The following is a 144179-nucleotide window of genomic DNA, read 5'->3' on the forward strand; positions in this document are numbered from 1 at the left end:
GACAGATCACTGCACTCACTCTATACTCTTCTGTAAACTGGTCATCTCTGTATACCCGTTGCAAAACCCTCTTAGGCCTCACTCCCCCCTATCTGAGATATCTACTGCAGCCCTCATCCTCCACATGCAACACCCATTCTGCCAGTCACATTCTGTTAAAAGTCCCCAAAGCACACACATCCCTGGGTCGCTCGTCTTTTCAGTTTGCTGCAGCTAGCGACTGGAACGAGCTGCAACGAACACTCAAACTGGACAGTTTTGTCTCAATCTCTTCAGTCAAATACTCAATCATGGATACTCTTACAGACAGTTGTGGCTGCTTCGCGTGATGTATTATTGTCTCTACCTTCTTGCCCTTTGTGCTGTTGTCAGTGCCCAATAATGTTTGTACCCTGTTCTCTGCTGCTACCATGTTGTGCTGATGCCATGCTGTGTTGTCATGTGTTGCTGCCATGCTATGTTGTCGTCTTGGGTCTCTCTTTATGTAGTGTTGTCTCTTGTCGTGTTTTGTCCTATATATATATATATATATATATATATATATATATATATATATATATATATATATATATATATATATATATTTATTTTAAATCCCAGCCCCCGTACCCATAGGACCTTTTGGTAGGCTGTCATTGTAAATAATATATATATTTTTTAATAGACTTGTCTTTAAATAAAAGGTAAAAAATAAATAAATAAGACTGATACGCTATTTCATTGATCCACAAGCCATAGGTAAGGCTTTACAGTTAAATAAGTATGCCCCCAATGCAATTAGGAAGTCTTATACATCCACAGTGCGATTTCAACTGATTGTTAAATGTGTTTAACAGTCCCACCTTGTTAAACATTATGTCGTCAAAATATGACATGACCGAAATATTTGCATCACTTTCAACGAGGGACTTTTAGTTTGAAGACGAACAGCAATTTCCACTTTTGTGGCTAATCATTATTGTGGCTAGAGTCACATAGGTGTCACAATGGTACAGTCTGCCCCCATCCGCGGAACTCCAGTCCCTGCAGATGATCTGGTGGAAATGTTATGAAGACAGGTTTTAAGCCAATAATCATACGCGAGCAAGCATTTCACAGTCTACAATTAGGTGTGGATTTAAAGCACACATTGACGAGCTGTTGAATCACCATCTCTGGAAAATGGATCCAGGATACTTATTACATCTCGCTATTTGAAATACGTCTCAATTCATCTCACTCACTGGCTTTCATTCTACCATCAATAACATACCAGGCCGACGACGACTGCTAACTAGCTAGCAGGTATTCCTAGCCACCTAGCTAACATACTGGTAAGATGTTCTTGCATTTTTCTATTCGCATCTTTCTTGGTAGCAAATTTCACAAATGCGACAACGTCAGTTAGTACTGACGATAAAATATGTTACTTGCCATGGTAAACAAACTTGAAGATAGCTATCATAAGTAGCTAACGTTAGCTATCATAAGTAGCTGGCTGTCTAACGTTAGCTACTTACGATAGCTGTTAGCTAATGCACTCGTGACGTACGTATGAGTGATGGAGTTGGTTTGCTCTGTAACTGTGTTCTGGAGGATGCTGATTATTTATAGATGGTAATAATCAGCTAAATACTGGAACAATAATTCAATGCAGGTCGTTAGAATATCCACGTCCTTATTGAAATTGTAATTAAACATGGCATGGTACTTGTTAACCATTTGCCGGTAGCTTTTCCGTTAAACATAATTAAGTCCACATCACCACGGTCTTAGTCATTATTCCGTCAAGACAGTGTGAGGTAGTATCATAACTAAGCTCTACCTAGCCAGCAACCCAGGCTATGTAGCTATCCGAGAAGGGTGCCATTGCGGCCCGCAATTCAGGGCGTTCCTGCACCCCTCTTTATACTTCGATTGATCCATTTTTAAGCTAGGACTCTGGTACAAAGGCTGGAGTTTGTCGCTCCAGTACAGTAGGTGGCGGAAATGCACTGTAACATTGGACGCTAACCGCTGATAAAACCTCCGTATTTTATTTTTAAAAATTTAACTAGGAAAGTCAGTTAAGAACTTAAGAACAAATTCTTATTTACAATTACGGCCTACCAGGGAACAGTGGGTTAAATGCCTTGTTCAGGGGAAGAACGACAGATTTTTACCTTGCCAGCTCGGAGATTCCATCCAGCAACCTTTTGGCTACTGGCCCAACGCTCTAATCACTAGGCTGCCTACCACCCCTAGTGATGGGGAAACTAAGCTTTGAGGTTTTCCACCCAATTCTGTCGAAAATAGGTTAGTTACTCTAGGCTTTGACCAACAAACACAGTTACTATTGGCAAAATAATTTAGAGCTGCCAAATTTTTAGAGATGATGTCCCACATCCCCATCACGTGCGCAACTAGCCTTTTTGTCTTCTACCAAACCAATACCAAACCAACCAGGTGGTGGTGCAACGGAGCTTCGGATGTCATTGATCACATGCTCTGATAAATTGATACAGGGATTGGCACACTGCTTTGAAGTACACTGCTTAGCTATTTTGACACGTGCCTCGGAGCTCCGGGATCAAACGTACCATCACCAGGTAGACGGTGTCCTTCGCCCTGGCTATCAGGCACTGCTTTCCCGCAGTTTTGTTAACGATGGCAAGGCAGTTGTTCGGGCAGATGGGAGCGAAGGATACTGTGTTAGCTATCTAGCTAGCTAGGACTCCTGTACACAGCAGGCGGGATAGGTAGCTAGCTAGCACACCAGTAGACTGCACTTCGCTCACGCCTGTCAGGCACTGTTTTCCCGCAGTTCTGTTAATGAAGACGAGGGCAGGTGTTCGGCAGGGAGCAAAGGACACAGTGTGCTAGCTGGCTGGCGGAATAGGTAGCTAACAATAGCTAGGACACCAGTGGACGGTGTACTTCGCCCCCGTCTGTCGGACACTGCTTTCCCACAGATCTGTTAACGACGGCAAGGCCAGGTGTTCGGCAGGGAGCAAAGGACACGGTGTGCTAGCTAGTAAGCTAGCTAGCTAGGCGGACTCCGGTACACAGCTGGCGGTAGGCAGGTGCAACATCGCTAGCTAGCTAAGACACATGTAGACAGTGTCCTTCAAACTCAGATAATACTTATTTCCCTTTTGACCCACATTTTAATCCATAGACAATCAGAATATCCAGAATATCAAAAGTGTCACTCAAGCATGAAGATGGCGTGCTTAGGGGGGCGTTCATGCAGGAACAATGAGATGCTCGAGGAGGGGGGCGCTCATGTAGGCCGCAATCACACACTGAGTTAGCCTGCTTCTAGCAAGACACGATGTGGATGCTACGCAGAGGTCTTTGAGGGAAAACCTTTCTAAATTCCCTATTTTTAGTTAAGTAAGGTAAAGGCTACCTTGGATCTTGGGGTCAAGGGTGTTTTGACCCATTGTCACCAATTATGTATATTGTCACCCATGCAGAAGAGTCTTGCACTGTCTAGCTGCAGTTGCACATCAGGCAAATTATGATGACATTGCAAGAATGAGAGAATCTCAAACCTATAGCTTAAATACTTGCGTGAGTACTATTCAAGCAGTTTTGCTTGTACTAGTCAGTGTCTTCTTCATTTGATAGAAAGCATAACATATAGGCACCTAGGCAGAATTAATATATTATATCAGGCCTATGTCTGATTGCAGACACACTAGCCACAACATCAAGATCCGTTCCTTTAGGCAGCCCAAAAGAGATGTGAAGAAATAGCCACATTTGTTTATTTACTATAAGACCATGGCCAGCCAGCTGGTGTGATGGAGTCATTTTCATGTTTTGAAACACCATCAAGAGCACCAATTTCCAGTGAATGGTGAAAATGCAGTATTTTAAACTGCAGTATTTCAGAATATTTCCGACTGTACAGCACTTTTGTGTACTTATGTTTCTAGGTGTCTCTCCGCAGTTTTAGTTTTGTTCGCAGCAAAACTAACAAGACATTGTCTTGTCCAATAAAGGGACAATCTGGCTATTTAAAAATGTGAGGCCACTGCAATAGGCTACATCCTTTCCATTTTGGTTGCAATTCAGTGTTAGAGTTGGTTTGCATGTTGTGTGAATCATATCTCCCCTCAATGCTTACATAACCAGTCAGTACCACCTGCAGAGTCGACCACTCTGACCAGATTCAGCTGTTGCCTTAACCTGGGCCATTATTTAGCCTGTGAAGATCATTCGATTGGCGGGGACCTGCTTTCTCTCACATGGTTCAGTCATTACGCTAGCCTACTCTGATTTTCTGCTCTCTGGGAAAGGAAGGCTTTGATTGCTTGACCCAGAGCTCACCTCTTGTCAGATGGTTTACAGTGTATCTTGTATTTTGTCAGTGTTGCTGTTGGATTGGTAAACTTGACCAGGAGCTCTAGCTCTGTCACCCCTACTTTAAAATGTGTATTTTCAATAACCCTATTTCAATATTATGTCAGTGTTAAAACTTTTTTTCAGTGTTTATTAATATTTTCTCCCGCTGTCGAAACCCGACATGCAACGCATAGTGTACACAGTGACGTACGCTATGCATAGTGTACACAGTGACGCTATTAGGGTTATTGGTTTTGGTGAGGAAATTGTGTATGTTGTCAGCCCTGTATGTTGATGCTGGGGGCCTTCAATTCCAGGCCAGATATAAAAACTCTGGTGTTGTCATTAATGTGGCATAATGAAGGTGGCAGTTAAATGTTTTGCTGTATATTGGACAGAAATTAACTGCCTAGCTAGGCCTTAACTGTATACATTTAGGCCTGGTTCGCAGTCGGTGTTCCAATTCCTCCCAAAGGTGTTCGATGGGCTTGAGGTCTGGGCTCTGTGCAGGCCAGTCAAGTTCTTCCACACCTATCTCAACAAACCATTTCCGTATGGACCTCGCTTTGTGCACAGGGTCTGAAACAGGAAAGGGCTTCCCCAAACTGTTGCCCCAAAGTTGGAAGCACAGAATCGCCTAGAATGTCATTGTATGCCGTAGCATTAAGATTTCCCTTCATTGGAACTAAGGGGCCTAACCTGAACCATGAAAAACAGCCCCAGACCATTATTCTTCCTTCACCAAACTTTGCAGATGGTACTATGCATTGGGGCAGGTAGCATTCTCCTCTCATCTGCCAAACCCAGATTTGTTCGTCGGACTGCCAGATGGTGAAGCGTGAATCTTCACTCCAGAGAATGCGTTTACACTGCTCCAGACTCCGATGGCAGCGCAGTTTACACCACTCAAATTGACACTTGGCATTGCACATGGTGATCTTAGGTTTGTGTGCAGCTGCTCGTCAATGGAAACCCATTTCATTAAGCTTCCGACGAACATTTCCTTATGCTGACATTGCTTCCATAGGCAGTTTGTAGTGAGGACCGACGATTTGTGCACGCTATGCGCTTCAGCACTCGGTGGTCCCATTCTGTGAACTTGTGTGGCCTACCACTTTGCGACTGAGCCGTTGTTGCTCCTAGACCTTTCCACTTCACAATAACATCACTTCTAGTTGACCGGGGCAGCTCTAGCAGTGCAGAAATTTGACGAACTGACTTGTTGGAAAGGTGGCTTTCTATGACTGTGCCACATTAAACGTCACTGAGCTCTTCCGTAAAGCCATTCTACTGCCAATTTTTGTGTATGGAGATTGCATGGTTGTGTGCTCAATTTTTTTTCACGTCAGCAACGGGTGGGGTTGAAATGGCCAAATCCACTAATTTGAAGGGTTGTCCACATAATTTTGTTAATATAGTGTATATTGAGCAATATATTAGGAACCTCAAATAGCAATACATTTGCAGCATCTAATCGCAATACGTCTCTTCTCGGCAACTATGTATTGTGACAATATTGTATCATGAGTTGGCAATTCTAGGGATGGCAATTCCCATCCCTAGTTTTTGCACACAGATTCCATCTATGACATCATATTCATTAGAGTTGAATCCAATTGGAGGAAGGCATCCTAATGGTAGTTTGTTACTTGGACAGGTTTGAATTATTTTGTAATGGTTGTCTAGATCCTTGAGGCATTTACATTTAGCAGCTGAATGACACACAATGAGTATTTTGCAGTCTGCTACAGGCTGTTTTCAGTAGAGGTCGACCGATTATGATTTTTCAACGCCGATACTGATTATTGGAGGACCAAAAAAAGCCGATACCGATTAATCGGCCGATTTTTTTTAAATTTATTTATTTGTTTATTTATTTGTAATAATGACAATTACAACCATACTGAATGAACACTTATTTTAACTTAATATAACACATCAATAAAATCAATTTAGCCTCAAATAAATCATGAAACATGTTCAATTTGGTTAAAATAATGCAAAAACAAAGTGTTGGAGAAGAAAGTAAAAGTGCAATTTAAGAAAGCTAACGTTTAAGTTTCTTGCGCAGAACATGAGAACATATGAAAGCTGGTGGTTCCTTTTAACACGAGTCTTCAATATTCCCAGATAAGAAGTTGCGCGGCTAATATTTGACCCATCAGATCAAACACAACCATCTTTGTCAGATATAGGCTACTGGTAAGCTGATCTGGTTGTGGAATGTTGCACTGCATCTCCGTGCAAGAGGCGTCACTACAGTCCCTGGTTCGAATCCATCCGGCCGGGATTGGGAGTCCCGTAGGGCGGGTTTTGCCGGGGTAGGTCGTCATTGTAAATAAGAATTTGTTCTTAACTGACTTGCCTGGTTAAATAAAAAAAAAAATAAGGGAGGCTACTGGGAACAAGATGCAAGCGTGCACAGTTTTTACATTGCCACATAGATTTGTTATTTGCTGCCACTTCACTGCTGAGGTCCCTAGTGCATTAGCGCCCACACATTTGTAAATTAATTATGCTACTCCAAGAAGGAAGGTAAACAAACCAGTGAAGAAGGCTCAGGCAATATTTCCTCTGTGTTATTGATAGAAAAAAAGCTAGGCCGGTGTACATGCGGTGGCATCTTAAATGATGATTCTAGACCGTTTATAGGCCTAGTTGCTTTGTTGACCATTCATAGGAGTGGGCCTTTTTTGACACCCGAGAATAACCTTCCATGGACATTTGTTTGTACCAGTCTTTGACGTCTGCTTAATATTGTAAGGGCATGACCTGAAGTTGAGCACACAATTAAGCATTATCCATATCCGAGGCCTGTGGGTAGGTAATTAGGCTTTATTGTGAAAGGAGCAACTAAACAAATGAGCTGCAGGCGTCATTGAGGAAATTGAATGAACTAGAGCTGCTGTAATCAAACATTCGGCTACATTTCAGTGAAAGGCCAGTTATGTACAGATTCTGCAAGAGAAACTCATCAGGATTCATGCCTATTTTAGATTGCAGCCTCATTTTTTTATGATCCCATTCACATTATACTTTGAGTCTACTCGAGGTACTTGTCCTCTTCCCGTTCTGTGCTAAGTTTGGTCAGGCCTAGTCCAGAGCCATATTTAGGCCACATTCTTCCTGGTTTTTGCTTTGTAGCTGTCATGGTTAATTTCCTCATTTGACCTCATCGTATTTTGTAAAATGGCCCCTTAGCCTAGATAATAAAACCTTTGGTGCCACTGATAACATGGTGCCCTGCCCACTAACATTCTCTGATTTTAAGAATAGCCGACACACAGCTGAGCAAGAAAGAAGCAGGGTTGGGTTGCTATGACAACTATGCTGATTGTTATTATCTCAGGGCTGATGCTAGGGCTGTAGGCGGAATAAAAGATGATAGACTGTGTAGCAAGCAGGTCACATGACCAGTTGAGCAATGATGTTAGACTTCCATTCTCTTCTTTCTTTCTATACATTTTTCTCTCAGATCCAGCATGTTTTACACAGACTCAGTATGCTGATATTTCCTTTATGAATTGTGCCTTAAGCCTAGTTTATATCCTATGTACTGATGCATGGAAGAACTACAAGTAGCTATGTAAAATGGTGTTGCGTAGCAAACCTACACAGATATGCGCAGCCCAACAATTCATAATTTTGCACAAGAATGCAGGCTCTTATTTAGCGTACTGTTTGTGTTGCGTACGTAAGGTATAAACCAGCCTTAATTGTTTTAGATGGGAAGGCAAGATGGCTATCCAATACAGTGGGGCAAAAAAGTATTTAGTCTCCCACTTAAAAAGATGAGAGGCCTGTAATTTTCATCATAGGTACACTTCAACTAAGACAGACGAAATGAGAAAAAAAATCCAGAAAATTACATTGTAGGATTTTTAATGAATTTATTAGCAAATTATGGTGGAAAATAAGTATTTGGTCAATAACAAAAGTTTATCTCAATACTTTGTTATATACTCTTTGTTGGCAATGACAGAGGTCAAATGTTTTCTGTAAGTCTTCACAAGGTTTTCACACGGTCGTCCTGGTCCCTTTGCAGAAAAACAGCCCCAGAGCATGATGTTTCCACCCCCATGCTTCACAGTAGGTATGGTGTTCTTTGGATGCAACTCAGCATTTTTAGTCCTCCAAACACGACGAGTTTAGTTTTTACCAAAATGTTATATTTCGGTTTCATCTGACCATATGACATTCTCCCAATCTTCTTCTGGATCATCCAAATGCTCTCTAGCAAACTTCAGATGGGCCTGGACATGTACTGGCTTAAGCAGGGGGACACGTCTGGCACTGCAGGATTTGAGTCCCTGGCGGCGTAGTGTGTTACTGATGGTAGGCTTTGTTACTTTGGTCCCAGCTCTCTGCAGGTCATTCACTAGGTCCCCCTGTGTGGTTCTGGGATTTTTGCTCACTGTTCTTGTCATCATTTTGACCCCACGGGGTGAGATCTTGCGTGGAGCCCCAGATCGAGGGAGATTATTAGTGGTCTTGTATGTCTTCCATTTCCTAATAATTGCTTCCACAGTTAATTTCTTCAAACCAAGCTGCTTACCTATTGCAGATTCAGTCTTCCCAGCCTAGTGCAGGTCTACAATTTTGTTTCTGGTGTCCTTTGACAGCTCTTTGGTCTTGGCTATAGTGGAGATTGGAGTGTGACTGTTTGTGATTGTGGACAGGTGTCTTTTATACTGATAACAAGTTCAAACCGGTGCCATTAATACAGGTAACGAGTGGAGGACAGAGGAGCCTCTTAAAGAAGAAGTTACAGGTCTGTGAGAGCCAGAAATCTTGCTTGTTTGTAGGTGACCAAATATTTATTTTCCACCATAATTTGCAAATAAATTCATAAAAAATCCTACAATGTGATTTTCTGGATTTTTTTTCTAATTTTGTCTGTCATAGTTGAAGTGTACCTATGATGAAAATTGCAGGACTCTCTCATCTTTTTAAGTGGGAGAACTTGCACAATTGGTGGCTGACTAAATACTTTTTTGCCCCACTGTATGTGTAGATGAGTTTGTCATAGGCCCTATTAAATAAAGGTGAAATATATATATGTTTTCAAATTCACATGTCAGACACATGCCTCCATTAAGTCGCTTCAGGCTCTTCTAGTATGTTAATCTGTTCTGTACCCTAAACGGTACTTGGAGACATGTTTATGTCTTGCCGTATTTACTATCCAAATGGCCCATTTCCTGTTAACTTACAATGTCAGCCCAGCTATCAATCTCAAATCTCTGTCCACAGGCTGATTTGTGAGATATTTTGACTCTTAGCAAAAACTGCTTTCTGAGCAGAAGTGTCTGCTCTAATCACTGAATCATGCCTTAATTTCCACCCATTGCCATCGAGGCAGATTGATAGTTTTGCTGGGTCGAGCGCTGCGAGAGACTTGCAGCCCAAGCGATTCTTCACAAGCACTTCCTAATCAGAGTATTTCATTATGATAGAAGTATACGTCTTATCAAAATGTATTTTTTTTAGAAGAGGAGTACTAGTTCTTTGAATGTGGCACAATGAGACCTATAGCCTATGATACACAAACTCACTGGTCACTTTTCCTGATTATGTTGAATTTGCAACGTGTGTTTTGAATTCCAACGTCTTAGTCATGGGCTGGTGAAGTTGTAAAGGTTGGATGTGTAGAAAGCTTATTTCCACGTTTCAAATCCCCTGTCCTTTGGGCTACATCTTCATAAATGCTTAGCTGGATTACTTCTCATGTTCTCAAACACTTGAGTTTGCAGTCCTCACTACAAATTATTTGACAGACCTGATCTGTCGTCTGTGAGATAATGCAGTACTCTAGCTCAGCAAATGCCCTCTCTCTAGCGTTAGGAAAGTGCCTCATCAGACGGGCTTATAATTCAACATCAGCACAGCTTTTCTGGGAATATCAGATACCTGTTAGGCATACCAGAATGCCACAGGCCTTGCAAGCATTACTTTGTGGTGTCATGCACAATGAACTTAGCTCCCTTTAAGTAACTGTCCAGGGTTTCCAGATTTCTATGAAATATACAATGAGTGAAATAGTTTTCCTTCCATTTCAAAAATGTTTTAGTTAAAAAGCAGCTTTTCTGCGTTGGAATGGTGAGGGCGTACCACAACAATGGTGTGGTCATAGAAAATATTAATGCGAGTTTAGGCTGTCCCCGAATAAAATAATAAACTCTTGGTCGACCAAGAGTTGTCTGTTCTGTTACCGAACTTTGTTTAGGAAAAACATTCCCTATTCCCTCAACCCTTGCTCTCTTTATGTGACCGGTATGACCAAAGACCAGTGGTGGGGAAAAGTACCCAATTATCATACTTAAGTAAAAGTAAAATTACCTTAAGAGAAAATGACTCAAGTGTAAGTGACCCAGTAAAATACTACTTGAGTAAAAGTCTAAAAGTATTTGGTTTGACTTAAGTATCAAAAGTAAATGTAATTGCTAAAATATACTTAAGTATCAAAAGTAAAAGTATAAATCATTTCATGTTCCTTATATTAAGCAAAACCAGACAGCACATTTTTTATTTTATTTTTGCCAGGGACACACTCCAACATAATTTACAAACGAAGCATTTGTGTTTAGTGAGTTCGCCAGATCAGAGGCGGTAGAGATGACCAGGCATGTTCTCTTGGTAAGTGTGTGAATTGGACCATTTTCCTGTCCTGCTAAGCATAAACATTTTTACGAATACTTTTGGGTGTCAGGGAAAATATATGGAGTAAAAAGTACATTATTGTCCTTTGGAATAAAGTCAGGTAGAAGTAATCAAAAATATAAATAGTAAAGTACTACTTAATTACTACATAAGTACTTTACACCACTGCTAAAGTCCTATTCACAAAGGACTATTATTACTAGAGAATGATATAGATACAGAATTACAGGTGATGGGGCCATACTGATAATTCAAGCTTGGTTCCCAAGATTCTAAACCACACCGAACTGTCTTTGGTATAGTGTCGCCATAATATTTGAATTGAGGAAGTGTGATCATAATCATTAGGATATTTTAGCGATCCGCAGTACGTCCTAAATGCCCCCCAGCCTTCAGATGTGAGCTAAGCAGTGCAATTGCACTTGATGTGTTTTAAAGCAATGGATGAGAAAGTTAACTAGTGCCTACTTTGAGCCGGATCCTACCGGAACAGGATGTGGCACCTCTCCGTTTTGGACTGTTTTGTTCCGGAACCTATTTGGCCGGATCCGGTACCTCTCCTGGCATTAAAAATAATTTTCACTTTTTGCAATGTAAACATTTGAATAAAAGCCTTCCATGTATATTCGAATTGCCTCTTCGTTAATTCTCCTGACCCCACAAAAATTGTTATGTGAAAAAGTAGATTTTCAGCCCGGGCCTAATATTCTAAGAATCAATTTGGGTTGGGTTTATGGTTTGCGCAACATTGTAACCTATGTTTGAGACCAACGCGTGGCTGTGTGAGAAGCGCGCCAGTATCTCTCACCAAACTAGAATGAGATTCACTTTCTATCATGTCTCTGCTCTGATAGACATGAGCCTGCAACTCTCATCTCTCCAGCGTTGCACTTTAATAATTGATTATCTTATAGATTCATAGCTGCCTGAAGGTTTCTGAACAGACTGCAGCACCCCTTAAAAATGGAAATACATTTGCCAAAGTCATAGAATTACTGCTGTCTGTTCAGAAATAAATGAAATCATTCAGAATAGCCTACTACACCATGATAAAGCCTATAATTTAGCCACAGAGGTTCAATATCTTATTTAAATTGCTGCGCTGTGGATTGTAGCCCAATAACAAGGAATAGCCTACAGGTGGGAACGCGCGGCAAATCTCAGTGAACAAACAGCTGCAGACAAAACGGGCCTTAAGCAATATTTCAAATACAATCGAGGGAAAGCAAATGGCTCCTGCTGAAAAGAGAGTCTATGCTGTAGACTACCAAAATATTTTTATCAAATTATTTTGTTTTACAAAAGAGAGAGACAGCGAGTGAGTTGCGCATCATTGGGTGAGTCTGTGAAACTGGAAAGCATTTTTAGGACTCATTTCCTGATATTGTAGCCTACAATGTGGCTCCACACACCTAGACCTAGGCTATTGATGGATTCAAGACAAGGTCGTTTTTATTGATCTCAGATTCTCAGTGTCAGAGTAGCCTGCCATTTCGATAATTTTCGAGGTATTAAAAAAATATTATGCCAAAGTCTCCAGTCATGTAAAATTATGTAAAACTGCATGAAATGAGTTTATAAAAGGCCAAAATTTTCCCCGATCCTAGGCTACAATAAAATCTCCCCATGTGTGCAACTTCTGTAACATGCTGACCAGACTGGACACGTCGCGAACTGTTTTGCCGGTGAACGTGGTAATACAATGAAAGTTTAGATGCGATCACCATATAAATTAAACGATGAAAAAGCCTAGAAGGAGGAGAGATGACTAGAAACGATTCGGTTGGCCGTTTTATGTGTGGATAAATTGTCGGAATAGAGGTCCTTGTGCATTTCAGGTAAAATAACAACTCAATGTTTATATTCCAGGACAAATTAGCTAGCAACAGCAAGCTAGCTAAATTGGACAAATTAACGTTAGCTAGCAAATTGCCATACATGTTTAATGCTTTTCGGCCTGTCCCCAAATTAATGTCATTGGTTCAGAGTTTGTTTTGATATTTTAACCTGCGTGTCGTGACCGCGTTTGGTGTGGGGGGGCAAAATAAATGTATGCACGATAGCGCACGCCTCTACTCTAATGCTCTATGCTACTATGCAAATGCAATGATATACATGCAATGCTTTATTATAAAGTTTATTTATTCATTTGTTTATGCGTTCGTTTTTTTCCCGGCACCTCCCAATTTACAAATGAAGCACTGAAGTTGTCATTTCTAAACGTTTAGTTCAGCTATGCTGCTTTCCTATCTAACAGCAAGGTTTGCATTTAATAGGCTCAATAGTTTTTACTGATGCATTTGGCAGTATTCAATTATATAAACAAAAGCATTCACTGTGAAAGTTGATAGGCTACATGTAGGCCATTCATATATATAAAGCTTATGCGTAGCACATAGTTAAATCTTTCAAATAATTTATTGTTGCACGAACCGCAAGCTGTCAACCACAGACATTTCTCTCAAAACACAGGGATGTCGATTCGCACGGGACTAGTATTGTCAGAGGACATTGGAGTTCGCCAAAAAACAGTAGGTTATTCTGGCTGGAGTTGTTACTCTCATGCCATGTAAAGCAAATATTGACATGGCAGATTCGGACAGAACTAAAATGACAGATATGGTGTTGTATACTTGTGCACATAATCACATTTCCCGACCTCCCCCAGTAAAACCTATCCGGTCCGAATATGAGGCCTGACTTTTATAGAATATCATAACATAAATAAATTGGTTATAACAAACTGAATACCGACTATAACACATGTGACATCAAAATAGATGCAGAGGACGTGAAAAAAAAACTGGGAATGGGGGAATGTTTACTGGTTGCTCAGGAGGTAAATGGAAAGTCAGATGGGTGGAATACATTTGACTAGTTTTTTATTTATTTTTTTATTTCACCTTTATTTAACCAGGTAGGCTAGTTGAGAACAAGTTCTCATTTGCAACTGCGACCTGGCCAAGATAAAGCATAGCAGTATGAGCAGACAACACAGAGTTACACATGGAGTAAACAATTAACAAGTCAATAACACAGTAGAAAACAAAGGGGGAGTCTATATACAATGTGTGCAAAAGGCATGAGGTAGGCGAATAATTACAATTTTGCAGATTAACACTGGAGTGATAAATGATCAGATGGTCATGTACAGGTAGAGATATTGGTGTGCAAAAGAGCAGAAAAATAAATAAATAAAAACAGTATGGGGATGAGGTAGGTGAAAATTGGTGGGCTATTTACCAATAGACTATGTACAGCTGCAGCGATCGGTTAGCTGCTCAGATAGCAGATGTTTGAAGTTGGTGAGGGAGATAAAAGTCTCCAACTTCAGCGATTTTTGCAATTCGTTCCAGTCACAGGCAGCAGAGTACTGGAACGAAAGGCGGCCAAATGAGGTGTTGGCTTTAGGGATGATCAGTGAGATACACCTGCTGGAGCGCGTGCTACGGGTGGGTGTTGCCATCGTGACCAGTGAGCTGAGATAAGGCGGAGCTTTACCTAGCATGGACTTGTAGATGACCTGGAGCCAGTGGGTCTGGCGACGAATATGTAGCGAGGGCCAGCCGACTAGCGCATACAAGTCGCAGTGGTGGGTGGTATAAGGTGCTTTAGTGACAAAACGGATGGCACTGTGATAGACTGCATCCAGTTTGCTGAGTAGAGTGTTGGAAGCCATTTTGTAGATGACATCGCCGAAGTCGAGGATCGGTAGGATAGTCAGTTTTACTAGGGTAAGCTTGGCGGCGTGAGTGAAGGAGGCTTTGTTGCGGAATAGAAAGCCGACTCTTGATTTGATTTTCGATTGGAGATGTTTGATATGAGTCTGGAAGGAGAGTTTGCAGTCTAGCCAGACACCTAGGTACTTATAGATGTCCACATATTCTAGGTCGGAACCATCCAGGGTGGTGATGCTAGGCGGGCATGCGGGTGCAGGCAGCGATCGGTTGAAAAGCATGCATTTGGTTTTACTAGCGTTTAAGAGCAGTCGGAGGCCACGGAAGGAGTGTTGTATGGCATTGAAGCTTGTTTGGAGGTTAGATAGCACAGTGTCCAATGACGGGCCGAAAGTATATAGAATGGTGTCGTCTGCGTAGAGGTGGATCAGGGAATCGCCCGCAGCAAGAGCAACATCATTGATGTATACAGAGAAAAGAGTCGGCCCGAGAATTGAACCCTGTGGCACCCCCATAGAGACTGCCAGAGGACCGGACAGCATGCCCTCCGATTTGACACACTGAACTCTGTCTGCAAAGTAATTGGTGAACCAGGCAAGGCCTGGTTGTGGAAAATACTAGAGAACAAGAAAGATAAGATAAGGAGCAAGAGCTGGGTGCATGTTATCTGTGCCAAACAGGTGCTGTATAGAAAACAATATGATTTTTTGACCCTTTGGAACAATGTAAACAACACTAAATAAATTATAAGCCTACCAGAGACTCTGTAAAATTGTGTTTTTGTTAAGCCTTTATTACAGCAAAGACTCAAAACGGGAGCATTCATTCATGAATGCAATTTCCGTAATGGAACGGTTTGTTTATTGTTTAAACTAATTATTCAAGGCTGGCTTTATTATGTTTTAAAACGAAAATGTTTGATTGCATTTCAAATCATGAATGACTTGTATGCTGTGTGATGACATGAATGAATGATTGATACAGTAGCCTAGATAAGTATTGAAATGTAGACCGAAGTAAGTTACGGTATTCAGACTAAACAGGATGAGCTCTTAGGCCAACAGCTCAATGGTGGTTATACAAGGCTGATATCCTAAGGGTACTAATGACAATGACGTTACTTATGATCATAATAATAGTAATAATAACAAATATACATTACATTTTTTGGACATCAATAATACCAGAGAGGCTGTACTAGTTTAAAGCCTTTCTTACAGGAAAGCAAAGATTAAAAACAATCAAATTTGGGAAGTTGTTTACTTTTTAAAAATGTATTTATTTATTTTGAATTTTACCCCTTTTTCTCCCCAATTACGTGGTATCCAATTGTTGTAGTAGCTACTATCTTGTCTCATTGCTACAACTCCCGCACTGCGCCCGGCCCGCCACAGGAGTCGCTGGTGCGCGATGAGACAAGGAGATCCCTACCGACCAATCCCTCCCTAACCCGGACGACGCTAGGCCAATTGTGCGTCGCCCCACGGACCTCCCGGTCGCGGCCGGTTACGACAGAGCCTGGGCGCGAACCCAGGGACTCTGATGGCACAGCTGGCGCTGCAGTACAGCGCCCGTAACCACTGCGCCACCCGGGAGGCCTGGGAAGTTGTTTACTTGACATGTCATTCATTGCATGAGGCTTGGTGCTCACGGAATCAGCAGGCTATTAAACAAACAGTCAAACACTCAAACAGGCAACAGAAGCAGGATCTGTCTTATTTCTGTAGATATATTGTTGATAAAGCCAGGCATATTTAACAGTTAGGCTACTGATTATAGACCTAATTAAGTTGGTTTCCTCCTCACTTTTCTTAGACAATAAGGCAAGGTCTGTTTTGTCATCTCCTCATTCTGCTACTGCCTCCGCTGCATTGTTCTCAACACCAATATGCTGGTTAACTTTGCTATTATGCACATAGCAACGTGGTCTAGGAAAAGGCGCCAATTCAACAGCGACACTGATGTGTGTTTGAACCGTGGACTGCGACTACTATCCAATGCTGGAGAAAGCGCATTTGTTATAAAATAATAATATTTTTATTAGTGTTGCATCATTGTTCTTACTTAATATAACCGTCTAAAATTTCAGTAGCACATCTGACTGATGGACTGTGCCATCCCTATGGCCTCCACGATGCATCAGTCATTCGTAAAGTATTCAGACCCCTTGACTTTTTCCACATTTTGTTAGGTTACAGCCTTATTCTGACATGAATTAAATCCTTTTACCCCCTCATCAATCTACACACAATACCCCATAATGACAAAGCAAAAACAGTTTTGTTGAAATTTTTGCTAATTTATCAAATAAAAAAAAACTGACATCACATTTACACAAGTATTCAGACCCTTTACACAGTTCTTTGTTATAGCACCTTTTGGCAGTGATTACAGCCTTGAGTCTTCCTGGGTATGAACTACACGTTTGGCACACCTGTATTTGTGGAGTTTCTCCCATTCTTTTCTGTAGATCCTCTGAAGCTCTGTCAGGTTGGATGGAGAACATTGAGGTACAGCTATTTTCAGGTCTCTCCAGAGATGTTTGATTGGGTTCAAGTCCGGGCTCTGGCTGGGCCACTCAAGGACATTCACAGACTTGTCCCAAAGCTATTCCTGCGTTGTCTTGGCTGTGTGCTTAGGGTCATTGTCCTGTTGGAAGGTGAACCTTCGCCCCAGTCTTGAGCTCTCTCGAGCAGGTTTTCATCAAGGATCTCTCAGTACTTTGCTCCGTTCATTTTGCCCTCGATCCTGACTATAGAAAACTATATACTTGCCTTTTTATCTAATTTGATTAGTATTAGCTATCAACACTGCACTTTCAAATGGTGAATGCATGACGTTTGGCGCTTATAGACAGCTAGCTAATACAGCAAGAAAGAAATCACATTTTGTCATGTGATAAAATTATGTAGCCAAGGCTATATACAGTTGAAGTCGGAAGTTTACATACACCTTAGCCAAAGACATTTAAACTCAGTTTTTCACAATTCCTGACATTTAATCCTAGTAAACATTCCCTGTCTTAGGTCAGTTAGGATCACCACTTTATTTTAAGAATGTGTAATGTCAGAATAATAGAGAGAATGATTTATTTCAGCTTTTATTTCTTTCATCACATTCCCAGTGGGTCAGAAGGTAACATACACTCAATTAGTATTTGGTAGCATTGCCTTTAAATTATTTAACTTGGGTCAAATGTTTCGGATAGCCTTCCACAAGCTTCCCACAATAAGTTGGGTGAATTTTAGCCCATTCTTCCTGAATGGGCTGGTGTAACTGAGTCAGGTTTGTAGGCCTCCTTGCTCACACACACTTTTTCAGTTCTGCCCACAAATGTTCTATAGGATTGAGGTCAGGGCTTTGTGATGGCCACTCCAATACCTTGACTCTGTTGTCCTTTTGCCATTTTGCCACAACTTTGGAAGTATGCTTGCTTGAGGTCATTGTCCAGTTGGAAAACCCATTTGCGACCAGGCTTTAACTTCCTGACTGATGTCTTGAGATGTTGCTTCTATATATTATCCACATAATTTTCCTACCTCATGATGCTGTCTATTTTGTGAAGTGCACCAGTCCCTCCTGCAGCAAAGCATCCCCACAACATGATGCTGCCACCCCCGTGCTTCACGGTTGGGATGGTGTTCTTCGGCTAACAAGCCTCCCCCCTTTTCCTCCAAACATAATGATGGTCATTATGGCCAAGCAGTTATATTTTTGTTTCATCAGACAAGAGGACATTTCTCTACGATCTTTGTCCCCATATGCAGTTGCAAACCGTAGTCTGGCTTTTTTATGGTGGTTTTGGATCAGTGGCTTCTTCCTTGCTAAGCGGCCTTTCAGGTTATGTCGATATAGGACTTGTTTTACAGTGGATATAGATACTATTGTACCTGTTTCCTCCAGCATCTTCACAAGGTCCTTTGCTGTTGTACTGGGATTGATATGCACTTTTTGCACCAAAGTACACTCCTCTCTAGGAGACAGAATACGTCTCCTTCTTGAGCAGTATGACGGCTGCGTGGTCCCATGGTGTTTATACATGCGTACTATTGTTTGTACAGATGAACGTGGTACCCTCAGTTGTGGAGGTCTACAATTTATTTTGTGAGGTCTTGGTTGATTTATTTTGATATTCCCATGATGTCAAGCAAAGAGGTACTGAGTTTGAAGGTAGGCCTTAATACATCCACTGGTACACCTCCAATTGACTCAAATGATGTAAATTGGCCTATCAGAAGCTTCTAAAGCCATTACATAATTTTCTGGAATTTTCAAGGTGTTTTAACGGCAGTCAACTTGGTGTATGTAAACTTCTGACCCACTGCAATTGTGATCCAGTGAGTTATAAGTAAAATAATCTGTCTGTAAACAAATGTTGGAAAAATTGCTTGTGTCATGCACAAAGTAGATGTCCTCACCAACTTGCCAAAACCATAGTTTTGTTAACAAGACATTTGTTGAGTGGTTGAAAAATTAGTTTTAATGACTCCAACCTAAGTGTATGTAAACGTCCGACTTCAACTGTACATCAGTGTGTTGATGCTAGCTAATGAAAGTGCTAACTAGTGCTTGATAACTACGTCGCACATGGAAGTATGATTACAAGGAAAACGCACAAACACCAACAGTGGCATTTCTGTGTTGAATCTACACCTCTACTTCACATCTACTGCAGTGTGACTAAGCTCTCCTTCTGGCAATTTCTATACTGAGCCTCCTTTCTGTTGGCAGCTACTACTATACCCCGTTCAAAGGCACTTAAATATTTTGTCTTTCCCATTCACCCTCTGAATTCCACAAATACACAATCCATGTCTCAATTGTCTCAAGGCTTTCTTTAACCTGTCTCCTCCACTTCATCTACAGTACACTGATTGAAGTGGATTTAAAACTAATTAGGGATAGGCGGGACGCAAATGTCTCAACTGGCCAATTGCCAGGGAAAATGCAGAGCGCCAGATTCAAATAAAATACTATAAAATTCAAACTTATTCATTCATTAAATCACACATGTAAGATACTCAATTAAAGCTACACCCGTTGTGAATCCAGCCAACATGTCAGATTTTAAAAATGCTTTTCGGCGAAAGCATAAGAAGCTATTATCTGATAGCCTGCACCATCTGCACCTCAGGGAACAGAGAGAGGCAAAAAAAAAAGAATCTGAACAGTTAGTCCTCTAGGTTTTGCCTGATACATACGTTAAGTTATACTCACAGACATGATTCAAACAGTTTTAGAAACTTCAGAGTGTTTTCTATCCAAATCTATGAATAATATGCATATCTTATATTCTTGGCATGAGTAGCAGGAAGTTGAAATTGGGCACGCTATTTATCCAAAAGTGAAAATTCTGCCCCCTAGCCCCAAGAGGTTCCTCTTGGAACTACCCATCCCAGATCCGGGAGAATTGTCATCAACTACACTAATTAGTATAGCGCGACGGTCAAAAAATATTACTAGAAAATATTCATATTCATGAAATCACAAGTGAAATATAGTGTAACACAGCTTTTGTTAATCACCCTATCATCTCAGATTTTGAAATTATGCTTTACAGCCAAAGCAAGACAAGCGTTTGTTTAAGTTTATCAATAGCCCAGCATAGCATTATGTCCAGCTAGCAGCAGGAAGCTTGGTCACGAAAATCAGAAAAGCAATTAAATTAACCGTTTACCTTTGATCTTCGGATGTTTTCACTGACGAGACTCCCAGTTAGACAGCAAATGTTCCTTTTGTTCCATAAAGATTATTTTTTTATACCCAAAATACCTCCTTTTGTTGGTCACTCTATGTTGAGAAATCCACTGGAAATCGCGGTCACGACGACACCGAAAATGTTTCCAAATGATGTCCATAATATCGACAGAAACATGGCAAATGTTTTTTATAATCAATCCTCAAGGTGTTTTTCAAATATCTATTCGATAATATATCAACCGGGACAATTGGCTTTTCAGTAGGAGCGAGAGGAAAAATGACTACCTCTGTCTTTTACGCAAGAATCACTCTGAGAGCCCTCAGCTGGCCACTGACGCAATGTAGTCGTTTACGCTCATTCTTCAAAATAAAGACCTGAAACTACGTCTAAAGGCTGTAGACACATTAGGGAAGCCACAGAAAAAGAAATCTGGTTGATATCCCTTTCAATGGGCAATACGGATGTATAGAAAGACAGGGGTTTCAAAATAAGTCACTTCCTGATTGGATTTTTCTCAGGATTTTGCCTGCAATATCAGTTCTGTTATACGCACAGACAATATTTTTTACAGTTTTGGAAACTTTAGAGTGTTTTCTATCCTAAGCTGTCAATTATATGCATATTCTAGCATCTGGTCCTGAGAAATAGGCGGTTTACTTTGGGAATGTTATTTTTCCAAGAAATAAAAATAGTGCCCCCTAGTTTCAAGAGGTTTTAACAAGTGACATCAATAAGGGATCATAGCTTTCAACTGGTCAGTCTGTCATGGAAAGAGCAGGTGTACCTAATGTTTTATACAGTCAGTGTATATGTGTCCATAACTTTATGCAGAAATGTGGTGGAAATGTGCCCCTTACATTACTGTTCCATAGGCTTGGGCGATACCCTGGTATACGATACCCTTGCATAATAAGTAATGGTAGCCTTAGTATTGTGTACCATACATCCCATTCAAAAAGGTAGAGCTGTATTGTACCATTTTCAACATTCTAAGTACAGGAAAATCCAAATGGCAGCCATTTGATTAAAATGACCACCCTTGTTGACTGACACCCAGACTGCCTCCGATCTTTAAAATGTTCCTTAAGTGGGCGGCAGGTAGCCTAGCGGTTAAGAGGTGAAAAATCTGTCTACGTGCCCATGAGCAAGGCACTGAACCATAATTGCTCCTGTAAGTCGGTCTGGATAAGAGCATCTGCTAAATTACTAAAATGTCAAATGCAAAATGTAACGGTATCTAGTATTAATGTACCATTTTATCATAAAATATACAATTTTGGGTATATTTGGTTCTTATCCAAGTGGTTCAGCAGTGGGGGATGGTCATGGTTACTCCTGTTTGCTGAGCCTGCTGCCAGTACCTGTTAGAGTGATGGCTGGACTACAGTGCAAGCTCTGAGGGAGCTTACATTCCCGGAAGATCTCTCGCACAGGACCCCTTTACCCCCTAAGCTGCTTACTTTGAGACCCGCTATTGAAAAGTCTGCCTAAGTCCTACAAGTGCCTCCAACAGAAAGGAGGCTCAGTATAGAAATTGCCCGAAGGAGAGCTTATTGTCACATTTTGCAGTAGATGTGAAGTAGAGGTGTAGATTCAACACAGAAATGCCACTGTTGGTGTTTGTGCGTTTTCCTTGTAATCATACTTCCATGTGCGACGTAGTTATCAAGCACTAGTTAGCACTTTCATTAGCTAGCATCAACACACATGTATTTAGCCTTGGCTGCATATTTTTTCACTTGCTGAATTAGCTTGCTGTCTATAAGCGCTAAACGTCATGCATTCACCATTTGAAAGTGCTGTGTTGATAGCTAATACTAATCAAATTAGATGAAAAGGCGAGTACATCTAGCTTTCTACAGTGATTACCAATAGTGTTAATTGACTAGCAACAGTAGTTACTAACCGAGATACAGAGACAACTGATCATTATTAGGACTTAGCCTAAAGGCCATGATTGAATTATTGTGAATATCTAGATTATAGAATGTATTTCTTCTTGCGCATACCCTCACCTTTAAAAAACAACAACATTTTTATACATGCACTGACTATACCAAACATTAGGAACACCTTCCTAATATTGAGTTACACCCCCTTTTACTCTCAGAACAGACTCATTTTGTCAGGGCATGGGACTCTAAAAGGTGTTGAAAGCATTCCACAGGGATGCTGGCCCATGTTGACTCCAATGCTTCCCACAGTGTGTCAAGTTGGCTGGATGTCTTTTGGGTGGTGAACCAGGGAATGGAGGGTTGGGGAGTGAAGTGGTTCGGGGGGGGGGGGGGTTATTAACACTAAAGATAACAATTACATCATTAATAATATATATATTTTTTAAAACAATGGTAATGCTAGCTATTCTCTCTTGGAATCTGAAAGGCTTAAACTGTCCTATGAAATGTTCCAGCTGTCTTGATGTCCTAGCAAGAAACCATGTTGATATAGCAATGCTCCAAGAAATACACCTGGTTCAAAAGGACTCGCATAGAATAGAGAACCATTTGTATTAACTGGCTGCTTTTTCATCACCCCCAAACAAAACTAAAAGTGTAATCATAATGATGCATAAAGGCTAACTAACTGAAAGGTTGGTCACATAAAAGAGACAACTGATCGTAGATTCTTAAGATATTTGCCCGGAGTGGACATGTTTCCAATGGTAATTGTCCGCACTGTCTGAGGTGGGGTGGGAATCAAATCAAATGTATTTTTATAACCCTTCGTACATCAGCTGATATCTCAATGTGCTGTACAGAAACCCAGCCTAAAACCCCAAACAGCAAGCAATGCAGGTGTAGAAGCACGGTGGCTAGGAAAAACTCCATAGAAAGGCCAAAACCTAGGAAGAAACCTAGAGAGGAACCAGGCTATGTGGGGTGGCCAGTCCTCTTCTGGCTGTGTCGGGTGGAGATTATAACAGAACATGGCCAAGATGTTCAAATGTTCATAAATGACCAGCATGGTCAAATAATAATAATCACAGGCAGAACAGTTGAAAGTGGAGCAGCAGCACGGCCAGGTGGACTAGGGACAGCAAGGAGTCATCATGTCAAGTAGTCCTGAGGCATGGTCCTAGGGCTCAGGTCCTCCGAGAGAGAGAAAGAAAGAGAGAATTGGAGAGAGCATACTTAAATTCACACAGGACACCGGATAGGACAGGAGAAGTACTCCAGATATAACAAACTGACCCTAGCCCCCCGACACATAAACTACTGCAGCATAAATACAGGAGGGGTCAGGAGACACTGTGGCCCCATCCGATGACACCCCCGGACAGGGCTAAACAGGAAGGATATAACCCCACCCACTTTGCCAAAGCACAGCCCCCACACCACTAGAGGGATATCTTCAACCACCAGCTTACCATCCTGAGACAAGGCCGAGTATAGCCCATAAATATCTCTGCCACGGTACAACCCAGGGGGGGGCGCCAACCCAGACAGGAAGATCACATCAGTGACTCAACCCACTCAAGTGACGCACCCCTCCTAGGGACGGTATGAAAGAGCCCTAGTAAGCCAGTTACTCAGCCCCTGTAATAGGGTTAGAGGCAGAGAATCCCAGTGGAAAGAGGGGAACCGGCTAGGCAGAGACAGCAAGGACGGTTCGTTGCTCCAGAGCCTTTCCGTTCACCTTCACACTCCTGGGAACTCTCCTTTCTGTAGAGTCCGTAAAACTGTGCATGTGCACGGCACACACTACCTCAAATTAGTACTTCTTTAACAAAGTTGTTCAAGCTTGTCATAGCAGTATTAGCTAGACAAGCTTGAATTACAAAACAGTGTTAAACAAATAAGCCTTGTGGGGTTAGCTGCTTTTTCAATTTAACAACACTTTTTTTTTTAGGCAATAGATTTCCATTAAAAAAATGTACAATTACCCTAGCTACTTTAGCCTTGTTCACACAGCAGGCCTTAATGCTCAAATCCGTTTTGAAATACTGACTTTTAAAACAGTAAGTTACAATTGATCAAACTGCATTTGTGTGTATTCAGACCGCGGTCATTTGCTGACATGGCTATGCTAGTTTTCATAGTAACGACGGGTGTGCGAGCAGTGGTGTAGGTTGATTGGCGGTGCTCGTGCTTTCTATCAAAACGAGTCTTTTTAGGCTGACCACAGCAGTCAACTAGCTATCTAGGTAGTTTTTCAGCTTTCTAGCACTTTCTCTAATTTGTTTGGTAACAATTAACAAGCTAGTTAGCTACCGCATGTTCTCGTCAAACTGTCAACAGAGTAGCTAGAAAGCAACAAAATATGCCAAATAACAGTCTTAAAACTCGAGAGAAAATAAATCGCATGGCCAGGAATCAGATTTGTATGTGGCTTGAAATATCCCATTCCATGTGCTTTTGGGCTGTTCAGACTGCAGGAGTTTTTCATATTTTTTTTCTCTCTCTATTGTGTTATTGACTGTACGTTTGTTTATGCCATGTGTAACTCTGTGTCGTTGCTTGTGTCGCATTGCTTTGCTTTCTTGGCCAGGTCCCAGTTGTAAATGAGAAGTCGTTCTCAACTGGCCTACCTGGTTAAATAAAGGTGAAATAAAATAAAAAAGACTGCAGGAAAGATGTGTATGCCAAATAATTGGAGTTGAGTCACTTCAAACTGCCAGTGTGAACAAGGTTTTAGTGACCGAATAAAGCTGAAAACCATAAAACCATAACCGTAGACGTAACACACTACATTTTCTTGTTTTACAGGTTTCTCCATTCTTTTCTCAGATGTCCACAATGACCACTAAGGTCCTGCATGCTCCTCCCACACCTAGCCCTGCCTCTTCGTGATTGAACAGCTGCTGACTGACCAGAGAGGTGATATAGGTCTGTGTGGCCATGACTTAAAGACGTCATCAATCAAAGATGGAGAAAAAGAAAATGTGCCCCCGTCTGCTGGACTACCTGGTGGTGGTCGGAGCCAGGTGAGGACTTCGTAGGGATGGTTGGGAGATAACAGTCCAATCCCAAACTGATTCCTACTACCTCACATTATATTGTTAGGCCTTTGTTTTTGTGATTTTTGCATATTTTTTTAATACAATACTGTTTCTATGCCAATTCTCCCTCCATCGTACCTTCCAGGCAGCCCAGCACTGATACCGGGTCCCAGACCCCCCAGCTCCTTCGTCGCTACCCGCTGGAGGACCACCCGGACTTCCCCCTGTCCCCGGATGTGGTTTTCTTCTGTCAGCCTGAAGGATGCCAGAGCATCCGGCAGCGCCGGGTCAGCCTGCGTGACGACGCCTCCTTCGTCTTCGCACTCACTGATAAAGACTCGGGCATCACGCGCTACGGCATCTGCGTCAACTTCTACCGCTCCTTCCAGCGTGGGGGGCACCGCCGTGACAAGGCAGGTAGTGGTGGAACGGCGGCACAGACAGCGGAAGCGACCAGCGAGGGTTCCGATGGCAGCGGTGGCTGCCCCACTGCCTCCACGTTGCCGACACCTGCCAGTGCCGACACAACAGCCACGTCCACGCCAGGCACGGAGCCGGGACCGCCCGGTGGTGAGCCAAATGCCGGCAGGTCCCCTCGGCACAAACGCAGCACTGCCAAAATGGTCAATCGGAACCGCGACAGCACGCTGACCTCGCTGTGCATGATCAGCCACTACCCCTTCTTCTCCACCTTTAGGGAGTGCCTGTACATCCTCAAGAGAATGGTGGACTGCTGCAGCCACAGGTTGACCCAGCGCGCCGGCCTGCCACGCGGAACTCAGAGGTTAGACCTATGCATAGTGCCAGGCTTATCAAACAATGCATCCCCCTGGTTTCCATAATTTCTTTCAGGAGATTCAGTTGAGTAAAATCACAACGTTGCTAAAACTATCCTAAAACTACCAAGACTAGAACACTTCCAACCTTAGGCCTATCCCTACCAAAAAGGTGATTCAAAGGTATGTCAATAGTAGGTCAATAGTTTTTTATTTAGGCTGTTTGTATTTTAAACCACCCAGCTCAGTTGCAACCCCAAGTGGTTGTCCACCTCTATTTGAAAGCAAGAAAAGATGAGTTTAGTATTAGTCGTAAGCACTTATTTTGGAAGATTTGTTTGCAAAACCTTCTAAATTCCTATGTTTATAAATCCAGAGCTGATATTTGGGATCTGGTCACAGTATGATACATTTTAAATCCATATCAACATCCAGGTCAACAGATTCAGTCTGATCGGGTTGTAATATACACTTTTATTTGAGTATTTGACTTGAGTATTTGAAATATTTAAAAAAACAGTCAACCAAATTGTATTTGGAAGTATTCATTAAAACAATTATTATGCGTGGGAATGTATTTGTGTTTTTTCAAATACATTCTAATACGCTACTACTTGTTTTTCAAAATAAAAGTTATTGTTTTGAAATCCAGGAATTAGTTTAAATTGAGTTAATGAATTGGGAATAAAAACCTATTGAAAATACGGTAATGGACAATGTACCAATTTCTTATAGCCTTTCAACCCCACTCATGACATTTAATGGACTAGATGGAATTGCCTCACTCATTACATTTTTAAACAACACCATGGTCTCCCTTCAATTCTTGGAGGGAGTGTCAGTGAGTCAGCATGGCCTTGCCTTGTCCCCTATTGTGGGGTCTCCTAACAAAAGCTGTAGGAAATGCATGGTTCCCCTGCTCTCGAAGACACACATACACACTGGCACATGGCCTATCATGCTGCTGTCAGCTGGTGTTCATGCAAGGCAATTGATGAAAACCCGAGAACATTGTGTGCGTGCACCTTTACGCACACAGGATATGAGACATTCCCATGCAAAAGCATTTAGTTTTACATGCAATAAGCAAAATGTTAATGTTATTATAGAACACAAGTTCTATTATGTTTCCTTAGAGATTATATTGAAAATAAGGCTGCAATTGGAACTTATTATTTTAATAATTTAAACTTATTTATTTGCTCTAGGCAGCCTGTCTTGTTTGAGCAGTGTGGAGAAGAGCGTTGCGGTGAAACTATTAGACATTTATTTATTTTAGATTTTCTTTTAGTTCCACTGGTGCTCCCATAATAAAACCCCAGGTAGTACTGCAAAATATTAAGTCGTATATGCGTCCAAATTGGTGAGCACTTTAGAGCCCTGGCTGTGCTGCCTTACATAACACTGTGTCAGTCTACTGCGTTGCAGGTTGCTGCTGCAACACACACACACAAATACACACAGGCGCACAGACAGACACACACGCACATACAAACGCTCACACAGTCACCCTTCCACACTCCCTATAAGTCTATGACATGCACCAATACACCACACACACACACACACACACACACACACACACACACACACACACACACAGCGCTCGGCTGACAGATTGAGGTCTCTGACTGCCTTCAGGGAGTAGCTGCAGTGGGCGGTGGCCCAGGGCGAGCTCTGACGAGCTAATGATTAATCTCCCTCCTTCGCCAACAGATGCCAGGCAACTGCAAAGAGGGTTTAATGCCGCCAGGTTGTGTGTAAGGGTGTGTACGTTCAGAGTGGAGGACTGTCGACATATCGGCGGCCTATATCGGCATGTTGTTTGCTCATTACACAATGACAACTTACAGTAGCATGCACAGGGAATGGTGCTTTGTCTGTGTAAATGTAGTTATAAGGTTTTGATGATGTAGCGCTTGCCCAATATTAGAATAATTTATGTAAACAGGTGGAGTTGTGGTACGGTTTGATTGGGTGGATTATCTCCCAGGATGTGCTTGCTTTTATCACCTGTTGAGAAATATGATTGTGATATGATTTGTTGACTGTCTCCTGTCAGGGACACCATTTCCCTCTCCATGTGTATCTAAAAAGTATGTTGTTAGTTTGTTGACTGACTTGTCATTCTCCCTTCAGGGACACCATGTGGCGCGTGTTCACAGGGGCCCTGTTGGTTGAGGAGAAGGGCAGCCAGCTGCTGGCTGACCTGCGGGAGATCGAGTCCTGGGTCTACCGCCTCCTGCGCTCTCCGGTGCCCGTGGCGGGCCAACGGCGCGTAGATGTGGAGGTGCTGCCCCACGAGATGCAGCCGTCACTCACCTTTGCCCTGCCCGACAATTCTCGCTTCTCCATGGTGGACTTTCCCCTGCACCTGCCCCTGGAGTTGCTGGGTGTGGATGCCTGCCTCATGGTGCTCAGCTGCATCCTGCTGGAGCACAAGGTTAGGGGAAAGGGCTGACGTTTTGAATGGAGTTTACCCTGAGAACTACTTTGTAGCCGTGTTTGAGAGCTTCAAATCTGCAACTGAGCAGACTGATCTACAAATCATAATAAGTAGTTATTTAGGATACAAAGTGATTTGTCGATCAGTCAGTTGGTGCAGTCGGTGATCAGCGACTCAGAATAATTTATTTTCTCAAACAGCTCTGGGCGTGTTCCACATTGCAGCCGACTTTAAAGGCAAGTCAAGACTGACTGATCTACAAATGACCTTGCATCATAAATAACTACTCAATATTATTTGTAGATCAGTCAGTCACAATTAACCCATGATATATCAAGGTTTTGATACTCTCGAACACGGCCTCTGTCGTCTGTTTTTCGAGTTTATTTGATTTTAAAGAGCATATTAAGCACAAGATGCTTTATGAAGAAAAGTTCAATGAAAAGAACAACAAAATGTATAAAATCCGACATATGAACAAATGTCACATTTGAACGTTCGAGGCATAATTCATCATCACCGTTAAAATGCATCACAACTCGTCACCAAATGTCATTCAGTGGTTGTTTTTTAACATCCAAACCCACTAACCCCAATTTGAATCCCTAATCATACCTCATCATGTTGAAAATCCCTGCATATCATAGTTTGTTGATATGCTTTGAATCAGAATCAGTGCAGTATTTGTGTGTGATACACTTGGCCCTATCCCAGAGTGTGCGTGTGATTGATTTAAGATAGACCTGTGTGTTGACAGAGCCAAAAATCTGATATGGCAACATGCCATTTGAGTGAAAAGATATGGGTAAAGGTGAATTTTCATAGGTTCTATTGTTTTGAGGATTAAAGCAGTCCTCAGCTCTCCAAAACAGTAACAAACAAATGGTAGCTGGTAGGTCCTTGCAGTCCCGCACAGAGAATGGGTTAGTATGCACTGAGGGTATATAACATTAGGTACACCTTCCTAATATTGAGTTGCACCCCCTTTTGCCCAGTCACAAATCAAATATGGGAAGAAAGTTGGCGCGGCCAAATGCAAGCTACTGTGCAACTCTATTCAGGTAGGATGCAATTATGAACGGTTTTTTATTTTTTGTATTTATAATACTTTTTTTTAACATTATCATTACTGTATATCATTGTTATTGTAATGCATATTTATCTAAACTAGGTCTTTAAATATGCAAAACGTGTTTTTTTTTTTTATTCTGTTGAGACATTTTCGTTGGCTGAATTAAGTTCGATCTGTCTTTTTAATTGTGTGCTCTGTATTTCGTTTAAGATGCGTTCAAAGTAGGCCTATTGTAAAATAAATATAGTTAGCCTATTGCTGTCATTTGTTGGGTACGGTAGGCACTAGCCTTTCTTGGTGAATGCAGCAATACAGGCTGTTCAAAACTTATGAGATTTGTTTCATTCTGAGTAATTCTTTTGGCCAAATTTAAATTCCAACTGTAATGTTTGCTCCAATATACTATCCTGCTCGTATTTTCCATATAAAAGTTTGACTTACTTTTGATACTGTATTGCACTAATGAAGTTTAGGAACTTTTATGAAGGTTTGTTGTGGCTATTAGCCTGCTATACTGCAGGCCAATGATATGAAGGCCGTGCGCACCGATGCTCTAATTGACTCCAACAGTTGAACTTGATGTGAGGAAGAATGTTTTAGGCCTACCAGAGTTACTCCTATAATCTTACAATACAATGCTTATCTTTATAAAAAAAAAAATTGTATTGTAATAGAAAATTAACGAATTAGCCACATACCTTTTGAATCACATTTTTGGAAGGGATAGTCCTGCTGAATCACATTTTTGGTAGGGATAGGCCTGCTGAATCACATTTTTGGTGGGGAAAAGGCCTGCTGAATCACATTTTTGGTAGGGATAGGCCTGCTGAATCACATTTTTGGTAGGGATAGGCCTGCTGAATCACATTTTTGGTGAGGATAGGCTTGCTGAATCACATTTTTGGTAGGGATAGGCCTGCCGTTTGAAGTGTTCTGGTCTGGGTAGTTTTAGGATAGTTTTAGCAACGTTGTGATTTTACTCAACTGAATCTCTTAGGCAAATGCAGCTACAAGCAAGGAATAAGAGCGGATCATTTAGAATGAGTGACTGGGTCGGGTCCATAGATATAGAACAAAAAGACTTAGCGACTGGGTTGTGTCTCGGATAACCTAACCGATAGATTGAAAGGCCAGCTGGCCGTAGATGTCTATACTAGGCCTATATTTTCGCTGAGGGATGAAATAGTAGCCTATGAATACCTTTATCAAAATAAAGTTTTTTAAAATTTAATCAGTAACCCGTTATAGAGAAGCAATTGTGCACTCTCGAGGTTGTGCAAAATGACTCTTTTTAGCACGGCTGTGCTGATCTACGGTACTCTGATCCGCCTCATATGTATGGCCGCAGCACAGCCGTGTAAACAAGAGGGTGTGCTAAACAGCTTTTTTTTACAATTTCTTTAATCTCGATCTCTCGCTGGGGATAGGCCTAAGCTTCTCTTACTTTGTTATAAAATCCAAAGTTTGGACACCTACGCAGTCAAGGGTTTTTATTTTGACTATTTTCTACATTGTAGAATAATAGTGGTCATAAACTATGAAATAACACATGGAATCACATTGTAGAATAATAGTGAAGACATCACAACTATGAAATAATTTTGAACCAGCTTCACTTGGAATGCTTTTCCAAATGTCTTGAAGGAGTTCCCACAAATACTGAGCACTTGTTTGCTGCTTTTCCTTCACTCTGCGGTCCAACTCATCCCAAACCATCTCAATTGGGTTGAGGTCGGGTGATTGTGGAGGCCAGGTCATCTGATGCAGCACTCATCACACTCCTTCTTGGTTAAATAGCCCTTACACAGCCTGGAGATGTGTTGGATTGTTGTCCTGTTGAAAAACAAATGATAGTCCCACTAAGTGTATTTCTGCAGAATGCTGTGGTAGCCATGCTGGTTAAGAGTGCCTTGATTTCTAAATAAATCATTGACAGTGTCACCAGCAAAGCACCCTCACACCACATCACATGCTTCACTGTGGGAACTACACATGTGGAGATCACCCGTTTACGTACTCTGCATCTCTTCTTCCTATTGATGACCTTTTAGTAGTGGTTTCTTTGCAGCAATTCGACCATGAAGGCCTGATTCCACTCTCCTCTGAACAGTTGATGTTGAGATGTCTGTTACTTGAACTCTGTGAAGCATTTATTTGGGTCAATTTCCGCAACGTCTAGGAGCGTTGAAGCGCGAGGCTAAACGTCTCTGCTGTCTTGTATCGTGCTCATCTCATCTGCTTATTGTAAGGTAATCTCGCTAAGTCTCCCTTAAAGTGAATTCTTCCTATTAGGCAAAACATAGATCTACAGTACCAGTCAAACGTTTGGACACACCAACTCATTCCAGGGTTTTTCTTTATTTTTACTATTTTCTACTTTGTAGAATAATAGTGAAGACATCAAAACTATGAAATAACACACATGGAATCATGTAGTAGCCAAAAAACTGTTTAACAAATTAAAAAAACTCTTGGCATTCTCAACCAGCTTCATGAGGTAGTCACCTGGAATGCATTTCAATTAACAGGTGTGTCTTGATAAGTAATATATATTTTGATTTATCATTTTTGGTTACTATGTGATTCCATATCTACAGTTGATGTCGGAAGTTTACATATACCTTAGCCAAATACATTTAAACTCAGTTTTTCACAATTCTTGACATTTGATCCTAGTAAAAATTGTCTTCGGTCAGTTAGGATCACCACTTTATTTAAAAAATGTGAAATGTCAGCATAATAGTAGAGAATGATTTATTTCAGCTTTTATTTCTTGCATCACATTCCCAGTGGGTCAGAAGTTTACATACACTCAATTAGTATTTGGTAGCATTGCCTCTAAATTGTTTATCTTGGGTCAAACGTTTCGGGTAACCTTCCACAAGCTTCCCACAATAAGTTGGGTGAATTTTGGCCCATTTCTCCTGACAGAGCTGGTGTAACTTGAGTCAGGTTTGTAAGGCCTCCTTGCTCGCACACACTTTTTCAGTTCTGCCCACACATTTTCTATGGGATTGAGGTCAGGGCTTTGTGGAGGGCACTCCAATACCTTGACTTTGTTGTCCTTAAGCCATTTTGCCACAAGTATGCTTGGGGTCATTGTCCATTTGGAAGATCCATTTGCGAACAAGTTTTAACTTCCTGAGTGATGTCTTGAGATGTTGCTTCAATATATCCACATAATTTTCCTAGCTCATGATGCCATCTATTTTGTGAAGTGCACCAAGCCCCTCCTGCAGCAAAGCACCCCCACAACACGATGCTGGCACCCCCGTGCTTCACGGTCGGGATGGTGTTCTTCAGCTTGCAAGCCTCCCCCTTTTTCCTCCAAACATAACGATGGTCATTATGGCCAAACAGTTGTATTTTTGTCTAATCAGACGAGGACATTTCTCCACAAAGTATGATCTTTGTCCCCATATGCAGTTGCAAACCGTAGTCTGGGTTTTTTATGGCGGTTTTGGAGCAGTGGCTTCTTCCTTGCTGAGCGGCCTTTCAGGTTAAGTCGATATAGGACTCGTTTTACAGTTGATATAGCTACTTTTGTACCGGTTTCGTCCAGCATCTTCACAAGGTCCTTTGCTGTTGTTCTGGGATTGATTTGCACTTATCGCACCAAAGTACACTCATCTCTAGGAGACAACGCGTCTCCTTGAGCGGTATTGCGGCTGTGTGGGCCCATGGTGTTTATACTTGCAAACTATTGTTTGTACAGATGAACGTGGTACCTTCAGGCGTTTTTTAAATTGCTCCCAAGGATGAACCAGACTTGTGGAGGTCTACAATTTTTTTTCTGAGGTCTTGGGTGATTTCTTTTGTTTTCCCGTGATGTCAAGCAAAGAGGCACTGAGTTTGAAGGTAGGCCTTAAAATACATCCACAGGTTCACCTCCAATTGACTCAAATGATGTTAATTAGCCTATTAGAAGCTTCTGTAAACTTCTGACTTAAACTGTATGTATGTATAAATATCATACAGTGGAAGCTTTGGCCTATTCATGCAAGGCCCTGGTGCATTTAGTGCTCAAATTTGAATCTTCAGGGTCACTTGTCCGGCGGAATATTTTCCCAACGGACCGCAGTCAAATACCCTTGAAAACGTCTCGGCTACGGCATGTTTGTTTGTCTGTAAGGGTACACTATGGAACTGTCAATCAAATAATCTTAAACTGCCTGCGTGCTGCCTGCCTGCAATCTGTGCGCAAACCACTTTCCTAAAAAAGTATTTTTTGTTTGTTTGTTAAATAATGTGAATTGCCAAGACATTTAGTAGAAAGAGAACACATTTTCATCTAGGAATCGACTCCTAAGATCCAGTATCCTTGGAATGAAGGGGGCTGATTAGTTGGTGTAGTTTCAAGAACACAAACACTTGCATCTTTCATAGTTAGCTAGAGAGGGACAGAGAGGGACAGAGAGAGAGAGAGAGGAGGGGCACATTAGGCAGGTCGGCTACCAACCAGACTGTCAGATCTGTGCACTAGGCCTGTCTATCATCAGTCAATGCTGTATCTCGCTATGGAACGCTGTATTTCGTAATTTCTTGGCTTGCAATGTCTCGCAACTTCAGTGAAGCAGGGCCTATCATTAATGAATAGGCTAGGATATTCTACATGCAACAGACTGAACACACACTCGCATCATTAACGAAATAGCAGGCGAGCCAGCTGCACTGTGATTTGAATTTTGTAGAAAAAATAAATAAAAATATAAATAATATTGCCGTTAGGGTTTTTTCTTTACGTTAAGGATCCCAAAATCGTTTAAATATTTAAACGTTCTCACCCCTATTATATGTCCAACTCTTGATATTGATTTAAATGGCCAACTCAAAAATGTTGTTCACAATCTCACTGGATTATTGAAGACCTAGTCCCACACTACCCATACACTGATTTTATATATAGCAGGCGTATTTTATTTTATTATTATTTTTTACCTTTATTTAACTAGGCAAGTCAGTTAAGAACAAATTCTTATTTTCAATGACGGCCTAGGGACAGTGGGTTAACTGCCTGTTCAGGGGCAGAACGACAGATTTGTACCTTGTCAGCTCGGATTCAACTCTTACCCTACAAGGTGCGGAGCCTGCTGTTTTTTTCTGTTCTACCTGATATTTAATTGCAGCCACCTTGTGTCCCAGGTCTAAATCAGTGTCTGATTAGAGGGGAACAATGGGGGGAAAAAAGCAGTGGAACTGGCTTCGAGGTCCAGGATATATTGTATACTACTCTATACTCTAAACTGTGTCAGGTTACCCTTGAAGCACCTCCTTTTGCTGTTCAAGCTTTAACATGTCACTGTTGTATATTGAAAACAGCATATTTTGGTCTGTATGTGGCTGTTGAATCAACTAGTCAATGCTACATCTCTTATTGTGAAGGAATAAAACTAGGATGGTCATTGAATGTAATTGAGTGTCTTGTATGGAACAAGCTGCATGTGATCACCTATGGCCAACAGTCTTATGAAGTATCAATTTACAATTGAGATGTTTAAATGCACTTCAAATAGTTTGTTTTGATTTGTGTCTTCCAGGTGGTCCTCCAGTCGCGGGACTACAATGCCCTGACCATGAGTGTCATGGCGTTTGTAGCCATGATCTACCCCCTGGAGTACATGTTCCCTGTCATTCCCCTACTGCCCACCTGCATGGCCTCCGCTGAACAGGTACGTCAATCGAACCAATGACTGCAGTACTGGTAGTTGTAGTACTATTAGGGAGAACAAATAGAGGGCTTTTTAATAGCTGGAACCAGAGTTAAAAACTTTTTTTTTTAAGGGATAGACTTTGGGGGGGAATTCCTGCACCCTAATTGATTGCCTTTGAACGTTTCACTATTTTTATATGATTAGATTTGCCAATTTTATCATCCATTGCTTTTTTTGTGATTTGTGATTGTAGCTGTTGAAGAAGAGATTAGTCCCTGTACTATGTTGGGAGTTTTTACCTGGGATTTGAATGCATGCCTAGTGGAGTTCTAAGCCCACTAGCTTTAGTCTATGGTGTGAGGCTCCTCCTATTGGAGCTATTCTTGCTTGTGTGCTGATTTAGATTTTGTCTGATCGTGACGTCATACAATGTTCTTTCTACTCTCCTTTGTAGCTTCTCCTTGCCCCCACCCCTTACATCATAGGTGTGCCTGCCAGCTTCTTCCTCTACAAATCCGATTTCAAAATGCCCGACGACATTTGGCTTGTGGACCTGGACTGTAACAAGGTAAGTGCCCCAAAATGGAGGTGCGCTTCAGCATCCCTGCCACGGTCTCTGCAGATTTCGTTCGCAGGTCTATGCTATTCGTTCGCAGGTCTATGCTATTCGTTCGCAGGTCTATGCTATTCGTTCGCAGGTCTATGCTATTTGTTTGCAGGTCTATTTGAGTTCCATACGGCATTCTCTCTGATTGGGAGACGAGTCTAGACACTTGCTTGAGACGTATTTATTTTCACTGCTAAATCCCATTTGGGGTTCAGTTCTCTTATTGCGACCGTTATTGTGTTAGGCTAGATATCGACTTTATGCGGGAGAGAAAAAAACCTAGCTCTTGTCATCCTCATTTCAAACCTGTGCAGAAACTGACTTCAACATAAAAGTCCTCCCACTCTGCGAGACAGAGAGCATCCAGTGCTAAAACACACACCCACAGCCCAGACTGTTTTTCTAGGGGCAAACTCCTTCCCTTTCATCTACTCTTTAGTAGGTAACGGTGACTGATGTATGCTTTGAACATTTTGAAGGGGTATTTGTGTACACTTGTGAGTGTGTAGTGTACATGGTTGTTTTGCAGAAATGTTACAATTTGAAGCATGCTTTGTTGCTCATCAGGTCAAAGCACCCACCAATGCAGAGCACCTACCCCCTCTTCCCGAGCCGGAATCCACAGAACTCAAGAAACACCTGAAACAGGTAAATATAGCCTGTCGCAACATACCCGATAGCACTATTTTCAGTGGTCGTTCACCACGCGTGTATGTTAGCACTGCCGACCGTTAACTCTGTTTATTTCAACCCTCTTGTATCGTTTTATTACATCACATAAGAAAACCTGCCATATTACCATATGTGTTAACTATTTGTTTTCAAGTGATCAACTTCTCTTCTTTCAGTTTTTTTGATACGTTTCAAAAGAGGTTTGATGAATTGCTCCAGGCACATCGGTGTCCTTGTTCTCTCACCGTGTTGTATGTACTAACTATGCATATAGCGTGGGAGCATTGTTGAGTTAAGCGTTGCAATGTCCTAACGAAAACAAGTGTTTTTTTTGTTTGTTTGTTTTTCTCTCTCTTTTCTTTGCATGCGCTAGCTCTTGGAGGTAAAAGCAGATACTGAGGTCTTACTCCCTGAGACCTCAGTAACAGCTGTAGCAGTAGAACTAACCAAATCCTCTAAGCCCAAATAACAATATGTAGATTAGAAGCTGGTTCTGATTCATAAACCTCTCTTTCACATGTTGTGAAATGCCAATCAAACATTCCACTGTAGTACCACGTCAGTTTAGCATTGTAACTAAAACCACCTTGAATTATCAGTGAACATCTAGCAACCCCCGCCTATCATTAGCATATTTTGCCAGTAACTATTCCTACCCAACATTGTTGTCGTCTGGTTTTTCGAGTTTATTTGATTTTAAAGAGCATATTAAGCACCAGATGCTTTATGAAGAAAAGTTAAATGAAAAGAACAACAAAATGTATCAAATCCGCCATATGAACAAATGTCACATTTGAACTTTCGAGGCATAATTCATCACCACCGTTAAAATGCATCACAACTCGGCACCAAATGTCATTCAGTGGTTGTTTTTTAACATCCAAACCCACTAACACCAATTTGAATCCCTAATCATACCTCATCATGTTGAAAATCCCTGCATATCATAGTTGTGGATATGCTTTGAATCAGAATCAGTGCAGTATTTGTGTGTGATACACTTGGCCCTATCCCAGAGTGTGCGTGTGATTGATTTAAGATAGACCTGTGTGTTGCCATATCAGATTTTTGGCCAACATGCCATTTGAGTGAAAAGATATGGGTAAAGGTGAATTTTCATAGGTTCTATTGTTTTGAGGATTAAAGCAGTCCTCAGCTCTCCAAAACAGTAACAAACAAGTGGTAGCTGGTAGGTCCTTGCAGTCCCGCACAGAGAATGGGTTAGTATGCACTGAGTGTATAGAACATTAGGTACACCTCCCTAATATTGAGTTGCACCCCTTTTTGCCCTCAGAACAGCTTCGATTCATTGGGGCATGGACTCTACAAGGTGTCGAAAGCGTTCCACGGGGATGCTGGGCCATGTTGACTCCAATGCTTCCCACAGTTGTGTCAGGTTGGCTGGATGTCGTTTGGGTGGTGGACCATTTGTGGAAAAACCCAGTAGCTTTACAGCTCTTGACACACAAACCTGTGCGCATGGCACCTACTACCATACCCTGTTCAAAGACTCTTAAATCTTTTATCTCACCCATTCACCCTCTGAATGGCACACATACACAATCCATGTCTCAATTGTCTCAATGCTTAAAAAGCCTTCTTTAACCTGTTTCCTCCCCTTCATCTACACTGATTTCAAGTGGATTTAACAAGTGACATCAATAAAGGATCATAGTTTTCACCTGGATTCACCTGGTCAGTCCACATTTGAAGTTGGAAGTTTACATACACTTAGGTTGGTGTCATTAAAACTCGTTTTTCAACCACTCCACACATTTCTTGTTAACAAACTATAGTTTTGGCAAGTCGGTTAGGACATCTACTTTGTGCATGACACAAGTATTTTTTCCAACAATTATTTACTGACAGATTATTTCACTTATAATTAACTGTATCACAATTCCAGTGGGTCAGAAGTTTACATATATTAAGTTGACTGTGCCTTTAAACAGATTGGAAAATGATGCCATGGCTTCTGATAGGCTAATTGACATAATTTGAGTCAATTGGAGGTGTACCTGTGGATGTATTTCAAGGCTTACCTTCAAATTCAGTGCCTCTTTGCTTGACATCACAGAGAAATCAAAAGAAATCAGACAAGACCTCAGAAAAAATATTGTAGACTGTACAAACAATAGTACGCAAGTATAAACACCATGGGACCATGCAGCAGTCATACCGCTCAGGAAGGAGGCGTTCTGTCTCTTAGTGATGAACGTACTTTAGTGCGATAAGTGCAAATCAATCCTAGAACAACAGCAAAGGACCTTGTGAAGATGCTGGATGAAACCGGTACAAAAGTATCTATATCCATAGTAAAACAAGTTCTATATCGACATAACCTGAAAGGATGCTAAGCAATGAAGAAGCCACTGCTCCAAAACCGCCATTGTCCCCATGTGCAAAATGTCCTCTGGTCTGATGAAACAAAAATAGAACTGTTTGGCCATAATGACCATTGTTTTCTTGGAGGAAGAAGAGGGAGGCTTGCAAGCCGACGAACACCATCCCAACCGTGAAGCACAGGGGTGGCCGTATCATGTTATCGGGGTGCTTGGCTGCAGGAGGGACTGGTGCACTTCACAAAGTAGATGGCATCATGAGGGAGGGAAAATAATGTGGATATATTGAAGCAACATCTCAAGACATCACTCAGGAAGTTAAAGCTTGGTTGCAAATGGGTCTACCAAATGGACAATGATCTCAAGCAAGCATACTTCGAAAGTTGTGGCAAAATGGCTTAAGGACAACAAAGTCAAGGTGTTGGACTCACAAAGCTCTGACCTCAATCCTATGGAAAATTTGTGGGCAGAACTGAAAAAGCATATGCGAGCAAGGAGGCCTACAAACCTGACTCAGTTACGCCAGCTCTGTCAGGAGGAATGGGCCAAAATTCACCCAACTTTTTGTAGGAAGCTTATGGAAGGCTATCCGAAACGTTTGACCCAAGTTAAACAATTTAAAGTCAATGCTACCAAATACTCATTGAGTGTATGTAAGCTTCTGAACCACTGGGAATGTGATGAAAGACATAAAAGCTGAAATAAATAATAATCTCTGCTATTATTCTGACATTTCACATTCTTAAAATAAAGTGGTGATCCTAACTGACCTAAAACAGGGAGTTTTTACTATGATTAAATGTCAGTAATTGTGAAAAACTGAGTTTAAATGTAGTTGGCTAAGGTGTATGTAAACTTCTGACTTCAACTGTATGTCATGGAAAGAGCAGGTGTTTGTAATATTTTTTACACTCATTGTATGTCAGCATCTCACAGGTTAAGAGAGGGGATCATTTGAGTTGGGGGGTGTATGGACAGTAAACAAAGAGCCAAAAGGTTTTCAATTATTTTTCGTTATTGTCAAGAGATCTGCTCCCTTCTGTGTCTAAGTATCACCTCTCCATTGTAGCCACCGGTTATCCTCCCAGTTGGTAACCATTGATAGCCTCTTTAGGCTAACCGTGGCTAACTTGTGTTGGGTGTGGTATGGTGCATTACGGTTCCTTTTTGTGTGTTGTCTCACTCATGTTTGTTTGTGTGTCTCTGTCATGGTTTGATCTCTGTAAATGTGTTTGTTCTCTTTCTCTCATGTACCACCTCTTCTCTCTCTACTTTTCTACTTCATTTTTTCTCTTGTTCTTTGGCTATGTCCCAATTCTTTAAATCGGCACCTTTCCTTTTCTCCTTTCTTTGGCAACCATTTAGCTGAAAGGACTGTATGTGAAAGCAACATGGAGGCATCTCCTTCTCCCCACTAGCCCACTTATTGGCTAGTCCAGGTTTCCACGTTGCTTTCCAGCACCCCGTCCTTTCAGCAGTTTTGTAGTCAGGCTTGAGAGGAGATTAGGAAAGGAATCAATTTAAAGGGAATTGGACACACAGCCTCCAATCTTCACCTTTTTTGTCATCTGTCGTTTCAATTCTGCTCAGCAATTGGTCAGCTCAGCCTTTTCATGTGATCCTCTTCCTGGCATCTCTCTTGTCCCCCTCCCTCCTCCCCTTCCCTAGTGTCTGGTTAGGTTGACCGTGATCACCCAAAAGCAGATCTTCTCCTCTGACAATAAGGTTCCTAATTTCTCCTTCTGCGGAATGTGCCATGCTCCTTGCACGGATATTCTTCCTCACCAAACTTCAATATTTTTGTTGTTGCTTGTTATTATTTTTTCTGAAGTGTCATACACTATTGTTGAGATGTTGTAACAGACTGGTGGCATAGAGAGATTTCGTGATGGGTCATTTTTGAAGACCCACTACTGGCTGCTTAGTTTTGGCTTGAGCATGTCGGAATGTATGCACATCTATCTTTTCATCAGTGAGTGTTCTTGTAAGCAAACACAGTGGATATGCATATTTTTGCTCTAACACATAGGTTGTGTCCAGGACTGACCTAGCCATCAAACGATCCACTGTGCTAAGATCGTGCAAAACCCTGAATGAGTCTGCAGAAATCCCAGAGTGCTAGTGAATTCCCCCTGCTGTTACTTCTTCCCCCGACCTCTCCCAAATGACGCTCCCATTTCAGGCATCTGCAGAAACATGCACTCTTTAGATTCATTTGCTGGGAAACGGGCTTCCTCATTTTGTCCCGCACTCTCACCTGTCAGCTTATAACGGTCACATTGTGAGTCCTCCTAGTTTAGTCCTTGTGTTTTATGAATGATTTATTCTCAAATGAGAACTTACATCAATCAGACAACAAATAATGAAGCAGCACTACATAAAAAATACAAAAAAATACTAAATTAAAAAGTATTAACAAATAAAGGAGTAACCAAAAATAATAAATTATAATAGTTGGGACTCATTTTTATCAAATTTTGAGGTCTCCGAACCCCTGTACTACTCTCTTGCACCGTTTTGAACCCCAAACAGACTGTTCCACACTGGTCCTAGTGAGACCATTCTGTTGCCCCACCCTTCAGCTGATGCCTGAGGTGAGAGTGCACCCTAGTGGGGCCGAGTGACCCCGTCATCTCTCCATGACAGTGTGTTGATTAAAACCTTCCTCACCTCTACCCGCTCCAGGCCCTGGCCAGCATGAGTCTCAACACCCAACCCATTCTGAACCTGGAGAAGTTCCAGGAGGGCCAGGAGTTACCCCTGCTCCCCCCCGGCCAGAACAAGGCGTCGCCCTCCTCCACCGAGTTCAACCCCCTCATCTACGGCAACGACGTGGACTCTGTGGATGTGGCCACCAGGCAAGGCTTAACAAATTTCTCTATCCTTTTTTAAGTAGATCTCATATTATCCATGCAAGGCAATGTGTGGGGTTGGTTGAATTTCAATTCTTACACTCCATTTGATTTAGTCCCTGAACACTGTAGATATTTTATAGATATGAAGAGCTATTTGCATATGCACAATTTATGGATTGACCCCTGTTCCCACTTGAATTCTTAAAATCTGAAGTGCGTGCAGGGTCCTGCAAAATTAAGGCAGTTATACATTTGAAAAACGTTACAGTATATTCAGAACAGATTTCATAACATTGTGTGCCCTCAGGCCTCTACTCTACTACCCCATATCTATAACACAACATCAATGTGTACATGTGTGTATAGTGCCTATGCGTGTGTCTATGTTTGTGTTGCTTCACAGTCCCCGCTGTTCCATAAGGTGTATTTTATCTGTTTTTAAATCAAATTTTACTGCTTCCATGAGTTACTTGATGTGGATTAGAGTTCCATGTAAGTCCTGGTTGCCTCCCATAGTCTGTTCTGGACATGGGGACTGTGAAGAGACCTCTGGTGGCATATGTATGAATGTCTGAGCTGTGTGCCAGTAGTTCAAACAGACAGTTCGGTGCATTCAACATGTGTTGAACATAGTGATGAAGCCAATCTCTCCTCCACATTGACCCAGGAGAGATTGACATGCATATTATTGTTAGCTCTCTGTATACATCCAAGGGCCAGCCGTGCTGCCCTGTTCTGAGCCAATTGCAATTTTCCTAAGTACCTCTTTGTGGCACCTGACCACATGACTGAACAGTAGGCCAGGTGCCTTTTGATAGTGCTGCTAAGAATGCAAAGCAGCGCTTTATTCTCCCGATCCGAGCAACTGTTGTATCAATGTTGTATATGACTCAACAGTCATAATGTCATGTGAAACAATGTGTTTCATTTGAGCCTCATACCAATAACACATGTCTCTCGTACGTAAATTTGATTAAACAAGAAAGATTTTTGAGTTTAAACACAACTATTTGAAGCGTTAACACACCCAACTTTCCTTCTTTCTCCAACAGGGTTGCCATGGTGCGGTTCTTCAACTCCCCCAACGTGCTCCAGGGTTTCCAGATGCACACACGCACGTTGCGCCTTTTTCCCCGGCCTGTGGTGGCTTTCCAGGCCACGTCCTTCCTGGCCTCGCGGCCCCGCCGCTCAGGCTTCGCTGAGAAGCTGTCACACACCCAGGCCGTGGAGTACTACGGCGAGTGGGCTCTCAACCCCACCAACCTGGCCTTTCAGAGGATCCACAACAGTAAGTCCCTTACCCTAGCCTACACACCTGCTGTACTGCATATACCATGCACTGACTGACAATTGGTGTGTTTGTGTTTGGAGGTGACACGAACCATACTCCTGCTAGCTTGGGATATTTATAGTGTGAAGTGAAGTGTAGCCCTTTACACTCGTACCAATATACGAGTTGAAAACGGCAGATTTGTGCACTAATTGTCTAAATTGGAACATAGTGGCTGTGCAGTAATATGCTATACATGAAGTTAGAGCTCTGGCTCTGCGCTTCACAGCGTTGTATGGGTTTTGACTGACAGACGTTCTGAACTTGAGCACCAAGCGACTAGAAGTTGCCCCCATCCCTCCTGGTAATTGGGCAACTTTAGCACATTTTTGGTTGTCTGAGTGAGGGAGATGGTGTAAATTTAAGATGACTCGATGTATTTTGGAAGATGAGACATTGAGGATTATAATAAATCTCGCTTTGATGTCATAAAAGTAAGCCAAACAGTCCAAATGTGCACTTAACATTTCCAAATTCTAAAACTTATCATCTACGGTGTCAATGTTTATGGTCACTATGTTTGATGCACAGTTACACGATTACATGGCGTCATACCCTGGGTTGTTTCTGATCAGAATGAGCCTATGTTTGTTTATTGTGAAGAAAATTTGCCGCAGCACACGCACCTGAATGTACTAATGACTCCTTTCTATGCGCACCAAAAATTCTTAATCTGTCTCTTGTGAAAGCCTAACACGGTAAGATAATATTTTATAACTTAGCTTGTCATGTTGGCAATAGAACAAGCTTTCAAATAATGCACATCTGACCCAGATTGCGATTTGTAATGGACCATTTTGGACTAGGTAAACAACAACAGTAATTTGTGTGACTGCACGGTTGTGTTCCAGGCGATACGACTACAAGTATTCTTGCTACAGTTCCTCGATCGTCACAGCAGGAGAGCTCAAAAAAAGTACCTTTTTTATAGTTGAAGACTCTTCTTTGAGTCATAAAAGTGCTTTGAAATTGCTTAGGAACTGTGCAACCTTTAGAAAGGTGTGTGTGGCCACTTAGTTCTCTCACTCAAACCCTTTTCAATGTTTGTTTGTAAATGGGAAAAAATGCACATGAAATCAACAGTGTAATGTTTGGATTCAGTCTTGTCAGGTGAACTGTTGTGTACTCACCTTTGGTCTAATACTTGTACAATTATCTCCGAACTGTTCAATTGTTATGTATATGCGTTTCATATTTCTTCTCTAAGAAACATTTCAATTTAGCCCTATCCATATAGGCCCATTTCCACGTGTGTAAAGGGTTAAGTAAAACGTTAATTATGCTGTCAATGATTGCACTTTCCTTAGGTCAAATGGGAATATACACTCAGTTGTACAAAACATTAGGAACACCTGCCTAATATTGAGTTGCACTCCCTTTTGCCCTCAGAACAACCTCAATTCGTTGGGGCATGGGCTCTACAAGGTGTTCAAGCGTTCCACAGGGATGCTGGCCCATGTTGACTCGAATGCTTCCCACAGTTGTTGGGTGGTGGACCATTCTTGATACACACAGGAAACTATTGAGCATCAAAAACCCAGCAGCTTTGCAGTTGTTGACACAAACCGGTGTGCCTGCCACCTACTACCATGCCCCGTTCAAAGGCAAATATTTTGTCTTGTCCGCTCGCTCTCTGAATGGCACACATACACGATCCATGTCTCAATTGTCTCAAGGCTTAAAAATCCTTCTTTAACCTGTCTCCTCCACTTCATCTACACTGATTTGAAGTGGATTTAACAGGTGACATCTATAAGGGATCATAGCTTTCACCTGGATTCAACTGGTCCGTCTGTCATGGAAAGAACAGGTGTTCCTAATGTTTTGTGCACTCTGGTATATTTCTCTGAGCAATACAGGAAGTTTGAAGGTTTCGTAGTGTTTCTGAGCGTACCTCTGTGTTCTGCAGACGTGTATGACCCATCTTTGATCGGAGACAAGGGCAAGTGGTACGCCCACCAGCTGCAGCCGGTGTTCTACCGCGTGTACGACAGCAGCTCCCAGCTGGCAGAGGCCATGAGCGGACCCCTAGAGGATGAGGCTAATGACTCGGACCCCACAGACGACAGGTAAAAAAAAAAACACTGACCCCCCTCCACGTTTGGAAGGCATAACGATTCGTTGATTACTACTGTGATAACATAATTGACAAAATGTTAAATGAAAGATTGTTTCAGTGCCAGGTACTGCCAAAGGTCTAAAAGCAATTTTGCAATGTGGAAAGCATGTTAGTGAGCCATTTAGCATATAAAAACTAGATCTGAAGGGAGGTCCTTTCCTGTGTCTGATCTGTGAGTTCTCTGTGTGTGTGCAAGTGCGGCCGACGGAGACAATGCAGCGGCATGGCGCAGGCTATAGAATGTTGATAGACAACACATTAGCCAATAGATGGCGAACTCTAAACATTAACTGGTAGATTCTCTAGTTGGCTCAATAGTTAGCTTGCTAGACATGATGTATAATATCAGTTGAGGTTCATTTGAGTCTGAGATAAAGGTTTAGCTAGCGTTTTTTTGGTTAGCCTTCTGTAGACGTGTAAGGTGTCACCAAGATGGCGTCCAGGGTAATGCCACTCTGTTTTGTTTCTGTGGCAGCGACAGCGAGGCTGGCTACGACGACTCCAGCTCTTCCTACTCGTCACTTGGAGACTTGGTGAACGAAATGATCAAATGTGACATCCAAGGGGACACGCCAAGTAAGTTTCTGTGCTATTTCACCAAGGCTGCATTTACACAGGAAACCCAATTCTGATATTTTGCCTAATTATTGGCAGAAGAGCTGATCTGAATCAGTGAAATTCATGAACAAAAGATCAGAATTGATCTGCCTGTGTAATTGCAGCCCAAGAACCACCCAGCTTACACATATTTACTGTTATGACAAAATAAACGGTCAATTCCCCCTTATTATAATAACTGACAGTTGTTTTCATCTTGGAAAAATGGCAACCTAAAATGACCATTTCCTTTCAGATAGCCACTAGCTAAACATTTTATTTTGTGACCCTTTGGCCATCAATAGCAACTAATATCTGTCTTCTGGTGTCGTAGACCTGGATCCCCCTACCCACGCTGCCCTGGGAGATGCCAGTGAAGTGGAGTTCCAGGACTTCCAGGAGTTCAAGGGAGAGGGTCCCCTCCCTCAAGAGAAGGCACTGCCCGAGGGGGGCGATGGACCTCCTGAACCTCCTGATGGACAAGCCCTCCGCTCGAGCTCCAGCACAACCGCCAGCTCCAGCCCCAGCACAATCATCCAGGGAGTCAACAATGTCAGTGAACCGCTCAATTTACACCAGTATAAAATTATGCAGTTAACACTGTTTTTAACAACTGACATTTTTGGCGAGTGACGTTTGAATTCGTTCATAACTCTTGACCATGAGAACACAATAATGATATATTTGCTTGAGTTGTTTTCCTTCCTTTATAAAGTGGCAATTTAAGTGTATTTAGTATCAACCATTAGTAACCATTTGATATTCATTGTGTCCAGGAGCAGGCAGAACCAGTGGAAATGGAGGCGTTGGCCAGTGCAGCTCTACAGAACCCTGTCCCGGGATTGGGCGTTCCTCCCTTCTCCAGACCTCCTCCAGACGCTGCCCCTGTGGGACCAGCCAATAAGAAGGGAGAGTACGACAACCCCTACTTTGAGCCTCAGTATGGCTTCCCTGCTGAGGAGGACCCTGAGGCAGAAGACCAAGAGGAGACGTACACGCCCCGGTTCAACCAGAACCTCAACGGCAACAAGTATGTTACAACACACCTACGCCATAACACTGTACACACAAACAAGCATCATAAGCCACTCATTCTGAAAACCATAGTTAAAAAAAAAAAAAAACAGTGATGTATACATCTCTTAACCTTTCTGATCTCCCCATCCCGGATCCGGGTTCGTGAATACAGACTCAAGCTCATTACCATAACGCAACGTTAACTATTCATGAAAATCGCAAATGAAATGAAATAAATATGCTAGCTCTCAAGCTTAGCCTTTTGTTAACAACACTGTCATCTCAGATTTTCAAAATATGCTTCTCAACCATTGCAAAACAAGCATTTGTGTAACAGTATTGATGGCTAACGTAGCATTTAGCATTAGCATTCAGCTGGCAACATTTACACAAAAAAACAGAAAAGCATTCAAAAAAATCATTTACCTTTGAAGAACTTCAGATGTTTTCAATGAGGAGACTCTCAGATAGCAAATGTTCAGTTTTTCCTGAAAGATTATTTGTTTAGGACAAATCGCTCCATTTTCTGCGTCACGTTTAGCTATGAAAAAAACCCCTGTATCCAGGATAGTGTAAATCTATCAGCAAGCTCATTAGCATAACACAACGTTAACTATTTATGAAAATCGCAAATGAAATGAAATAAATATGCCATCTCTCAAGCTTAGCCTTTTGTAAACAACACTGTCATCTCAGATTTTCAAAATATGCTTCTCAACCATAGGAAAACAATAATTTGTGTAAAAGTAGCTAGCTAGAGTTAGCATTTCGCGTTAGCATTTAGCGTTAGCATCCAGCACGCAACATTAACAAAAACATAAAAGCCTTCAAAAAAATCATTTACCTTTGAAGAACTTCTGATGTTTTCAATGAGGATACTCTCAGTTAGATAGCAGATGCTCAGTTTTTCCAAAAAGATTCCTTGTGTATTAGAAATAGCTCCGTTTTATACATCACATTTGGCTACCAAAAAAAATCCATAAATTCAGTCCTCAAAACGCAAACTTTTTTCCAAATTAACTCCATAATATCGACTGAAAACATGGCAAACGTTGTTTAGAATCAATCATCAAGGTGTTTTTCACATATCTCTTCATTGATACATCGTTCTTGGACACATGCTTTCTCCCCTGAATCAAATGGTAAAGTAGAAGCAGCTGGCAATTGCGCACCGAATTCGACGCAGGACACCAGGCGGACACTTGGAAAATGTAGTCTCTTATGGTCAATCTTCCAATGATATGCCTACAAATACGTCACAATGCTGCTAAGACCTTGGGCGAACGACAGAAAGTGTAGGCTCATTCGTTGCGCAATCACAGCCATATAAGGAGAGAATGGAAAACAGAGCTTCAGAAATTCTGCTAATTCCTGGGTGATGCATCATCTTGGTTTCGCCTGTAGAATGAGTTCTGGGGCACTTACAGACAAAATCTTTGCAGATTCTGAAACTTCAGAGTGTTTTCTTTCCAAAACTGTCAAGAATATGCATAGTCGAGCATCTTTTCGTGACAAAATATCGCGCTTAAAACGGGAACGTTTTTTATCCAAAAATGAAATAGCGCCCCTAGAGCTCTAACAGGTTAAACATACACACCTAATTAAGTCTCTCAGCTTCTGAATTCTGCATCTGAAATGCCTCTGGTATAGCAGTCGAAAAACTACGCTAACAAAACGTGACACTCCCTCCGGACCGCTAACACATGTTCTGCTCCACAGAGCCCAACGCCTCCTGAGGCCCAGCAGCCTAAAGCTGCCCGGAGAGTCGGACGGAGAGGGCGACTCCCGCAACAGTTCTCCAAATTCCACCATCTCCAACAACAGCAGCGATGGCTTTGGGGGCCTCATGTCCTTTGCTAGTGAGTCTCCTCAACCAGGGCCTATTTTAATTGTATGATTATCACAGACCTGAAAGGGCTGGATTGGTGACAGATACACTTTGTCCTCCAAAACACTGAAGGGGGAAATGTGTAAGGGTTACTCAGCGGGTAATACTGGTTGCTGGTCTTCTCAACCAGGAAGACAACCAGAAATGTACAGTTTACAACCAGAAATGTACAATATTTGCTAGGTAGGGATTGAAGTGGAACTTGACGTTAAGCTGCAAGTCATCATGGGTATACTATAGGATGGTGAGACATGGTCAAATGTTGGTTTCTTTGTGAGACTTCATCGGTCATCAGCGACTCTCTCTCCATCACTGCAGGTAATCTGTACAAGAACCACGGCACCAGCTTCAGCCTCTCCAACTTGTCTGTACCCAATAAGGGGGGGCTGAGGGAGAAGGCCGCTGGGGCTGGGCCCTTCCCCAATCTCAAAGGTACATTACTAAATGGAGCCCGTTTCCCTGTTTTGTCCAACTTTCATGTTATCTTCACTCACCCTTTTTTTGACCTTTTATCCATCTCATCTCCTTCTCAATTTCACTCTTTGTGGCTGTGTTCCCCTCTTATCTGTTTTCTGTACAATTGTTGTGCCCTACAGCAGATTGCGGTCAAGTTTGTCAGTTGAAGGCAGTAGAGGCAGGCTGTCTACTAAAACCATGCCCTTTCAAAGTTCAAATGATTGTCATACAGCTCTTGCAGTGGTTACAAAGTATAAATGTTTTCGTTTTGTCATGGGCATTAAAAATAATAATATTTGGAGTGCAAATATCACCAGAGTGCACATTTCTACAATATTGTATACACCGTATCATGACAAGACACATTGAGCATAAGCTATTCCCATGTGAAGTCATCTTAATCATTTAAAGTAACTGTCCAGTGTTTCCAGATTTCTTTGAAATATGACCTATAATTAATTACAATGTGAGGAAATATTTTTTAATTCCAATTTTCTATTTAAGTATGTTCAAAAGAAGCTTTTCTGTGTTTGAATTATGTGGGCATACCCCAACAACAGAATGGTGTCAGCATATACCAGTCATTGGCCAGCTCAGCCTATGAGCCAACATGATGTCATATTCTATGAGGAAATGGCAAGCATTTTTGAAAAACTAAGTGTTTTTTTTCCTCCAATTTATGCTTTGGCCACAAATACAAGTATGGGATTAGTTAACATTATTTGGTTATGAGTTAACAGCATATATTTTATTTTAAAAGTAAGATTTTCTACTATTAATGTTTAGGCCTACTTTCAATGGTGTGGAGAAGGAAGGAGAGTAGAGATGACCATAATGTGTAACTCTCACTGACATGTTGAACTTCTTTAATTTCTTCTTCAGAAGCTGCTGCTTTGTTTGCACTAAGTAGAGTAGCCAGGAGTAGTATTGACAGTATATCAAGTAAGCATTCAGTGCTCATGCTGAAATGTCTGGCAAGCCAGTTTAGGCTACACAGTATGGCATTTATGCAACTTTATATTGTAGATTTTTACCTTCTTTCCTTTTGCCTTTTCCCCTCTAATTCTTTCATTTTTATTTTACAAAAATATAGAATATTTTAATTTTGACGTAGAGGTCGACATTGAGGAAGGTTTGTAGAAATCTTTATTTTTATTAAATATTTGTATTTTTTTTTTTTTTAGAATGAATAGACTTTCATTCTAAATGTGTATTTGTCCCCCTCTGGACTGCCATGTTGATTTATGGCATTAGGTGGATATTGAGGACCTGACAAAAGTTAGAATTTTCTCTCAAGTACCCCGTTTTCTATGTTCCCAATCCCACATGGTTGCCTGATTTTGTTATGAGAACATTTGTGAGAGAAAATAAGAAATGCATGTGTTAAACTCAATAGCCCCACACTGTGTGTGACAGCTGCCATAGCAAACCAACGTTTGTTTCTTTTTTCCTTTGATGGTGATTTGTTTTGAATTGACTGTTCAGATGACAGCCCGACTAGTAGCCCTGGCCCAGACAGTCCGGGTATGTTATTGTCTGGTGTGGTAGTTTGTTTTGCCCTACAACTAGCTCCAACTTTGACCCTTATTCGATCCTCCCTACCGGAGTCCATATTACTCAGGTTGCATACTAGGAGATATACCTGTATTTTCATTCATGTATATCCATATCCTTCCCTCTGTTTCCTTGTTATTCCTCTCTGTTTGGTGGGAGTCTGATGCGCGATGATGCACACATTTATAGACGACAGATCTCTTAATTTGCATACATATTATCCCCTTTATGTGGCATTTTTCCCTGGAATTTGGTGTTTTTCTCTTGGTTTCCCAGCAGGGTTGGGGTCAAGTCTGATTTCAAGTCCACTCAATATTTGAAGATGAATTCAGTTCCTGAGTGGCAAATTACCCATCGCTTTCGATGAGGATTTTTCATTTCATCGATTGAAGTACAATTGATTACCCAAGTGGACTGGAATTGAAATTAAACTGACATGATCTCCTTGCAGTCTGTTGCCTTGCTTGCTGGCCTGTTCAGTGGCTCTCCATCATTCTTGTGTGTTCTCCGTCTGAGTTCTCTATGGTCAGAGAGCCCATAAACTCGCGCTCCTCTGGACATAGACCCTTAAAAATGCACAAAAGCTTTCTCTCACCCCTAAATATGTCGGGATTCTAACAGAAGTAACCTAAATCTGATTGGTCATGACATTTAATGGCTATAACCTTTTTAGGTTATGTCACGCATTTTTTTTATTTAATTTTTTTATAAATGTGCTGCCCCCTTCCTTGGTCTGTCTCCCTCTCTCTTTCCTGCTTTCTTTGTGTATTCTGTCAGTGTGTTGCGGTGCATGTGTGTTGTGGGTTGATGTTCAGACTGGTCCGGTCCGGTGTCCCTCTCTGTCCCTCTTTCCACTTCTCTGCACTAATTCTGGGTTTTGTGTCCAGTATTTGGACTAAATTCTCTAATGGAGATAATTACAGAGGCCGGCCCGGGGAGCGGAGAAGGTGGGTTCCGCCCTTTAAAAACTGTGTGGGCTGCATGCTTCTCCTAGCCAGTCAACTACGTCTCCCAGCATCCTCCTCACTCACCCCCTCAATCCTCTGTCACCTGACATGCACCATCAAGAGATCATTCATCGTCATACATCATCGAGTCTGTTCTGTTGTCTTTCACCATCCACAGTGACTGTTGCCCCAATCACTAACCTTTGCAGAGTCACTCCATCCATCTACACGTCTTTGTATTAGTTTGGGTTGGGCCCTCACAATCTTAGCTTGTTAGAAGATGTGCATCCCATTTTAACAATTGCGAAGATGATGCCATTCATTTTTTTTGTGCCAATCTAAGTCTGCATTCCACAGTATTGTATGGGACCTGACAAGATGTTGATTCGAGTTGGTCAACATCAGCTTTCCCATTATTCTCCAAGCCAAACAAGAAGTTATATTTGCATGTTTGGCCACCTCTTTGGTCTCTCACATACACACCTAGACCTCCCATCACCTTGCCAGTGAAGGCAGACCTTAGCCAATCAAAACTGCCACCCTGTAGGTAAGGCATGACATCATTCTTCCAATGCTGTGAGTTAGTTTTAATCAGTGTTTATTCGAATTAAGCGGTGCAGTTTCGCAGCACCAAGAGTGCTGTTCTGTCTTACTTCCTGAACTCATAGTCACCGGTTTTGATTGGAGTTGTCATTGGACACTTAGTTGGCTTTGTGGTTAATGAGCATCTGTACCAGTACCACAGTGATCAAATGGAATGGAATTATTTGAAGTCCTGTGATGCATGTTGTACAACTTATGGACGATACTTCGGAAAATGTGGGGCGAAATGTCATCATTGTCAGGTGAGGTCTTTGGTAACATGCGGTCATAAAGCCTACAATAATGCATAAGTAATGCCATGACAAAATCGGATATACCGGTAACAGTCATCTGTTTATGACAAGGAACCAATACATTTTTGGTGGGTGTTTTTTATTTGTATCCTCACTTTCAAGGCATTACCTTTAGCCTAATGTTCAGTGTCAAGACGTTGAACTGAGGTCTGCCTAGTGGGTAAGCTATGTAGGCGCAACAATATTATAATCAGTTTGATAATAATATTGTTCACAGGCCCAATCTCTGCAAGTGATCCACCATACCTTTGTATAACATGGCACTGTGCGTTCATGTGAGTGTGTGTCTGTCTAACTGTACAAGGTGACTAACAGTGTGAACGCTACAATATGTATCTTCCCGTTAGCCCTGTGTGTGATTGTTGACCCATCTTTATTTTTAGTTATTTTTCTGCATGACACAACTTGTCGGTCTTGTTGCCATGCAGATTCCGCTCCAATCTGACATCTGCTAATGTGTGATGCCCAAACACAGCGCCATTTTGACTCCTCCTTGATCTGTCCCTCATTTTTTAGTGTCTGAATATGAAACCTGTAGCTCAGCTAGTCATTAGCTAGTGTCCCTGCCCCTGAAAATGTGTGTGTCCTTTCATATATGCAGGATGTGTCCCATCTTCTTTGTCTATTAGTCTTTGATGTGGTTATCTAATTAGTACATCGTAGTTGTATTTGGGGGCTTTGTAGTGAAGTGTATAAGCTCATCCTGTATCAAGTCAGCTAGTTTTTCTGTTTGTATGTCTCTGACTTGTCATTTGTTATGGTTTTGTGCTTTCTATGGTATTTACTAGATACCTCACTGTTCTATATGGCTCCTGCAGGAGGCGCCCGCGGTCCCCCCAGGGCCCTCGTTGACCAGAAGTCGTCGGTCATTAAGCACAGTCCCACGGTCAAGAGAGAGTCCCCCTCTCCCCAGGGTCGTGCCAACAATACCAGGTAACAGACCACTATGAGACTGTACTACCAGGACATTGCTGACTGACTAATGCTGACTGACATTTATTTAAATTAGTTTACCACCTTCATGGCATAAAGTCTTCATGGTATAATGTTGGCCATCAAAAACAAAAGTTGGTTGTCATATAATGTCAAATTACAGACCTGGATAGGTAATATATCAATCCCCTTTAGGAGAAGGGTTGACTAACTTAACTCTTGGAACTACCCATCCCGGATCCGGGAGAATTGTCATCAACTACACTAATTAGCATAGCGCAACGGCTAAAAAATATTACTAGAAAATATTCATATTCATGAAATCACAAGTGAAATATAGTGAAACACATCTTAGCCTTTTGTTAATCACCCTGTCATCTCAGATTTTGAAATTATGCTGTACAGCCAAAGCAAGACAAGCGTTTGTGTAAGTTTATCGATAGCCTAGCATAGCATTATGTCCAGCTAGCAGCAGGAAGCTTGGTCACGAAAATCAGAAATGCAATCAAATGATTCGTTTACCGTTGATGAGCTTCGGATGTTTTCACTGACGAGACTCCCAGTTAGACAGCAAATGTTCCTTTTGTTCTGTAAAGATAATTTTTATACCCAAAATATCTCCGTTGGTCACGTTATGTTGAGAAATCCACCGGAAATCGCGGTCACGACAACGCCGAAAAGAATTCCAAATTATGTCCATAATATCGACAGAAACATGGCAAACGTTTTTTATAATCAATCCTCAAGGTGTTTTTCAAATATCTATTTGATAATATATCAACCGGGACAATTGGCTTTTCAGTTGGAGCGAGAGGAAAAATTACTACCTCTGTCTTTTACGCAAGAATCTCTCTGAGAGCCCTCAGCTGGCCACTGACGCAATGTAGTCGTTTACGCTCATTCTTCAACATAAAGGCGCAAAACTAGGTCAAAATGCTGTGGACACCTTAGGGAATACGTAGAAAAAGGAATCTGGTTGATATCCCTTTCAATGGCCAATAGGGGTGCATAGGAACAAAACGGTTTCAAAATAATAGTCACTTCCTGATTGGATTGTCCTCAGGGTTTCGCCTGCAATATCAGTTCTGTTATACTCACAGACAATATTTTTACAGTTTTGGAAACTTTAGAGTGTTTTCTATCCTAAGCTGTCAATTATATGCATATTCTAGCATTTGGTCCTGAGAAATAGGCGGTTTACTTTGGGAACGTTATTTTTCTAAAAATAAAAATTGTGCCCCGTAGTTGCAAGAGTTAAGAGCCAATGGTGACGTACAAAAAGGGGGAGTGTGAACGGAGTGACTGAACCAGAGCTGTGTGTGTCCCAGTGAGAACCAGCAGTTCCTGAAGGAGGTGGTGCAGAGCGTGTTGGAGGGCCAAGGCGTGGGCTGGCTCAACATGAAGAAGGTGCGCCGCCTGCTGGAGAACGAGCAGCTACGCGTCTTCGTGCTGAGCAAGCTGAACCGGGCCGTCCAGTCAGAGGAGGATGTCAGGCAGGAGGTCATCCGTGATGTGGTGAGTGGCTCCACCCACCCAGGTGGGGAGAAAGGAATGGAGCAAGAGAGGGGGAGAAATAACATTTTAATTAAATAATACCTTACAATTAAACTGTGTGTGTGTTCTACTCTTCAGGAGATTAGCAGGAAGGTGTACAAGGGCATGTTAGACATACTGAAGTGCACCGTTTCTAGTCTGGAACACTCGTACACCAATGCCGGGCTTGGAGGCATGGCCAGCGTCTTCGTTCTACTGGAAATAGCACGCACCCACTACCAAACCAAAGGTAACGTTCAGAAAACCTATACTCGACTGAAAGTGTCAACATTTTCTCTCAAAGGACACATTCAGTCAGCATGTCATGCCCCCCTCCCAAAACTATGACTTAACTATTTCCTCTGAAAAAATGAAAGGTACTGATGCTTGATTCTTGTTTGAAAGTGCTTATCAGCGTTTCATATACTCCACTTATTTAAAGGCAACGTAAGTATTGGATAGGAAAAAGGAGTACAATCTGGAGAATTTCTTCTAGCAACTCATTTGAAAAGTAAGCAATATGTTTTTACAGCAGTGAGTTCTGGTTTAATCTCTCTGAGTCAGTACCGCCAACACATGCCTCATTTTTAGGTGACTTTTGCAGTTTGTTTAAGCATTCACCGAGCAAATTTGGGTCATGAGAGCAGAAGCCAAAACGACTAGGGATATGACAAACGATAACATTTAATAGAATTCCACTCAAATTCACAGTGCAGCTTCGCTGCTGCCAGCAACGGGTTGGGTCTCAGTGCGTCCCTTGTTTAAGCATTGCACCTCATCCACCATTACTGTACCTCCCACCTTGCAAAGTTTACATTTCCTTCCTCATCTAACTTCTTAAAGTATTGCAATACAGGACTTCGCTGCTGTTTCTTGCCTTTCTCTGCCTTTTTTCCAACTGTTAACGACGATGGCGTAGTGGTGGAGTCGAATACAAAATAATTGATTCCTCGACTCCATGCATGTCGAGTCACATTTCTTAGTGTTAAGATTCGACTCCTAAGATTCAGTATTTTTGGAATGGAAGTAACTGATTAGTTGCCGTACTTCCGAGAACACAAACACTCGCATCTTTCATCGATAGCTAGCAAGGGATGGAGAGAGAGGGGAGGGGCACAGTATAGGCAGGTCGGTCACCAGGCAGATAGGTCTAGTGCTATCAGCAATCAAAAGCTGTATTTCTTGGCTTACAAAGTCTCGCAACTTCAAAAAGCAGGGCCTATCAACAATAAATAAGCTAGGATATTCTACACGCAACAGACCGAAGACTGAACACACTCGCATCACTAGCGACGAGAAAGAGCAAAGGCGTGTGTAATCATTAGTCCAAATAGTTACAGGCGAGCCAGCGTGATGGAGAGCGAGGAGGGGGCAGGCAGAAAAACAAATGTGTTCAACTATGGGGCAAAACAGACTGGGTTGGCTTAGATTGTTGACTTAAACTATAGTATCCAATGTTTATTGAAAACATAATTACATTTGCACAATGAGCACTTGTTGTCTCTCAAATACATCTTTGCAGTTGACGATTAGCTAGATAGTGCATTTTTTTTTGCCATATTTGCATTGACATGAAATCAGTCAAAATACCTCAGAACAAGAACTAGCTGAAATGAGTTACTTACAATTCCACACATGGCAGTTTCTTGTCACAACTCACGGACGTATGCGCATCGTTTTCGTGTCAGCTAACCCATCTATATGTCTTGGTAATCTGTTTTGCATGCCTCGCAAATTCACCAATGTAGACTAAAGTTATATTTAAATTAAATTATACAACTTTTCTAGTTAGGCTATAAAATAATATGTTTTGTGATCACTGCACTGCTATTTTAATTATGTGGGTAGGGGGGGGGAACAGCAAAACACGTTTTTTTTCGGTTTGGGATTTTTCTAAATGTTAAGGACCCAATTTCATTTTAGCGTTTAAACGTTCACACCCCTACAAACAACTGCCTATTCTAACCTTCAAACCTCCCACTGCAACTATATACTTTTTCTTTTCTCGTTACTATCTCTTCCCCTTCTTCCCTATTCTTCTCCCTTTTTCCTTCTTGGTGGCCCCAGTAGACCCAGAGAAGCGCAAGCGGAGCCCCAGTGACTCTGCAAGCAGCCCGGGCAGCAAGGGGAGCCCGTCTCCCCGCATGGAGGGCACCAAGCCCCCGGGGCTCCTTCCGGTTCCCCGTCTCCAACTGCCGCACCCCACCTCCGGGGGCAAAGGCACCCGCCACTTTGACACCCGGAGTCTGAACGAGGAGAATTTTATTGCCTCCATTGGTGTGTAACCCACCCCATCCCCCCTTGCATGCACTCTGAGAGCACCCCTTGTCCCCCCTGCTCACCAGTCTAAACCCTGCCCTACCCCTTGACCCACCTCTCTCCAACCAGGCAACAAGGGGCATGTTGTTCCCTTCCTTAGAAAAAGAGCTCCTTATGATATTCCATTCACTTTGACCCACACCAGTGATGTGCGCCCAATGGTCAGCATTTAAAGCTGTAAAACTCTGAAATATATTTAGAACGTAAATACAGTATGCTGTTTTGCCATAATATTTGGACACAGGTTGCATATTTGCACATCATGCAACTCTAATTCAATTTGACAAATAACCACATTTGAATTCCAGATCTGGCCTTGGATAATATGTTGCTATGTGTGCGAGATTGGAACAGCCTTGAGCGGTGTAGGCGTGTGTGAAATATTGCATTGAGCCCACCACCCACGGCCTGGATGTGTTGTGTCCCTCCCCACCCTTCTCTGAATGTTGAGTGCCCCTGTTTGCTGCCACCTCTCGTGGATTCCTCCTTTGTTTGCCTTCTAGCACCTTGACTGCATGTCTTCGTTTTCCGTTGTCTTCTCGAAACTCCAAATCTGCAGTACTGTGCTAAGGAGTCTGAAGACCTGTCTCTGCCTTTACTGCAGGTTTCCTTAAAGCCCTCTGTACAAGTAGCAGCTCTCTCAGCTCTAGCATGGAGGGTGGAGCGTCACTCCCCAGTAAACAGGCCCAAGGAAGAGACAAATTTCATGCTCACCGTTAGCAAGCCACGGTTGGAGTTTAGCTTAGGGATAGGGCTAATTAACACTGAACATCGTGGAAAAGGAGCGCCGCATTGCTTCTCCTTTCGACCACCTTTCTACCTCAAATGTTACTTTGGGTCTGTATACAGGGGACAGATTCACCCAACTCCCTCAATCTCCCAACCTAAGCTCACTTCACCAGACCCTTTTTTCTCTTTGGGAAGATGCAGCTTCAATTCTACGGAATGTCTTTTTAAGACTAGCACCCCTGCTTCTGCAACAGCCCCATTCAACCTGCTGGCTAGCTGGCTGGCCACTCCACCCCCATCCCATGCCCTTCACAAAGCCCTGCTGCCTCTGTCACCCTGGTTCTGGAGAGCCACACACTGCTAGCCAATAAGTTAGCGCCTCGGTCACAGAACATTTTAAAGGAACCCCAGTATTCCACCTTGTGCGGTTCTCCAGGACCATGGTCCAGGAGTGTTGGGTGTGTTGTAATGTTACACCTCAGTAGCAGTAACTGGCAATGGATCAAACTTTGCATACATATAATTATGTCATAGTGTTCCATATTGCCAAGCTGAAATGTGACTACTCTCAGACATTACAAAACATCCTCTATTGTTAAAATAACATAATTTTTTTAATGCCTAATTTTGATTTATGTTATGGTTTATCTAATGCTCATCCTCCATACCTGCCTACTCAACCAGCTCTCTGACACTCTCTCTGTCTTTCTCTCCTTGCTTGCAATGCATCTTGGGTAGAATTGTGGAGCAGGCACCATGAAAAGGATAAGCAAAAAGCTATGGAAAAACAACAGAGTAAGATATTTTTCACACACAAAACAGACTGGGGTATTGCATAACTGCCAGCTCTTAACATTTCCACGCCCTTCTCTCCACCTTTCCCCAACTTATGTTTATTAGTCACAAATTATTTAAATAGTTAATATAAGTGATCATGTTGACATGGATAATGATTCTAGGACTAGGTCTATAATCTTGATTTGAGGTGTGTTCGTAATGTTTTTTTTTTTTGTAAATTTTGGGTGAATCAAGTCTTGATAACGGTGGAATAACTGAGTTACACTTGCATATCTCAAATCAGGAGTCAGAACATAGTGAGTCTCTTACTCTCCATAGAGATACTCTGTCATACGTTTGCCAACAACTTGTTCCATTCCTATTTCCTGAGTTGTGAAGAAGTCATTGGAAACGTAGTCTGTCAGACACATACCCAATCGTTCCCTGTTTTTCATGGGCTCTTGAGGTTCTATCAAGGTTGAGACAGTTGTGGCATTTCATTTAGCAAATGTCCTTTTCTGGAAAATAACTACGCGGCCAGAAGGTAAATTGTACATAGTACTTAAAAAATATATATCTGATAACTGAGCCATGAATGAATACACAATAGAGTACAAACATTGCTTGCAGGTTTGTTGGCTGCATGACCAAATGTATCACAGAAGTCATGGTTACATTTGCATTGAACTATTATAATTGACTGTACTTTCTTCCAATGTCAAGGTTTGATATCCTGGAGTCTTCGAAATGTACAGATTGCAGGCCAGCATTTGTTTCATTGTAGTAAAATGTTCCTAGAGGTGCATTATGTGAGTCATAACAAGGTGTTTCTGCAACAACTGACTGATAGATTAACAACAGCGCTGTTGTTCAATGCTTGTCTAAAAGCAAACTTGTGCAGAAAATGGTCCCCTATTTTGACTGTCCCTCAGTTTGTCTGCATGCCTAACTGCCTGAGTCTGTATGTCAACTTTGACCTCTTTTTATATTGGTATCTGCCTTTGTCAATTACAGTTTGATCTACATCAATCAATATGTCTACTAATTTTGCACTCTCCACTTGCCTCTAAATAGTCACATGCTTGGTCCTTTGAAAGCTGACCACTGGATCATGTTCATTAGGGCACACGTACCAATGTTTTGCAACCGAAAACAAATGAGATAGTATCTCTCTGTTTTGGGCTATTTACTTCTGTTTTGGCCTACTGAACATGAGCTATTGTTATTTATTTATTTATTTATTTATTTATTTATTTTATTGATCTTTTTTTTATGCTTCCTGAATTAAAAAAACAACAACATAGCTGTTGTTCATTGAATTCCACAAAAAAAAAAGAAAGACAAGATCCTCCGGCTGAATGGAAGTGTCCCTATTTTAGTGCCAGTATTTCCGGTCAATCCCAAAGTTATGGTGTTCGAGGTCAGACACACACCAATAGCGTTTGCTGGCAGAGAGTACCTTGCACCTCTGAACGTAATTTGCAAACCGAGTGCGCACCAATTTCACATGGAGAATCGTGTGAAAAGTGTTGTCAGTCAGATCGAAAGACGAACGCTAAATCCACATTCAGTGCGACGTGTGCGAGCCTTTCAATAGCAGTTAGGTCACCACCCCCCCCCACCTCTCTGCCAGTTGCCAATCATGTGACACTTAGTAAGGGGGCAGTGTGGAAGTGCGCATGGCACCCGTGCTGACCTCAACATGTATCCTGCAGGAGCGGAGGGGGCTAAGAAACAGCACCCTGAGCTGACCGACATGGAGGAGAAGAAGTCCCAGATCAGTGCTGACAGTGGCCTCAGCATCACCTCCGGATCCCAGGTCTGTTCTTATCCAAAGCCAGCTCTTGTAACTAAAGAAACAACAAGTGGAATCTGACATTTTTCACGTCGGTTATCTCCCAACTCTGGCGCTTGGGGGCCACAATGTCTGCTGGTTCTCATTCTTGCCTTTTAATCTGAGTCTGATATAGACCTGGGCAACCAGGGTTGTAGACTGAGTGTTTGGATTTTGATGACATGGGTTCATGAATTAGTATTAAGGAGATGACAAAAAACAGGAGTCACTACGGCCCTTGAGAAGTAGTTAATTTCCAATGTTTCTATATGCCTCTGTCTGCTCACCTCTCTCTTTCTCAGTCTTTCTCGGTCTTGCTTTGCAGAAGAGTGACACAGAGTCTGTGACCAGCACTGAACCGCCAGTCCTTACCCGAAGCACCAGCCAGGACTCAGAGGCCAGCACAGTGGTAGGGCATAGCCAACACAGATAAACAATCTCACCCCAATCCTAAACCCCTCTCAACCTTACCTCCGTGTGACTCATCCCAAGGACCGCTTACTCCCAAAGTGTGATTTTTATCCTTAGTCTAGTCTTACAAGGTTTACACTCAAGCTCAAGCCATACATCCCCAGTAACACTCATCGCAAACCAGGTTGCTTCCCAATCTTACTATATTCTGAGCTTGATTAATTTCTAGTCTTTGCTAACTTTGGTCCTACTCATCTCTTGTCTTGCTTTGTCTCAGCCTGGCACAATGGCTCTTGCCAAAACCGTACGTGTCACACTAATCTACCTCATCCCCAGTGTTTCTTAGCCTTAGTGTAACTCAGTGATCCTCAAAAAAAACCTGTAGTACTGCAGCTCTCCAAGAGCAGGGTTGAGGAGTACTGATCTAACTCTTGTCTCTTTTGGCCTCTGTCGAACACATCCTGTGTGTCTTTTAGCCTTAGCCTTACTCAGTGTGAGTTCTCTGTCTCAGTATGCCTGATATTCACTAGTCTCCTGACACGTTGACCCCTGACCCTTCCAGATAAGTAACAGCTCAGGGGAGACGCTGGGAGCTGACAGTGACTTGAGTAGCACCGCTGGAGAGGGCTTGGGTGGCAGGCAAGCCCCCCACCTCAACCTTTCCAGGGGAACACTGTCCGACAGCGAGATTGAGACCAACCCGGCCACCAGCTCAGTGTTTGTGAGTGGAAAATCCTTCCTGGCTGCTTGATTCACCAGTTAATATTAGTGCAATTGTTTTGTTTTTTGGGGCGTTTTCTAGATGTGCAAATGCATTCCCTGCAGGACATGAAGTCTGCCTGTGGATGTCAAACTTGTAAATGCAGGATTGAGGGGTGATTCCAATTTTTGAATGTCTTTCGCAAGATGAAATTACCCCATGATATATGTTTTATGGTGTTTGCCCAGGGTAAGACCCAAAAGATGAAGCCTGGTGTGAAGGAGGCGAACTCTAAACTTGTGCCTGTCCTGGCTAAGGGGCCTCCCGCCCAGCCCTTGGAGGACATAAGCATGAGGATTTACCTGTGTGATGGCCTGCTGGGTATGTTCCAAGATGGCTAATGTTTTAGAAAGGCTGTGGTTTAATATCTACTCGTGTCTTCTTTAGTCTCCCTCTGTTCAACTTTGTGGTAAAAAGTTACAGTAAATATGTAGTAGACTCAGCAAGATGTTGCATGCACAAAGAAACAAAATATTAGGTCAATTTCCACATCTAAGAGCGTTGAAGCGCGAGGCTAAACGTCTCTGCTGTCTTGCATCGTGCTCATCTCATATCTAAATCAAATCAAATCAAATTTATTTATATAGCCCTTCGTACATCAGCTGATATCTCAAAGTGCTGTACAGAAACCCAGCCTAAAACCCCAAACAGCAAGCAATGCAGGTGTAGAAGCACGGTGCTGCTCGTTGTAACGTCATCTCGCGAAGTCTACCTTTTTTAAAAGTGAATCCTTCCTATAAGGCAAAACACAGATATACACAACCAGTCAAAAGTTTGGACACGCCTACTCATTCCAGGATTTTTCTTTATTTTTACTATTTTATACATTGTAGAATAATAGTGAAGACATCAAAACTATGAAGTAACACATGGAATCATGTAGTAACCAAAAAGGTGTTAAACAAATCAAAATACTCTTGGCATTCTCAACCAGCTTTTCAATTAATGCATTTCAATTAACAGTTGTGTCTTATTAAAAGTTAAATATATTTTGATTTGTTTAACACTTTTTTGGGGTTGGTACGTGATTCCATATGTGTTATTTATAGTGTTGATGTCTTCACTATTATTCTACAATGTAGAAAATAGTAAAAATAAAGAAAAATGACTTGTTACTTTTATTTCTTATTAGCAGTATTTTTAAGCATTTCACTGCAACACCTGTTATATTCGGCGTATGTGACTAATACAATTTGAATGAGTAGGTGAGTCCAAACTTTTTGACTGGTAGTGTGTGTGTGTGTGTGCGCGTGTGTGCGCGTATACACTACCTTTCAAAGGTTGGGGGTCACTTAGAAATGTTCTTGTTTTTGAAATAAAACCACATTTTGTTGATTTTTAAATTAACATACACTGTATTTTTTTTATACATTTTATGTTATAAATTACTATTGTAACTGGAAACGGCTGATTTTTAATGGAATATCTACATAGGCGTACAGAGGCCCATTATCAGCAACCATCACTCCTGTGTACCAATGGCATGTTGTGTTAGCTAATCCAAGTTTATCATTTTAAACGGAAAACACCAGTCTCAACGTCAACAGTGAAGAGGGGACTCCGGGATGCTGGCCTTCTAGGCAGAGTTGCAAAGAAAAAGCCATATCTCAGATTGGCCAATAAAATTAAAATATTAAGATGGGCAAAAGAATACAGACACTGGACAGAGGAACTCAGCCAGCATCCCAGAGTCGCATATTCGCTGTTGACGTTGAGACTGGTGTTTTGTGGGTACTATTTAATGAAGCTGCCAGTTGAGAGACTTGTGAGGAGTCTGTTTCTCAAACTACTGTTGACACTCTAATGTACTTGTCCTCTTGCTCAGTTGTGCATCGGGGGCCTCCCACTCTTTCTATTCTGGTTTGGAGCCATTTTGTCCTGTTCTGTGAAGGGAGTAGTACACAGAGTTGTATGAGATCTTCAGTTTCTTGGCAATTTCTCGCATGGAATAGCCTTCATTTCTCAGAACAAGAATAGACTGACGAGTTTCAGAAGAAATGTATTTGTTTCTGGCCATTTTAAGCCTGTAACCCACAAATGCTGTTGCTCCAGATACTCAACTAGTCTAAAGAAGGCCAGTGTTATTGCTTCTTTAATCAGGACAACAGTTTTCCGCTGTGCTAACATAATTGCAAAAGGGTTTTCTAATGATCAATTAGCCTTTTAAAATGATAAACTTGGTTTAGCTAACACAACGTGCCATTGGAACACAGGAGTGATGGTTGCTGATAATGGGCCTCTGTACGCATATGTAGATATTCTATAAATCTGCCGTTTCCAGCTACATACTGTATATATGTATATGTGTGTGTGATTTGTCAAACTCTTTATCCAAAACTCTTTCTCACTATTTGACTAACACTGCATGAACTGTACTATAAAGCGTGAAGGTAGGTCTGAAGTGAATGAGGTTGGGTCAATTTATTTGTCCTTTCACCCCTTCTCTCTCTGCTTTTGGCTTGCCATTAACCCACTCAGCTCTGAGCTTAACCCTCTTTGCTCTGCTGCTCCTCTTCCTCCCTGCTGCGTGTCCCGGGAACACCTTGCAGGGCGCGACAAGAGCTCCATGTGGGACCAGCTGGAGGATGCTGCCATGGAAACCTTCTCTCTGAGTAGGGCTGACATCTTTCATCTTTTGACCTTCTATGTTTATGCTTGGATGCAATGCCCACCTGGGTTCTGGTGCTCACTTGTGTATTGTCTGGTGCTTTGATGTGGTGCTTTGATCTTTACTGCCACTGGATTGCCCATCACACTGAGGGGTTTGTATTGTAAACAGTGTCGCAAAACTCCTATGAATAAGTAAACAAGAGGAAATGTCTCTTGGTTGAAAAAAAAAAACTTTTCAACAATCACATGGTCAGGTGTGTGTGTTCGTATGGATGTGTGTTTGTATGGGTGTTCGTTCGTTCGTTTGTGTGTGTGTGTGTGCAGTCATGTAAGGTTCTGTGGGATCATGTGTCTGTTAATGTATGTCTACTGGCGAGTGTGGGGTGACATGTCGTTGTCAGTGTGAAGGTGATTTTGATCTAGTGATGATTTTGTACAGTAACACTAGTTTTGTGTTTTTGTGTGCCCTTGTGATTGTGGTCATGATGTGTGTGACCTTTGGACACAGATAAGCCAATGTGTGTTATATTTGTGTAGGTAAGGAGCGCTCTACACTGTGGGACCAGGTCCAGTTCTGGGAGGATGCTTACTTGGATGCTGTCATGTTGGAAAGGGAGGGGATGGGTATGGACCAGGGACCTCAAGAGATGATTGACAGGTACAGGTTGCCTATTAGAGTGGATCTGTATTTTTGAAATGTCAGCCATCCTTGTATAGCTGTGTTTCCTGTTTCGAGTCTGATGGTTACCACTGTTTACACAGATACTTGTCACTCGGGGACCACGACCGTAAGCGCCTGGAGGACGACGAGGACAGGTTGCTAGCTACTCTACTGCACAATATGATCGCCTACATGCTAATGGTTAAGGTTGGTCTATCACACACAATGTTTGACTCCGTAACCCCCGTATGTCAACTGCAGCAACTACAAATGTTAAGATAGGTAGGCATCATATATTTTCCAATGTGTCTTGCTAAATTTGTTTGTCTGTCTGTTTCTGTCTGTCCAGGTGAGCAAGAATGACATCAGGAAGAAGGTGAGGCGTCTGATGGGGAAGTCCCACATCGGCCTCAGCCACAGCCAGGAGATCAATGAGTGTCTGGACAAACTGGCTAATTTGGTAAGAACGAACCAAGGGTTCTCTCTCTTCAATAAAATAGGAGCCACTAAGGCGGGTCAACTGTTCTACCAAGTGGCATATAGATTAAAATATTTATATGGTCCTTCAAGCCAGATCATTTTATGCAACACATGTTTTTAGTGTATGTGAGATTATCAGTGTTGCTGGCTGATACAGTATCTCTGTTTAACCCGCTAGAGTCTAAGCCCTGTCTAAGCCAGGAATGAAACATTTGATTTGGCATTACTTTTATTACTCATAGAAAAGCATTGAATAACAGATTCACTACATGGAACAACAATCCCCTAGAAAAATCTGAAGGAAGTGTTTTCTTATATCTGAGAGATATAAGAAAGATCAGGAAATGTGTATTATAATTTGACATGTATTTAACCCCATTTTAGTCCCTAAACAGTCTCCATATATACTTCCATAAATGTATTTTAAAACTGGTACTGGGGACCTTCAGATGAGGCTTGTGGGCTTCCTAGAGCAAAACAACCGACATGTACAGTACCAGTCAACTTTGGACACACCTACTCATTCAAGGGTTTTCTTTATTTGAACTATTTTCTACATTGTAGAATAGTAGTGAAGAAATCAAAACGATGAAATAACACATATGGAATCATGTAGTAACCAAAAATGTGTTAAAAAAAAATCTAAATAAATGTTATATTTGAGAAGCCACCCTTTGCCTTGATGACAGCTTTGCACACTTGGCTTTCTCTTCTCTTTTTCAAAAATAAAGAAAAACCCTGGAATGAGTAGGTGTGTCCAAACTTTTGACGTGTTCGTGAGAGACTCACCTTTCTACAGAGGGGTCATATTACTGTGTAGCTCAAACTGTTTGGATGCTACAGACAGAAGTTGGCAGATGGGTCTGTTACAACTTCGTAGAGCAAAACGGAGAACACCATCGGGTTTGTGAGAGTCATATTTCCACAGAGGGGTCATAATAGTCTTATAGGCTAAACTGTTCAGACGCTACAAACGTTTTTGTGAGAAGACCAATTTTCTGGGTATCTCATAGTCTGACAAACACCGTTCTTCTAATTCTGCCACCTTTCACCACAGATGTGGTAGGGCGATCTCGGCGGATGCGGTGGATTGAGATGCAGCCCATGCAACAACAAAAAACATATCTCTAGCTTAAACAGATGTATTTTGACTCAGATTTATTTATGTTAATTATATTTCCATGGGGCCTCAAAAACTGTAGGAGAAGGGTTAGAGTCTTGTTCACTCACATTTCAGAATGGCCGCGAGCTGTCCATCAGACCTAGCGGAAGCCGTCACATCAAGAAGCAGACCTTTGTGGTGCATGCTGGGACAGACACCACGGGGGACATCTTCTTCATGGAGGTATGAGATTCACTTTCCCGGACCTTCCTTGTACTTAGGCCTTGTTCATGTTTTTTTTATTGTGCCCAAGAGATGCATGAAAGCCAGACAAGAGTATCTGAATAGATCAAATTTACCAATCATTGTCAAGAACTGTCAAAATGCTGCAATTTGTAGTTTCAGTAGATCAAGCGTTTAGCTCTACAGTAGATATCAAATAATTGCATCCTTTTCCTCTGTCCTTTTCCCCCATTCAGGTGTGTGACGACTGCATAGTCCTGCGCAGCAACATCGGCACAGTGTATGAGCGCTGGTGGTACGAGAAACTCATTAACATGACCTACTGTCCCAAGACCAAGGTGCTGTGTCTGTGGAGACGCAATGGCCAGGAAACTCAACTCAACAAGTTCTACACCAAGAAGGTGAGCCTCTACCGTCCGCTCGCGTACTGAAATGCGGCAAGCAATTATGAACACCATGATATCTGTGTTAGTGGAACCTCTGATTAAGGTGACTGTAAATGTGGTGACTTTCGTGTCAGACTTTGTATAGACACTTTTCCTATTCCATAGTGCATAATCTGAATTCAAATGTTTTCTTGTCTAGTGTCGTGAATTGTATTACTGTGTGAAGGACAGCATGGAAAGGGCTGCTGCGCGACAGCAGAGCATTAAACCAGGTATGTGTGCATGTTGGCTAGACCCTTTGAGGCAGCACCAATGTATGATTGCTCTGCGTTTTGAAAATGTATAGCCCTAGGGCAATGGTATTCAAAGTCTGGGTCGGGACCCCTAGTGGAGTTGCAGAGGAATAGCAGTGGGATTGCCTAAATATATTTTTAAAATATATAAAAAATTGGGAGATTTTTTTTGTTTGTTGAGAGTACAGATTATTGTATGGGACAATATACAAACGTTTATGAGAAAGATCATTTTAAAAATGAATGCACTGGATTCTTTTCATTTTGATCATGTAAAAAAAAAAATGTAATGAATTGAAGGTTATTTGTTCATGTAAAAATTGACATTTTCCAGTTTTAAGATTGGGTCATTGCATTTGTCCAAAAAAAATGGTGCCCCCAGAAATGCTGGCAAACAAAATGGGGTCCCCAATGAAAAGGTTTGTATACCACTGCCCTAAGGGCTAATAGCAGTTAGTAATAGTTCATAGTCTATGGAAAAGTATAACTTTAGGGTGTAGGAATAACTCTGAGTAAAGGTGAGCTCTAGATTACTGCTTTATCATCCAATAAATTCTATAACCTTTTGAGTCAATCAGCTCAGTTGGCCAAGTAAAGAGTTTAATATCTGTCATCACTAACACTTTTCAAAAGAGATGTACAGCAGAATGGATAGGGGAGGGATCCTTTGGTTTAAGCGATCTGCCCCTCTCTCCATAGGTCCAGAGCTGGGTGGAGAGTTCCCTGTGCAGGACATGAAGACGGGCGAGGGAGGACTGCTGCAAGTCACCCTGGAAGGCATCAACCTCAAATTCATGCACAGCCAGGTAGGAGGCCTGTATTACCACATACACACATATACAATATATACACACACGCACACATACACACACGCAAAACCACTTAACCTCTTTCCACCCACCTCAATTGTTCTCTTTTTCTATTTTCTTTCTTTCTTTCTCTCTCTCACACACACACACACACAACTGTGGCTCACTTCCTCTAAGGTCCCTTTAAAAAAAAGAGAGAGAATAGACGGCATTTAGGGTTGTTTATGATTGACATTGATAAGTATTTTATAGCCTACTGAATTGAGTGCAAAAGCAGAGTATATTTTGAAGGTACTTTCAGTCACTGTTTTGATCATGACCTTAGAGGAAGAATACATTTTTGTGCTTTGTCTTTCTATGATTTAAAAGATCTTATGTTTTATTTGTGCAGTCACTAAGATGTGTGTTTAAAGAAGAAAACGCATATCCACTTAAACATTTCTGTTAAAGGCCTCCCGAGTGGCGCAGTGCTAGAGGCGTCATCACAGATTCTGGTTCAATCCCGGGCTGTGTCGCAGCTGGCTGTAACCGGGAGACCCATGTGACGGCGCACAATTGGCCCAGCGTCGTCCGGGTTAGGGGAGAGTTTGCCCGGCTGGGATGTCCTTGTCCCCATCGCGCCCTAGCGACTCCTTGTGGCATCCGGGGTCATGCACGCTGACTTCAGGTCGCCAGCTGTATGACATAGGTGCGGCTGGCTTCCGAGTTAAGCGAGCAGTGTGTCAAGAAGCAGTGCGGCTTGGCAGGTCGTGTTTTGGAAGATGCATGGCTCTCGACCTTCGCCTCTTTCGAGTCCGTACGAGAGTTGCAGTGATGGGACAAGACTGTAACTACCAATTGGATATCACGAAATTGGGGAGGAAAAAAGGCGTTAAAAAATATAATAATTGGACATTTCAAAAATATATATAAAATACAAAAATATTATGTTAATACTTAGCATTCTTACTTGTGGTGCCCAAACCTTGTCGTCTGTTCGTGTGTGTGGGAGGAAGGCGAGTGTTCTGTTTGTGTTAGAGAGATTTCAGAGGTCAGAGATGAGACGGATGACCTTGTGCAAAGACTTTTCATTAATAATTGCCATTTTATTTTACTGTTCTTTTAAAGTTTTGTCCCCTTAAATTCCCTTGACCTGCATATGAAAGTTAAATGAAAAATACCTCTTCAAGTAATTCACATCTTTTGGGGGTAGGGCAATTCCATTTCCTTAATCAACTTGAGTAAGAATATAATTGATCTCAGTCCTCACCACTGTCACAAGTAGATATTTTTGGACTGAAAGGAAATGCTTGGATCTGAAATAACAATTACACAATTGCTCCGCCAATGATTGAGGGTCATAGGAGTGGGCACTCATTTTAATATAAGCAAAGTGACGAAACACACTGGACATATCACACTGTAGGATTGGGGCAAAAACGCATTGAATCAACACAGAATGCCTACTCATAAGGTAATACTCAATTGTAGTAGAATAGAAAAGAATGTTTCTGACCACTACATTCTTTATGAAAGGTCCTATCTCTTTGAACTGCTTTCTTGATTTCTTTAGATCACACAGCGCACCTAATTGAAAGTTGAGGCTAGACATTGCAGCGGCCAATCGAGAGTGTATTTGATTGTGCCTTCTTTTTGATGCAACACTTCAACACGTTGGTCTAATTTGAGCCACCTAACAGGTTAGAACACGTTGCTATGGTTGACGAACAGTTACATCATTGTCATCATCATATAGAATTTAACAAGGGTACAAGAGTCATAAGTTTGTAAAAAACCCTTTCCCTACTACAGACACCTAACTTGCCTTTTAAGGAACAACACATACGTTTGTGGCCACCCAGTTTGTGCCACCTCATTGTACGATAATGGTCATGGCTCTCATTGAGATGCTGCTTGGCAAATTCAAACCACCTCTTTTTCCACCGTCAGCTCTGCAGGAGCTTAAACACCAGTAGTAAATGTCATATTCATAGACATCATTCACGCAATAACAAACACTTAACAATCTTGTTGTAAAGAACTTTTTCATATAATAGTTAACGCCAACCCATTACATTTTCCCAGTGCAGGCCCACCCAAGCTTCCAGTGTCCGACATGGGTCAACGTAGGGTTAAATACGTTGGCATGTTACAGAGGGGTGAGGTTGTTATAGGTGACAGCCTGTTTTGTTGGGGAGGCGATGTGGCAGAGTGCCCTCTTGTACCTGTGCTACTGAGCTGTTGGTGCCAGCCCTTGTTGCTGGAGGAGGGGGCATGGAGGGCATTGGGGGTGGGAGTGGGTTCCCAGCCATCAAAACGGGTTGAAATAATGTAATTACATCGTGTATTATTATTGGTTTTGGTAAGCTGGTAGTAACTGTCATTTTCTGGGTTAGGCCCAGGAACAAACCAAAACAAAGGACCAGCTGTTAAAAGTATAGACTCGACCAACTTTCAGTAGTTATTATTTTTCCACCTTTCGTAGTTTAGCACTTTATCATTCCAGTAGAAATGTCTGTGATGGGTATATTATATTGGCATTGATAGCTGTTAATACGTCAAGTCCTGTCCATTAGGTTGATTGTTTTTTTGGGGGGGATAGTGCAGCGCCCTCTTTGAGCGCCGTCCAGTGTTTGTGCTCTTCTGTCCGATAATAATTCAATCCGTTTCTCTTCCATGCTCTCTCCCCCTGCAAGGAGCGGAAGGTACACAACCTCTGCTGTGTTTATTTGTTAGCGGGTATGCCATTTTTTGGGGTTGGGTTATTTTTCCACAATTGTTTTTAGCTGTGTGTGGCAAACTTTATTTTATGTGTTCTCATCTCTGTTTTCATATGGAATTTCCATGTATTCTAAGCATTACATGGGCCACAGTGCATTTGCATTAGTCGGGAAAACCAGATTTAATAGCAGTCACCATTGCTTCACTGTTGCTTCACAATGGCTTTGCTGATGCACACGAAGGCACTATAAGTGCGAACAAATTGCCATAATATAGTTTCATTCAGCAAGTAATCATTAATAGCACTCACTTCATCATAGACCTTCCCACAATGCATTTCTACTCACCTAACCCCAGCCCATGTAAGCGTTCAATCATGGAAACTTCTGTTTTGTGCTTTCCTATTTCTTTTTGGTAGTGTTTAAAAGCTTGCAAATGCCATCCATTTTTCCCTTTTAGTATTGACTAGATGAGAATTTAACGTTGTTCATTTTCTATCTGAAATGTTTAATTTCAGCCTGTTGTCATTGAGTTGCTAATGTTCTGTCTTGCTGTTTTTGTTTGTTTTTTGTTTTAGGTTTTCATAGAGCTGAATCACATTAAAAAGTGCAATACTGTGAAGGGAGTCTTTGTCCTGGAGGAATTTGGTAATTACCCCATCTATTGATTCTAGGTCTGTACTCGACACGGCAGTAACTCAGCTTCACGACAAACGCAACGCTGACACACAGAGATAGCAACTGTAACGACTCGAGGTTCAGTGGATTCACAACAGCTCTTGCTTACCTCGGGGCAAATATAGTCCGTGTTAGAATTAGCTAGTTTCATTTGGCAATTGAGAAGACCAGCCCTCACAAATAGGAATGTTTGCTAATTTCATATTTATTGCTGATTTTATAAAATAAGACAAAACAACCCTATTTGTGAGATTTCAGATTTTATTTGCTGTCATTGCATTTTGTGCATCAAGTCTTCCATCATAATACGACAGATCTGACTCCTAAGATCTCATGATTAAAAACGAAAACTATTTTTTGTTTTTAACCATGAGATCTTAGGAGTCAGATCTGTCGTATTATGATGGAAGACTTGATGCACAGCTTGTTTCTGCATCAGACTTTCGTAAGGATCAAATGTTGGAAATTAGTGCTTTAGGGTAGGAAATCGTTTTAGGGTTCACTCGACCAAATAAGATGGTATGTGCATGAGAGGGAAATTCATCAAAGCCTAGAGCAAAGGGAAGCAGGAGCCCCAGATCTTGTTTTAACGGTTTTAAAAACGCTCATTAAGAATAAAGGACACCTACGTTGATTTTATGTTCTCAGCTCTCAGTTGAAGCTGAATTATCTTGAAAAATTGTTTCAATTTAGATTCCTAGGGGGTACTTGATCTGCTTGCTTGATCTTCAGGATAGAAGGATGCTAACTTGTTGGAAATGGCCACATCTGGGTTGCGTTGAGGTGGCACAAAAGAAAAAACATTAAGAAAAGGAAAATTTGCTTTTTTTAGGCATGTTCAGGTAGTATCTCAGCCATTTCAAATATTTTTGCTCAATGGTGCCTACTAAATGCGATTAGTGATTCCTTTCTAAGACCAGGGCTACTATTTAGATATTTAGAGCATTTCCTTCTTGATGTGTACAGTAGATAGTTTGTCATGGCTTATTATACTGCCATACTTGAAATCGATAACCAGTGACCAGTGAGATTATTAAGAGAGGCCTAGATCTGTGAGGTGATAGCCCCCATCTCTGTCAGCGCTGGACTGGGTTACTGCCGTGTCTCTGTGCTGCTTTTGTAATACGTTACCCTCATCTTTGCCGCTATGAAAACCTTCATTCTCCAGCAGGTAAAGTGCTGTCAAATTTCTCTTCTCCTTTCCTCACTTAAGAGCATTCCTCCTCTCCGTTCCCACCTTCTCTCATGCCCCTCATTCTTTATGCCGAATCCCCCTTGTTCCTTTCTTGTACCCTTGCCTGAGTTTCTGCCTGTCCTTCTGACAGTTTATGAAACTTTATGCTCCTCTCCCATCACTTGAAAAAAGCAAACCCCTCTAGCGTTGTTTTTCCCTCAATGTTTTGGGGTTTTGAGACGAAGAAACCTGGCGACTTGACAATGTGGGGAGCTGAGGGTTTTGAACTGCCCCCTTCCCCTCCCCATTTTTTCCGACCCCTACATCTCTTTCGTAGGTTCAGTTACTAATGAAAAGTCTGTCCTCCGACACTGGCTTTGAACTTGGTCTAGGGAGTTGGGCCTCATTAAAAGGACACTTCGGGATTTTAGCAATCTACTTCCCCAGTCAGATAAACTCATGGATACCATTTTTATGTCTCTATGTCTAGTATAAAGTTAGATGTAGTTTCGTGAGCCCATAAACGCCGTCATTACGCTAACGCTAGTTAGCAATTGTTTTAGTTAGCAACTTCCTTCAAACTGCACGCAGAGACATAAAAATAGTATCCATGAGTTAATCTGACAATGGGGAAGTAGATAAAGGGCCTCAATGCCAAAATGCCAAAGTATACCTTTAACAGCTTATGTGTTTGTGACATCTTTAAGTGTTCAGTTTCTTGGTTAACACACTTTGTTTTTCCCCTATAATGTCCTGCTTAGTTTCTTTCCCATTCTCCACATTGTTTTACATTGTTATTGTTGTTGCTGTACACATTTGTTCGCACTGTGACTCATGCACAGTCTCAGATTTTTTTGTATTTTCAAGCCATTCGTGTGAGTTCTTTCCTTTTCCGTGGGCCATGTATGTCCTCCTTTACACAATCATTTTGATGCCTGTATTCAAATGGTTTGCTGCTACAAACAGTTGAATCTATTCACCAAAACAAATCTAGGAACAGTGAGTAAGGGGGGCAGGAAAAAAACACTTTTTTTTAGGAAACAACCAAACTATATATTTTTTTTATCAGGTGAGAAACTGAGCCAACTCATTCAGGTATAGTGTTTGACATGTACCACAAGGAAAAAGCTGGCGGCAAGCTAGAAGCGAGGTTGAAGTTTGGGTGGTTCTCGCAAACGAAGCAAAAATAAACAAACTAGCCAGCTTTTTGTCAGAGCTGTTTGCCACTCGCTGTGGACTGAGCAGATGAAATTCTCTAACTTTGTGAACTCATCTCTAGTGAACTATGCAGACAGTCATCAAGATGGTAGTCCGGTATGCAGACATGGTGGAAACATAACCAAACTGTCCCCAAGTTTTATTCACACACAAGCAGTTTTCCATAGTTAGCTTTAAAGATGATAGCTAGCTACGTAACTTAGCTGTGGTTGTTTGCCAGTCAGCATAGCTTGTAGAAAACTATGCTTTTTGCCCTGGGATAGTGCGACGCTAGCCCCTGTGTCTTTGGTCAAAAAGACCTGCAAGCCGTTGATTCACTGTGAACACCTCAATTCCACAGCGACCAGAATAATGGTGAATATGTAGCAGTAAAGATGTGTGGTTTCTACTAGAGAAAATGAATAATAATACAATATTAGTAATGTATATGCATTCACTAGAAAAGACATTGACATAAGTATAGAATAGGTAATATGCATAAACAGAAAATAATATGCATAAATAGTCAAAAGGAATGTATACATAACATAATGGCAATAATACCTAAGAAATAGACATACATAATAAGTGGCACACGTAAACAATATGCATATATTGGTTGCAATAATAAACTGCCACTAGGCTGCAGACGAGCCCTGTAATAGCTCTAATTGCAAAGGCTGACTGACATCCGGGAAGATTCCGGAAAGGGCGGCGCTAGAGAACGACAACTCTTAACGGCTGCGTTTCAAACTCAAAGTAGACCTAGGCCCTAAACCCTCAGGCCTTGAATTACATTTTTCATTGTCACATCCAAGTGTTCTTTTAAATGTCCCTCGCCCAAGCGAGAGTGATGATTGGAGAGGCAACGTCCTTGGTGGAAATCTTGAAGTTGAGCTTAAAAACAACCAACCTAAAGCTATTCATGTTTTATTACATTTTTATTTAATCAGTGTCTGTAGTAATGCCTGTAGCACTGAGATGCAGTGCCTTAGACCTCTGTGCCACTCGAGAGCACAATGTACCTAGTAAGATAACGTAGCTAGCTAGCACTCCTGTCAGGTAGCTAGCTACATTTACCCATAGCTGGCTAGCTAGTTTTATAGTTTGGTAACTTACTCTAATGCATTTCTGAATTCCAAAACATATGTTTATGACTCTAGCTACGTTTTATAGGCTCCTCACTACGAGACTACGCCAATTTTCCAATGCTAAAATCAATGTTGTTTATATATTTTTTAGCAAGCTAGGTTCATAATGTTTTCTAACATGCCGAAAATGCAGCCTTGTTGATTTAAATGTAAAACTTTGTGGCCACCAGAGTTTGACATGTGACTACAGATTGAATTGTGGGTGATATCCTGATACCCTGCAAGTGAACCCTGCGAGTTCTTCAATCGCTCAGATGGCAATCAAACTGCATCCAGTTTCACTGGGGATTCCCAGAGGGAAAATTGCTAGACCAAGGGCTGAGTGGGTAGAAATAACGTGTTTGGACTGCAGCCTAGTGGGTGCTGTATTTCCCCATAGAGAATAACAGGCATAAATGGCGAACTGCCTAAATGGCCTGCAGTTACATACAACACTGTAGAATAGGAATTTACAGGTACAAATAACATGCAGGGCAGTAAGCATACATGGTAACAAAATGGATATAAGTAAGATTATATGGAATATAAACCTGTACAAGATACTGTTCTGACCACGGCTTACCGCTACAGTGAATAGACCAGTTAGAGAAACCTTAATGGAAGCCTACATAATATACAGTTTAACAAGGAACGTGAACTATACGTCATAACCCAATACTGATATATTCATTTGTAATAGACAATATATAAAAATGAGTAGCAAGGCTACATTAACTGGGAACTAGCATAGGCTAACCAGGATAAGTTAGCAAGGCAAGATGGCAATGATGCAGTAGAATGTTACAGGAGTTATAACTTGGTTTATCTGTGGCGATTATACAACAGTCATAGCAAAAATGTTGTAATCAGATTACAGGCACGCGTTTAAGTTTGTTCCACCTGAGTGAGTCTGACCACAAGTCAGAGACCACTATAATGATGCACCAAATGCGTTTGGATACTTTTTGTCTTCTACTCTGTAGCGGTGCATGGGTAATATCACTGGGGAAGCCAAGCCAGGAAAAAAAGCCATATTACAACCTATGTGTTGTGATATTTGCATTGTTTGCTCTGTAACCCCCCCCCACACACACACACACACACATTCTGAAATAGCATTTTTGTCCCACCCACTTTTATCATTGGAATGTGAAACAAAACGAGGCAACTGGGTGCTTTAGAACCAAGTGGATGCCTCCGAACGGTCGGGTAGGCTGTTTGGATTATTTATACGAATGGATTAAAAATGTGTCCCCTTCACTTCTAAAACCAAAGTTGCGCCCCTGAATTCAACCACTTTTGTTTCATCACAAAACCGGAGAGTCACCTCGGTCTGTTGAAGTCCACAAAGCATACTGCATGTAACAAACAGTCACATGACCTACAGCATGGTCAAGCAAGTTGATGTTTACAACATTTTCGGACTACTAAACAACTATTGATTAAGAACAAAGGAGCGTTACCACAAGTTGCAAAGAAAACGGGAGCTGCCTCCACTATTCCAACACCATTTCAACATTATCAAATGACCTATGCTTAGTCTAATACAGTGACAACTAAAAGATACCAAAAACAATTTAGTCCAATCAACGTAAGCTAAATATGATGTGGCTGTCCATGGTTTTATTTGTGTGTGTGAGAATGCAGAAAAAAACATGTTGACTCACCCTACTACAAGCATTTCACTACACCCGCAATAACAACTGATAAATATGTGTATGTGACCAATACAATTTGAAACGTCATAGACATCCTCTCATGTGGAAAAAACAGTCTGACTGTCATACAATATACGCTTTTATTTGTTCTTATCCTAGGCTACCTAGCTAAAATGCTTGCTCGCTAGCCTAACTTCCTTTCGTGGGAAACGTTAGCTAGTTAACATTAGCCTTCTCCGTATAGCTACATAGCTATTGAACTATCATCCTCTCAGTCCAGGGTAACAATGTATGAATTTATGGTTGGATCAGAATTGCCTTTATAATTATTGCCTAGTACGGAGAATTAAATAAAAAACAAAGTCCAAATCCCTATCTCCATCCATGACAAGGAAAGGGCAAATTTTAGCAAGCTAGCCACTGGAGGACAACAACTCGAGATGCAACAATTCAAATCATCACATTTTATTTGTCACGAATACAGTGAAATGCTTATTTACAAGCCCTTAACCAAAAATGCAGTTAAGAAAAAAAGTGTTGAAGTATTGACTAAAATAAACTGCATTTAAAAAATAACAAATAATTAAGGAGCAACAATAAAATAACAGTGAGGCTATATACAGGGGGTACCGGTACAGAGTCGATGTGCCGGGCACCAGTTAATTGAGGAATGTAGGTAGAGGTAAAGTGACTATGCGTGGATAATACACAGAGAGTAGCAGCAGTGTAAAAATGGGGGGTGGGGACAATGCAAATAGTCTGGGTAGCCATTTGATTAGCTGTTCATGAGTCTTATGGCTTGGGAATAGAAGCTGTTAAGAAGCCTTTTGGACCTGGACTTGTCTCTCCGGTGTCTTTGGCAATTTGTTGGGCCTTCCTCTGATACCGCTTAGTATAGAGGTCCTGGATGGCAGGAAGGTTGGCGCCAGTGATGTACTGGGCCGTACACACTACCCTCTAGTGCCTTGTGGTTGGAGGCCCAGCAGTTGCCATACCAGGCGGTGACGCAACCATTCATGATGCTCTCGATGGTGCAGCTGTAGAACAATTTTTTTTCTATTTTTTTCCTGAGGACCCATGCCAAATCTTTTCAGTCTCCTGAGGGGGAATAGGTGTTGTCGTGCCCCCTTCACAACTGTCTTGGTGTGTTTGGACCATGATATTTTGTTGATGTGGACACCAAGGAACTCAACCTGCTCCACTACAGCCTTGTCGATGAGAATGGGGGTGTTTTCGGTCCTCCTTTTTCTGTTGTCCACAAACATCTCCTTTGTCTTGATCATGTTTAGGGAGAGGTTGTTATCCTGGCACCACACTGCCAGGTCTCTGACCACCTCCCTATAGGCTTTCTCATCGTTGTCGGTGATCAGGCCTACCACTGTTGTGTCGTCGGCAAACTTAATGATGGTGTTGGAGTCCTGCTTGGCCGTGCAGTCATGGGTGAACAGTTAGTACAGGAGGGGACTGAGCACGCACCCCTGGGGGGCCCCCGTGTTGAGGATCAGCGTGATGGATGTGGTGTTACCTACCCTTACCAACAGGGGGTGGCCCGTCAGGAAATCCAGGATCCAGTTGCAGAGGGAGTTGTTGAGTCCCAGGGTCCTTAGCTTAGTGTTGAGCTTTGAGTGCACTATGGTGTTGAACGCTGAGCTGTAGTCAATGAATAGCATTCTCACATAGGTGTTCCTTTTCTCCAGATGGGAAAAGACAGTGTGGAATGTAATAGAGATTGCATCATCTGTGGATCTGTTGGGGCGGTATGCAAATTGGAGTGGGTCTAGGGTTTCTGGGATAATGGTGTTGATGTGAGCCTTTGAAAGCACTACATGGCTACAGATGTGAGTGCTATGGGTCGGTAGTCGTTTAGGCAGGTTACCTTGGTGTTCTTGGGCACAGAGATTATGGTGGTCTGCTTGAAACATGTCAGGGAGAGGTTTAAAATGTCAGTGAAGACATTTTCCAGTTGGTCAGCGTATGCTCGGAGTACACGTCCTGGTAATCCATCTGGCCCTGTGGTCTTTTGAATGTTGACCTGTTTAAAACTTCTTAACGCTACCCATCCCTTAAGCGGGATAATTGTCATCAGCAACCGCTGAATAGCATAGCGCCTCAGTCAAATAATATTACTAAAAATATTCATATTCACGAAATCACAAGTGCAATATTGCAAAACACAGTTTAGCCTTTTGTTAATCCATCTGTCGTCTCTGATTTTGAAATGATGCTTTACAGGGAAAGCAATCCAAGCGTTTGTGTAAGTTTATCGATCGCATGACAAAACATTAAGTACACTTAGCATCAGGTAGCTCGGTCACGAAAATCATCAAAGGTAAACGATTCATTTGATTGCTTTTCTGATCTTCGGATGTTTTCACTCACCAGACTCCCAGTTACACAACAAATGTTCCTTTTGTTCCATAAAGATTATTTTTATATCCAAAATACCTCCATTTGTTTGGCGCATTATGTTCAGAAATCCACAGGAAAGAGCGGTCACGACAACGCAGACAAATTCAAAATAATATCCGTAATGTCCACAGAAACATGTCAAATGTTTTTTATAATCAATCCTCAGGTTGTTTTTAAAATATATAATCGATAATATATCAACCGCAAATGTCTTTCACAGTAGGAGAGGAAAAAACAATAGCTGTCCAAATTCTGTTGCGTGAGCAAAACTCATGTGACCACTTGACGCGATGTTATCGTTCTGGCTAATTTTTCTAAATAAAAGCCTAAACTATGTCTGCAACTATGTCTGAAGACTGTTGACACTTTGATGAAGCGATAGGAAAAGGAATCTAGTTGATATCTCTTTAAATGGAGCAATGGAAGGTTTTCAAAATAGAAGCCACTTCCTGGTTTGATTTGTCTCATGGTTTCGCCTGCAATATCAGTTCTGTTATACTCACAGACAATACAGATTTGGAAACGTTAGAGTGTTTTCTAGCCTAATATGTTAATTATATGCATATTCTAGCATCTGGTCCTGAGAAATAGGCAGTTTACTTTGGGAACGTTATTTTTCCAAACATAAAAATAGTGCCCCCTAGCTTCAAGAGGTTTAAGGCTATGGAGAGTGTGATCACACAGTCGTCCGGAACAGCTGAAGCTCTCATGCATGCTTCAGTGTTGCTTGTCTCGTAGCAAGCATGGAAGTTATTTAGCTTGTCTGGTTGGCTCGTGTCACTGGGCAGCTCGCGGCTGTGCTCCCCTTTGTAGTCTGTAATAGTTTACAAGCCCTGCTACATCCAACGAGCGACGGAGCTGGTTTAGTACGATTCAATCTTAGTCCTCTATTGATGCTTTGCCTGTTTGATATTTCGTCGGAGGGCATAGATTGTTTTCCTATAAGCGTCCAGGTTAAAGTCCCTCTCCTTGAAAGCGGCAGCTCTACCATTTAGCTCAGTGTGGATGTTGCCTGTAATCCATGGCTTCTGGTTGGGGTATGTATGTACAGTCACTGTGGGGACGACGTCATCGATGCACTTTTGCTTGATGAAGCTAGTGACTGATGTGGTGTACTCCTCAATGCCATCGGAAGAATCCCGGAACATATTCCAGTCTGTGCTAGCAAAACAGTTCTATAGTTTAGCATCTGCATCATCTGACCACTTCCTTATTGAGTAAGTCACTGGTACTTCCTGCTATCGTTTTTGCTTATAAGCAGGAATCAGGAGGATAGAGTAATGGTCAGATTTGCCAAATGGAGGGCGAGGGAGAGCATGTACACGTCTCTGTGTGTGGAGTAAAAGTGGTCTAGAGCTGGGGTTTTTTTCTCTCTGGTTGCACATTTAATATGCTGGTAGAAATTATGTAAAACTGATTTAAGTTTTCCTGCATTAAAGTCCCTGGCCACTAGAAGCGCCGCCTCTGGATGATCATTTTTTTGTTTGCTTATGGCCTTATGCAGCTCTTTGAGTCCTGCCTTAGTGCCAGCATCGGTTTGTGGTGGTAAATAGACAGCTATGAAATATATAGATGATTAACACTCAAATAGTCTTGTCTACAGCTTATCATGAGATGCTCTACCTCAGGCAAGCAAAACCTTGAGACTTCCTTAATATTAGATTTTGTGCACCAGCTGTTATTTACAAATAGACACAGACCGCCACCCCTTGTCTTGCCAGAGGCAGCTGTTCTATCTTGCCGATGGACTGAAAGCCCCGCCAGCTGTATGTTATCCATGTCGTCTTTCAGCCACAACTCGGTGAAACATAAGATATTACAGTTTTTAATGTCCCGTTAGTAGGATAGTCTTGATCTGAGCTCATCTATTTTGTAATTCAATGATTGCACGTTGGCTAATAGCACTGATGGTAGAGGGGGATTACTCACTCGCTGTCGGATCCTAACAAGGCACCCCGACATCTGTCTCTTCTTCATGCAAATTCCGGGGATTTGGGCCTTGTCGGGTGTCTGACGAAAATCCTTTGCGTCCGACTAGTTAAAGAAAAAATCTTCATCCAGTACGAGGTGAGTAATCGCAGTCCTGATATCCAGAAGCTCTTTTCCATCATAAGAGACGGTGGCAGAAACATTACGTACAAAATAAGTTACAAATAACGCAAAAAAACACAATTGGTTAGGACCCCGTAAAAACGGCAGCCATCTCCTCTGGCGCCATCTCTACATCAATTCAAGTTGTTTCTATCAATTATGTAATTTTCTTGATGTGATAGGAGTGAAGCCACATCCAAATTGGCTTCCCTTGACACTTTCGTGATTCGCCCAGGAGCTTTCAAAGTTGAGCTCACTCAGTTCAGCGCCACGCTGATTGGCTATTATTTTATTTACAAAATAACAAGGGAGGTTAAATGCTCGCTGGCTTCCCTTGCATTCAATGCTACGGGTGGCAACAATGTCATACTCTAAGACCAGACAGCATCAGATACATTGGGGAGAACAAGTATTTGATACACTACCGATTTTGCAGGTTTTCCTACTTACAAAGCATGTAGAGATCTGTAATTTTTATCATAAGTACACTTCAACTGTGAGATATGGAATCTAAAACAAAAATCCAGAAAATCACATTGTATGATTTTTAAGTAATTCATTTGCATTTTATTGCATGACATAAGTATTTGATACATCAGAAAAGCAGAACTTAATATTTAGTACAGTAACCTTTGTTTGCAATTACAGAGATCATACGTTTCCTGTAGTTCTTGACCAGGTTTGCACACACTGCAGCAGGGATTTTGGCCCACTCCTCCATACAGACCTTCTCCAGATCCTTCAGGTTTTGGGGCTGTCGCTGGGCAATACGGACTTTCAGCTCCCTCCAAAGATTTTCTATTGGGTTCAGGTCTGGAGACTGGCTAGGCCACTCCAGGACCGTGAGATGCTTCTTACGGAGCCACTCCTTAGTTGCCCTGGCTGTGTGTTTCGGGTCGTTGTCATGCTGGAAGACCCAGCCACGACCCACCTTCAATGCTCTTACTGAGGGAAGGAGGTTGTTGGCCAAGATCTCATGATACATGGCCCCATCCATCCTCCCCTCAATACGGTGCAGTCATCCTGTCCCCTTTGCAGAAAAGCATCCTCCAAAGAATGATGTCTCCACCTCCATGCTTCACGGTTGGGATGGTGTTCTTGGGGTTGGACTCATCCTTCTTCTTCCTCCAAACACGGCAAGTGGAGTTTAGACCAAAAAGCTCTATTTTTGTCTCATCAGACCACATGACCTTCTCCCATTCCTCCTGTGGATCATCCAGATGGTCATTGGCAAACTTCAGACGGGCCTGGACATGCGCTGGCTTGACCAGGGGGACCTTGCGTGAGCTGCAGGATTTTAATCCATGACGGCGTAGTGTGTTACTAATGGTTTTCTTTGAGACTGTGGTCCCAGCTCTCTTCAGGTCATTGACCAGGTCCTGCCGTGTAGTTCTGGGCTGATCCCACACCTTCCTCATGATCATTGATGCCCCACGAGGTGAGATCTTGCATGGAGCCCCAGACCAAGGGTGATTGACCGTCATCTTGAACTTAATAAATAAAATAAAATGCAAATTAATTACTTAAATCATACAATGTGATTTTCTGGATTTTTGTTTTAGTTTTCGTCTCTCACAGTTGAAGTTGTACCTATGATAAAAATTACAGACCTCTACATGCTTTGTAAGTAGGAAAACCTGCAAAATCGGCAGTGTGTCAAATACTTGTTCTCCCCACTGTAGATGTCCTTCACATACAGAGACAGAGGGGCACTGTGTTGCTCTCTCGGGTGCTTTCTACATTCAGCCTCTTGCAAATTGATGGAAAATTATGAAAAGACTAAAGATAGATATATTTTTGGTCAATTTTTCAGGGAAGCCTGGCTTCCCTTGGCATCCATGAATACACACCACTGCTTCAAATGCCCCACAAGGGGTAAGTAATCCAAAAGTAACTGAAAGTAATCAGATTATGTTACTGAGTTTGGGTAATCCAAAAGTTACTTTATGGATTACAGTTTTGGACCTGTAGTAATTGTAGCGGATTACATTTACAAAGTAACCTATCCAATCCTGCTCGTGACTGAGGTAGAAGGGGATTCTTCACCTAGCTAGCTAGCTTATTAGCTGGCTAGCTACCTACAGTTCTTAGCGCATTATTGAACTTCGCTTCGCTAACACTATAATTTGAGAGGGTTTACGAAGAACATATTTTATGTCTGCAAGAACCACCCAAAGATGCAATTCGATTCTACTGTCCCTCCCCCTTAAATATCAAATATATTTGCTAGACCTAGCAGTGGCAGAAATGTAATGTTGACAATACCACACTTTTTCAGATAGTATATGAGAGTATCCACCGTCCACCGGTTTTTATCATGCCCAAGTAAAGCGTGTCTGTGTTTTGATTTGGTCCAATCTAGCATATACCCAAAGCAAATTGGGTAGCATCATTTTCGAGATAAGTGTCAACTCTGAACCAGTTCAGTACTTGTGGACTCTCTTGGCCCACAGCCTCTTTTGCCCACCCTCTCATAGTCTGAAAACATTGGTCACATGCTACACCCCCTGCTACCCCCAGCTCTCACTTTTTCTTAAAGGGAGGTTTCAACCTCTTGAATCCTTTGTTTTGTCTCTTGCACCTGCACTTGTAGTTCCTGAAACTAAAGAAGTGGTGATCCACAAGTACAAGACACCCATGGTGAGTTGAACTCTTCCGCTGTCGTAGCTAACGCCATACTCTTGCCATTCAATAGCCACCAGATCTGTTTTAACAGTACTGCATTGCATGTATGTCCTGACACAATTTTGAAGAGTAATACCTATTAATTTCTAAAATGCATGTAATATTTTTTTTCAAATAATATAATCCCCTTTTTGTTCATAACACGATTAGTGTAAGTTCTACAGAGCCATGACACCAAATAATAAAGAGTATGGAGGCACAAGTAGTATGACTACGCCACAAGTAGCTATGTCAAAGCTACACTTCCCTCATGCTCTCGCTCTCTTTTTTTTCTTGCTCTCAAACAGGCACACCAAATCTGTTACTCCGTCCTCTGCCTTTTCTCCTACGTGGCTGCGGTGAAGGGGAAGGAAGCAGAAGGCAAGTCCAAGCTCCTATCTCCAAGACCCCTGCCCAGCTAGTCTACGACCCATCCAATCTACCCCCCCACCCCTCCCCCTCCCACACACACACAAAACTCCCTGTGCCTCTCACTCTGCAACAAAGTGGAATCTCGGTCCTACTATGACATTGAGTTCTGACAATCCTTGACCTACTTAAGCACACACCTCTACTCCTCTTTGCACCCTGTAACTACATCTCCAAGAAATACCCTCTACTCTTTGTGCATGGCCATGTAAGTAAAATGTGTGTGTGTGTGTGTGTGTGTGTGTGTGTGTGTGTGTGTGTGTGTGTGTGTACATAAACTAAGCAAAAAAAGAAACGTCCTCTCACTGTCAACTGCGTTGATTTTCAGCAAACTTAACGTGTAAATATTTGTATGAACTTAACAAGATTCATCAACTGAGACATAAACTGAACAAGTTCCACAGACATTTGAATAACAGAAGTGGAAGTGTCCCTGCACAAAGGGGGGGGTCAAAATCAAAAGTAACAGTCAGTATCTGGTGTGGTCCCCAGCTGCATTAAGTACTGCAGTGCATCTCCTCCTCATGGACTGAGCCAGATTTGCCAGTTCTTGCTGTGAGATGTTACCCCACTATTCCACCAAGGCACCCGCATGTTCCCAGACATTTCTGGGGGGAATGGCCCTAGCCCTCACCCTCTGATCCAACAGGTCCCAGACATGCTCAATGGGATTGAGATCCTGGCTCTTCGCTGGCTTTGGCAGAACACCGACATTCCTGTCTTGCAGGAAATCACGCACAGTATGAGCAGTATGGCTGGTGGCATTGTCATGCTGGAGGGTCATGTCAGGATGAGCCTGCTGGAAGGGGGTACCACATGAGGGAGAAGGATGTCTTCCCTGTAACGCACAGCGTTGAGATTGCCTGCAATGACAACAAGCTCAGTCCGATGATGCTGTGACACACCGCCCCAGACCATGACGGACCCCCCACCTCCAAATCGATCCTAGTCCAGAGTACAGGTCTCCGTGTAACGCTCAATCCTTCGACGATAAATGTGAATCCGACCATCACCCCTGGTGAGACAAATCTGCGACTCGTCAGTGAAGAGCACTTTTTCCCAGTCCTGTCTGGTCCAGCGACGGTGGGTTTGTGCCCATAGGCGACGTTGTTGCCGGTGATGTGTGGTGAAGACCTGCCTTACAACAGGCCTACAAGCCCTCAGTCCAGCCTCTCTCAGCCTATTGCGGACAGTCTGAGCACTGATGGAGGGATTGTGCGTTCCTGGTGTAACTCGTGCAGTTGTTGCCATCCTATACCTGTCCCGCAGGTGTGATGTTCAGATGTACCGATCCTGTGTAGGTGTTGTTACACGTGGTCTGCCACTGCAAGGACAATCAGCTGTGTGTCTTCACTCCCTGTAGCGCTGTCTTAGGCGTCTCACAGTACAGACATTGCCATTTATTGCCCTGGCCACATCTGCAGTCCTCATGCCTCCTTGCAGCATGCCTAAGGCACATTCACTCAGATAAGCAGGGACCCTGGGCATCTTTCTTTTGGTGTTTTTCAGAGTCCGTAGAAAGGCCTCTTTTGTGTCCTAAGTTTTCAGAACTGTGACCTTAATTGCCCACCGTCTGTAAGCTGTTAGTGTCTTAACGACCGTTCCACAGGTGCATGTTTATTGTTTATGGTTCATTGAACAAGCATGGGAAACAGTGTTTAACCCTTTACAATGAAGATCTGTGAAGTTATTTGGATATTTACGAATTATCTTTGAAAGACAGGGTCCTGAAAAAGGGACGTTTCTCTTTTTGCTGAGTTTATATATGCATGTATGTATGTATATGTGAACCCTGGTCTGTGGCATCGTGCGTAAAATTTCCCAACCCAGGTCACGTCCTCTAGACTCCTCCCATACAGGCCCAGCCTGAGGCCTTGGCCGTAAACGTGCTTGTTCTTCAAGGGGAGACTTGGTCCGTCCGTCCGTCCCCCATCTCTGTCCCCTCTTTGTGACTGTCCTCTCGTCCTGGCCTGCTGCCAAGGTCTCATTGGTTGTTTTTAATGGGATGGAGACAGCGAGGGGGAGGGATATGTGAGGCACAGCCCTGCAAGTCGATAAGAAAGCAACCAAACCTCCCTGTCCACTCTGCGACTGTGTGATGAATATTCTATGTGCTACGTGGTATTACTGTAAAACTCCAGTCTGTCCCAAGTCCAAACCAGTGAAATGTTTAAAAAGCACTCTAGTACTGACGGGTGTCACTTTGTTAAATACTACTACTGTTAAATACTACTACTGTTAAATACTACTACTGTATGGTGCATCAAACACTGCATGTAAAAGCTTATTAAAGGTTTCATTCCTTTTGATCACAAAGTATATTGTGTGGTCCAAGATGCGCATATCTCTTTAGCTTGCCCAGTGAGGCGAAACTACTGTAGTTCTACTGTCAAATTTCTGGTCTGTGGTCCTCTTTATTGAATTGCATGTTACTATGGAGAAAAAAATATTTGAAGAGAAGCAGAATGCTGTACATTTCACCATAAAATGTTTTACAATGTGTGGTTTATTCACTAGATGTGCAATACTTTACATAGTTAGCCAGAGCCAGATCATTGTTCTGATAAAACATCTCAGCTATTCTGGCTTTCAAAGTGCAAAGAATGTAAAAAAAAGGACGTCTCTGTCTTACATATTTATTGAAGTGAATAAATGATGACCTCTTGTTTATAAGTGCAAAATCACTATTTGGAGATTCTAAACCTACTGCTGCGCTATCAAGCCCTGCTGTTATGGTTTTGTCCGTTAAGTCTTCATGTTGTGTCAGTACTGTGGTAAGAGAAATAAATACATTCTAGCCCCATTTCAGCCCAACTGTAAATCCCACAGTTTGAGTGTGTACATGCAGTGTATTGTTTTGCCAGATCAGCAATATATGAATAATACAGCTATGTGATCAGGATATTGTTTTTAATGTTTAAGTGGCTTTTATTTTTTAGAGAGGAAATGCTTGTGTAAGGAACATAGTTACAAATTCCACGAGGCAATTATTTAAGGCATTTCATGATTGACAATAAAAACACTGGTGTAAATATGAGGGTCTCAAAACAGTTTGAAGACTAGGTATAGTTTCTTAGACTAGTTACATATGAGAACCTTCAGAAACGGGAGTATTTGAAACCAACCAACCCTATTATTGTGGTAGCTAGCCTGCTGCTGTGGTGAAAGTGATGGAATAATTGAAATGGGTGTGAAAAAAAGTATTTATAGAACATGTACAGCTTTGGCAATATCAAAATAAAAGTTGTCAAAACTAAAGCCCCCCATTTTGTCTCAAGTCATTATTATGTCACAGTTCGGATGAACACAAATGATGTAGCACACCCAATGTGCATACATATATTTGGAAAACATATCAAGAATGAAATCTAGAGTAACATTTGTGAAGATTTAATGCAATACCCTTTTTTTATATTAACACATCACAAATTATTACAATGAGCGCTGTTAGCATGAACTATATACAGTGCCTTGCGAAAGTATTCGGCTCCCTTGAACTTTGCGACCTTTTGCCACATTTCAGGCTTCAAACATAAAGATATAAAACTGTATTTTTTCGTGAAGAATCAACAACAAGTGGGACACAATCATGAAGTGGAACGACATTTATTGGATATTTCAAACTTTTTTAACAAATCAAAAACGGAAAAATTGGGCGTGCAAAATTATTCAGCCCCCTTAAGTTAATACTTTGTAGCGCCACCTTTTGCTGCGATTACAGCTGTAAGTCGCTTGGGGTATGTCTCTATCAGTTTTGCACATCGAGAGACTGAATTTTTTTTATTTATTTTTGAACCATTCCATTGTAGATTTTGCTTTATGTTTTGGATCATTGTCTTGTTGGAAGACAAATCTCCGTCCCAGTCTCAGGTCTTTTGCAGACTCCATCAGGTTTTCTTCCAGAATGGTCCTGTATTTGGCTCCATCCATCTTCCCATCAATTTTAACCATCTTCCCTGTCCCTGCTGAAGAAAAGCAGGCCCAAACCATGATGCTGCCACCACCATGTTTGACAGTGGGGATGGTGTGTTCAGCTGTGTTTCTTTTACGCCAAACATAACGTTTTGCATTGTTGCCAAAAAGTTCAATTTTGGTTTCATCTGACCAGAGCACCTTCTTCCACATGTTTGGTGTGTCTCCCAGGTGGCTTGTGGCAAACTTTAAACAACACTTTTTATGGATATCTTTAAGAAATGGCTTTCTTCTTGCCACTTCCATAAAGGCCAGATTTGTGCAATATACGACTGATTGTTGTCCTATGGACAGAGTCTCCCACCTCAGCTGTAGATCTCTGCAGTTCATCCAGAGTGATCATGGGCCTCTTGGCTGCATCTCTGATCAGTCTTCTCCTTGTATGAGCTGAAAGTTTAGAGGGACGGCCAGGTCTTGGTAGATTTGCAGTGGTCTGATACTCCTTCCATTTCAATATTATTGCTTGCGCAGTGCTCCTTGGAATGTTTAAAGTTTGGGAAATCTTTTTGTATCCAAATCCGGCTTTAAACTTCTTCACAACAGTATCTCGGACCTGCCTGGTGTGTTCCTTGTTCTTCATGATGCTCTCTGCGCTTTTAACGGACCTCTGAGACTATCACAGTGCAGGTGCATTTATACGGAGACTTGATTACACACAGGTGGATTGTATTTATAATCATTAGTCATTTAGGTCAACATTGGATCATTCAGAGATCCTCACTGAACTTCTGCACTGAAAGTAAAGGGGCTGAATAATTTTGCACGCCCAATTTTTCAGTTTTTGATATGTTAAAAAAGTTGATAGAGACATACCCCAAGCGACTTACAGCTGTAATCGCAGCAAAAGGTGGCGCTACAAAGTATTAACTTAAGGGGGCTGAATAATTTTGCACGCCCAATTTTTCAGTTTTTGATTTGTTAAAAAAGTTTGAAATATCCAATAAATGTCGTTCCACTTCATGATTGTGTCCCACTTGTTGTTGATTATTCACAAAAAAAATACAGTTTTATATCTTTATGTTTGAAGCCTGAAATGTGGCAAAAGGTCGCAAAGTTCAAGGGGGCCGAATACTTTCGCAAGGCACTGTATGTAATATAGAATAGACAATTGACACCTATGATTGTAACGAACAATAACAAATATTTGTTGCTACTGGAACAATGCCAAGTTGCACAATATTTGTGGCTTTCAACATGCACATGTACTGTAGAGGACAAGTTGTCCTCCATTGAAGACAAATGGCAGATCTATTCATTGACAAAACAATGTCAATTAGATATGCCATTTAGGGAGTGAATGTTAATTACAATAAAGGTTACATGGAGAAAATCAAGCACCTTTGAAATGAAAATGGAGGGCCCTCTCTTCAGCAAAATATATTGTCCCTGAACATTAGATATGCAGTTTTAGAAACTGCATTACATGGCAACGCCGGAATTTTGATATTGCACTGGGCTGCGGGCCAGAAGCTTGTAGGTTTTCAGACCACCACGGACAAGAGTAACCTAGGGGTATAAATATCTCCTTTATATTAAAAGCATTGCATTAATCGAAATTCGTATTTGCAGGTTTTTAAAAAGCCTTTTATAAAAATGTCACGTCAATTCTATGTCATTTCACATATCAATATTTTTGAATACCACACAAATTACACAAATTACATTCTAAACATTGACAGAGAGTACATCCTATATTTATCCAATGCCAAATCAGTGTCTTGTTTGCAAGTAATTCAATCTGAGACGTCATTAGGAATCTAAACATGGTACTTCCAAAAGTGTTTCCCTACAAGCTGTCTAGGTTTAAACATATTGTTAGCCAACAGAAAGCGAATAGCGTAATCAATTTATAGTGACGGAATTAGATTTCTTCCCAAGCTAAGTTATTTTATGTCTTCTCAGCTGTAGAAGGTTTCATCTCAGCCTCTGAATGTCAAAGACATGAAACAATGGTATTCCCATATGCATTAAGTAACGTCTTTCCCGGGTATTTTACACCTTGCTTTATGCTTGTTTCTAGCATAAAGCATCGCAGGTCAAGGCGCTGCTTTCGATCACTTTATATAATCGGATCAGTTTTATTTTCATCCATATCTTAAGCGAACTAGAGGTAGATCTGCTTTTTGCCCTTTTCTTTAATAAAACGTAGGCCAATGGCATCCCCTTTCGTACCCCCACAATTCGAGTCTTGATTGTAACTTAACAGCCCGTCAGTGACATGGAGGTGGGCTATTTAAAGAGTGGGTAGAGGAATTGAGCGACACATCTATGGCTATAGCATTCTATAACCTAATTTCATCTGTCAAACAGGTAGGTCCACCTCTTATTTCTTAAACGGGAAGAAATCGGGTTCCAACACAACCTTCTTGTTGTTAGCAAAGTCTCATTCAAATGAAGACTACTGAAATGAATTATGCCTACTTTAAGCAACATGAGCTGTCCATCCAGCTGTCATGGTTCTACCCACTCTTTAAATAGCCCACCTCCATGAATCTGGATTCTTTGTGAGGTCAATAACTCTGATAAATACATAAATGGTCAAGAAACATTTGTTTTTAATTAAATCAATTATATTAGTAGCAAGCTATCAAAGCTGACCTCGGGTCCTCATCGTCCCGCGCTCTCCTCAAACTGAACAGAACATAGGCTAGTCCATGAGCAAGATTTTTTGAACTAGGCCTAATAAATAAAAAAAACAGTTGCAGAATCCTTTGACTCTCCTGAACTGCCACTGTAGACCTACACAGCACAGCCATTGGTTAGGCAGCACACAAAAAAAAACCCGTTTTTGATCAGCAAGAGCAGGCAGGAGCTCCGGTTTGGAATATCCATTGCAGTGTGTAATGCAGCCTAGTTGTATTTACACCATCAGCAGCCATCTTAGAAATACCACTTTGCTCTGTGCTTCTCCGAGCATGCACTTCGTAGCCTATAGGTTATGGATCATTTGATTGAGACCACACTTAATAGTCTATATGCCACTTGGTATTCCGCATCCAGCGGAGAATCAGAGATGAGGAGCGGCATCAAGCACATATCGATATCTTGCCTAATAAGCAACTAATTCTAAAACATTGATAAATATTGACATTTTATCAATTACATGACCCTCTCCTGGACTAGATTACAAAAAAAAAATACTAAACCCTCCCCTTGACTGAAATGGAAAAAGCATGACCCTCCCTCAATTTCCTCCAGGTACCCAATCTGTACATTTTGATTAATCCCTTGGCAGATTCTTTTATCCAAACTTTGCGTGTGCATACATTTTACGTATAGAGAGTTATTAAAAATGTATTGATTTGGGGGGCTAATACTATTGCTATGCACTTTTTTTCTTAAGGTTAGATGACTGGAACTGAACTAGACACAATATTATATTGTGACAGAGGTAGAAAATGTCACAAACTTAAGTCATTGAGAAGTATATGTAGTAAAGTGCTACCAAATTTTGACCAGCAGAACACAGGCCAATAGAAAAATAGATTAGAGCAAAGCGAAAGACAGCGAAAATATTTTCGCTTTCATAACCCTAGGAGCAAAGGCATTATAGTCTACCTGCTTCATACAGTAAATTACAGATTTTTCATAAGTATGCTACTCATATACAGTTTCTATGCCTCTGTTAGCACTTATGAAGAGGAGTGTTTATCATTTACGGAAGTGCTAAACCCTTTCCCCTCAAATTTTTCCCCATCTTCTTGCACTTTGCCCACTTGTCACTCTGTTCAAAAGACTGGCAGCCATCTTGACCCACACAGGGGTAGCCGTAGCCTACTAGAATATTAGCCTCTTTTCCCCGCTCATAAATCCTGTAGATCAGGACTCTCCAACCCTGTTCCTGGAGAGATACCCTCCTGTAGGTTTTAATTCCAACCCCAACTAATTATTAGAATCAGGTGCACTAGATTAGGGTTGGAGTGAAAACCTACAGTACAGTAACTCTCCCGGAACAGGGTTGGAGAGCCCTGCTGTAGATCGATGCTGTTCTATATAGTTGGAGGAGGCTTCACTCTGGGGGCTTGGTGGGTCTAGCTCTCTCCGTTGACAGACTTGCAGAGTATTCGCAGGCGAGACATGACTTCGTCCCAGTCCAGGTAGGCTCCCTCCAGGTGTCTCACCTGGTCTGGGTGGCTCAGATAGCTCTTCCGCCCATGGAGCAGGCGCCCGTTGTCAAAGGTGACCAGGTCGCCTGCAGGAGGAGGTGGAGGGATATGCCCACTCAGTACTCACCCATGATATACAGATATTTCAAGATGAAAGTTCAAACGAATAGGCTACCTCTCAAGTGCCTCTTCAGTATGCCATATAAAAGATAACCAATAGTCATAGACGGTAAGTCTACCACCTCTACAACATTTGTAACTACAATTCATGCAAAATCTTACAATACAATTCCTATTGCCAACTTTTATCCAGGGAAGCTTCAATTGAACTGCTAATCTTGAAGGGGCACACTCATGCACACACACACTAACCAGGCTCCATCTTGTAGGTGAGCATGTTTTCTGGTCGCGTCATCAGCTGGATGTAGGCCTTGAGGGAGCTGTAGAAGGCCTGGACCTGGTGCAGGGGGAGGTCCAGCACAGAGTCCCTGGTGGCATTGTTGTAGTTGATCCGTACCACCCGCCCATCACTGTCAACACTGCTCAGAGAGAGGAGGGGTGCCAATGTTAGTGTGTGTGTGTCAAACTTTAGAAACTATGAAAATGACTGCATGATGGACATCTAGGTCTTGTTGCATAATAAGTTGACAAGTGTCAGATGCTCATATCTGATACAATCATATAAGAATGATCAGTGTCCATAATTAGAAATTCCCACAGTGACCTTGGTTGCTCACTTAAAATCTCCTTCACACCCATCAGTTGAAGGCAATGTTCCCTCAAAAAAAATTAGGCACTGAGCAAAATTCTGTGCAACTTCCGGGGCACGTTTACTGTGAACACTGAGGCTTTAACGGTTTAAGTTAGTTTTAACAGTGGCCAAGTTGGTTACTGTGGGTATTTGATCATAATGTAGGCCTATTAGAGTGGCCTACCATCAAAAACCATGGAGACTTTTTTTATCCCATAACATTTTAACATGTAAATAGTTGGTCTCATCATTCAGCCTACAGTAGCAGCAAATGTGTGGTGTACAATGTAGGTCTACATTCCATGAGACTTTTGGAGAAAAAAAAACATGCTAGGCTTGACATTAACCTGTTTATCCACTTGTTCTTCAGACAAGGAGGTGACTGAAAATGTTGTGTGGTTTGATGCAAGAAACCAAAAATAAAATGTATTATTATTCCCATTCCACTTTACAGATAACCAGAAAAAGTATGCTACCCTCTACCTATTGGCTACTTAGCTTATTCAATACCATCTCAAAATATAACACTGCCCCTTTAAGACATAAACAAGCTCTTTACCTGACTTGCTTTTCAAAGATGCGAACATTTTGTGTTCTTGTATGAAGCAACCAGTCCCCCATTGCTGACAAAAAAAGTTGCTATAACTGGGATAATAACTCACTAACTAGCAAAGAATATGAACAAATGTGCACAAGTGGCTACATAAACTCTCGCTTTGATGTAAAAACAAGCACATCTACTTACGACTGCTCACGCTGTAAACACAGTCCAGTTCAAAGTAAATGGCACAGATCCATATGGCAATGTTTTTGCATATAGGCCTACTGCATCTCTGATTGTTTATGGTGCACTGGTCTATCTAGAGTATGGGCCTGTGTCGTGCCTGTCAATGCAATTGAATCCTACTCCAATGCGCTCTTCCTACAAGAAAATCTCTTGCACAGTTAGTTTAGCATATTAAGTCTTGCATAGTTTGTTTTGTTTCTGTATGTTACATTGAAAGTGGCTAATATTGGTTGATTCGAGCACAATTCCCACAGTAGAGTGAAATGTTGATAGTGTTAACTAAAGGGGAAAACTCTAGAAAGTTGTGTGAATTTCAATCCCGTGCTTCTCTGCAAGGGCTGATATTTATTCTGCGCACAGCTCCTTAGAGTGAACATTGGTTGCAGGTTGTGTATTATACATTGATTCTGCGGTTTACATTCTGAGCAGCAGATGGCGACAGATGCTCCTAAATCACATCCATGTAGCTTTGAGATACTATTGAGAATGTAAGTGAGTGAGTGTCCGTATCCGTGTGTATTTTGGTCAGTGTGCTTGCTACCTGGAGCAGTTCTAGACTGACCTCCTGTCAAGTCACATTAATATGTAAGCTGAATGATGGCTGTTATGTGTGCAAAAAACAGGCCAATGCATCCATGTCTTATGTATTTTAATGGTGTGGCGCTCACTCACTCTATGATGTGGTTCTTGGACTGCACCATGAAGTCACAGTAGTCAGACCCTGTGTCGGTGAAGTCCACCTGCAGGGAGGTGAGGGTCCTGAAAGCCTCTGGGTCTTCTCTTCTCAGTTTTTCTGCCATGTGGAAGCCGTCCACCGCTTCACTCTCCCCACCCTCGGCAGCCTGGCTCAGGCAATGCAGGAACTGCACCTGCAACCAGCCATACAGGATATTAGTACTGTTGCTAACAGCCATCCCATACAGAATACATACATCTTAAAATATGGGGGGTGGGGACTGTGTGCAGTAAACGGCTTAAATATATGCGTGTGCGTGAGTGTTTTATCCAGATGTGACTCAGCTGTCTGACTGATAGTGGGAAAGTAGAGGATTAATGTAGATTTCACGAAGATGACGGTGGATCCTGTCTACTCACTCCAGGTGGGTAGTGCAGTGCTGGATAGTCAGTGTGGAGACTGAGTTTGCCAGCGGTGTAGGCCACGTTGTTAGCTTGGGATTTGTCCTGCACCTGCCATGTGTGCCTGAGGAAGGAATGAGAAAAGTTAAGAAAGGTCTATTATTAATGATTGATAACTAATTATCTAATCACAAAAGGTGTTGAGAACTAAGGACCAAGGCATTGTCTTTGGAAACATTAAAAAGTTTCAAGAGCAACAGGACGTGGAAAAAGTTATTCATCGTCCTACATTTCTAGCATTTGTTAAATGGATGCTGTTAAAATAGTATGCCAATTATACTAGGTGTCTTCTTTGCTCTTGGCATGGAGTCGCTGTGCTCAAATATATGCAAATATGTGCCCTGGTTTTATGTTGTGTCTCTTGGGTTGTTGATTGCGGAAGAATTCTTTTTTTTTCTTTACAATAAATAAAAACTGCAGCTTCTTTAATGACATGTCTCTTGCTTTGGTTCGCAGCTGTTAGCTTCCTCTGACCTGGGCTAAACTGCTGGCTGTGGGATGCTTGTTGTTCCAACCTCAGCTTTATTGGTCCACGTGCAATCATTGGCAAACAAACTGGACGATTTACGAGTAAGACTATCCTACCAACGGGACATTAAAAACTGTAATCTCTTATGTTTCACCGAGACGTGGCTGAACGATGACACAGATAATATAGAGCTGGCTGGCTTCTCTGTGTATGGGTAGGACAGAGCAGCTACATCTGGTAAGACGAGGAGCGGAGTGTGTGCCTATTTGTCAATAACTGCTGGTGCACAATGTCTAATATTAAAGAAGTCTTGAGGTATTGCTCGTCTGAGGTAGAATACCTTATGATAAACTGTAGACCACACCATCTATATTATTCGTAGCCATCTATTTACCACCACAAACTGATGTTGGCACTAAGACCGCACTCATGAGCTGTATAAGGCCATAAGCAAACAAGAAAACGCTCATCCAGAAGCAGTGCTCCTAGTGGCTGGGGACTTTAATGCAGGCAACCTTAAATCCGTTCTACCAGCATGTCACATGATGGATGGAAAAAGAAACTCTAGACCACCTTTACTCCACACACAGAGACGCATACAAAGCTCTCCTTAGCCATCCATTTTACAAATCTGACCATAATTCTATTCTCCTGATTCCTGCTTATAAGCAAAAACTAAAGCAGGAAATACCAGTGACTACATCAATACGTAAGTGGTCAGATGATGTGGATTCTACGCTACAGGACTGTTTTGCTAGCACAGACTGGAATATGTTCCGGGATTCATCCAATTGTATTGAGGGATATACCACCTCAGTAACCGCTCTTACTACACCGGCTCTGACGCTCGTCGGATGTGGCAGGGCTCGAAAAATATTACAGACTACAAAGGGAAACCCAGCCACGAGCTGCCCAGTGACGCGAGCCTACCAGACGAGTTAAATGCCTTTTATGCTAGCTTCAAGGCAAGCAACACTGAAGCATGCATGAGAGCACCAGCTGTTTCCGGACGACTGTGTGATCACAGATCAACAAGACCTTTAAACAAGTCAACATTCACAAAGCTGCGGGGCCAGACGGATTACCAGGACGTGTACTCAAAGCATGCGCGGACCAACTGGTAAGTGTCTTTGCTGACATTTTCAAACTCTCCCTGACCAAGTCTGTTATACGTACATGTTTCAAACAGACCACCATAGTCCCTGTGCCCAAGAAAGTGAAGGTTATCTGCCAAAATGATTACCGCCCTGTAAGTCAGAATAGGGCATGACAACACCTTTTCCCCTTCAGGAGACTGAAAAGATTTGGCATGGGTCATCAAAATCCTCAAAAAGTTCTACAACTGCACCAATGAGAACATCGCGACCGATTGCATCAGCGTCAACTGCTTGGCATCTGACAGTAAGGCACTACAGAGGGTAGTGCGTACGGCCCAGTACATCACTGGGGCCAAGCTTCCTGACATCCAGGACCTATATACTAGGCGGTGTCAGAGGAAGGCCCAAAGAATTGCCAAAGACACCAGTCACCCAAGTCATAGACTGTTCTCTCCGTGCTACCGCACGGCAAGTGGTACCGGAGCGCCACGTCTAGGACCAAAAGGCTCATTAACAGCTACTACCCCCAAACAATAAGACTGCTGAACAATGAATCAAATGGCTACCCGGACTATTTACATTGACCACCTTTATTTTTACACTGCTGCTACTCGCTGTTTATTATAAATGTATAGTCACTTTACAAACTACCTCGACTAACCTGTACCCCTGCACACTGACTTGGTACCGGTACCTCCTGTATATAGCCTCGTTATTGTTATGTAAATCTTTTTTCATTTGATTAGATTTTTTTTTGTACTTTCGTTTATTTAGTAAATATTTTCTTAACTTTATTTCTTGAACTGCATTGTTGGTTAAGGGCTTGCAAAGAAACATTTCACGGTAAGGTTGTATTCGGCGCATGTGAATTTTTTTATTTGATTTGATTGAATGTATTGGGTAATACCTCGGGCTTAACATCCCCTGGATGAATTTTGGACTGAGGCCTACCTACCAAAACTCAATTAGGTTGCATGTCCATAAAACTTCTGGATAACCCAGACTGACGGCAACAATAGTGAGCGTAGCGTTCAGTCTGGTTTAACCACACTGTCCATGTTATCCTCAGTATACAAAAGGAGCGGATAGTTGAGAGTAGCAATGGGTTTCTAGAATTAGGATATTTAGGAAAATGAGACATGAATGCAAAGTTCAAACGCACCCTAGTGAATCTGCTGCAGTGGAAATATAAAGCTGTGTGGAAAATGCAGAGCTTTTAGAAATTGTATGCCCGTGGTTTGGCTTAAGATTGTATGAAGCTAATACAGTCAGAGGGCATGGTTTCTCACCCATAGAACGTCAGTCTTAGGTATCCGATCCTCTGGCTGAGGCGGGCCACCTGACCCTGCTCCACCGGCGCCCCCTTCAGGTAGACGATTCCCACGCGGCGTAGAGCCAGCAGCCAGGCCAGGGCGGCCTTGTCATCGTGGAGGACCTCCTCGAAGTTGGCCGTGGGGATCTGTAGCTCTGAGTCCCAGTACATACGCTCTGAGTGAACCAAGGAGATAGATGCACTTCATTAAAGTATTGTATCATCCTGTATAGTCTGTATCGTATAGTCTGTATTATACCGTCCTGTATCGTATCATTGTTTGTCAAAGTTCCCAGGTTTTTCAGACATTCCAGTTGGAGGTTCCCCAGAATCAGGAGGGAATGAGTAGGGAGGGAATCCTTCAACTGAAAATCCTTGAAGCAGGATTTCTGAAAAAAAATTACATTTTGCAAAACATCATTTCGGCCATTTTCTACCAATGCTTGTTTGCAGCTCAGGTTGTCACAACCATAAGGACACATGAACAGAAACCACAGCATGTCAATGGACAATGGACTCTAACGGGCAATATGTGTAATGCTCCTGGACACAGTCTGTACTGTCTGTACATAATGTGTCTGTGTCCATGAAACGTTTCCTCCAAGGGATAGGAGGGAGGGAGGGAAGCCAGCTCGCTACGGTTGGAATACTCTGTGAGGAAGAAGGGGAAGGGGAGAGAGGGGTGAGAAGAGTCTGCATGTCTCGACTGACAGCAGTGGAAAAAGCCTCCCACTGCTTCGCTTCGCACCCAGCTGGCTTCAGCCCTTTTTCCATAGAGGCTCTCTCCAGTGGCTCCTGCATTGCAGACACAGCTGCCGAGCACATTTAGTGTGTGTGTGTGTGTGGGGAGGGGGGGGGTACAAAGTTAGTGTTAATTAATTATTCAAAAACAAACCAAGGGGGTACAACAAACCTCTTCAGTGGCAATTCATCTGGATTAAGTGGAGTACAAATCCAAGTCAGATGTTAGAAAGCTTGACTTTGCATCAACTCAGTTGACGTAAATATTTGTGTGGCGTAGTCAATGGATTTTGCTCCGTGAGTACAGCTACGGTAACGCATGGAGTCTCTGTGTGTGTAGGGGCTTATGCAGGAAGAAGCTGCAGCTTGATTGCCACCCCTGGGGAATGATCCTGACCCTTTTCAGCTGAAACAATGAGTCATCGAGATACAATGATACCCTTCACTGATACTGATGACTTAACCCACAGCAGGTTTTTACATCTCCCTTCACGCTGTCATCTCCCCCAAAAAAACTGTAGCATAGGTCAAAAAGTAAAATAACTCTTTATTAAAGGCTGGCTGATGTTGAGGGTCACCGATGAAGAGAAGGTTGAAGTATGGGGACTTCTAGAATATAGGCTAGTTCCTTCCAATATTATATATAATGTTACAAGTACTCCCATGAAATCAGACTAGCCCATAGATACCATTTGACCAGCTAGTATGTATCCACACAAAGGAGGACATAAAGTTCTTGGCTAGAGGCAGAACGGTGATTCAGGGATAGCCCTGAGGTTTTAGATATCACACATGACGGAGTAAGCCATAACAGCGGAGGTAAAAGCATGTCATATCGAATTAGGAGTTTTGGCTGAACTTGCCTTCCCCCCCTGTAAGTGGACATTTTCTTGTCTGGTAAACGTGGCTAACATCACTGGTTATCTCCTGATTTGACTCAAGACCAGTACTCACTACCTTCACTGTTACGTTTTGAACAAATCGATTTTCAATCCTTAAGAGACAAGAAAAATGAAGAGAAGAGAGTAAGGAGAGAGGAAATGAGAGGAAGAGAGCGAGAGAAAGTGGAGAGTGGAAAGGAGCATAGAGAGAATCAGAGCAGAGAGAGCTAAACCCAGGTAGGCCCTTTAGTGGATGATGGATGGGGTAAGAGAGCGAGCGGCTGGCTGGGCAGTGGGCCCGGGCTGGGAGGGTTCAGATGGTGCAGGGCCCAGAGCGTTCTGCTCGGTTATTGCCGTGTAATGCTTGACACTCAAATTCTCACCAAGCGCAAAATCGCTGCTCTGATTTCCTGGAACGTGTAGCGTTGGTCCACCAAGCCAATTAGCGATTAGTCTCCCTGACTCTTGCATAGTTTCCAGCCAGGGTTAACTGAGATACACACACACACACACACACAGCCTGAGATTGTGTGTTTTGAGAGAGCTAGTTCCTGTGTCGGTCCTAGTATGTATGTGTATTAGAACCCAGGAGTTTTTATGTGACACTATTATGCTTGTGTACGTATTATGTGTTATCTTTCTGTTTTATGGAAGTGTGTGTATGGACACACGTTTATGTGAGTGTATTCATGTGTGCATAATGCCTTTCCTCCCTTCTGTTGGTCTTGGTCTGCTGCTGTGGCTTTTCCAGACGAGGAAACCTGAAGCTGCGGTTCCTGTTGCTGACGGCAGTCTCTCTCCCTCTTATTTTCTCTCTCTCCACATCTCCCCCACCACCCGCTCTCTCTCCTCCATCCCCCGCCCTCTCTCTGTCTGCTCTCCTCTCGAGCTGGAAGTTCTCTCAACGCTCTACTTGAGTCGTGGTTCTCCAAAAGGCTGTTTTGTGTGTAAGCAGGGTCTTTCACAATTCTAATCCACTAGATCAACTTCCTCAGAGGGTCAAATTGTGGAGTTCAGTCCTTCTGACGCCCCTCTGTTTCGACTGGAGGAATTAGACGCCGTATTGTATGTGTTGCAAAGGCCTTCACAAACATGGTGGAATTCATCAGTGCTTTCATTGCAAAGGGGGCTGAGGCCAGTGAGTGTGCCCACTATAATTATCAAGACAAGCTTGCAGCTGTACTGACATTTTAGATGAATGGAATTGTGTGGTATATCGGCCAGAGGAATGTTAACATCTAGTGGAATACTGGGGGTTTCCTCAAAACAACTACAATCCTGCATCCAATCATGTGAGAAGTGAAGTCACATAAACACACAGTCACACACACACACACACACACACACACACACACACACACACACACACACACACACACACACACACACACACACACACACGTCACCTGCAGTGTATCACATTGTAGCTGTTATAGTCCTATTTACAAAGAGTCTGTCTTAAACTGACGTGGCACAGCTAGTCCTTCTCTGGAGAACGCTTCCCACCCTCCGTCCAATACAACAAACTAACCCTTCTCTGTTTAATGAAGAGACCTGCACCACAGTGCCACCTCTGCCTTCTCAGCTTTAATAACACAGTGTATACAGTGTTCTTACTGGAACGCTCAAGGACTCTGATGACCAAATCCAAACCGACCCCTAATTCCTACCTCTGCCCCATGGTACTTTTTATAGATCTGGAAGACTTGGATAGGAGTCAGCAATAATAGCTTGCCCCTCTGATTATAACTTGACCTAGCCCTCAGGTGGGCTGGATGGAATTTCCCCATGTTGCTTACACCTATTCAGTCCTTCCAGATCTTTAATATCATTTTCACTCTCCTGAGCAGTAAAGCTGAACTGAGCTGAGCTGTACTGTGCTGTGCTGGCCTGGTTACACATCCACTTTAGGATACCACACGCATCCAACTGTGTGTGTGTGTGTGTGTGTGTGTGTGTGTGTGTGTGTGTGTGTGTGTGTGTGTGTGTGTGTGTGTGTGTGCGAGCGAGCGCGAGCGCGAGCGCATGTGCTCAGTGGGGAGATTCATCTTCTTGATAGACAATCAGTGTGTGTGTATATGGAAATGGTGAGGTTTGGGGAAAGATGCGTGTTTTTCCATTGATGCACCACTACAGCTATGTTTTCAGGGGCCTTGTTTTTTTTTAAACTGATGTGTTCTCACGCATCGCCACAAGAGCACACAGGTCCAGATGGATTCTACATTCATGAGTCAAGGAAGATCCAGACTCCCATTATGTCAAAGGAAAGACATATCAGCTGCTGTTTGGATGAGGAGGAACCAATCAAGTCCCATTAGGACTAACTGAGGCCCAGTCGTGCAGATTATCATCACATTCAGACAGTTTGCTATTAGAGCTGATGAGAGTATTATACAGTGCCTTGCAAAGGTATTCATTCCCCTTGGTGTTTTTCCTATTTTGTTGCATTACAACCTGTAATTTAAATGGATTTTTATTTGGATTTCATGTAATGGACATACACAAAGTAGTGAAAGTGAAATGAAAAAAATAACTTGTTAAAAGATTTTCAAAACTGAAAAGTGGTGCATGCATATGTATTCACCCCCTTTGCTATGAAGACCCTAAATAAGATCTGGTGGAACCAATTACCTTCAGAAGTCACATAATTAGTTAAGATCCACCTGTGTGCAATCTAAGTGTCACATGACCTCAGTATATATACACACCTGTTCTGAAAGGCCCCACTAAGGAAGGGGCACTACCAAGCAAGCGGCACCATGAAGACCAAGGAGCTCTCCAAACAGGTCAGGGACAAAGTTGTGAAGAAGTACAGATCAGGATTGAGTTATAAATAAATATCAGAAACTTTGAACATCCCACGGCGCAACATTAAATCCATTATTAAAAAACAGAAAGAATACGGCACCACAACAAACCTGCCAAGAGAGGGCCGCCCACCAAAACTCACGGACCAAGTTTTTTTATTATTTCTTGTTTGTTTCACAATAAAAACAAATATTTTGCATCTTCAAAAAGGTAGGCATGTTGTGTAAATCAAATGACACAAATCCCCCAAAAAATCTATTTTAATTCCAGGTTGTAAGGCAACAAAATAGGAAAAATGCCAAGGGGGTGAACAATTTCACAAGCCACTGTAGACAGTGAACCCGGTGAATGCAATATGTATGCCGTTAAGTAACTATTTAAAAAAAGATTCATACTTGTGTTCATCTCTAAGCCAAGCTAGTTATCAATGTCTCATTAAAAAGTGATAAACAATTCTATTCTATTTTATTACCATTTACAAACATGGCTTGCTTACTAAATCTACATCAGAGCAGAATGTTCCATTTCTTGGTGGCCAAACAAGGAGTTTTTTAAGGACAGTCTTAAGGATCTCTTGTTATACCACTAACAACTGGCCCAGAGTCAGATTAGGCCTGTTTATCTCATGAAGGGATGCTTTAAACGGATGCACTCCAAAATCTGCACTGCAGGGAAGAGAGTGACTCAGTAGGCACTATGGTCGTGACCAAGCAGACAGTGAGTAAAGGTGTTGACACATTTACTGGCAGCAGTCGGTGGAGATGAGTCCAGAGGAAGATGTGTGAGAAAAGACTGTGGCCTCTTGGGTAAGCCAGCCAACACTGCTTCGTCACCTCACGGTAGGTAAAAGGCTCAAAGTACACTAGCCAGAAAGTGAGAAAACACCACATCACTCACCGAGGATAATCATTATCCTCCTCAAGCGTTCAAAGAGGCCTTAAGGACACAATAGTGCCAGTTTACAGGCTTTATTACTGTTCACAGGAGGCGGCAAGATGGAACATTTGATAAACACACACAGAAGGTAATGACTACTACACTCTCAAAATAAAAGGTGCCATCTGGAACCTAAAAGGGTTTTTCAGCTGTCCCCATTGGAAAACCCTTTGAAGAACCATTTTTGGTACCAGGTCGAACCGTTCTGGGTTCCATGTAGGACCCATTCCCCAGATGTTTCTACATGGAACCCAAAAGGGTTCTGCGTGGAACTAAAAAAGGGTTCTCCCTGGAACCAAAAAGGGTTATCCTATGGGGACAGCCAAAGTACCCTTTTGGAACCCTTTTTTCTAAGAGTGTACTGATAATGTTAATAATGTAGGTCTATGTAGGTCTATCTATCTAGATAGATAATGCCTAATAATAATGGTAATAATAACTACACTACTTGGGGCGGCAGGGTAGCCTAGTGGTTAGAGCGTTGGACTAGTAGCCAAAAAAGTTGCAAGTTCAAATCCCCCAGCTGACAAGGTACAAATCTGTCGTTCTGCCCCTGAACAGGCAGTTAACCCACTGTTCCTAGGCCGTCATTGAAAATAAGAATTTGTTCTTAACTAACTTGCCTAGTTAAATAAAGAAAAAATAAAAGAAACTGTTGGAACTAGTGTCAAGAAAAAGTATGTGAATCCTTTGGAAATACCTAGACTTTTGCATAAATTGGTCATAGATGAAGATCAGATCATATTTTAAGTCACAACAATTGACAAACACAGTCTGCTTCAACTAATAACACACAAAGGGTTAGAGCGTTGGACTAGTAACCGAAAGGTTGCAAGATTGAATCCCCGAGCTGACAAGGTACAAATCTGTTATTCTGCCCCTGAACAAGGCAGTTAACTCACTATTCCTAGGCCGTCATTGAAAATAAGAATTTGTTCTTAACTGACTTGCCTAGTAAAATAAATAAAAAATATTGGATTTTTCTTGTCTATACTGAATACATAATTTAAACATTCACAGCGTAGGTTGGAAAAAGTATATGAACCCCTAGGCTAATGACTTCACCAAAATCTAACTGGAGTCAGGAGTCAGCTAACCTGGAGTCCAATGAATGAGACGAGATTGGAGATGTTGGTTAGAGCTACCTTGCCCTATAAAAACTCACAAAATTGAAGTTTTTTATTCACAAGAAGTATTGCCTGATGTGAACCATGCCTCCAACAAACAAGATCTCAGAAGACCTAAGATTAAGAATTGTTGACTTGCATAAAGCTGGAAGGGGTTACAAAAGTATCTCTAAAAGTCCATGGTAAGACAAATTGTCTATAAATGGATCAAGTTCAGCACTGTTGCTAGCCTCCTTAGGAGTGGCTGTCCTGAAAAATGACTGCAAGAGCACAGCGCGGAATGCTCAATGAGGTTAAGAAAAATCAACTAAAGACTTACATACATTTCTGGAACATGCTAACAGTCTACGATACGTAAAACACTAAACAAGAATAGTGTTCATGGGAGGACACCACGGAAGAAGCCACTGCTGTCCAAAAAAAAACATTTTCTGCACGTCTGAAGTTCAAAATATTATGTGGACAGATGAAACTACAGTTGAGTTGTTTGGAAGGAACACACAACACTGTGTGGAGAAAAAAAGCACAGCACACCAACATCAAAACCTCATCCCAACTGTAAAGTATGGTGGAGGGAGCGTCATGGTTTGGGGCTGTTTTGCTACCTCAGGGCCTGGACAGCTTGCTATCAACTACGGAAAAATGAATTTGCAAGTTTATCAAGACATTTTGCGGGAGAATGTAAGGCTATCTGTCCGCCAATTGAAGCTCAACAGAAGTAGGGTGATGCAACAGGACAACGACCCAAACACAGACATCCCAAGAATATTGCTGAACTGAAACAGTGGTCTAAAAATCCTCCTGACCGTTGTGCAGGTCTGATCCGCAACTACAGAAAACGTTTGGTTGAGGTTGTGGCTGCCAAAGGAGGGTCAATCAGTTATTATATCCAAGGATTCACAATGTTTACACAGTGTGTTCAATAAAGACATGAAAAAAATGTGTTGACTTACGACCAATTTATGCAGAAATCCAGGTAATTCCAAAGGGTTCACATACTTTTTCTTACCACTGTACTTCAATATAAGAGCGCTATCCAATATTTCCCATGGAGGGGTGATTGAAACAGATCCATAAAATGATTGAATCAGATCCACAGCCCCCAAAGCCACATCTCCAAGACATTTTCGGAAACCGAAAATGACTATGGTACCATTCCTAGAATGCCTTTGGAATAAGAAGGCAAAACAACTTGCGGTTGCTAAGGCCCTCGGTAAGATAAACAGGAAGTGTAAACACTAACAAATATAATGATGACAAACACTGCTTGTAGATTCCAATCTCCCTGTGCACAAAGTCTTTGAGTGTTTGTTTGTATACTATACACACACTATGGCTTCAAGCTCTAGCCTAGATGATTGAGTGAGGTCAGAACCAGACCTGGGTTTAAAATATTACTTGAAATAATTAAAATACTAATGCTGTGCTCGACTGAGCTTGCATTGCATAATATAACCAATGGAATAGTCTCAAAAGTGCAAACCCCACTCGCCTGGCACTCCAGGCAGGCTCAAAAATGCCAAATAGCCTACTATTTGAATAGCTAGACTGGTCAGAACAAGGTCCCCTCAGTTGCAGAGAGAGTTGAGTTTGGCTTTCAAAATGACTTCCACTAAGCCTCCCTATAATCAGTATTCCATATGGCAGAGTCAGAAGAGGGGAGTTGAACAGGACTGCACACAGACTTTATCCCTTGCCGAAGGTCTCAGGTTATTAAGCTATTTCACATACAGCCGCTGCATACCTCAGCGATGTAGTCTGGTCTACGTGTGAAAGCGGCATCCTCTGGGCTAGAGATTGACAGGCTGCACACTTTGACAGAAGCAGCCGTGTCTGGGGAACACCATATCCTTGGAAATGATTGAGGCATGTGGACCCGGAGGTTGGTCTAATGGTCAACACAGCCGCCTCCGGACCACATGTGCCCCCAACTGCGGGGGTTAAAATCCAGCTTCTATACTGTCCATTCTCCAAATCTCATTTCTATGCTGTCTAAATATGTTTTATTTAAGTAAATGGTTAGGGGGAAACTCCTAATTCCTACTGACACTAAAGGACAAAAAACAAGTGAGTTGTGATTCAGTCTGAGAAACACCTCATATTAACATATTGACCTCGGCGGGTGCTACACTTTCACAATCTTACCCGTCTTCTGGGAAAACATACATACATACAAACTAGGCCCATATATGTGCGTGGAAAGAGAAAGAGAAAGAGAGAGAGAGAGAGAGAGCTATAGGGAGCTAGGTAGGGATGTGAACTAAACTTGAGTAACAAAACTTCCACATGTGAACATTATTTCACCATCCATCCATCTAAAAATGTAAACTTTTCCAGGGTTTTTCGGCAGGAGGAATTTCAGACCAGACCTCAGGAGGATATAATTAAACCCAGAGACAGGGGGGCTGGTGTGTGTGTGTGTGTGTGTGTGTGTGTGTGTGTGTGTGTGTGTGTGTGTGTGTGTGTGTGTGTGTGTGTGTGTGTGTGTGTGTGTGTGTGTGTGTGTGTGTGTGTGTGTGTGTGTGTGTGTGCTGTGCGTGCATGCGTGCGTGCGTGCGAGTGTGAGGGTGCATGTGTGAGAGAAAGAGAGAAAAAGAAAGCGCACAGAGCCAGACAGAACATGAGCTAAACTCTGTCTGGTAGGAGCACTCCTGGTGTCGAGCTAGCAACAGTGGAAGAACAGAAACCCTGCACTGATAAAGTGTGCGTGTAAGTGTGTGTGTGTGTGGGGAAGGGGACCTCTTACACTTGTACTAAAGGAGAGAGTGGAGAAGGGGGGGGGGGTTGCTATCGACAAACTGCCTTTAAATCACTCGAGTGGAGACAAAGCAGGAGCCACTCAAACCTGTGGGTCCTTCAGGACCACGTGTGGACATACCATAGTCTCTCCTCATTTGAAATACAGCTACAGCTTTCATTTCACTTTTACACTGCTCTTTTTTTTTTTTTTTTACAGACTGACCAGGTGAATCCAGGTGAAAACTATGATCCCTTATTGATGTCACTTGTTACATCCATTTCAATCAATGTAGATGAAGGGGAGGAGACAGTTTAAAGAAGGATTTTTAAGCCTTGAGACAATTAAAACATGGATTGTCTATGTGTGCCACTCAAAGGGTGAATGGACAACAAAATATTTAAGTGCCTTTGAACAGGGTATGGTAGTAGGTGCCAGGCACACCGGTTTGAGTGCGTCAAGAACTGCAATGCTGCTGGGTTTTTCACACTCAAAAGTCTCCTGGCCCACCACCCAAAGGACATCCAGCCAACTTGACACACTTGTGGGAACCATTGGAGTCCACATGGGTCAGCATCCCCGTGGAATGCTTTCGACATCCCCGTGGAATGCTTTCGACATCATGTAGAGTCCATGCCCTGACGAAGTCAGCCTGGTGGGTGCAACTCAATAACAGCAAGGTGTTTCTAATGTTTTGTACACTCGGGGTGCATTGAAGTGTATTTACGTTTTTTTAACTGCGTGTGATTAGATTAATCCTGCTCAGTTTTAGAGAGAACAGATTATCAACAATGTTAATAAGGTCAATGATGTTAAACTTAGTTTATAACTGTGTGTTTGTGTGTGTGTGTGGGGGGGGTGCATGAAACCTATTGGATATGCAACAGATATTACAGAAATGTTATCTTGGATGTTACACATATTCAAGATTAACAGTCTATGTAGTCTTAGCTAACCAGCTGACCATTTAGATAACTTGTAAAAACCCTAAAAACAGTAAAAACCCTTGATATCAATAATGGTTTTTAAATGACTTGTGGCCTGTAGCATATGTTTTTTAAACAACTGAAAATTCAGTTTGTATTGCACGAAGAAAATGCCAATCAAAAAGTAACATTGGAATTTGCAGGATTCCTGCTTTAAGTACTGTATGAGGGCACAGACCCTTATTTTCTTTTTCAGAGAAACTCTTCAGGGATATTTTCAAAAACGAAAATCCTTTATCTCATGGGTCTTCAGAGTTACGCAGGAGTCAGCTACTGCTAGACCAGACTAGAATGGACACTGTCAGCATGACTGAATTGGCAATGTGTGTATGCATGTACTGTACTGTAGCAGTGAATTTCAATAGACAGAGACACATGCTCAACCCAAACTAACAGCTATGAAACTATATAGGCCCTACCAGTTTGGGATTGGACCACAATCAATAATGAAATAAACAAAAGATTTATCCTGATTTATTCCAGAATATCTACTTTCAGCAACAGTGGGGAAATTGCCATATAGCAGTCCTAGGCGTAATAGTCTTACTGTTGAGGAAGAGCTCCTCTTGTAGAGCTTGTCTGGCAGCAGAAGAGAAGCACCGTTTCCTCAGCCATTCTGGGTCAAACTCGCTGGTGTGCTGGTCCGGCCACACTATGGACACCTGAGGACAACCACAGAGGTTGGTTAAGCCTTCCTTAAAGGCAGCTCACACTAGTGTAGCACATGGGGATGTGTAAAACTTGCTCCTCAGCCTGAAGTGTCCCCATTTGCACCAGCGCATAGCTAGCTTTTTGTGTGGTGCCGACTGGTGAGACGCGTCAAGAAGGCGGTCACGTGTGCTAGCAATGCAGAGGTCCCGAGTTCGCACCGGGTATGAGCCGAGGAAGTGGTACTCGCTACGCAAGCAGCGTGATGTCCTTTACAGTGGTGCCTAGTGACTCAGTGGTGCCTAGTGACTGATCTACAGTTGCGCTCAGCTCAACACTGGGGTCGGTGTTGAGTAAGTTTGAGGAGTGAATGTAGCACATGTGTGAAACTTGCTCCTCAGCCTAAAGTGTCCCCACTTGCGCCAGTGAATAGCTAGCTTCTCGTGTTGCGCCAACTGGTAAGCAGCATGAAATCCTTTACACTAGCAACAATATTGCCATCTACACTGAACACAAATATAAACCCAACCGGTAAAGTTTTGGTCCCACTTTTCATGAACTGAAATAAAAAGTGCCCCAAAATTTTCCATGCGCACAAAAAACGTATTTCTCTCAAATGTTGTACACAAATTTGTTTTCATGCCTTTAGTGAGCATTTCTCCTTTGCCAAGATAATCCATCCACCTGACAGGTGTGGCATATCAAGAAGCTGATTAAACAGCATGATCATTACACAGGTGCATCTTGTGCTCGGGACCATAAAAGGACACCAGTTGAGGGAACATGCAATTGGTATGCTGACTGCAGGAATGTCCACCAGAGCTGTTGCCAGAGAAGTGAATGTTCATTTCTCTATCATAAGCCACCTCCAATGTCATTATCGAGAATTTGGCAGTATGTCTAACCGGCCTCTCAAATGTAGACAAGTTGTATGGCGCCATGTGGGCGAACGGTTTGCTGATGTCAACGTTGTGAACCATGTGCCCCATGGTGGCGGTGGGGTTATGGTATGGGCAGGGATAAGCTATGGATAATGAACCCGATTGCATTTTATCAATGGCAATTTGAATGCACAGAGATACCGTGACAAGACCCTGAGGCCCATTGTTGTGTCATTCATCTGCCGCCATCACCTCGTTTCAGCATGATAATGCACTGCCCCATGTCGCAAGGATCTGTACACAATTCCTGGAAGCTGAAAATGTCCCAGTTCTTTCATGGCCTGCATACTCAACAGACATGTCACCCATTGAGCATGTTTGGGATACCCACGGAGCTGCCTCCAGATCAGGTGAAGAGAAGGAGATGGAGAGGTGGCAGCTGTGGCAACTGCCCATCTAGGCCTACCCTCAGCCCTCAAGGCATGGCAGGCCAAAACGGAGCTTTGCTTGCGCATGCTCGGCAGGGTGCATCGTGCTATAGTGGTCGTCCACATCCTCGAACCAGGACCTCCAGATGAGCTGCTTCTCCAGAAGAGAAGGGGTGTCGGAAGAAGCAGGGGAATAAGAAGGAGTTTATGGAAGGGTTTAAAGTTTCAAAGGGTGATTATTGCTGCATTGGTTTATTATACCTTACGCCAGCCACCTTGTTATAAATGGCCTAATAAAACATGAGGAAAAAATACAGCCAAGCAAGTGCCAGTGTGCTTCACAGTCACAGCCATGGAAACTAAGACATATCATTAGGTTTATCTGATGTTCCGAAGACAAAATACTTTTTATGCCACAACATGCACCAGGACAGTACACTCTGGGTTCCAAGTCAACATAAATATTCCAAAGGTTAATAAGGTTAAAGGTTAATAAGAAGGTCCAAAGGTTAATAAGGTTAATAAGGTCAGGACACATGTAGACCTGTATTACTTGTTTTTTTACTTTTATTTAGAATTGATTTAGAATTATTGTTTTAATGTTTTGTATTATCTAGGCATATTTCACCATAAATGGAACTGAGATATTTTAAAAATGCACTTTCATTGAAATAGTTTTGATTTAAAATGAGCTAGATATATAGGCAAAATGTGTTATAATACTAAATGCACCTTGCTACCACACTGATGAAAATAGGACCTTGCAACTTTTGGTATCCAAAATTGCTTTCACTTGTTATTACAAGCGCGAAAACATTGGGTCGTCACTAGTTACCACAGCCACAAAGTCATAAAACCCCGCCTATTTCTAAAATGTATCTTCTAAATGTGATTTTACACATAATCCTAACCTTAAACACACTGCTAACCCGAATCTTAAATTAAGATAAAAGCGACACAAAAACTATTTTTGTACGATAGCACAGCCAGGTCAAAATTGACTATCTAGTGGAAACCACAATATCTCGCGATATAATAGAACATTATTATCAAAATATTTTATTTGCGGATGTTTCCGCTTTGGAATCTAGGTGAAAGGTCAAAACAATGAGCAAGCGTCGAAAGCAGCTCGCGCTACAGATTTACAAAATGTGCTAATATATATGAATATGTATATGTAATAGATAGCCAAATGTTATTATTTTGAAACCTTACAAACTATATATGTTTAACTATTTGTATTTATGCGAATCTGAACTGCTAGGCTAGCTTCTACTAGTTACCTACTAGTATTACCATTTAATTTAGCCTCCAATGACAAAATAGTTGCCATTAGACGCTCGCTTGCTGACATTAATTGGAGGATTTACAAAAAGCCAGTGTTTGTAGAGAGCTAGCTAGTATTAGCTATCGTTAGCAAATATCCCATTAATTTATGTGGAGACAGGTAACAAATTCTTTACCTAGCTTTCACTACGCAACAAGACATTCCAGTGACAACACATGCTATATTTACCCGCAACATTACAATATGTAGTACCTAAAAAATTATGAAAAATGGATTTACCTGTTATTTTGGTAGGTTTTTTAACTTTTGAATGTGTTTTGTCAAGGAAGCGTCTATCAACAGCGCAGGTTAGGTTAGCACGTAAGTGAGTGACAACCACTGTCGTGGCATCAGAGATGGTGAGTCAGTGGATTTTGCTGAGATGACATCAAGGCCAATGCACATTTATTGATTGCCACAGACCAGTGTTATAGTGTCCCAATATCAAGGTTGGGAACTCAGGAAGTCGATTACAATTAGAATAGCTTAATTAATCATTAACGAAAATCCATATCATTCTCCCACTCGGTTTCCATATTACAGAATATGGCAGAGCATTCTCTTACCTCTCAGCTCTTCAGTTGTGTCAGTGAGACAGTTTGGACTTGTCCAGTGTAGTTTGTCAGTAACAGGTTAAATTAAACCAGCCTGGGTACAAAAACTGCTTAAAACTATATTTACATCACTCAGAACCCTGTTAGTGGAGAGTTACAGTGTTCAAATTATATCCTAATAAGGTAAAATCTAATTTTATTTGTCAAATGCGCCGGGTACAGCAGGTGTAGACATTACCGTGAAATTCTTACTTACAAGTCCTTAACCAACAATGAAGTTAAGAAAATATAGTTAATAAGAACATTTACAAAATAAACTAAAGTAAAAAATAACAATAACTAGGCTATATACAGGGGGTAACGGTACTGAGTCAATGTGCTGGGGTACAGGTTAGTTGGTCAAAAGTTTTAGAACACCTACTCATTCAAGGGTTTTTCTTAATTTTTTAATATTTTCTACATTGTAGAATAATAGTGAAGACATCAAAACTATGAAATAACACATGTAATCATGTAGTAACCAAAAAAGGGTTAAACAAATCAAAATATATTTGATATTCTTCAAATATGTAGATAGTCCGGGTGGCCATTTGATTAATTGTTCAGCAGTCTTATGCTTGGGGTTAGAATCTGTTAAGGAGCATTGGCGCTGCAGTACCACTTGCCCTGTGGTAGCAGAGATAACAGTCTATGACTTGGGTGACTGGAGTCTTGATAATTTTTTGGGCCTTCCTCTGACACCGTCTAGTATATACAGTGCCTTCAGAAAGTATTCAGACCCCTTTACTTTCCCCACATTTTGTTACGTTAAAGCCTTATTCTAAAATGTATTACATTTTCCCCGTCATCAATCTACGCACAATACCACATAATGACAAAGCAAAACATTTAAAAAATAATGAAATCCCATTTACATAAGTACTCAGTACTTGGTTGAAGCACCTTCGGCAGCAATTAGGGTTGCACATTTTGGGGAATATTCAGAGGTGGACACTTTCTGTGGGAATTAACTCAAATATATGCAAATTAATAATATAATAATTAATAATATATGCAAATTATTTAAATAAAAGAGTTGACTCTTCACATGGGATGATTTCACTGAACAACAAAAGAAAGGGAATATTGAATGATCTCCAATGATCCATCGCATCTCCCTAAAATGTTTTCAACATATGATAGTCTAGAAACTAAAGCTTTGGAAGCCTGAGAGGAAGACAACCATGTCTTCTCCCTGGACCTCCTCAATGTCAACCTCTTGAACATCAGACTCACTGTCACTTTCCAACCTTGTTGAGGATGGCTCGTTGTCAGGCTCAAAAAGCCTCAAATGTTCCTGGATGGCCACCAATTTTTCAACACTTGTATTGGTCAGCCTGTTGCATGCTTTGGTGTGTGTGTTCCCAAACAAGGACCAGTTACGCTGCGGCACGCTGCGGCATGTATGGGCTTCAGACTGAAGTCTTCAGTCTTTTAGATGTATTTCACAACTGCAGTTTCCTCTGCTTGGAGCAACAGTGAAGTGGGCAGGGCAGTACGGATTTATTTTCTTACATCTGAAAGCAGAGTCTGAACATCAGACCGGATGGCATTGTCTTCCTCAATCTGTGCAATGGCTACTGCTATAGTTTTCAGGCTGCTTACCACTCTCTCCCGAAATACATCATCCAGGAGGATCCTCTTGATGGGGCTGTCCATATCGGCAGACTGTGATATGGCCATTTCGTGGAGAGACTCCTTCCCCTCCAGGAGACTGTCAAACATGACAACACTACCCCAACAGGTGTTACTGGGCAGCTTCAATGTGGTGCTCTTATTCTTCTCACTTTGCTTGGTGATGTAGATTGCTGCTATAACTTGATGACCCTTTACATACCTAACCATTTCCTTGGCTCTCTTGTAGAGTGTATCCATTGTTTTCAGTGCCATGATGTCCTTGAAAAGCAGATTCAATGCATGAGCAGCACAGCCAATGGGTGTGATGTGAGCTTAGGACTCCTCCACTTTAGACCAAGCAGCCTTCATGTTTGCAGCATTGTCTGTCACCAGTGAGAATACCTTCTGTGGTCCAAGGTCATTGATGACTGCTTTCAGCTCATCTGCAATGTAGAGACCGGTGTGTCTGTTGTTCCTTGTGTCTGTGCTCTTGTAGAATACTGGTTGAAGAGTAGTTAATTATTCCTTGCCCACGAACAATCGACCACCCATCAGAGATGATTGCAATACAGTCTACTTTCTCTATGATTTGCTTGACCTTCACTTGAACTCTGTGGAACTCTGCATTCAGCAATTGAGTAGATAAAGCATGTCTGGTTGGAGGGGTGTATGCTGGGCGAAGAACATTCAGAAATCTCTTCCAATACACATTGCCTGTGAAAATCAGAGGTGAACCAGTTGCAGACACAGCTCGAGCAAGACATTCATCAGCATTTCTCTGACTATGTTCCTCCATTGAGGCAAAAAAACTTCTGATTCCAGGAGGACCATGAGCTGTTGCTTTCGATAAGGTGTCCGGTTCATTATTTTCACCTCGAATAGAAGTAGAGGGACTTTTGTCAGAGGTTGCTTGTTGTGAGCACTGAGGGAACTTTATGCACTTGGCCAGATGATTCTTTATTGCATTCTTCACATATGATTTGGCACTGTATTTGCAAATGTACATAGCTTTTCCTTCTACATTAGCTGCAGTAAAATGTCTCCACACATCAGATAGTGCCCCTGGCAATTTCCTGTAAAGATTTGAAAGAAAATGAGTAAAAAAAACTCAAATACAATTCCATATACAGATAAATAGTTAAGCAGTTAGATTAAACAAATCCTTTGTAAGATAAATGTTTTAAAATTAAACATGTATGGAAACAGGTGAATTAACACTCAGTTAGCAGGCTCAAGCTAGCTAAAACCCACATAGTAGCAAAAACTAACTAGCAGAAATTGTTAACAAGTTAGAAATGATTTAAACACATTTTGCTGTAGGCTACTATTTACTAGTTAACAAAAAATAATGTATGTCGTATCAAATATATTCACCCTACCCAGTTGTTGTAATCAAAACTTACCAGAAAGCATGTAATCCTTGGCTCAGACAGTGTAGCAGTGTGGCTCAATAGCATCTCATTAGTGTGCAAGATCTTGAGATTCAGCTGCACAGAATGGAAGATGTGATGGAAGAATACACTGTGCATGCAGAGGGTTGCAATTCCATTAAATTGGGATAGTTTAACCAAAATATGCCACAAGACCTAGAATTTCCTTATGTGTATCCCACAAAAAGGTTAAATGTTATAAGCTAGCATTTTGATGAATTTAAGCAAAAATTACCCAAATTCCAGGGCTTAACTTCCCATGGAAAATTTCCAGAAATTTACCGGAAAGTTTCCCGACCCTTTGCAACCCTAGCCGCGATTACAGCATCGAGTCTTCTTGGGTATGACACTACAACTTTGGCACACCTGTATTTGGGGAGTTTCTCCCATTCTTTTTTTGCAGATTCTCTCAAGTTCTATCAGGTTGGATGGGGAGCAACGCTGCACAGATATTTTCAGGTCTCTCCAGAGATGTTTGATCGGGTTCAAGTCCGGGCTCTGGCTGGGCCACTCAAGGACATTCAGAGACTTGTACCGAAGCTACTCCTGCGTTGTCTTGGCTGTTTGCTTAGGGTCGTTGTCCTGTTGGAAGGTGAACCTTTGTCCCAGTCTGAGGTCCTGAGCGCTCTGGAGCAGGTTTTCATCAAGGATCTCTCAGTACTTTGCTCCGTTCATCTTTCCCTCGATCCTGACTAGTCCCCCAGTCCCTGTCTCTGAAAAACATCCCCACAGCATGCTGCTGCAATCACCATGCTTCACTATAGGGATGGTGCCAGGTTTCCTCCAGACTTGATGCTTGGTATTCAGGCCAAAGAGTTCAATCTTGGTTCATCAGACCAGAAAATCTTGTTCCTCATGATGTGAGAGTCTTTAGGTGCCCTTTGACAAACTCCAAGTGGGCTGTCATGTGCGTTTTACTGAGGAGTGGCTTCCGTCTGGCCACTCTACCATAAAGGCCTGATTGGTGGAGTGCAGAGATGGTTTTCTATCTGGAAGATTCTCACATCGCCAAAGAGGAACTCTGGAGCTCTGTCAGAGAGACCATTGGGTTCTTGGTCACCTCCCGTACCAAGGCCCTTCTCCCCCGATTGTTTAGTTTGGACGGGCGGCCAGCTCTAGGAATAGTCTTGGTGGTTCCAAACTTCTTCTATATAAGAATGATGGAGGCCTCTGTTTTCTTGGGGACCTTCAATGCTGCAGATATTTTTTAGTACCCTTCCACAGATCTCAAATCAAATCAAATCAAATTGTATTTGTCACATACACATGGTTAGCAGATGTTAATGCGAGTGTAGCGAAATGCTTGTGCTTCTAGTTCCGACAATGCAGTAATAACAAGTAATCTAACTAACAATTCCAAAACTACTGTCTTGTACACAGTGTAAGGGGATAAAGAATATGTACATAAGGATATATGAATGAGTGATGGTACAGAGCAGCATAGATCTGTGCCTCGACACAATCCTGTCTCGGAGCTCTATCGACAATTCCTTCGACCTCATGGCTTGGTTTTTGCTCTGACACGCACTGTGAACTGTGGGTCCTTATATAAACAAGTGTGTGCCTTTCCAAATCATGTCCAAACAATTGAATTTACCACAGGTGGACTCCAATCAAGTTGTAGAAACATCAAGGATGATCAATGGAAAGAGGATGCACCTGAGCTCAATTTCGAGTCTCATAGCAAACAGTACAAATACTTACGTAAATAAGGTATCTGTTTTTTTGTTTTGTTTTTAATTTGCAAAAAATATTAAAAACCTGTTTTTGCTTTGTCATTATGGGGTATTGTGTGTAGATTGCTGAGGATTTGTATTTGATCCATTTTAGAATAAGGCTGTAATGTAACAAAATGTGGACAAAGTCAAGGGGTCTGAATACTTTTTGAAGGCACTGTAGGTTCTGGATGGGAGGAAGCTTGGCCCCAGTGATGTACTGAGCCGTACGCACTACCCTCTGTAGTTTATTACAGTTGGATGCCGAGCAGTTGCCATATCAGGCGGGGATGCAACAGGTCAGGATGCTCTCGATGGTGCAGCTGTAGAACATTTTGAGGATCTGGGGACCCATGCTAAATGTTTTCAGTCTCCTGAGGTGTTGTTGTGCCCCCTTCACGACTGCATTGGTGTGTTTGGACCATGATAGTTGGCCGGTGAGGTGGACACCAAGGAACTTGAAACTCTCGACCCACTCCACTACATCCCCATCGATGTGAATGGGAGCGTGTTTGGTCCTCCTATTCCTGTAGTCCACAATCAGCTCTTTTGTCTTGCTCACATTGAGGGAGAGATTGTCCTGGCACCACACTGCCATATCTCTGACCTCCCTATAGGCTGTTTCATCTTTGTCTGTGATCAGGCTTTGTCTACGACTGTTGTGTCGTCAGCAAACTTAATGATGGTGTTGGATTCGTGCTTGGCTACACAGTCGTGGGTGAACAGGGAGTACAGGAGGGGACTAAGAACTCACCCCTGAGGGGCCCTTGTGTCGAAGATCAGCGTGGCAGATGTGTTGTTGCCTACCCTTACCACCTATGGGCGCCCAGTCAGGAAGTCCAGGATCCAGTTGCAGAGGGCGGTGTGATGACCTTTGTGGGCATTATAGTGTTGAACGCAAACAATGTGATGAAGGTACAAACAATTTAATGGAGCCTGCATAAATAGTAGCCTACATGAACTCCACAATATTTTTTAAATGTTGTGCAGTTCCATTGGTGACGGTAAGTTAGCCCAGGATGTTCAACAATGAACTTTATCAGATACTTTAAATCATATGGCAAACAAGTTGTCTGTGCTCTGTTTAAAACATGTATCCTTATAACAGGATACTGGCCTGCATCTGAAGTCCATGCATTGGAATCTTTCAAGGTGTAGAAACAGCAAGAGATTTTTATTCTGTTTCCATGATCATAAATACCAGCATAATAAACAATAAAGTACATACTGTTTCTAATAAATCAACTAGAGCAATGCCAAGAGTAAATCTTTGAACATTGTGTTCTCACTGGCCTAATTGCTCATATCGCTATTGCACGCACAGCCCTTGACTTCTGTCAGGCTACCACCAGGGTTGGGATAAATTCCATTTTACCTCAGTCATTTCAGGAAATGAAAAAAAAGAAATGTATTGAGTTGGAAATCAACTGCATTATTACACATCAAGCCACGAATCAGTGTTTTTCAAATCTTGTCAATCAAGATGTGACATTTAGATGTCTACACGTAGCCTACTTTATGTAACACATTGAGCGTTACATATCTACTTTTTATTGTGTCACCATAAGTCTAGAGCAGTGCTTCCCCAAAAAATTATACACAAATAAAAATTTTTTAAGGAACTCAGTCCGACTTTAAACTTACTCTTGAAAGTTGTAACAGTAGAATTCACAAGGTGCAATTTTGAAATTCGGTAGTGCATCATCAGTTCCTTTTGCCATGTTAGTCATTGCATACCTTAGAGCTATTTATAACTTGTCAGAAATATACAGATCAACTAGCCCAAGCCAACTAACGTTTTTATTTAGGTTTTTTAGCACAGATTCTGTTGTCATTTTTGGTCACTCAAATAATATCAAATGTATAGAATTGCAAGAATATTTGCTTTAGTAATGATAAATTCTTTCCACCAACAAGAGGGATGTGAACAATGTCATGAAGAGTGCTATTTTAGTTGTCAGTATTTGTTATGATTTAAATGGCAAAGCAGAATAAAAATATCAAAATATGAGTTAAACTCCCAGCAGAGCCCCAAGTCCAATGGGTATATCCTCTGATGTGTTGATGTTAATGCGTTGATGTTCTCCGTATCCATAGCCAGAATGATTTTGCAGTGCATGGTGATCAAACAGGTTTCCTGTTATATTCATCAGAGATGTACGGGGGTGAAGTCTGTGAATCCACAAAATAGCACATGACAGTATTCATACCTTGGATTTTGTTCAGATACCTGCAGACAGACACAAAAGTGAGCAGTTCAGTCATCTGCACCCAATACAGCTAGCCTTCAACATATTCTCATAGTATTCAGTACATATTCTTACCTCTTTGTTGATTGATGTCCATTTTCTGTTTTAGAAAGATTTGCACAAATATTAAAAAATAGATGGTATCATCATACAACAATATCAATTTAGGTCATACAAGAGATGAACCTGTAAAGAGGCGAACTACCATTTGACCTAGAAAGCTGTCCAAATCATTGGTTTCACCAGCTGTAGTTCAGTCTTGTCTATAATAACGAGTTGTCCCAACAACTGAGTAGAACTTCAAACACAAAATCTTTAATTAAAAACGGAACACACAAAACCTTTTAGGAATGTTGCCACAGACACCAGTGTTTGAAGTCCATGAGTGCTGCCTGCAGTCTTAAGTATTTATCATACTTGTTGCCATATATATATAATTTAAAAAATAAAAACAATATATATTGCAGATATTGAAACATATTAGCCAAAAATAAAGAATACAATTAAGCTCTTCCGTCACATAGATATTGACACGCACAGCATTTATTCCAATAACATGCTCTGAACATTTCCCCAAATTATATTGCATTCACAAAATGGCAAAGGGATATACAAATAATAAGTCACAACCTTACATGTTTAACAAAGTCAATAATTGTTCAAAGTATTATTTAAAGCTCTTGTTAATTGTCCTTACTGTAAAAAGAAAAATGCAAATTGTGATGCATTGTAAACATTTCAATTATTTCCAGACAAATTCACTCAATTGAAGGCAAGATTTATGAGAGAAATATGCTGCCAAGTAGATTCTGTTGGCCTATGTCACATACTGTATAAATAACACCTGTTGCAACTGTTAGACAACGTCACCGCTATGAATGAATAGTCATCTTTGAAATCTCCGTCAGAGCAAGGCATCGACAATTATCAATTGCAAAGGCATTTTAACGCAACGCCATATTGCAAATGCCCAAATAATGTTGCCACAAGTAAACCTACCTACACAAAATGAACCGACAACATTGTCAATTAATTACATTTTACTAGGTATATTGTATTTTTTGAATAAATAAAACACTGGTATCATATCTGTCTCTGCATGTTTTATCTCTCCGTTAATATAAATATGCAATGAAATTCGACATGACTTCGCCAATATTATTTTCCTCATAGTCTACTTTTACAACTAGGTTTAACCGATTTACCCAAGTTTAACCTTCATGTATTCATTTTTCAGTCGGCCTAATCTGGTCCCGTGACTTCGAATTATGAGAGAGAGAAGCTCGTGTTTATCCTTCAACCCCACAGATATGTCCAGTGTTCCCTTTAGCACGTCCCTTGTGTGGACAACCATGTTCAGAAAGTCGTCGTTTATGCGGTGCTCCTCCTTCAGCTCGTTCTGCTGACTCTGTTTGAATTTCACCTCCAGTTCTAACAGAGCCTTTTCAGAGTTTGTAAAAGCCTCGCCAATCTGAGTCGTCTCCCTTCTCAAATATTTTCCATAGCTGTCCTCTCCGTCCAAATCAAAATAAATACTTTTCCCGATCCCCTCCAGCATTCTGGCCGCGTCTTCGATGTGTCTCTTGATGATCGTGAAATCGTCTCGGATGACCGAATCTTGGTCCTCGTCAAGAACGCATTTTCGGTCGTCTGTCATTTTAAAAAGCATTTGACATTTTTCCGGATCATCGTTATTCTCATAGTCGCCGTCTGGCACAAAGTAGTGATGGAACGTGCCGTTAGACATCTCGGGATACAGAGGTCCATTAAAAAACGCACCGCAGAGCGGCAATGAAAACATCCCAATAGCGAGTAAGTGGAGAAAAGCCATCCTATCCACTTCTGGCAATACGTGAGAAATAGAAGAGGCTTTCCTTTATAGCGCAAGAAAAATGTTATTTAATTCCCTCACCAATCACAACATTTCCAAACGTGCAATGCATGTGGTATCCAAGACTTAAAAGACCGAAAGTAGCTAGGTGATATTTGTAAGTCTTCTTTAAGGTCGCTCCTCGTGTAGCCTATGCAGCAAGTGTTGCCAACTATTTTTCAAGGAAAGTAGCTGTTGGTTCAGCCACAAACAGTCACGTGAAAGTTTGGAATAATTTCCCTAAACTTTACACAGAGAAACCCCAAAGACGTCACGCAGGAGTAATATACCAAACGCATCCAACTGAAATAAATGTGAGAGTGCCCGACGTAGCTTTGTGCCTCAATTTCAAACTCAACATCTGGATTTCTCAAGCACCGCGCTTGGTTTTGACTGATGATAGCCTACCCCCTCTCAACTCTCAAATTACATCCCCGCTCCGTCACTTAAAAGGAAGCGCAGTCTCATTTGACTGCAGGCCCGGTCCTGGCCTATATGCCGATAAATAGAATACAGTCTCGGCCCACAATACACTTTAAAGTTTAATGAATGCCTATCCATGTGGTAGCCTACTTTTGTAAAAACAGGCAGTTACATTGGCTTTATAGTCGTGATACCTGACAGACTCGAGACTAATTATACTGAACAAAAATGAAATGCAACATGCAACAATTTCAAAGATTTTACTGAGTTACAGTTTATAGAAGGAAATCAGTCATTTGAAATAAATTCATTAGGCCCTTTCACATTACTGGGCAGGGGCACCGAATCAGAATCAGTTTGTCCCTACAAAGGGATTTAATTACAGGCAGAAATACTCCTCAACAACCCCCCCCCCCCCCCCCCCCCCCCTCCTCCCCTCCTCGGGTTATCCCGCAGGTGAAGAAGCCAGATGCTGAGATCATGGGCTGGCGTGGTTACACGTAGTCTGCGGTTGTTAGGCCACTTGGATGTACTGCCACATTCTCTAAAATGACATTAGTAGCTTATAGTAGAGAAAATAACATTAAATTATCTGGCAACAGTTCTGTTGGACATTCCTGCAGTCAGCATGCCAATTGCACACTCCCTCAGAATTTGAGACATCTCTGACATTGTGTTGTGACAAAACTGCACTAGAGTGGGCTTTTCTTATCACCAGCACAAGGTGTAATGACCAGGCTGTTTAATGAACTTCTTGATATGCCACACCTGTCAGGTCGATGAATTATCTTGGCAAAGGAGAAATGCTCACGGTGGGACACTGATTTATTTAGAATTCAAGGCGCACTTAACCAACATGGCTACCACAGCATTCTGCAGCGATACGTCATCCCTTCTGGTTTGGGCTTATTTATTTATTTATTGTTCAACAGGACAATGACCCAACACACCTCCAGGCTGTGTAAGAGCTATTTTACCAAGAAGGAGAGTGATGGAGTGCTGCATCAGATGACCTGGCCTCCACAATCCCCTGACCTCAACCAAATTGAGATTTTATTTTTTATTTTTTATTTCACCTTTATTTAACCAGGTAGGCTAGTTGAGAACAAGTTCTCATTTGCAACTGCGACCTGGCCAAGATAAAGCATAGCAGTGTGAACAGACAAGACAGAGTTACACATGGAGTAAACAATTAACAAGTCAATAACACAGTAGAAAAAAAGAGAGTCTATATACATTGTGTGCAAAAGGCATGAGGAGGTAGGCGAATAATTACAATTTTGCAGATTAACACTGGAGTGATAAATGATCAGATGGTCATGTACAGGTAGAGAGAGATATTGGTGTGCAAAAGAGCAGAAAAGTAAATAAAAATAAACAGTATGGGGATGAGGTAGGTAAAATCGGGTGGGCTATTTACCGATAGACTATGTACAGCTGCAGCGATCGGTTAGCTGCTCAGATAGCAGATGTTTGAAGTTGGTGAGGGAGATAAAAGTCTCCAACTTCAGCGATTTTTGCAATTCGTTCCAGTCACAGGCAGCAGAGAACTGGAACGAAAGGCGGCCAAATGAGGTGTTGGCTTTAGGGATGATCAGTGAGATACACCTGCTGGAGCGCGTGCTACGGATGGGTGTTGCCATCGTGACCAGTGAACTGAGATAAGGTGGAGCTTTACCTAGCATGGACTTGTAGATGACCTGGAGCCAGTGGGTCTGGCGACGAATATGTAGCGAGGGCCAGCCGACTAGAGCATACAGGTCGCAGTGATGGGTGGTATAAGGTGCTTTAGTAACAAAACGGATGGCACTGTGATAAACTGCATCCAGTTTGCTGAGTAGAGTGTTGGAATCTATTTTGTAGATGACATCGCCGAAGTCGAGGATTGGTAGGATAGTCAGTTTTACTAAGGTAAGTTTGGCGGCGTGAGTGAAGGAGGCTTTGTTGCGGAATAGAAAGCCGACTCTAGATTTGATTTTAGATTGGAGATGTTTGATATACGTCTGGAAGGAGAGTTTACAGTCTAGCCAGACACCTAGGTACTTATAGATGTCCACATATTCTAGGTCGGAACCATCCAGGGTGGTGATGCTAGTCGGGCGTGCGGGTGCAGGCAGCGAACGGTTGAAAAGCATGCATTTGGTTTTACTAGCGTTTAAGAGCAGTTGGAGGCCACGGAAGGAGTGTTGTATGGCATTGAAGCTCGTTTGGAGGTTAGATAGCACAGTGTCCAAGGACGGGCCGGAAGTATACAGAATGGTGTCGTCTGCGTAAAGGTGGATCAGGGAATCGCCCGCAGCAAGTGCAACATCATTGATATATACAGAAAAAAGAGTCGGTCCGAGAATTGAACCCTGTGGCACCCCCATAGAGACTGCCAGAGGACAGGACGACATGCCCTCCGATTTCACACACTGAACTCTGTCTGCAAAGTAGTTGGTGAACCAGGCAAGGCAGTCATTAGAAAACCGAGGCTACTGAGTCTGCTGATAAGAATATGGTGTTTGACAGAGTCGAAAGCCTTGGCCAGGTCGATGAAGACTGCTGCACAGTACTGTATTTTATCGATGGCGGTTATGATATCGATTAGTACCTTGAGCGTGGCTGAGGTGCACCCGTGACCGGCTCGGAAACCAGATTGCACAGCGGAGAAGGTACGTGGGATTTGAGATGGTCAGTGATCTGTTTGTTGACTAGGCTTTCGAAGACCTTAGATAGGCAGGGCAGGATGGATATAGGTCTGTAACAGTTTGGGTCCAGGGTGTCTCCCCCTTTGAAGAGGGGGATGACTGCGGCAGCTTTCCAATCCTTGGGGATCTCAGACGATATGAAAGAGAGGTTGAACAGGCTGGTAATAGGGGTTGCGACAATGGCGGCGGATAGTTTCAGAAATAGAGGGTCCAGATTATCAAGCCCAGCTGATTTGTAAGGGTCCAGATGCAGATGGTTTGGGATGAGTCGGACTGCAGAGAAAAGCAGCCAGCACGTGCTCAGCATATGTGGGAACTCATTCAAGACTGTTGGAAAAGCATTCCAGGAGGGTGGGTATTTGAAGAATCTCAAATATAAAATATATTTTGATTTGTTTAACACTTTTTTGGTTACTACATGATTCCATGTGTTATTTCATAGTTTTGATAGAAACTGGTAGAAAATATAGTAAAAATAAAGAAAAACCCTTGAATAAGTAGGTGTTCTAAAACTTTTGACCGGTAGTGTATGAGGAACCATAAATAACTCATGTGTACAAGTTTGGATAGATTTGAGCCATGTTTTAGATTTTAATTTCAAATTAAAGGGGGTGGAGGGGCAAGACCATGCAGGAACTTAAAGACAAGGCTTGCATCTGCTTAAAGCTATCCAGACTGAAATAAAATATGTTTGTGAATGATGTGACAATGGTGGTAACTGTTTGGTTATCAGAAATCTTAAGTGTTTGTTTGTAGATTCAATTGGTTTCAGAAAAGTAGCTCCTGATTGTGACCAGCATGTGAGGCAATATTGCAGATGTGAGGATCATGCATATATCGTTTGGTGGCCTCCAGAGGAAGGTAAGATCTTATAAACCTAATGTTGGATAATCCAAACTTGACCGTGTTAAGCACCTTCTTCACATGTTTCTTAAATGTCAAGTTGGAGTCCAAAATGACGCCGAGATACCTGAAGAGACACCAGCAGAGCTTGCCGACCAGCAGAGCTTGTGTCTTCACACTCCAGACCAGTCACTGGGCGCCGACAGAGATGGTCACCTCGCTTCGCCTTCCTAGGAAACTATGCAGTATTTTGTTTTTTTACGTGTTATTTCTTACATTGGTACCCCAGGTAATCTTAGGTTTCATTACATACAGTCGGGAGGAACTACTGAATATAAGACCAACATCAACTCACCATCATTACGACCAGGAATATGACTCTCCCGAAGCAGATCCTGTGTTTTGCCTTCCACCCAGGACAATGGCTCGGATCCCAGCCAGCGACCCAAAAAAACATGCCGTAAAAGGGGCAAACGAAGCGGTCTTCTAGTCAGGCGCCTGAGACAGGCACATCACGCACCACTCCCTAGCATACTACTCGCCAGTGTCCAGTCTCTTGACAACAAGGTGGATGAAATCCGAGCAAGGGTAGCATTCCAGAGAGACATCAGAGACTGTAACGTTCTTTGCTTCACGGAAACATTGCTCACTCGAGAGACGCTAACGGAGTCGGTGCAGCCAGCTGGTTTCTTCACACATCCGCCGACAGAAACAAGCATCTTTCTGGTAAGAAGAGGGGCGGGGGCGGGTATGCCTTATGATTAACGAGACGTGGTGTGATCATAACAACATACAGGAACTCAAGTCCATCTGTTCACCTGACTTAGAATTCCTCACAATCAAATGTCGACCGCATTATCTACCAAGTGAATTCTCTTCGATTATAATCACAGCCGTATATATTCCCCCCCAAGCAGACACATCGATGGCCCTGAACTAACTTTATTTGACTCTATGTAAACTGGAAACCACATATCCTGAGGCTGCATTCATTGTAGCTGGGGATTTTAACAAGTCTAATCTGAAAACAAGACTCCCTAAATTCTATCAGCATATCGATTGTGCTACCAGGGCTGGTAAAACCCTGGATCATTGTTATTCTAACTTCCAAGACGCATATAAGGCCCTCCCCCGCCCTCCTTTCGGAAAAGCTGACCACGACTCCATTTAGTTGCTTCCAGTCTACAGACAGAGACTAAAACAAGAAGCTCCCGCGCTCAGGTCTGTTCAACGGTGGTCCGACCAATCTGATTCCACGCTTCAAGACTGCTTCGATCACGTGGATTGGGATATGTTCCGCATTGCGTCCAACAACAACATTGACGAATACGCTGATTCGGTGAGCGAGTTCATTAGAAAGTGCATTGGCGATGTTATACCCACAGCAACGATTAAAACATTCCCAAACCAGAAACCGTGGATTGATGGCAGCATTCGCGAGAACCACTGCTTTTAACCAGGGCAAGGTGACCGGAAACATGACTGAATACAAACAGTGTAGCTATTCCCTCCGCAAGGCAATCAAACAAGCTAAGTGTCCGTATAGAGACAAAGTAGAGTCGCAATTCAACGGCTCAGACACAAGAGGTATGTGGCAGGGTCTTCAGTCAATCACAGATTACAAAAAGAAAACCAGCCCCGTCACGGACCAGGATGTCTTGCTCCCAGACAGACTAAATAACTTTTTTGCTCGCTTTGAGGACAATACAGTGCCACTGACACGGCCCGCTACCAAAACCTGCGGGCTCTCCTTCACTGCAGCCGAAGTGAGTGAAACATTTAAACGTGTTAACCCTCTCAAGGCTGCAGGCCCAGACGGCATCCCCAGCATGCGCAGACCAGCTGGCTGGTGTGTTACGGACATATTCAATAATCCTTATCCCAGTCTGCTGTTCCCACATCCTTCAAGAGGGCCACCATTGTCCCTGTTCCCAAAAAAGCTAAGCTAACTGAGCTAAACGACTACCGCCCCGTAGCACTCACTTCCGTCATCATGAAGTGCTTTGAGAGACTAGTCAAGGACCATATCACCTCCACCCTACCTGACACCCTAGACCCACTCCAATTTGCTTACCGCCCCAATAGGTCCACAGACGACGCAATTGCAACCACACTGCACACTGCCCTAACCCATCTGGACAAGAGGAATACCTATGTGAGAATGCTGTTCATCGACTACAGCTCAGTATTTAACACCATAGTACCCTCCAAACTCGTCATCAAGCTCGAGACCCTGGGTCTCGACCCCGCCCTGTGCAACTGGGTACTGGACTTCCTGAGGGGCCGCCCCCAGGTGGTGAGGGTAGGTAACAACATATCCACCCCGCTGATCCTCAACACTGGGGCCCCACAAGGGTGTGTTCTGAGCCCTCTCCTCCCTGTTCACCCACGACTGCGTGGCCATGCACGCCTCCAACTCAATCATCAAGTTTGCGGACGACACTACAGTGGTAGGCTTGATTACCAACAACGACGAGACGGCCTACAGGGAGGAGGTGAGGGCCCTTGGATTGTGGTGTCAGGAAAATAACCTCACACTCAACGTCAACGTCAACAAAGGAGATCATTGTGGACTTCAGGAAACAGCAGAGGGAGCACCCCCCTATCCACATCAACGGGACAGTAGTGGAGAGGGTAGTAAGTTTTAAGTTCCTCGGCGTACACATCACGGACAAACTGAATTGGTCCACCCACACAGACAGCGTTGTGAAGAAGGCGCAGCAGCCCCTCTTTAGTCTCAGGAGGCTGAAGAAATTTGGCTTGTCACCAAAAGCACTCACAAACTTCTACAGATGCACAATCGAGAGCATCCTGTCGGGCTGTATCACCGCCTGGTACGGCAACTGCTCCGCCCACAAGCGTAAGGCTCTCCAGAGGGTAGTGAGGTCTGCACAACGCATCACAGGGGGCAAACTACCTGCCCTCCAGGACACCTACACCACCCAATGTCACAGGAAGGCCATAAAGATCATCAAGGACAACAACCACCCGAGCCACTGCCTGTTCACCCCGCTATCATCCAGAAGGTGAGGACAGTACAGGTGCATCAAAGCAGGGACCGAGAGTCTGAAAAACAGCTTCTATCTCAAGGCCATCAGACTGTTAAACAGCCACCACTAACATTGAGTGGCTGCTGCCAACATACTGACTCAACTCCAGCCACTTTAATAATGGAAAAATTGATGTAAAAAAATGTATCACTAGCCACTTTAAAGAATGCCACTTAATATAATGTTTACATACCCTACATTACTCATCTCATATGTATATACTGTACTCTATATCATCTACTGCATCTTGCCATCTTTATGTAATACATGTATCACTAGCCACTTTAAGCTATGCCACTTTATGTTTATATACCCTACATTACTCATCTCATATGTATATACTGTACTCTATACCATCTACTGCATCTTGCCTATGCCATTCTGTACCATCACTCATTCATATATCTTTATATACATATTCTTTATCCCTTTACACCTGTGTGTATTAGGTAGTAGTTGTGGAATTGTTAGGTTAGATGACTTGTCGGTTATTACTGCATTGTCGGAACTAGAAGTACAAGCATTTCGCTACACTCGCATTAACATCTGCTAACCATGTGTATGTGACAAATAACATTTGATTTGATTTGAACGTTCAGATTCTTCCCATTATCAAGAACAGCTTGTTGGGAAAAATCTGTTAATTTCTTAGAGAAGTACATACAAACAGTGTTGTTGATATTTAAATGCAGGCAAGAATCAGTCATCCATTTAGAAACGTATACCATAGCTTCTGTTAACTAGTTAACAACTTGTCTATGTTTTTGAGTGTACATACAGGACTGTATCGTCTGCATTCATCTGTATGTTAATTTGTGGGCAAACAAGTGGAAGATCATTTATATAGATGGTAAACAGAAGGGGGCCTAATATTGACCCTTATGGGACCCCAATGTTACAGTAAAGAGAAAAGTGTCCCCCAGACGAACCCTTTGACTTCTGTTCATCAGATAGGAATAAGTGGCTTCGGTGGACACATTAAGGGAGGATAGTTTGGATAGGAGAACCTCATGATTCACAGTATTAAAGGCCTTTTTAAGATCCAAAAAGACTGCGCTGACTTCACCACCTATGTCCAGTTTAGATTTAAGCAATGAAGACCCAGTCTGGATACAGAACATTTCTATCAGCTATTGACAAAGTGGATGCCTCTTTTACCAGGTCATTTCAATGTAAGCCAAGACGGACAACCTCTACCATGGCTCAACGAGGACCTCTGGAGGTAGATGAGAGAATGGGATCTTTCCTTGAAAAAAGCCCGAAGTCAAATCTAACTAACTGCCTGTAGCTCAGGACCTGAAGCAAGGATATGTATATTCTTGATACCATTTGAAAGGAAACACTTTGAAGTTTGTGGAAATGTGAAATTAATGTAGGAGAAATAACACATTAGATTTGGTGAAAGATAATACAAAGAAAAAAACGTTTTTTTTCTCCATCTTTGAAATGCAAGAGAAAAGTCACAATGTATTATTCCAGGTTAGGCACAATTTTGATTTTGGCCACTAGATGGCAACAGTGTGTGGGTGTGTGTGTGCAAAGTTTTAGACTGATCCAATGAACCATTGCATTTCTGTTCAAAATGCTGTATCAAGACTGCCCAAATGTACCTAATTGGTTTATTGATAACTTTTCAAGTTCATAACTGTGCACTCTCCTCAAACAATAGCATGGTATTCTTTCACTGTAATAGCTACTTTAAATTGGACAGTACAGTTAGATTAACAAGAATTAATGTGTTCTGCCCATATCAGATATGTCTATGTCCTGGGAAATGTTCTTGTTACTTACAACCTCATGCTAATCACATTAGCCTACATTAGCTCAACCGTCCCGCCGGGAGGGACACCGATCCTGTAGAGGTTTTAACAGATCAGACCAGTCAATTTGACTTATAGCTGTATCGTAGTTACTCTTTCACCTTTCTGGATTTTTTTTATCGCACTGTTGCACATTAATATGGTTTTTAAATCTCTTTTTAGTTAGCTTTCTAATCACCAATGTAACATTGTGGTCAGATATGCCAGTTGGTAAGGTAATGGACTTAGTTATTCGATCAGGTCTGTTAGTAAACACCAGATCAATTTGAGTCTGGGATGTCTGTGTTACGCTGGTTGGTCCTTGTATGGTCTGGGGTCTGCAACTTTTGTTTTCCTGGTTTATATTGAAATCGCCCATGAAGATGATCTACTTATGTTCACATTCTTTAAGCATAGCATTTAGATGGTCATAAAATGAGATAGATGTTGGTGGTCGATATAATCCAATAACAGTGAGACACATGAGGGGAGAGGAAGAGATTCAGCCCCATACATTCAAGGTCATTGGCATGTTTCCATATGATAATACAATTCCATTTAAAGCTATCTTTCATGTACATAAGCAGTCCACCCCCTCTGCCATCTCCTTAGGATATATATATATATATATATATATATATATATATATATATATATATATGGCATATCCAGGGACATTAAAGACAGAAATAGGAGAAGATTTCTTCAGCCATGTCTCAGAGAAACAGAAGAAAATCCTGTGACAAAAATATTAGTCATTCAATAAATGTTCTACCTGTTCACTCTTAGAAATAATGCTACAAATATTCAGTTGACTGCTTAATATTCCTATAGACTTGGAACGAGTGTCCCAGAGAATTTTAGCCTGATTAACAGTTTGAAAAAGTTCCATGGTACAATGTTTTCTAATAGCTGGGTTACGGGAATTTAGTTTGTCTCGAAGGTGGGTTTTATTTGGGACATTTATCAAGAGTTTGCATTAAAAAGAGATTATCTGCAGATTGCTCATTCTCTTGAAAAGCCATGTTAGTGACAGAGGTTATGCTCACATACACATAATATCCTTCTCTGAACCAGATAAAAATATAATATAGGCTACTAAAATATAGATTATTAATGCTGGCTTTACACATTAAACTTTCAAATAACTCTTTGTTGACTGTTGCTGGGTGCTATCGACCACCATCAGTACCGGCCTGTACCCTAAATGCCCTAAGCTCTCTTCTGGCCCCTTACACTAAGTCTGAATTTGTCCTGCTAGGTGACAAACTGGGACATGCTTAAACCACCTGACTAAATCCTAAATGTTAGGTCGGATTCTTCTGTTATGGTGAGTGAATGAGGACCCAAAAGCGAACTAACTTAAACAGAGCTTCTTTAATGACCAAACATAGGTAGGCTCAGATAGACCGGCAGATTCCGACAGGACAGGACAAGGTTACAGCAAACATGACGATAGTCTGGCTCAGGCATGAAACACAAACAAGAATCCGACAAGGACAGGAACAGAAACAGAGAGAGATATAGGGACCTAATCAGAGGGAACAAGGGAACAGGTGGGAAACGGGGTGAATGGGTAGTTAGAGGAGACAAGGAACAGCTGGGAGAAAGCGGGGGAGAAAAGGTAACCTAACAACGACCAGCAGAGGGAGACAGGGTGAAGGGAAAGGACAGAGACAAGACACAACATGACACTAAAGCAATGGGACTCCCTAAATCTTTCTCAGATTATTACCAATCCCACAAGATATGACTCCAAATACCCAGAAAAGGCTACTCTCCTTGATGTTTTCTTTACAAATAATCCTGATAAGTATCAGTCTGGTGTTTTCTGTAATGACCTTAGTGATCACTGTTTTACAGCCTGTGTTTGTAATGGCTGCTCAGTGAAACGACCTGTCCTGATTTGTCATAGACACTTGCTAAAAAACTTTAATGCGCAAGCCTTCCTTCATGATCTGGCCTCTGTAAATTGGAATAGAATCAGCTTGATCCCCTCTGTCGAAAACGCTTGGACCTTCTTTTTAATAGTTTCAGTGGTATCAGTAACAAATACGCGCCCACAAAGAAAATTATAATTAAATACAGGTTCAACCCCTGATTCGACAGTGAGTTATTCCTCAAGAATTCATTGGCAAATCGCTCTGCACACGCATACTCAGGCTGACTGGGTCTCGTTCAGGCAAATTAGAAATAAGTGTCACGATCGTTACAATGAGTGGACCAAGATGCAGCGTAGTATGGTTCCATCCTCTTTATTTTGAAGTGAAACTCAAAGAAAACAATAAATGCAAAACGAAAGTTGAAGCTGCTATAGTGCTCACAGGCAACTATACATAGTCAAGATCCCACAAAGCACAAAGGGGAAATTGCAGCCTAAATATGATCCCCAATCAGAGACAACAATAAACAGCTGCCTCTGATTGAGAACCACACCAGGCCAACATAGAAATATAATCACCTAGATGTCCCACCCTAGTCACACCCTGACCTAACCAACATAGAGAATAAAAAGCTCTCCATGGTCAGGGCGTGACAGTACCTCCCCCAAAGGTGCGGACTCTGACCGCAAAACCTGACTCAATAGGGGAGGGTCTGGGTTGGCATCTACCGTTGGGGGCAGCTCCGGTACGGGGCGAAGTACCCACTCCGCTCATGGATATGTCATCCTCAATGGCGGCTCTGGTGCGGAGGAACCAGACCGCAGATCGTCGCCGGGGACTCCAGACCGCAGAACGTCGCCGGGGACACTGGACCGCAGACCGTCTCAGGAGGTTCCGGACCGCGGACCGTCTCAGGAGGTTTCAGACTGTAGACTGTATCAGGAGGTTCCGAACTGTGGACCGTCGTTAGATGTTCCGGACTGTGGACCGTTGCCGGAAGCTCTGGACTGGGAACTGTCGCCGGATGCTCTGGACTGGGAACTGTCGCTGGAAGCCTGGTGTGTGGGGGCTGCACTGGTGGTACCGGGCTGGTGACACGCACCTCAGAGCGAGCACAAGGAGCAGGCACAGGACGTACTTGACTGGGAAGACGCACTTGAGGGATAGTGCGAGGAGCAGGAACACGACGCACCTGACAGGGAAAGCGCACTTCAGGGCGAGAGCGGGGAGGAGGCACAGGACGTACCTGACTGGGAAAGCACACTTGAGGGAGAGTGCGAGGAGCTGGCACAGGACGTACTGGGTGGCGAAGGTGCACTGGAGACCTGGTGTGTATAGCCGGCATCAATTGTTCTGGAACTTTAACACACTTCTCAGGACTAGTACGGGGAGCTGACTCAGGTAGCACCAAACTGACAACACGTTCCTTAGGGCAAATACCGTGCATCCTCCACCAACTCAACAACTCTCCCATTTCTCTCTCCTCCAAATTCTCCCTCTTCTCCCAGACTGGCTCTGGTTCACTCCTCGGCTCTGCCGACTGCTCCAAATGCCCCCCCCAAAAATTTTTATTGGGGTTTCTGTGGCCTTCCTCCCCGACCTCGTCGCTGTCCCTCCTTCGCTGCTTCCGCCTGCTTCCGCCTGCTTCCATGGCAGGCTCTTGTCTCCTGCAATTATTTCTTCCCAAGTCCAGGATATTCTCTCCCTGATCTCCTCCAAAGACCAGGATGCCATCTCCTCCCTAGCACACTGCTTGGTCCCGTTGTGATGGGATATTCTGTCACGTCGTTTCGTAATAATGATCGGACCAAGGCGCAGCATACTTTGAGTTCCACATCCTTTTAAGAATGAAGTGAAAGGCCAAAGTTTGGAAGGCCAAAGTTAGTTACTTTAAGGAGTAGTTCTCTCTCTGTGGGTCTAACCCCAAGAAGTTCTGTAAACAGTTAAAGAATAAACCCTCCTCCTCACAGCTGCCCATGTCCCTTAATGTTGATGATGTGGTTGTTACTGATAAGGAGCACATGGCATATTTCCTCATCTCTCACCCTTTCTAATGCGACTATCCCTGATGCGCCACTCTCTTTTTCCCCTGTCCCGCTACAAAGTTTCTCCCTGCAGGCGATCACTGAGTCCGAGGCGTTAATGGAGATCCTTAATCTTGACCCCCCCAAAAACATCTGGGTCAGATGGTTTAGACCCTTTTTTCTTTAAGGTGTGAATACTACCTCTGAGGGTTTAGAGCTTGAGGTAGTCACCTCATACAAGTACTTGGGAGTATGGCTAGACGGTACACTGTCCTTCTCTCAGCACGTATCAAAGCTGCAGGCTAAGGATAAATCTAGACTTGGTTTCCTCTATCGTAATCGTTCCTCTTTCACCCCAGCTGCCAAACTAACCCTGATTCAGATTACCATCCTACCCATGCTAGATTACGGAGATGTAATTTACAGATTGGCTGGCAGGTTAGGGTGCTCTCGAGCGGCTAGATGTTATTTTCCATTCGACCATCAGATTTGCCACCAATGCTCCTTATAGGACACATCCCTGCACTCTATATTACTCTGCCAACGGATCATCTCTGTAGGCCTCACCCCCACCCCCCCATCTGAGATACCTACTGCAGCCCTCATCCTCCACATACAGCACCCATTCTGCCAGTCACATTCTGTTAAAGCTTCCCAAAGCACACACATCCCTGGGTCGCTCCTCTTTTCAGTACGCTGCAGCTAGCGACTGGCATGATCTGCAAAAAACACTCAAACTGGACCGTTATATTCCATCTCTTCATTCAAAGACTCAATCATGGACACTCACTGCTTTGCGTGATGTATTGTTGTCTCTACCTTCTTGCTGTTGTCTGTGCCCAATAATGTTTGTACCATGTTTTGTGCTGCTACCATGTTGTGCTGCTACCATGTTGTTGTCATGTTGTGTTGCTAGCATGCTGTGTTTTCATGTGTTGCTGCCATGCTATGTTGCTGTCTTAGGTCTTTCTTTATGAAGTGTTGTGGTGTCTCTTGTCGTGATGTGTGTTTTGTCCTATAAATATGTATACTGTATTATTATTCTTTTTTTATTCCCAGCCCTCGTCCCCGCAGGGGGCCTTTTGGTAGGTCGTCATTGTAAATAAGAATTTGTTCTTAACCAACTTGCCTAGTTAAAATATATTATATATATATATATATATTAAAATAAAAAATAGATTAAAAAACATACAAATAATGAATAATAAACAAGCCAAACAATAATTTCCACCATTCATCAATGATTTCGGTCTGGATGGCTAATTAGAGGGACTTTTCTCCACTTCTCCCAGAATGACATCCTCCATATCAAAGCTTGGAACCCTGGGCTGCTTGGGTGTTTGTTGAATGCGGATTGTTTGAATGCCTTGTTTTGTGTTCCGCAGAGAGTTGCACCGCCTTTGGGATCCCTTACTATCCTCAGAGTTTTCTATTGGATTATAATTGTCACTGGTCTCAGTAGCCACTTTGCCAGCTTCATTTTTAGCATTTTTCCTATTATTCTTCTTGGAATGAGAGGTCATTGTTGTAGACTCTGGCTCACCAGGTACCAACTCTAATGTTTCCAATGTTTCATTCTTTGTCCTTGGGAGCTGAGAAATGATGCTCTTCAACCTGTCTCACTTTCTGTCATTTCAGCTGAGATATGTGATACGTCTGCCCTACTCATGGGGAAAGGATTGTTGTCCTATATAGTGTGAAAAAGTTGTCTATGCACCTTACATTGCCCAGTGTAGTACGACTGTACTCTACCATCCCCTAACCACCTCTAGCGTGAGATTGTGTCTCACACTCGCCACCACCTTACATACAGCTTTTGCCAGAAACTCAGTCACAACACTATCATCTGTTGATTCAGGTAGTTCTTTAATTATAACTTGAATTGAGTTCGGGTCAGCCATGCGTGACTTCAAACTGAAAGCACTATTCTCTTTGAACATGTTTCCTCTGATCAGAAGCTTTGCCCTTGCTTCCTTACTAAGAAGATATATATGCCAGAGTGTACGTACTCTGTACTGACCTCAAGTGGTTTGGATGATTTTCATGTATGAGACTGTGGTAGAGCTCCTCCTCAATGGAGTTGGCTATGACCTCCTCCTTTGTCAGAATGACTAAATCCATGATAAAAATTGGTAAAACAGTGTTCTTTCGGGGCATTTCGTCTCACAACCTTGTTCCAGGTCTTCCAGGTCTCCTGGTTTGCATCGCTGGAAATAGCCACAACTACAGCAGCCATTTTAATTGTAGTGTTAATGTTAAAAGTAATTAGTTTAACATTGAAATGGATCAACAAGACTATTCATCATTATATAGTGAGGATATTTCTTACTCAGGAATTGATGAATGGTTGATACTCAAATTGATATTTGTTTTCTCCAGCAATTGAAGCTTCTTAGTTGGGCTGAATACTGAGACAAAAGGAGATGTCAAAACATAACAAAACAAAATATGGATATACCTTTCTGGACCTGACAGGCCGGGTGTATATTTTTTGTATTTTCTACATTGTAGAATAATAGTGAAGACATCAAAACTATGAAATAACACATATGGAATCATGTAGTAACCACAAAAGTGTTAAACAAATCAACATACTGTATATTTGAGATTTGAGATTCTTCAAAGTAGCCACCCTTTGCCTTGATGACAGCTTTGCACACTCTTGGCATTCCCTCAACCACCCTCATGAGGTTGTTACCTGGACTGCATTTCAATTAACAGGTGTGCCTTGTTAAAAGTTAATTTGTGGAATTTCTTTGAAACACACAGCCATGCAATCTCAAAAGACAAGCATTGGCAGTAGAATTGCCTTACTGAAAAGCTCAGCGATTTTCAACATGGCACCGTCATAGGTTGCTTCCCTGGTCAACTATAAATGCTGTTATTGTGAAGTGTAAATGTCTAGGAGCAACAACGGCTCAGCTGCGAAGTGGTAGGCCACACAAGCTCACAGAACGGGACCGCCGAGTGCTGAAGCACATAGCTCGTAAAAATCGTCTGTCCTTGGTGGCAACACTCACTACCAAGTTCCAAACTGTCTCTGGAAGCAACGTCAGCACAATAACTGTTCGTCGAGAGCTTTATGAAATGGGTTTCCATAGCCAAGCTTCCGCACACAAGCCTAAGATCACCATGTGCAATGGCAAGCATCAGCTGGAATGGTGGATAGCTTGCTGCCATTGGACTCTGGAGCAGTGGAAATGTGTTCTCTGGAGTGATGAATCACACTTCACCATCTGGCAGTTCGACGGGCAAATCACATTTTTGGTGGATACCAGGAAACCTCTACTTGTGCGAATGCGTAGTGCCAACTGTAAAGTTTGGTAGAGGAGGAATAATGGTCTAGGGCTGTTTTTCATGGTTTGGGCTAGGCCCCTTAGTTCCAGTGAAGGGAAATCTTAACGCTGCAACATACAATAGCATTCTAGATGATTCTGGGCTTCCAACTTTATGGCAACAGTTTGGAGAAGGCCCTTTCCTGTTTCAGTGTGACAATGCCCCCGTGTCCATACATACAGAAATGGTTTGGACCTCGCTTTAAGATGAGTGTGGATGAACTTGACTGGCCTGCACAGAGCCCTGACCTCAACCCCATCGAACACCTTTGGGATGAATTGGAATACTGACTGCGAGCCAGGCCTAATCGCCCAACATCAGTGCCCGACCTCACTAATGCCTCTTGTGGCTGAATGGAAGCAAGTCCTCGCAGCAATGTTCCAACACCTAGTGGACAGCATTCCCAGAAGAGTGGAGGCTGTTGTAACAGCAAAGGGGGGACCAACTCCATAATAATGCCCTTGATTTAGGAATGAGATGTTTGATGAGCAGGTGTCCACATACTTTTGATAATCTAGTGTGTGTATACATATACACTACCGTTCAAAAGTTTGGGGTCACTTAGAAATATCCTTGTTTTCCATGAAAACATACATGGAAATAATTGCAAAATGAATAGGAAATATAGTCTAGACGTGGACAAGGTTATAAATAATGATTTGTTATTGAAATAATAATTGTGTCCTATCAAACTTTTGCTTTCATCAAAGAATCCTCCATTTGCAGCAAATACAGCCTCGCAGACCTTTGGCATTCTAGTTGTCAATTTGTTGAGGTAATCTGAAGAGATTTCACCCAATGCTTCCTGAAGGACCTCCCACAAGTTGGATTGACGTGATGGGCACTTCTTACGGTCAAGCTGCTCCCATAACAGCTCAATAGGCTTGAGATCTGATGAATGTGCTCGCCACTCCTCTCTCCAGTGTCTGTGTTCTTTGGCCCATCTTAATCTTTTCTTTTTATCGGCCAGTCTAAGATATGGCTTATTCTTTGCAACTCTGCCTATAAGGCCAGCATCCCGGAGTCGCCTCTTCACTATTGACGTTGTTTTGCGGGTACTATTTAAAGAAGCTGACAGTTGAGAACTTGTGAGGCGTCTGTTTCTCAAACCAGACACTCTAATGTACTTGTCCTCTTGCTCAGTTGTGCACTGGAGCCTCCCACTCCTCTTTCTATTCTGGTTAGAGCCAGTTTGTGCTGTTCTGTGAAGGGAGTAGTACACAGCATTGTACGAGATCTTTAGTTTCTTGGCAATTTCTCGCATGGAATAGCCTTCATTTCTCAGAACAAGAATAGACCATCAAGTTTCAGAAGAAAGTACTTTGTTTCTGGACATTTTGATCCTGTAATCAAACCCACCAATGTTGACGCTCCAGATACTCAACTAGTCTAAAGAAGGCCAGTTTTATTGCTTCTTTAATCAGAACAACAGTTTTCAGCTGTGCTAACATAATTGCAAATGGGTTTTCTAATGATCAATTAGCTAACACAACGGGCCATTGGAACACAGGAGTGATGGTTGCTGATAATGGGCCTCTGTACGCCTATGTAGATATTCCATGAAAATCTGCCGTTTCCAGCAACAAAAGTCAGTTACAACATTAACAATGTCTACACTGTATTTCTGATCAACTTGATGTCATTTTAATGGACAAAAATGTGCTTATCTTTCAAAAACAAGGACATTTCTAAGTGACCCCAAACCTTTGAATGGTAGTGTATGTATAAAGGAAGTGAAGCTTAGGCGTAACCCCAGAGAGATAGAGATGTGCCGGTGCCATGCTACGACACCAACATGCATTTCTTTATGTCAGATGGCTACTGCGTCTGCTGTACAGATATAGAGTGCATAAGGAGGGTAATTTGTAAATATTCAATCGGAATATTTTGTATAAAGATAAGCATTATATTGTTAGATTATAGGAGTAGCTGTCAGAATCGTGTGTATAGGTGGCAGGGAAGTCAGGCGCAGGAGAGTCAAACGCAGTGTAAAATGGAGTCTTTTAATGAATGTCCACGTAACATGCTCCATAACTAATAAGAACAGAATATAAACAAACATGGGTACGAGGACCCGTCGCGCACCTATACAACAAACACAACACTGACAACAAACAATCTCTGACAAAGACATGAGGGGAAACAGAGGGTTAAATACACAACAGGTAATGAATGGGATTGAAAACAGGTGTGTGGGAAGACAAGACAAAACCAATGAAAAATGAAAAATGGATCAATGATGGCTAGAAGACCGGTGACATCGACCACCGCCCGAACAAGGAGAGGCAACGACTTCGGCAGAAGTCGTGACAGTAACTATGGTATGCCTGAAACAGTCTTCCTCATCTCAAGTTCAATTGGCAGAGTCAGTTGGAGCGCCAGGGTGCACTGTCTTCATATCATAGGCCTGCAGTAGCTAAAGCTTAGCCACACCATAGCTACAGCCACACCATACCAAACCTTCACATACATTTATAAACTTTATTATGGTGATATCAAAAGTAAGTCCAGCCATTGTTTATAGGGAAAATACAAGCAGAAGAGCAAATGTAAACCAGGGAAAAAATGCAGTACCCTCTCCTGTTCCCTCCCAAAAATTATACACCCAAAAGTTTGGCCTCTTCAGTAAATTTCGATCTGTCACTAAAGTAAATTTAAATACATTTGCCAAAGTTATATAATTACTCCTGTCTTTACAGATGTAAATGAAATTATTCAAAATACCCCCAACACAAAGCATGACAGCCACAGAGGATCATTAGCTTCTTTAAAAAAAATAGGTATGGATTGTGTCAAATCACAAGCGAGTAGGCCTATGCCTACTTGGGAAGTCCACAGTTTGGGCAGCACATGTGGCAATAGGCCTAGCTGATTATTGAGTTGCTTTTCAGTGAAAAAATAAATAAGTGTGAAAATAATGTGTCTTTGGAACATCTCTCTCCAGAATGCACTCAGCTCTTCAGAATGTGTTCAGCTGCCTCCCGCCAATTCTTGTACATTCATTGTTTTATTGTGTGAGTTGTTTGCCCTTTGATTGTTTTTTTAAATATAAATTCCCCATTATATACAGTGAGCTCAAAGTATTGGGTCAGTGACACATTTTTTTGTTGTTTTGGCTCCAGTACTCCAGCACTTTGAAATAATACAATAACTATGAAGTGCTGACAGCTTTAATCTGAGGATATTTTTTATCCATATCGAGTGAACGGTTTAGAAATGACTGCACTTTTTGTAGATAGTCCCGCCATTTTAGGGGACCAAAGGTATTGAGACAAATTCACTTATGTGTATTAAAGTAGTCACACGTTTATTATTTAGTCCCATATTCCTAGCACACAATGATTACATGAAGCTTGTGACTCTACAAACTTGTTTGAATGCATTTGCTGTTTGTTTTGGTTGTGTTTCAGACTATTTTAGCCTACATGATTTTGTTGGGAACTAATTCACAATATGTGTACCTTGAAGGGGAACATTGATTGTTCCAGTCTAATTCGAAAACAAATAGGCTTGGGTGTCCTTTTTATGACGGATAGACTGAAATGGCAACAATAATATAATAGTGTTACACCACACAAAGTTAAATAATAAATAGGCTTACATTAAAACCTTTAAACAAATGTAAGCTTTAGTGATGAGCGATTAGTGCTTTTTGAGGATGGTTCAGTTTCGGATAGTCACAGTTTTCGATTTCAATTATATTTTTTTACAACATTAGATGCACTATGTATTATGTGGGTTGAATGCTGTAACAAGAGAAAAAAAAACAATTAATACAAGTCCCATGATGGTAGTGACTACTCATTACTACTTATCAATTATTAACCATCATTTATTTACATTTACTTTAATGAAATATTTCAGTTGTTGTACATATTACATGCTTTATTTGATGACTATTATTTCATTCCAAGTCATCCTCTCATCTCATCTCTATAGAGCTGCTGTCTATGCTGTCTGACAAAATCACTATTTTAGTAGTTCTTCAAAGTAAATAAGGCCTACTTTTATAACTGCTGAATACCAACTATCAATCACTTAGATAATGTATTTTCAGGTAGCGATACCGAGCTAAGCAGCTGCTCTCTATCCCTCTCGACTGTGCAGTCTCTCCTTTCCCTCTCCATGTTTGGCCCCAGGGATATGTAGGTTACTTTCTAAATGTAATCCATTAGTTACTAGTTACCTGCCCAAAATTGTAATCAGTAGCATAATTGATGAATTACCCAAACTCAGTAACGTAATCTGATGACTTTTAGATTACTTTTTGAAGAAGACAACAATGTATGTTACCAATTGAACGACATCTAACATCTAACGACATCTATTGCAGGATAAATCAATGTTAAAGTTTACATAGCTGGCCATATATACAACCACAATCTGTAAAGCGCAAAAAGCTAAATGAGAGAGCAGCAGTGTGCTATGTAGAAGACATAGCTTGGACTGTAGCCTACAAAAGCCTATTTCTGCTCTTTTCCCGCAATCCATCGCATTGCGGGAAAAGACACATTTGGTGTGTCATCATAGGGGTCTCTGATTTGTGGTCAGACTCGCTCAACTTTCTTTCACAAACATCTTTTCTGAATTTAAAAGTAGTCTCGAAGTAATCATCTAGTTTTTCAAAAGTATACGTAATCTGATTATCACGTGTTAGGGAAGACCCAGATGCAGACAGTGTCGAAGTAACAAAAATGTATTACTAGAATAGGGGGTAGGAAAAACGACAGGTCAAGGGCAGGCAGAGGTTGGTAATCCAGATCAGAGTCCAAAAGGTACAGAACGGCAGGCAGTCTCAGGGTCAGGGCAGGCAGAGGTCAATAATCCAGTGTGGTGTGACAAGGTACAGAACAGTAGGCAGGGTCAGGGCAGGCAGAATGGTCACAACTGGGAAAACTAGAAAACAGGAACCAGAAACAAACAGGAGCAAGGGGAAAACCGCTGGTAGGCTTGACAAACAACACGAACTGACTGGGGATAATGGGGAAGATGGGTGACACCTGGAGGGGGTGGAGACAAGCACAAAGACAGGTGAAACAGATCAGGGTGTGACACTGATTGCAATATTTTTGCTGGTAACATAACAGATTACAGATAACTCTTTTTTGTAATCCCTTACATGTAATGGATTACATGTGATCTGTTACTCCCCAACACTGTCTGCCCCACACTAACCTAAAGTAGCAGGCATAAAATAAACACACAGACTGGACAAGTAGGAGCCCAATGGATTATGGTCATTGTAATTAATTACCACATTAAATAAAGCATAATATTTGCCTGTTGGAAACTATATCTCCCTACTTCATCGCACATTTCGGGCTTGATCTGATTTATCTCTAGAGAAACTGTGCAATATGCGCATTGAGCTCTCAGAAAAAAACAAACGAAAGGAAATTCAAATAGTCAATTAGTTGTTTAAAAACTGAAAATTAACTGAAATGTTGGTTAATCGCTCAGCACTAGTAAGCTTAGACTCAAGTATCCACATTTACAAAGCCCACCCAAAGTAATTCCCAAGAACTACATGCCACCTGTCATTTCCATCCCCTATCAGTGCTGCACATGCAGCCTAAAATGGGCATGACTGGTTCCTATTTTTGAGCGAGTGAAATAAGACAAAACAGTTTAGCTTATGTCTCTAATACATGTGTTACATAAAGAGTACATCTGAAAATAATTGTGAACATTTTGAACGTTGAGTGGTATATGAAAAGTTTTTGTCACCACACAGCTCAACATTTGATGGCAACTAATCTATATTGAAGACAGTTATCGTCAACAATATACTGTACCTCTATCAATTTCGTATTTATGGTAGTATTGTTTTAGTTAAATTTCTACAGAAGGTGAACAGACCGATTGCAGCATGGCTTTATTTTCTTCTTATGTCGATATTATATTGATACAATTTTTTTTACGATAAATATGTATCATATTAGACTGTGCAGATTCTAGTCAGTAATGTCCAGTGGAAAAGTGGTGAACCACATTTTTTTTTGAATTGGAACATTTTCATTCAACATTTTTGTACCACGGTGTCATTCACTGAAAGTAGCATTGTCAAGATGGCTATAAAACCTTGAACAATGGCTAAAGTTGGTCACGGAACTTGAACCCACATGTCCAACACATGGAGGCATGGTATTTAAGGAAATTATGACTGCTTATTGCTTTTATAAAGCAGGAAATTACTATACAGTTGAAGTCAGAAGTTTACATACACCTTAGCCAAATACATTTAAACTCAGTTTTTCACAATTCCTGACATTTAATCCAAGTAAAGTTTTCCTGTCTTAGGTCAGTTAGCATCACCACTTCATTTTAAGAATATGAAATTGCAGAATAATATTAGAGAGAATGATTTACATCAGCTTTTATTTCTTTCATCACATTCCCAGTGGGTCAGAAGTTTACATACACTCAATTAGTATTTGGTAGAGTTGCCTTTAAATTGTTTAACTTGGGTCAAATGTTTCGGGTAGCCTTCCACAAGCGTCCCACAATAAGTTGGGCAAATTTTGGCCATTCCTCCTGACAGAGCTGGTGTAACTGAGTTAGGTTTGTAGCCTCCTTGCTTGCACACACTTTTTCTGTTCTGCCTACAAATTTTCTATAGGATTGAGGTCAGGGCTTTGTGATGGCCACACCAATACCTTGACTTTGTTGTCCTTAAGCCATTTTGCCACAACTTTGGAAGTATGCTTGGGGTCATTGTCCATTTGGAAGACCCATTTGCGACCAAGCTTAAACTTCCTGACTGATGTCTTGAGATGTTGCTTCAATATATCCACGTCATTTTCCTTCCGCATGATGCCATCTATTTTGTGAAGTGCTCCAGTCCGTCCTGCAGCAAAGCATCTCCACAACATGATGCTGCCACCCCTGTGCTTCACGGTTGGGATGGTGTTCGTCGGCTTGCAAACCTCCCCCCTTTTCCTCCAAACATAATGGTCATTATGGCCAAACAGTTCTATTTTTGTTTCATCAGACCAGAGGACATT

At 42.0% G+C, this 144179-nt stretch overlaps 3 protein-coding genes across 36 annotated transcripts; 1 reads left to right on the forward strand and 2 right to left on the reverse strand.

The window, feature by feature from the left end:
• The first annotated feature begins 944 nt into the window (after nt 1–944).
• Nucleotides 945–84779, forward strand: LOC110526181 (MAP kinase-activating death domain protein). Of its 32 annotated transcripts, none has more exons than XM_036980467.1 (38): nt 945–1313; nt 25077–25273; nt 25434–26072; nt 28204–28507; nt 35120–35251; nt 35688–35801; nt 36408–36488; nt 40523–40579; nt 41540–41712; nt 42762–42997; nt 44949–45108; nt 45631–45734; nt 46090–46307; nt 46532–46785; nt 48492–48631; nt 48979–49092; nt 51558–51617; nt 53332–53446; nt 54775–54961; nt 55079–55229; nt 57047–57256; nt 58766–58822; nt 60520–60623; nt 60964–61047; nt 61612–61770; nt 61998–62130; nt 64359–64421; nt 64957–65077; nt 65182–65287; nt 65430–65540; nt 66798–66905; nt 67142–67306; nt 67491–67563; nt 68284–68390; nt 71069–71077; nt 71671–71740; nt 84023–84069; nt 84402–84779. In XM_036980467.1, the coding sequence occupies exons 2-38, from the start codon at nt 25215–25217 to the stop codon at nt 84513–84515; spliced, it is 5139 nt and encodes a 1712-aa protein (XP_036836362.1). In that variant the 5' UTR covers nt 945–1313; nt 25077–25214; the 3' UTR covers nt 84516–84779. The 32 variants fall into 32 exon arrangements, 31 of the variants coding, with proteins under 31 accessions (XP_036836362.1, XP_036836365.1, XP_036836373.1 ...); XM_036980470.1 differs by having other exon boundaries at nt 967–1313; nt 25056–25273; nt 60964–61044; XM_021606866.2 differs by having other exon boundaries at nt 968–1313; nt 25056–25273.
• Nucleotides 84780–89518: 4739 nt separating this feature from the next.
• Nucleotides 89519–112057, reverse strand: LOC110526182 (gamma-butyrobetaine dioxygenase). Of its 3 annotated transcripts, none has more exons than XM_036980494.1 (7): nt 111894–112057; nt 108917–109031; nt 98131–98329; nt 95234–95339; nt 94811–95007; nt 92973–93139; nt 89519–92686 (listed from the first exon to the last, which is right to left on the reverse strand). In XM_036980494.1, exons 3-7 carry the CDS (start codon nt 98322–98324, stop codon nt 92526–92528), a joined length of 825 nt encoding a protein of 274 aa, XP_036836389.1. In that variant the 5' UTR covers nt 98325–98329; nt 108917–109031; nt 111894–112057; the 3' UTR covers nt 89519–92525. The 3 variants fall into 3 exon arrangements, with proteins under 3 accessions (XP_036836389.1, XP_036836387.1, XP_036836388.1); XM_036980492.1 differs by having other exon boundaries at nt 98131–98542; nt 111894–112056; XM_036980493.1 differs by lacking the exons at nt 108917–109031; nt 111894–112057 and having other exon boundaries at nt 98131–101766.
• A 7493-nt stretch (nt 112058–119550) lies between these two features.
• On the reverse strand, nt 119551–121517 carry LOC110526183 (fin bud initiation factor). The gene has a single exon (XM_021606896.2). It carries the CDS (start codon nt 121086–121088, stop codon nt 120459–120461), a length of 630 nt encoding a protein of 209 aa, XP_021462571.1. The 5' UTR covers nt 121089–121517; the 3' UTR covers nt 119551–120458.
• Between the last annotated feature and the right edge of the window lie 22662 nt (nt 121518–144179).

The sequence above is a fragment of the Oncorhynchus mykiss genome, chromosome 6, assembly GCF_013265735.2.
Source record: "Oncorhynchus mykiss isolate Arlee chromosome 6, USDA_OmykA_1.1, whole genome shotgun sequence".
NCBI classification, from domain to species: domain Eukaryota; kingdom Metazoa; phylum Chordata; class Actinopteri; order Salmoniformes; family Salmonidae; genus Oncorhynchus; species Oncorhynchus mykiss.

Bases quoted from the DNA above. Each gene is read 5' to 3' on its own strand.
- LOC110526183 (XM_021606896.2), bottom strand. From the start codon at position 121,088: ATGGCTTTTCTCCACTTACTCGCTATTGGGATGTTTTCATTGCCGCTC.
- LOC110526181 (XM_036980467.1), top strand. From the start codon at position 25,215: ATGGAGAAAAAGAAAATGTGCCCCCGTCTGCTGGACTACCTGGTGGTG. The intron at 51,618-53,331 runs GTGGGTTCCGCC...TGGCTCCTGCAG, and splicing joins CGGCCCGGGGAGCGGAGAAG to GAGGCGCCCGCGGTCCCCCC. The intron at 60,624-60,963 runs GTCTGTTCTTAT...CTTGCTTTGCAG, and splicing joins GCATCACCTCCGGATCCCAG to AAGAGTGACACAGAGTCTGT.
- LOC110526182 (XM_036980494.1), bottom strand. From the start codon at position 98,324: ATGTACTGGGACTCAGAGCTACAGATCCCCACGGCCAACTTCGAGGAG. The intron at 95,340-98,130 runs GTGAGAAACCAT...TTCCTTCCTCAG, and splicing joins CTAAGACTGACGTTCTATGG to GCACACATGGCAGGTGCAGG. The intron at 95,008-95,233 runs GTGAGTAGACAG...GGCTGGTTGCAG, and splicing joins CACTGCACTACCCACCTGGA to GTGCAGTTCCTGCATTGCCT.